At 36.0% G+C, this 144179-nt stretch overlaps 4 protein-coding genes and 1 non-coding gene across 5 annotated transcripts; 2 read left to right on the top strand and 3 right to left on the bottom strand.

The window, feature by feature from the left end:
• Window positions 1-23057: 23057 nt before the first annotated feature.
• Window positions 23058-29048, bottom strand: LOC136226547 (uncharacterized). The gene is made up of 7 exons (XM_066015100.1): window positions 28730-29048; window positions 26413-26470; window positions 26061-26141; window positions 25883-25918; window positions 25538-25777; window positions 25304-25445; window positions 23058-24134 (listed from the first exon to the last, which is right to left on the bottom strand). The coding sequence occupies exons 1-7, from the start codon at window positions 28900-28902 to the stop codon at window positions 23647-23649; spliced, it is 1218 nt and encodes a 405-aa protein (XP_065871172.1). The 5' UTR covers window positions 28903-29048; the 3' UTR covers window positions 23058-23646.
• A 30110-nt stretch (window positions 29049-59158) lies between these two features.
• LOC136226977 (cyclin-dependent kinase inhibitor 7) lies at window positions 59159-60736 on the bottom strand. The gene is made up of 4 exons (XM_066015689.1): window positions 60398-60736; window positions 59920-59969; window positions 59633-59818; window positions 59159-59514 (listed from the first exon to the last, which is right to left on the bottom strand). Exons 1-4 carry the CDS (start codon window positions 60701-60703, stop codon window positions 59445-59447), a joined length of 612 nt encoding a protein of 203 aa, XP_065871761.1. The 5' UTR covers window positions 60704-60736; the 3' UTR covers window positions 59159-59444.
• Window positions 60737-82663: 21927 nt separating this feature from the next.
• Window positions 82664-85631, top strand: LOC136227507 (small ribosomal subunit protein uS11m-like). The gene is made up of 3 exons (XM_066016193.1): window positions 82664-82827; window positions 84434-84577; window positions 84664-85631. Exons 1-3 carry the CDS (start codon window positions 82713-82715, stop codon window positions 85362-85364), a joined length of 960 nt encoding a protein of 319 aa, XP_065872265.1. The 5' UTR covers window positions 82664-82712; the 3' UTR covers window positions 85365-85631.
• A 3499-nt stretch (window positions 85632-89130) lies between these two features.
• LOC136227529 (presequence protease 1, chloroplastic/mitochondrial-like) lies at window positions 89131-104726 on the bottom strand. The gene is made up of 19 exons (XM_066016221.1): window positions 104270-104726; window positions 103893-104076; window positions 102937-103111; window positions 102709-102841; window positions 102501-102571; window positions 100802-100885; window positions 100555-100645; window positions 99485-100005; window positions 99250-99414; window positions 98935-99153; window positions 98717-98844; window positions 94421-94610; window positions 93220-93303; window positions 93026-93123; window positions 92322-92586; window positions 92070-92232; window positions 91811-91991; window positions 90314-90385; window positions 89131-89435 (listed from the first exon to the last, which is right to left on the bottom strand). The coding sequence occupies exons 1-19, from the start codon at window positions 104550-104552 to the stop codon at window positions 89297-89299; spliced, it is 3246 nt and encodes a 1081-aa protein (XP_065872293.1). The 5' UTR covers window positions 104553-104726; the 3' UTR covers window positions 89131-89296.
• Window positions 104727-133654: 28928 nt separating this feature from the next.
• On the top strand, window positions 133655-133761 carry LOC136228323 (small nucleolar RNA R71). Its single transcript, XR_010688649.1, has one exon. It is a non-coding gene; the product is annotated as a small nucleolar RNA R71 (small nucleolar RNA).
• Window positions 133762-144179: the final 10418 nt, after the last annotated feature.

Consider the following 144179-nt stretch of genomic DNA (forward strand, 5'->3'; position numbering starts at 1 on the left):
GGCTTCATACAACCAAAATAACCAACCAAGGATACCATTCTGCGAGAGATGCGGCCAGAATCACCCCGGTAGGGTATGCCACATCAACTATTACGTACCTAGAGGTGAGAATGTAAGTTATTTGGGTAATCATCAAAGGTATAATTCTGAACCCTCAACTTACAACTACTACGATCAGGAGCATACACGATATCCACCGGCGCCCTACATGGCACCCATGGATACCCTTCCATGTCCTCATTCTAACTCTGATTTTTATGGCAGGCAAACAGGGTACTCAGAAGGAATAATGACTCTCCTAAAAGAGATATCCGTCCGACTGGCAGCCAATGAGGAGGCATGCAGGACCCTGAGTAACCAGCTCGCCACAATCAGACAAGAAGAAAGGGAATGTCACGAGGCGTTCCTCTTGCAAGAAGAGGCGGTTCAAGCCATCGCCCTAAGGAGCGGCAAGGAAGTGGACACACTCGTGGCACCTCCATCGCAAATGTCTCCGTCACCTCAGGTAAGTAGGGAACCGGAAGTGGTAAGCAACCCCGGTCCCGCATCTGAAACTTCAACTTCTGAAATAGCTGTAGAAAAAGTGGTTAGGCCTTATGCACCAAAACTGCCATTCCCTCAGAAGCAGAAAAAGGCCAACCTAGATAAGAAATTTGCCCGGTTCTCGGAAATCCTTAGTAGATTAGAAATAAACATTCCATTAATGGAAGCACTAGTGGAGATGTCGAACTATGCAAAATTTCTTAAAGACATGTTGTCGAAAAAGAAGAAGTTTGGGGAAAATGAGATAGTGGCTTTAACAGAACAATGCTCGGCCATAATCACCCATAAATTACCCCCCAAGCTTAAAGATCAAGGGAGCTTTACCATCCCGTGTAGGATAGGCAACATGCACATAGATAGGGCATTATGCGATTTAGGAGCAAGTATTAATCTTATGCCTCTATCAATTTTCAGGAAATTGGGGCTCGGAGAACCTAAACCAACAAACATGACACTGCAGCTAGCGGATAGGTCAATTTCACGGCCTAGAGGCATAGTTGAAGATGTGTTGGTAAAGGTGGACAAACTGATCTTCCCGGTCGATTTTGTGGTCCTCGACATGGAAGAAGATGACTCCGTCCACATTCTTCTTGGGAGACCGTTTCTTGCAACCGGTAGGACACTAATAGACGTCCATGGAGGTAAATTGGTCCTAAGGGTGCAGGACGAAGAGGTAACATTTAACGTTTATGAGTCCATGAAATTTCCTCAAGAACGCTCCAAAAGTTGTAACTTTGTGGATGCACTAATAGATGAATGTGTTGAGGAAGTTGACCTTGATATAAGAAATGCCTCTTTAGAACTCGGTCTAGGTGGTGAGGAATGTGAAAACTCGAGTGAGCCATTTGAAGATCTCCCACCTGAAAAATGTTATTGGGTTAAGGGTAGGAAAGAGGACCTTGATCGTGAGATCAAACCTAAGCCTAAGACCTCGTTAGAGGAACCTCCAAAATTGGAGCTTAAACCCTTACCCAACAACCTGAAATATGTTTTTCTTCAACCTCCCACAGATTTACCCGTTATTATTTCTTCTTTGTTGACAGTTGAACAAGAAGAAAAATTGGTGGAGGTGCTGATGGAACATAAAGGGTCCTTTGGATGGTCAATCCACGACATCAAAGGCATCGACCCCAAAATCTGCACGCATAGAATTTTCCTTGAGGAAGAGATCAAGCCATCTGCCCAGCCTCAACGACGGCTCAACCCTAACATGAAAGAGGTGGTAAAAGTCGAGGTTATAAAACTCCTCGACGCAGGTATCATCTTTCTGATTTCTGATAGCCAATGGGTAAGCCCGGTTCAATGCGTGCCCAAAAAAGGGGGAACAACGGTAATGAAAAATGAAAAAGGAGAATTAATCCCAACTAGAAAGGTTACGTGTAGGCATATATGCATAGATTATAGGAAATTAAACGAGGCCACCCGTAAAGACCACTTTCCCTTACCATTTATTGATCAAATGTTGGAACGGTTGGCAGGGCATGAATTTTTTCTGTACTTTAGATGGGCTATCCGGCTATATTCAAATTCTTGTGGACCCTTTGGATCAAGAGAAAACCACATTCACTTGCCCCTATGGGACTTTTGCATATAGGCGGATGCCTTTCGGATTATGTAATGCCCCTGCCACATTCCAACGTTGTATGATGGCTATGTTTTCTGACATGGTCGAGGAGTTCCTAGAAATCTTCATGGATGATTTTAATGTTGTAGGACCTACTTTCGACCAATGTCTTGAAAACTTGGACCGAGTCTTAGAACGTTGTGAAGACAAGAACTTGGCACTTAATTGGGAAAAGTGCCAGTTCATGGTCCAAAATTGTATAGTATTAGGACACAAGGTGTCGGGGAAGGGGATCGAGGTCGATCCGGCAAAAATTGAGGTAATTGAAAAACTGCCACCTCCTTCCAATGTGAAATTGGTTAGGAGCTTTTTAGGACATGCGGGGTTTTATAGACGGTTTATAAAAGACTTTTCAAAAATCACTAAACCCCACACTCAATTATTACTGAAAGATGCTGATTTTAATTTCAATGAAGAATGTATGTTTGCATTTAAATTACTGAAAAAGAAATTAATTGAAGCACCCATTATTGTAAGCCCGGATTGGTCCCTTCCCTTTGAGTTAATGTGCGATGCCAGTGATCTGGCTGTAGGAGCCTGTCTTGGGCAGAGGGTAGATAAACTTTTTCGCCCAATCTTCTATGCTAGCAAAACCTTAAATGATGCACAACAGAATTATTCAATAACCGAAAAGGAATTACTAGCCGTAGTGTTTGCCTTTGAAAAATTTAGATCTTATTTGGTGCTGTCTAAGGTAATTGTTTTTACTGACCATGCAGCCTTGAGATATCTGATGAGCAAGCAGGATGCAAAACCTAGGCTGATCCGTTGGATCTTACTACTCCAAGAGTTTGACATCGAGATCAGAGACAAAAAAGGGGTGGAAAACGTAATAGCAGACCACCTATCCAGGTTAGAGTCAGATCAACAAACCTTAGAACATGAGACAATCAAGGAGGTATTTCCGGACGAAACATTGTATTCGATGCAAGCAAGAAACGTGAACTACGACTAACTCAGCTGCACAAACTGGATGAGCTCCGGTACAACTCTTACGAAAATGCCAAGCTATACAAAGAACGAACCAAGAGGGTGCATGATAGGAAAGTACAAAATAAAACCTTCGAAGTAGGTGACCAAGTACTACTATACAACTCCCGACTGAGATTCTTCCCGGGCAAACTCAAAAGTAGATGGCACGGGCCATTCTCGGTCATCAACGCACACCGCTCCGGAATGGTTGAAATCAAAGGGAGTGATGGAGCCACCCAAAAGGTAAATGGGCACCGCCTAAAGCTTTATCTTGGCAAGAACGATTCGGACGTGCAAGTTCTGCGCCTGCAGACAAGCACAGAATGGGCGGCCGATCAGTAAGTTGTCTTCTCCACCCTAACTCTTTACACTCGTACTTCATGATTTGTGATGCAATGTTGGGACTTATTGCATGTTTTAGTGTGAGGAGGAGGGGTAGACAAACTTACAAAAATTGTGTGAATTTTAAAATTTTTGTTGCGTCGTGTCTAGTTTAGTTTAGCATTTTTAGGTTTTGTTTATGTTTTTGCATGTTTAGGACCTAAAACCGTGAACCTCCTTCGAATCTAAACTTCGTTATTTGTCTTTGAGGGCTGAGAACCGAATCTAAAATTGCATGACAACTAGTTTAGGCGTAGGACACAACTCTTGTATCTGTAAAAGCATGAGCTACAGTTTGCATTTAGACCCTACTTTTGAAGAAATGCTAAAATCATTACTTAGGTAGATAACTTAAGAATCGAAGGCATGTGACATTAAACTTGAGTTTGGGGAAAACTAGTAAACACAAAATTGAAACCCAAAGAACTGTGAGCTGAATTTGAGCCTAAGAGCGAACATCAAAAAACTCTTTTTCTTGACATTTTTGTGTGAATGCTTTGACTTGTGGAAGATTACAGATTTTGCACCTAATACTGTGTTGAACCTACATGCAATGATTTGAGATGATAAACGATGAATCAGCCTCATTAGAATAAATCCTTTTCTTTACCTTATTTTTCTTTTTCATCCACTCTAGGAAGCCCCTTTGAGCCGACATTTTTGTAGTTTGTAGATTTTTCTTTCGTTCTAACCCGTTTTTGCAAACCACAACTTGGTTCGCTATTTAACCTTTGTTTTTGCAAAGCTCGAAATTGAGCCTTTGCTTTCTTCTAGTGCTTTACCTTTGTTTATGGCATTTCAGTAGCAAGCCAAAAGGCTAAGAAGTGAATGAGCATCACTATCCCAAAAAGAAAAAGAGAAAAACAGAAACAGAAAAAGAAAAGAAAAGAGACGAACAAAAGGGGAAAAACTTCATCCCCCAGTTCCTAAAAATAAAAATAAATAAATAAATAAAAACGTCTCAAGAAAACATCCCAAAAGAAAAAAAAAATAAGGGATGAATAAAAAGCTCAGCCACTTCATATTTGCTAAAGCCATTTTAACTTTGTTTTTGTAGCGCTAGAACATTTAACCTTTGTTGTACCTTTAACCCGCTAACCACATTACAACCCCAATTAGAGGCTGTTTTTGATATCATCGGAGTCATGTAGCATAGTAGAGGAACTCGGATGAACGTGCAAAATCAGCGTAATCCTAAGCAAGAACATAAGCCGAGAGTAAACAATTTAGCCACCAAAATTGTGTGAATGAGTGAACTACCTATGGTGAGGTGTTTTACTTAGCGATCCCCTTAAACTCGTTTAATTGAACATGTGTCCATTTGCTTAAAACTATGACCCATGATAATTGAAATGCGGCTTTTGGATATCGTGTCTCTACTTTGTATTTCCTAATGCATGTAATTACAGATGCTCGAAGTTGTGTCAAGCACCTAGTCAAACCAGGAGGTTTTCTAGCTTGATTGTGATGGCGGGTTTAGTTTTTTTAGTTTACTTGGGGATAAGTAAAGTTTTAAGTGCGAGGAGGTTTGATAGGGGTCAAAAACCCCTATCTTTGGGTACGGTTTTAGGACGGGTTTTAGAGTTATTTGGTTAATAAGCGAGCAATTCTCGCATTTAAATGCTTTTGTGTGAGTTAGTTAGGAATTGGAAACGTTCTATTTACTTTTCGTCGTTTAGGCTCGTTTTGTGATCAATTTAGGCAAATACGGACGAAATAGCATGCATATTAGAATTCTGTTATGTTTTGAAGCTAATTGGTCCGTCAAAAGTCACACCAAACGAAGCGTTTGCTCAAAATAAGCGATTGACGGATCAATTTGGCTTTTGGACTAATGTTTTCCGGAGTTTTTATGCGTGTGCAGGTGTAAGTTCGGACGAAAAAGTGCATAGAACTCATCAAGCTTGAATCAAGCACGCTTCGGGCGAAAACGCTCGGCGAGCAGGGCCCCACGGGCCATTTCTGCTCGCCGAGCAGGCCGCTAGAGGCCTGCTCGGCGAGCAGGGGGCTGCTCGGCGCGAGCAGCCCTGCTCGCCGAGCAGCCTTCCCTGCTCGGCGAGCAGCCCTGCGGGAATTGGTCAAAAAGACCAATTCCGCCCCCACGAAGCCACGTTCGGCCCCACGTCTTCCTACACCAACTAGGACACGAAAATAGGTCAAAACGAGGCCCGAGACGCGTCTATAAATAGGATTTTTCCATTGTAATTAGATATCTTTCGTTTTTGTAAATTATTTTAGCTTTCCCCTTGTAATTCCTCTCCATCTTCTCCATCTTCCTCAACCTCCATTGAAGCTCCTTCAAAGCTTTTTCTCGAGGAATTATCAAGGTCCGTCCTTAAGATCAAGTCGCCGGCTGCAGAGTAAACAGGTTCCCTGAAAGGGATTTTTGTATCTCCTTTTATCTTTCCATGTTTGTACTCTTTGATACAGTTGCCGAACTTGACTTATTGTATCTTGTGACAATTATCTTCGCCTTTAATAATAATTTAGCTCTTGTTTTGTTCTATGATTATTTGTCTAATCTCTGTCTTACGCTTTATTCAATTGGTTTAACTCATTCAAAAGCCCCAAAATCTAGTAGGCACATATTGCGAGCTGAATCTGACCTAGTCAGAGCCTAGGAGATTGACGACCTCTTAGTTGATTAAGTGTCAATTTACTGAGCCTTAGACCTAGTTTCGGCCTTAGGGAATCACGCGCTAGGAACCTCAGGAGGGTAAGTAGGGTTAATCGCCTTGAATACAAGTGACTCAGATTAGGTTTTTATTCAATAGACTTGATAATCTATCTTTATTATTATCGTTCATACCATGTTCCTTCGAATAGTTTCGTTAATGAAAGATCAATTAGGGGTAGAGTAACTTAGTTAGGCGTAGAATAACTTAGTTAGAATTAGATAACTTAGCTAGGATTAGCATAATTCAACCTAGGAGTAGATTAATTAAAACAAACCAACTCAAAACCCCCTAAGCCTAGATAACATCCGAGATCGAGTAGCTCGATACTTGCAGAAATAAATCCTGTGGACGATAACCTGGACTTAAACCAGAAATTTATTACTTGATAACGACGGGGTACACTTATCCCTTAGTGAGTTCTCATCTCGAGTTAGGTGAGGGCGCATCAATCGTCCACCCATTTTTCTTCTTCTTTAGATTTGAATATCTTAATTATTTGTTCATCTGTGAGAAGCTGTTTCAACAAATACCGGTTGAACTCCAAACCTTCCCACACAATAAGATTTTTCACACCATGAGCCTCAAATGCCCATATGATTTGTTCCACCCCATAAACGCATGAGGTATACTCCTGATCCTCCTCCTCTACAATCAATTTGAAAAATTCCTTGAGCAACTGTATCTCCTTGACATATTTCAGGTCGGGTAGGAAATCAGCACACATGTCCACGGCTTGGTTCAAACCAAGGTGATCCCCGTTGTAGACATTAATAACTTTCATTGTATTTCTTTTGAGAGAATCATGCAATAGACCAGAATTCCTAAAGTCCATATGCAAATTCAGGGGTGTCCCGGCTAGGATCAACCCAATTATATTTGATTTGTTTGTAGCTGGATACGTGAATACTTCATTAGCAATCTCTGCCACTTCCCTCATGAATCTTTGCCTTCTTTCCACAAGAAATTCAACTCCAGGTCCTCCTATGTAGACCTTTGTTGGTACATCAAAAATCAAGTTACGTAGTAACTTGTAGGTCTTGCCACTGATTGTTACAAAGAAAGCCCCTGAATTATCCATTACTATGAATCTGAACTTGTCTTCTGATTCTAACAGTTGTTCCAATGCTTCTACATGGAACTTTTCATCAAATAGAATTGATTTTTGATGTACCAACAATGGTCTAGATAAGAGGAATTCAGTTATCAAGCCAAGTAAAGTTGACCACTGAATTCAGTGATCAATGGATGGAGGAATTAATTGTGCCAGCACTTTGCTGGCACAATTAATTGGAGGAGTGCATCCTTGGCTTAACAAAGCCAAGGATGCCATTCTCAAATAATTTGAGGGGTGAAGAGCAAATGATTGAGAGAGTAAATTAATTTTTGAGGGTAGTCTAATTATTTTTTGGGAGAGACAAAATAGTAAGATAATTATTTTTTGGGTGTTTTCGGGAAATACTTGAGTGTTACTATTTTGTTTTTATCTCATTGTAACTCTAGAAAGTAAGAATAATTAAATATTTTTCATCAAAATAAACATTGACGAATTCAACAAGGAAGAGCTTGATCCTTTGTAATCGGAGCCTTTAGAATAGCCCCTATTCCACCAAAGGCTTTCCAGAACTACAACGCCTCATGACACGAACCCTCATAAATTGACTCATTAACCATTCAAATAAATCCATTTTTTGAACCACATCATATTCAAGATGATCGTCCATCCATTTTTCTTCTATTTTAGGTTTGAAAATCTTGATTATTTATTCATTTGTCAGAAGGTTTTTCAACAAATACCGGTTGAACTCCAAACCTTCCCACACAATAAGATTTTTCACACCATGAGTCTCAAATGCCCACATGGTTTGTTCCACCCCATAAACGCATGAGGTATACTTTTCATCCTCCTCCTCTACAATCAATTTGAAAAATTCTTTGAGCAACTGTATCTCCTTGACATATTTCAGGCCGGGTAGAAAATCAGCACACATCTCCACAGCTTGGTTCAAACCAAGGTGCACCCCGTTGTACACATTAACAACTTTCATTATATTTCTTTCGAGAGAATCATGCAATAGAGCAGAATTCCTAAAGTCAATATGCAAATTCAGGGATGTCCCGGCTAGGATTAACCCAACTATATTTGATTGGTTTGTAGCCGGATCAGTGAATACTTCATTGGCAATCTTTGCCACTTCCCTTATGAATCTTTGCCTTCTTTCCATAAGAAATTCAACTCCAGGTCCTCCGATATAGACCTTTATTGGTACATCAAAAATCAAGTTACATAGTAACTTGTAGGTCTTGCCACTGATTGTTACAAAGAAAGCCCCTGAATTATCCATTACTATGAATCTGAACTTGTCTTCTGATTCTCACAGTTGTTCTAATGCTTCCACATGGAACTTTTCATCAAATATATTTGATTTTTTATGTACCAACAAGGGTCTACATAGGAGGAATTCGGTGATCAAGCCAAGTAAAGTTGTCCACCGAATTCGGTGGCATGGGGAATTAATTATGGAGATGTGTACAAATTTCACTATATTTGTTTCGAGAGAGTCATGCAATAGGCCAAAATTCCTAAAGTCAATATGCAAATTCAGGGGTGTCCCGGCTAAGATCAACCCAACTATATTTGACTGGTTTGTAGCTGGATCAGTGAATACTTCGTTGGCAATCTCTGCCACTTCCCTCATGAATCTTTGCCTTCTTTCCAAAAGAAATTCAACTCCAGGTCCTCCTATGTAGACCCTTGTTGGTACATCAAAAATCAAGTTACGTAGTAACTTGTAGGTCTTGCCACTGATTGTTACAAAGAAGGCCCCTGAATTATCCATTACTATGAATCCGAACTTATCTTCTGATTCTAACAGTTGTTCCAATGCTTCTACGTGGAACTTTTTATGAAATAGAGTTGATTTTTTATGTACCAACAAGGGTCTACTTAGGAGGAATTCAGTGATCAAGCCAAGTAAAGTTGACCACCAAATTCGGTGGTCAATGGATGGAGGAATTAATTGTGCCAACAATTTACTGGCACAATTAATTGGAGGAGTGCATCATTGGCTTATAAAAGCCAAGGATGCCATTCCCAAATAATTTGAGGGGTGAAGAGCAGATGATTGAGAGTGTAAATTAATTTTTGAGGATAGTCTAATTATTTTTTGGGAGAGACAAAATAGTAAGATAATTATTTTGGGGTATTTTTAGGAAATACCTGAATGCTACTATTTTGGTTTTATCTCTTTCTAACTCTAGAAAGTAAGAAGAATTAAATATTTTTCATCAAAATAAACATTGGCAAATTCAACAAGGAAGATCTTGATCCTTTGTAATCGGAGCCTTCAGAATAGCCCATATTCCACCGAAGGCTTTCCAGAACTACAACCCTTCATGAAACGAACCCAAATAAATTGACTCATTAACTATTCCAATAAATGCATTTTTTGAACCACATCATATTCAAGATGATCGTCCATCCATTTTTCTTCTTCTTTAGGTTTCAATATCTTGATTATTTGTTCATTTGTGAGAAGGTTTTTCAACAAATACCGGTTGAACTCCAAACCTTCCCACACAATAAGATTTTTCACACCATGAGCCTCAAATGCCCACATGGTTTGTCCCACCCCATAAACACAGGAGGTATACTCCTCATCCTCCCCCTCTACAATCAATTTGAAAAATTCCTTGAGCAACTGTGTCTCCTTGACATATTTCAGGTCGGGTAGCAAATCAGGACACATCTCCACAGCTTGGTTCAAACCAAGGTGCTCCCCTGTAGACATTAACAACTTTCATTATATTTCTTTCGAGAGAATCATGCAATAGACCAGAATTCCTAAAGTCAATATGCAAATTCAGGGGTGTCCCGCCTAGGATCAACCCAACTATATTTGATTGGTTTGTAGCTAGATCAGTGAATACTTCATTGGCAATCTCTGCCACTTCCCTCATGAATCTTTGCCTTCTTTCCATAAGAAATTCAACTCCAGGTCCTCTTATGTAGACCCTTGTTGGTACATCAAAAATCAAGTTACGTAGTAACTTGTAGGTCTTGCCACTGATTGTTACAAAGAAAGCCCCTGAATTATCCATTACTATGAATCTGAACTTGTCTTCTGATTCTAACAGTTGTTCCAATGCTTCTACATGGAACTTTTTATCAAATAGACATAGAGAAGTTCGAATTTGCTTGAAAAGGTCGGACGTGCATTGGATCATCTCGAATCCGTGCCCGCTAACAATGTTGCCACAATACAAGACCATTCCATTGGAAGGAGAACGACACCAAGAACGATAGTGAGCCTTTAAATACAGTTGGGCTGCTTCAATGGAATCTATTTGCATAGTTAAAGCAGCTTGAAGTTTGAGAGTCAAGGCCCTGTGAACACTGGATATCTCATCTCCGGATGGCATGATAACTGATAATAGGCTTGGACACCTAGCTGTTACTAACAGCTTTATCACTCTTTTCAGTCGCCAAATGAGTAAGTATCTATCAGACAGGAAACCTACAATATTCAATAAAAAAAGAGATCACATATCATATAGAAAAACATTTGTTACTCATGAATCTGAAACAACCATTTTGCTAGTGATTAAAAAGAAATAGAGAACATACAAATTGTTGTGCTCTCATCGGTGATTAATGAAGCTTCCTGTAAATTCAAAATGCCAATGGTAAATGTATGTATATAGGAGTCAGGGAGTTGCAACTCAAATTCATATATATATATATATATATATATATATATATCTCTTATTACAAGTGTATTCCACTTAAATTAAATTAAATTAATAAAATAAAAATAAACAAACTAAGCAGCCTAAGAGTAATTAAGCAAGATATAAGTACAAAGGGATAAGAGGTTACAACAGAAAATATTGAGAGATTACAAAATCTGAGACTAATTAAAAAATACAACAATATTATCTACATAGTTAATATTATCTTATCATCCCCCCTCAAGTTAAAGGTGGGCGGATCTTTAACTTGTCTCTTAGCTGCTGAAATTGTGCTTTAGAAAGAGGTTTAGTGAAAATGTCGGCAGTTTGATCCGAAGTTGAAATATAACGGACCCATAGTTGTTTGTGAGCAACCTTGTCGCAAACAAAATGGAAGTCAAGTTCCAAATGCTTGGAACGGTCATGAAAAATTGGATTTGCTGTTAAGTAGGTGGCTCCTAAATTGTCAGAGAGAATTATGGGACCGTGAACTGAATTGCTAAAGAACAAAATCTAAAATCAATTGACTTGAGTTCTAAAACCATTTGCTTCCTCCAAATGTTGCTTTACATTAAAAAAAACTCAACAATGCAATTGAAATACGACTAATTATAAGGACCATTTTTTAATAGTTAGAATGAACATAAACAGAGAAATTGACAATGGGTAAAACAACTAGCACAAAAACTTGACAAACACACATCTTCATAGAAAAATAAAATCAATGCCCAAAAGAAATGGGTAACTTAGTTTCAAGATTAACAAAACTGAAATTGTAAACAATTATATTTCACTTTAGAGAGGAAATTGAAAAGATGATGCCAGAACTAGAATTCTAATGAACTAGAATTTTAGAATATGAAGAAAAAAGAATGAAAACATAGAGAATGGAGAGAAGAATATAGAAGAAAAAAAGAAAGATTTCATTAATCAATTGCATAATTAATTAGTACATCTTGATTCTCTTAAATAGAAAACAAGACAAGGAAAATACAGTTGGCCTAACAAATCATTGACTTAATAATTCTAACATACCTTAAATAAGAATTGGAAATATAACATACCTTAAATCGTCCTAATAATTCTAACATACCTTAAATAAGAATATGAAATACAACCTACCTTAAATAAAAATAGGAAATACAACAAACCACTAAATAGGAAAAAAAAATAAAACTTCATATATAAAATATAAATTTAATATGATAAATTTTTAGTTCTTTCAATCCAGTTCGGTCCAATCCAGTCCAATTCGGTTATCGGTCCAATTCTGGATAATTTCAGTCCAGTTCTTTTTTACGAAGTCAACAGTCCAGTTCGATCCAATTCTTTGGAAAAAGTCAACAGTTCGGTCCAATTCTGGATCTTTTTACTCAGATATTCAGTTTAATCCAGTTTCTCTAGGATCCGCGTGTTGAATGTATAGTTTGATATACGGGAATATTATGGAGATAGAGGGAGATAAGTAATAGCACAATATTAATTTGAATCACCTTAATGATTATGGCTCAGAGGCCTTGTATTTATAGTGAGCCAATAGTAGTTTGTATAGGACTACAATACACAAGTATAATAGTATTGAAACTCTACCTAGCTAGGGATATAGACAAATTGAAACTCTAACTAGATAAGAATCTATTTACAGAGATAATAGGAACATTATCTCTAACACCCCCCTCAAGCCGATGGCGGGCACGAACAAAGATGCGAGAGCGTAGCATCGTGAAGCGAGTCGGAGCTAGCGGCTTGGTGAGTATGTCTGCGACCTGATCATCGGTTGGAATAAATCTGACACTGAGAAATCCTTTGTGAACTTGTTCAGGAACAAAATGGTAATCTAGCTCAATGTGCTTCGTACGGGCATGAAAAATTGGATTTGAAGTGAGATAAATTGCTCCAACATTATCACACCATAACTGGACCGGAGTGGGTAAAGGAAAGACCAGATCCGAGAGAAGTGATTTGAACCATAGGAGTTCTGTCGTGGCATTCGCCGCTGCCTTGTATTCACTTTCTGTGGAGGATCTGGCTATTGTGGGTTGCTTGCGGGTCTGCCACGATACAATACTGGATCCAAGATAGACATAAAAGGCACCCGTGGATCTTCGATCATCAGGACACCCACCCCAATCACTGTCTGAGTAACAATGGATGTGCTCTATTGGTTTGATGGACATGACTATCCCAAAGTCTGACGTTCCCTGAATGTAGCGTAAGACCCTCTTGACTCCTTTCCAGTGCTCATCAGTCGGACAGTACAGAAACTGGCATAGTTTGTTAACCGCAAATGCAATGTCAGGACGAGTGAATGTTAAGTATTGAAGTGCTCCCACAATGCTTCGATATTCATCTCTAGAGGTTAAACTGATGCCTAGCTCTTTTGAAAGTGTTGGCGTGGTGGCCATGGGAGTTAGTGTAGGTTTGGAGTCAATCATCTTCACTCTGTCTAGGATGTCAGCCACATACTTGGCCTGACACATGTGAATGCCATCCTTCTCATATCTTATCTCAATTCCGAGAAAGTATTCTGCCTTGCCAAGATTACGAATGGGAAACTCATGTTCAATGGCTGCAATTGTGTTGGTGATGTGTGCAGGCTGGTTACCTGTTATGAGTATATCATCAACATAGCACAAAACGTAAGTCTTGTCAGTGTCGGTGCGTCTGATAAATAGAGAATTATCAGCATGTGACATTTTGTACCTAAGTGAGAGGAGGAATGTTCGAAGGCGTGTGAACCATTCTCGCGGTGCTTGCTTTAATCCATAAAGACTCTTTTTGAGCAGACAGACATGATCCGGTCGATCACTATCCCAAAAACCCTGCGGTTGTTCCATATATATTGTCTCTGATAAGTTTCCATGAAGGAATGCATTAGAGACGTCCAGTTGATTGATGAACCAGTTGTTTGCTGCTGCAATGGCAAAGACAGACCGAATGGTTGTAGCCTTGATTACTGGACTAAATGTTTCTTTGTAGTCAATCCTAGCTTTCTGAGTAAATCCCCGTGCTACTAAACGAGCTTTGTGTAGATCAATGGTTCCATCAGACTTTTTCTTTGTACGAAAGTGCCACCTAGAGGTGATGACATGCTGATCATGTGGTCTTGGTACAAGTTTCCAGGTGCCATTGTCTAGAAGAGCTTGAATCTTGTCAAACATTGCCGTGCGCCATTCGGGTTGTTTGTTGGCTTTGCTGAAGCATGTGGGGTCCACTGTGCCATTTGGATGTGTAGCTAGAAGCCCCTCAAACCGTCCCCTTGAGTGAAGAGACGACTGTCGAAGCTGCATATAATGTTGACATGGACCAATTAGTGATGCATTGCGAGGTCTGGGCCTTGCAGTTGGAATAGGAGAAGGTGGTGCAGTTTCATGAGGAGGAGACTGTGTTTGTGGCATGGCGTTCTCTTCATGATGTACTGCATTCTGTATCTCCGGTGTGGTGCTGTTCATAGAACCAACTGGTGTGGGGAGATCATTCTGAAAAACAGGTGTTGATGCAGCTGTGACTACTGGTGACAAACATTGACGTGGAGATAGTGGAGCAGTGTTTATGGCTTCAGAGTCAGGGGGAATAATTGGGGTACCAGGATGAGGTCCAGAGTGGACAGGTGTGATGGGTTGGGAACATGGAACTAAGTTAGAAGGAGATAATATAGGAGCGGGATTAGAGAAATTACCTGGATACGGGCCGAGTAAAGATGGTAGTTGACAAGATGTGCTTACCCCCAAGTTGCTAGATGAAGGTGATGATGTAGTGACTGCTGATGCAGGAAATACTTCTTCATTGTGCTGCACAAATTTGCAGATGTATATGCGTCCGGTGGCATACTCAAGACAAATATCCCCAGAATGGTTTTCCGATGGACCAAGGTAGACACATAACTTGGAACGAAAATCAAATTTGTGCTGGTTGTATGGATGAAGAAGAGGATAGATACCACTGACAAAGATGCGTAATGCCTTATAGGCAGGCTGTTTCTTGTAGAACAAGAAATAGGGTGAATTGTTGTTCAGTATTTTCGTGGGTAAGTAGTTGATTAGCCTAATGTTGTGGATCATAGCATAGTTCCAGAATTTGAGAGGTAAAGATGCATTGGCTAACAAAGTAAGGCAAGTGTCAACGACATGTCTAATTTTTCTCTCAGCTATACCATTTTGTGCATGAGTGTGAGGGCACGCAATTTTGTGTATAATGCCATGTCGTTTGAAAAAAGGTTGTAGTTTTTGAAATTCTCCCCCAAGATCTGAGTAAATATTCTTAACTCTTGCACTATACTGATTAGAGATCATGGCATAAAAATCACAAAAGGTTGAGAAAACATCACTCTTGTTCTTTAAACAGAAAACCCATCCAAATCTACTGAATTCATCAATGATTATTAAAAAATAACGGTGACCAAGACAAGAAACAACTAGAGCTGGTCCCCAAACATTCAGATGTAAGTTCTCAAAAATAAATGTGCTAGAGCGACTAATAGAGGGTAAAGAGCTTCTAGCAAGTTTGCCTAATGGACAAAAAGAACAATTGCTAACTGACTTTGAAGAGGATAGGTTGTTTCCTTTGAGAACTGTGTTGACTGTCTGATTCTGACAATGTCCAAGCCGTGCATGCCACCTTTCAAAAGACACCTTCTCTCCTACTAGCGCCTCCTTCAGGGTGGGTGTAAGCACATAAAGCCCATCTTTACTCGGGCCCCGTAACAGGATTTCCCCAGTTGTTTGGTCCTTCACAAGAAAATGGTTAGGCCAAAATTCAAAGAAACATGAATTGTCACGGGTAAATTTTTGAACAGATAGTAAAGATTTGGTATGCTTGGGAACAAGTAGGGCATCATTAATTTTCAAATTACTGATATTTGTATTTCCAAAGTGAGAAATTTGCAAACCTTGACCATTGCCAAACTGAACCGTGTCATATCCTGGATATGGCTGCATGTGATGAAGTTGGGCCGGATTCACCGTCATGTGATTTGTTGCTCCCGTGTCAGGATACCACGGCTGATTAGGACCCATGAATGGATTTGGTGGTTGTTGCCACGCCATGTGTGTTTGTGGTCCAGGACTGTAGTTTTATCGTGAATTGTTCTTTGGTCTTTTGCACTTATCAACCCAGTGACTTGGATCACCACAGTTGTAGCACTTGCCACTTCTTCTCTTCTTTGGATTCTGCTTCTTTGATTGATTTGTTTCCATGGTGGATACATTAGCCTCTCGGTGTGTTGATATACCATCGGGTTGAATCAGAGTAGTCTTTCTGGTTGATTGGATCATGCCTTCAACGATTTTCAAACTGTGCAAAATCTCCTGATAGTTGATGTTTGTACCACGCTGAGTGATAAGATTCTGGATGGTAGAGCGATACTCTTCTCCCAAACCCTTATAAAGAACTGACGGTAGTAAGTGTCGAGGGTAAGGGTTCCCCGAGGCAGCCAGATCATCAAGAATAGACTTCACTTTTTGCATGTACGTAGTAACTGACATCCCCCCTTGCTCAAGCTCATGCAGTTCAACTACCATCTGAAACTGCTTGCTACCTGTAATAAGCCCGTAGGCATCTTCCAATGCTAGCCAAATATCATGTGAATATTTGAGATAAGCAATATCAGGAAAAACCTCTTCGGTGAGGGAATTTAGGAGCAAAGTCCTAACCACATTTTCTACATCATCCCATTGGGAAAAAGATGGATTTATTATTAAATCCGCAGCCGATGTCACAAAACCTGTTCTAGAAATAAATTTGGGTGGAGGAGGTGTTGAACTAAGAATATGAGAAAGAAGATGGTAGGTTTGAAGGGTAGATTCCATGGACATTCTCCATGCTTTGTAGTTGTGAGGGGTTAATTTGATGTTAATGGTGATGTTTGTGGGTGGTTGTCGTGGTTGATTAACAGTGGTAGAGACAGGTTCTGTATAGACAGAATTGGTTAAAATAGGAGGATTTGAGGAAGGAATAAAATTAGGTCTAAAATTATTCGAAGGTGCATCTACAGTATTGTGAAACGAATTTGAGAAAAAAGAAGGAGAGGGATCACGGGTTAATTGGGTATTGTAAAGAAACGGTGAAGTATTGGATTCAGAAATAACCTGTGATTTATTGCTAGCTTCGGCTGCCTGGTAGGCGGCTAGGGCAGCAAGAACTGATGGAGAAAATAGGGTTTGAGTGGCCATGGTGACCGAAGGTTGTTGTGATTGGATTGGTGGCTGCTGAACCGGGTTTGGTTGATGGTGCAACGGAGGAGGGACTGCTGCCTGATATGCTGCGATTGCCGCTGATACCGCGGCATCCGCGGCTGAGTTCATTGGAGTCAGGAACTGCGCACCTTGCGCATTGGCGACGGTTGCTGCGGAGGGCACCTGCGGCTGCGGCAGATGGTGCGATGGAAACTGCTGTGGCGGGCCTTGAAGACTGGCCGCCTAGTATGCGGCCAACGCATCGAGAACCGCCTGAGGTAGCATATCGGCTACTGTCGGCACTGGGGGCTGCGGCGCTTGTGAAGGAGGATGCGACGCCGTGAGGAATGACGATTCACCGGTGACAAACGGCGAGGTGAATCGCCAACCCAAGCTTGGTGCGATTGAAGCGCCGGACACGTCGTTCATGGGTTGATCAGCGGCGGCAGAAGTGGCGACGGCGGCGGCGGCGGTGGCAGCGGAGGCGGCGGTGGCGGTTGCAGCAGCTTTGTATTGAGTGTACGTCGGTGATTGTGGATGATCAGAGGATTCGGAGGATGCGGAAGTTGATACTACTGATACCATGTTGAATGTATAGTTTGATATACGGGAATATTATGGAGATAGAGGGAGATAAGTAATAGCACAATATTGATTTGAATCACCTTAATGATTATGGCTCAGAGGCCTTGTATTTATAGTGAGCCAATAGTAGTTTGTATAGGACTACAATACACAAGTATAATAGTATTGAAATTCTACCTAGCTAGGGATATAGACAAATTGAAACTCTAACTAGATAAGAATCTATTTACAGAGATAATAGGAACATTATCTCTAACACCGCGCCCAGCCCTAAGATTAGCCAATTCTATGGAGTATTAAAAACGTCAAAGCAATAATAGCAAATTTTAGTCAAAGTGAGTCGGGTCAGGCTAGATTGTATTATAAGTTAGGGACAAAGTGTAAAAATATCCTGGCGTTTACATTCAGGGGGTAATTTTACCCTCTAACGTTTAAAATGATACAATTTTACCCTTAATGTTGGCAACTAAGAGCAATTTTACCCCTAACGCTGACAAGTTGGGTCAATTGGAGAAATTATCCATTAAATTATCCTCTCGGTCATGAATCTTGTAATCTACACTTCACATGTGCATCATTTTATCATTCATTAGTAATAGATCACAAATATATGATTAAACGCAAAAAAAAAATCAAAAAATATACTATATTTTGTACAAGTTTGACATCAAAATTCAAATATTTCGCCGAATTTAAAAATATTAATCTCAAATTCTATTATTAAATCACAAAAAAAATATGAATTTTTTTTAGAATCAACTTACGTTCAATTGGAGTGGAATAAATGACAAAATATTTGTATTTTATAATAATGTCTGAAATTGACCTAACTTGCCAGCATTAGATCCCAAACATATGGTTAAACATGAAAATTTTTAAAAAAAATCAAAAAATATACTATATTTTGTACAAGTTGGACATCAAAATTCAAATATTTCGCCAAATTTAAAAATATTAAACTCCAATTCTATTATTAAATCACAAAAAATATAAAAAAAAATTAGGATCAACTTACGTGTAATTTGGCACGGAATAAAGGATAAAATATTTGTGTTTTATAATAATGTCTGAAATTTACATAACTTGCTAACATTAGAGGTAAAGTTACTCTTGACTACCAATGTTAGTAGTAAAATTACATCAGTTTAAATATTGAAAGTAAAAGCCCCTATCTACAAATGTTTAATGTATTTTTGCACCTTATTCCTATAAAAATTTAAAAAATGATTTTTATGGTTTTTATGCTCTTTGTAGTTGTTTTCGTCCCATTATGGATTTTGTAAGGTATTTTACCTATTCTGTTTCTTGTTGTACTTGTTTTTTTCATATTTAATGAAGATGTAGGTATTTTCATAAAAAAAATGATTTTTTTGGTACAGAAATGGATAGTTTTGATATCAAAGAAATATAAAAGAAAAGTTGAAATTCTCGTGAGATTGGAGCTTCAGCCTGCTCTAAGGGCCGCTCTTAGGGCCTTCCATCCAAAATAAATTTTAATTATAAACGACGGAACGACAGCACCAGCAGCCACGCACAACAGCAATCAAGAACCCCCCATCCGATCTGCGCAGTTGGGACGTCAGATAATCCCAGGCAGCAGTATGAGAGAGTCACCTATCACCCGATAGATGTCGCCATCTAGCTGTTCTGTCAAATGTAATGTTGATGCTGCGATCTTCCAAAGTGATGATGCTATTGGTGCAGGAGCTATAATACGCGACTGTACTGGTAATTTCATCCAAGGGTACAGCACTCACATGACAGGAACGGTTTCAATGAAAATGGCGGAAGCAATGGCGATTAAGGAAAGTATGGGGTGGGTTGTGTCTCTAGGTTATAGCTCAGTAATTTTCGAAAGTGATGCTAAAACTGTGTTGGACGCGATCCAAACACAAAGTAGAGACCTTACTGAGTTTGGTCAGGTTGTTAGTGATATTAGAGATTTTCTTTTTTCTCACCAGAGTTCTAAGGTGAAGTTTGCGTCAATGTTAGCGAACGGGGCAGCTCATGCAATGGCAAGAAATGCTCGTTCCTATGCTAATTCTTTTACTCATTGGTCTAGTCTTGTATTCATTCGAGGCATTCTAATTCGAGATGCTTCTAGTCTTTCTATTTAATCAGGTGTTTCTGTTAAAAAAAAAATTATAAATAAGGGATAGTTACATGAATCTCACAAACCCGGTTAAAGTTTATACATATCTTAAAGCGACGAAGAGTATTTCTTTTTATGTCAAACACTTATAATCTTATATTCAAAATGTCAAGTAACAACTATAATCTTATATTCAAAATGTCAAGTAATAACAAAACCCTTAATTATAGGTGCTATTATCAGTTATTATAAATAAACATAAATATATTCATATTAATATATTCATCTCTTACGAATTTTTCTCTTACAATAACTGCACATTTACTCATCATCAATTGCTGATTTTGCTGATTTTCAATTCATAATGATTTTTTCTTTTTGTTGCAGGATAAAAAGTGGTTTGCTTCTTTTTACTAAACACTTCATTTTCATACTTAAATCTATGGATATTGAAAACTACTCACATAATCAAATCTTCTTTCACATCTCATGGTATAATTCCACAAAACCCCAATTCATTTTATCTCTCAAATTAAGGAATAAAACTATGTTTTGTTTAACAAACAAACATCATGTCAGAGATTAATATAAGATATATGATTGAGCATTAACTATCTGCTCGAGCTTTTAGTTCAATCGGTTTCATGACATGATATCAGAGCCTCTTAATATAAGATGTCTTGATTTTTACCTTTCCTAGAAAAAGAAGCATACAGAAGCAAAATCTGAAATTATAAATACTTTGAGCCTGTCGAAGGACGTTTTGGCACTCGACCGTCCAGTGGAAGTTTGGTCCCTTCGGATTAAGTTCAGTAAAATAAATATGAGATATTTATTTAGACTTGGTAAATTCGTATTAGGATTTTAATGGGATCAAAATCTGAAATAAATGATAATAAATAAGCTTATTTAATATTGTTTATTTTAGCCTATAAATATGTGTTAGGCTAGCAGTTATGGATACATATAAGATAGAGCCGCTGAATTACACCAAAACCCTAGAACCGTTAAATTAGTTTTTGGGGCTCTCTCTAGTTGCTTTTCATATATGGTCGGCACTAGCACATTTAGGGGTGAGCATGGTCCGATTCGGTCCAAAAACTGAACCAAACCGAATTGGACCGAACCAAATTACCTCTATTTTTTAGGAGCAAACCAAACCAAATTATAATTCGGTTTGGTCTGGACCGAACCAAATTATTTCGGTCCAGTTCGGTTTGGTTCATGTTTGGACCAAACAAAGCATTAGAGATCTACAATTACTTGTACCTTCACTAACTAAACAATTATATAAAGAAAATAATCATATAATTAGTTTTTCTTTTGTATATATAATTAGTTGAGAGAGAAAAACATGTTTAATTGTTTTTTCTTTTCTATATATAATTAGTTAATTAATTTAAAACCTTAAAATTAAGAGAAGTACATATTGTATTTCGGTTTGGTTTTGTTCGGTTTTGGACCGGACCAAACCGAACTGAACCGAAAACCAAACTAGTTTAAAAATTAGGACCGAACCAAACTAAAATATAATTCAGTCCGGTTTGGTTCAGTTTTTTCCGTCCGGTTTTTTCAGTCTTTGGGTGTTCGGTTCGGTTCTGCTCACCCTAAGCACATTGTCTATTTTTTGATTGCTTGTGTGTGTGGATACCAGTAGAGCGTGTTCATTTGTCAAGCAGGCAGCACTGGATCCGACCTTGTCTCTGAGTTATAGACTTGAATCTTCACTACATTTGAGATTGGTGATCTAACCTTCTTTTCTTTTTATTCAAATCGCATGGATCCTCTGGTTTAGATTTTGGTTTTATTTTTGTGCTGCCTTTATTGCATCACCGAATCCCAACACCCGACTGCTGCGTCAAGTAGTGAGTAAATAGGATACCCTACCATGAGGAGCGGATAAGAGCCCTTGGGACAAGTTTTGTTTAGGTCCGTGAAGTTAACGTATAGCTTCCATTTTTCGTTTGCTTTTTTTAACGAGGACCACATTCTCCAGCCAAGGAGGGTAGACGAATTTCTCGATGTGTCCGCTATCTAGCAGCCTTTTTACTTCGGCTTGGATGATATTTTCCTTTTGGGGCCATGATTTCGCTTCTTCTTCAACACCTTGGCTTCTGGGTTGATGTTCAAGGAGTATGTCATTATATTATATTGGGGGATATCCCTGTTACATCCGTTGAACATCACGATATTACCTAGTGTTTGAATAATCTCTTATTTTGTGGGGAGAAGGGATTTTTATTGAGATTTGCATTGTCTTTCCTTCTGCCAGGCAGACGTTTAATTTTTGTGATACGAAATAACGATTAACTGATCCTAGGGTAAAAGGAAATAGAAATTTTTTTGTTTTCCGTTACGCCTATGTCGTTCTATTTCCTAATAGCTCACTGCACCAATTTGACATTGTCCGGCTAACCCTCTCTAATGCCTAAGTTAGTTTATAAACGGATTGGAAGATGATCACAATCAGTAAAAAAAAATTGTAATGCAAGCATAATAGAATGAATGAAGTAGTATACCTGAACTAAACTTATTCTATTTATACTATTGTCGAGTTGTAGAAGACAGTAACGAATTGTGACGCAGTGTGGACCATGTATCTCCTATTGATAGGATGACATGTGCCTAAATATCAGGACCTGATATTCCTCAAGTCCACTAGGCATGTGATTCTTAGATTTAGATGTGATCGTTGTAATGACTGGATCCTTGATTGGGTCTCGTAAAACTTCTCAGATCAAGGTTCCTAATACACAATCGTACTACTCAACTTATTAATTAATATTGTTTGGTAAAATTGTAAGGAACGGTTATTTTTAGTATATAAAATGTTCAATATAGAAATGTTTTAAACTAATCGAAGAAATAAATTATAAAAATGAAAATTATTAATAAATAATTTAATAAAATAATCTAAATAATTAAAAACAATAATTTATTGAATAAATTAAATTTTTATTCTTTCGATAATAATATTACAGAGATGTGATGACAATTAAGAAGAAATATATTTTATGGAAATAAAAATAATAATTTTATCAACATCAATTAAATAAAATAGTAAACACAAACAGTTGTCATAAAAAAAGCTCGGGAAAAGAGAAGTTCCAAAAGTTTTTTCTCTGTCAAAAAAAACTAACTAGTGTTATATGGATATAACTAAATGCTGTTGGAGTGAAACACTAAACGACATTCTGAAAAGCTGAAACAAACACCCCTCAATTGCATATAGTTATCTTTTATGTCCTACATTAATATTTCAATGAATTTTTATATAAGAATTGTCCAAAAATAACTTTATTAAAATCAAATATAAAGCAAAAAAGTATACAAAATCTTACAAAGTCCAGGTAAACAACGTTCAACAGTTATACATAATTCATATATATTCTCAACAAAATGTGTATCTATAAACACACTAATATTTACATTTCATGCAGCTACATCGTTTCGAGACGACTCGGAACGACGGATCATAGTTTCCGGGGATGGATCTTTAATCATAGACTTTCTTTTGGTTTTCCAGATCAATATAATGACAGCAGATGTTACTCAAACAGCATATCACAGATCAAAAACTTGAAGGCCCGCGGAACATGTATATATACACGACATCGTCATCATCTAGTTCTTCCTATACATTTCGTGCCTGTGGAGCAGCCAAAACAGAGAGAGAGAGAGAGAGAGAGAGCGAGAGAGGGAGATGCAGTTGAACCACTTATATACAATACGGCAAAAAATATCTCATGCTCGTAAGTCTGTTGTTACCTACCTTCCAAAACTCGACGGATCTTTCCTGCTAGAGATCCCGAAGCTTGTGAATGAAGCTAAACGTAGAATTTCCCGCTATGCTAAGGTGCATACATAAAGTTATAATCTTGACCGGCGAAATTTCATTCCGCGAAAAGGTGAGAGCCTGTGAGCAGAACCGATTGGCTGCCCGTTTAGAGTACCCGTGAATCTAACATCCCACCCTTCAACGTTCTTGGGGACACAAACATCAAAGAGCATTTTTCCAAGAACGCTATTTGCATTGATGCTTGGGGAGGTAGGTAGACAAACAGATTTTTCTTTCCTTTCGTCTTCTAGAGGTCCCGACTCTTTAGTAATGTGAGATTCTACTGAAGTTGGGACGAAGAAGTGATCGCCTGGTCCAACTGCAACCCTTCTTAAACTTTGGTTTGAGCAAACTGCTGCTTTCTGGAGGTTGTAGATTATTTCGGACATCTCATCGTGTATACCGTCGAGGCCGATTCCCTCTCTCAGTTGTTGGATTCTTTGAGAATAAACAGAAGCTGCCTTCTCGAGCAAATTGGTCACAGCAGCTCGATATTGGATAGGATAATGCTTGTAATGACCTGAAATATCACAAGATCACGATAGTTTAGATTTAACGTGCTGAGACAATTATGCACGGAACAGTTAGCAGCTATGTTGCACGGAAACTTCTAGTTAGTAGCGTTTCTGCGTTTCGTGTCCCTGTCCATTTCGTGTCCGTGTCTAGTTTTGTTTGTAGGCTATTTTATGAAGGTTATGTTTTAGAAATAACGTTTCCCGTGACGGTTTCCATGTCCATGTGCGTTTCCGTGCAACATAGCAGTCTAAATGAAAGTATCCTTTGCATCATAAACTCCATAGAATACATTAATTCATCACAATCTAATGATGCTAAGAATCTATTTTCCTTGCCCTTCATGATTTGTGAGACTTCGACACAATAATACTATCATTCCGATCAACACAAGCAGACAGTCTTGAATGCTCGACTCATCAAAGATTCGGGTGATGATGCTAGAACCCTAACTCCTATTCCCCCTCAACCAGCACCACCATAAACCTATGTCGCACGGACACCGAAACAGACACATGAAACTTTATTTTTAAAACTAACCGTCATAAATAGCCTACAAACAAAAACGGACACAGATACAAAACGGACACATAAACGGAACACAGACACTACTAAAGAGGAGTGTCCGTGCAACATAAACTCTAAAAATGCCAAACTTATCCCGTCTATGGCAGGAAGAGTAGAATTAAAATGCTTAAACTAATGATTAGTAAATATCAAGAAAAGAATATAAAATAGGATATCATGAGATGCAATGATAGAGAGTCCAAGTGCAACTTAATGTTATAATAGAAAGATAATGAACACTGAATTTAAACAATCACGGGCCAACATGTTTAACAAAATGAAATTAATTAAGCAAAAACACCGAAAAAGGAAAAGATTTATCAATAAATTAAGTAGCCCAGCATGCATAAAACTTTTAAGAGACGGCACTAAGCTTTCTTTCTGAGAACTCTGTCCACAGATCTATATGTTTAAATTTCTAGCTATATTTGGCGAACAATATACGAAAACTAGTTTGTGATGGTATTACAGTATATTTGGGGAGAGAAGAGGGGCAATTAACCTTGATGAAGTGGATTTGCCAACAACAATGTGTATAAGCAGTACGAGTAATTAAAATTAGAGCGCAACATAGTATTGAAATACATGAGAAATGGATCGGGTACCAACCAACATGAGACGAAACGTTCCACTTGACAAGCTCAACATCTCCCCCAAGATCTTGTAGACGTTGAGCAAATCTGTAGATGCTTCGATAAGGTGCAAGGTGATCACTCTCTGAGCATAAAATTAGATATGGAGCCCCCAATTCCTAAAAAGGAGAGAACAGCTTCAAATTAACTGGTTTTGAGTAGCAAAAGAGAAAAAAAAAATATACTAGCTAATGACCAATTAGAAACTTACAACAGATGAATACAAAGTCTGCCAATACTCAACTCGCTGGGATTCAAACCTCGTAAGATATAAGCCATCCAGACTAGAAACAACACCTTTTGCAAACCAAGACACGAGTTTTGATGGACCGGGCATTTTTTGAATAGCCGGGTGCAGAGCAAATTGGGCACCTAAATCAGTTGTAAAATCAACTGGGCAAGAATCGTAGATATGGCCAGAAACACAATTTCTGAGGAAATGACTCTCATCCTTCACAAGAGGAAAAAAACAGAAAAAAAAAAACTATTTCAGTTTGAAAGAAAAGTCATATAATTGATGAAAGTTTTCGTAAATTGCAGAGAAGCTAGTGCATACCAGATTAATATGACCTTCACATGTCCCTTGAATGATCTGCATCGTGTACCCGAGTGGGTGGGGAAAAAACAAGGGAGGGGGCATCAAATCAGTGTTATAAAGAAAGAAAAAAATGCTGAACATCGGCCTATTTTCATCAATTATGAAGTACCTATGCAAAAGTCATACTAAAATTTACCTGAAAAATCTTGTACATGCAGGCTTTCGGACCACCAGAAAAGGCAACAAAGACAACCGGACATGGTCTATTTCTCAGCTCCTGCATATCCAAAACCAGTCAGATACCCTATGAAGCAATTTTGAAGCTAACATGGTTGATTCATCAAACTGCGGTCATAACTGTTTTTGTAAGTGATCCAACACCATATCTTTATGATATAAAGTTACAAAAAAAACTGTTAATTATCTAATTTTAATCCATATGATGCACCCAGAAAGGAAACTACTAATCAAATGGGAATTTCACTTAAATATAGTAATGTAATTCAAGTCTAACTAGAACTTGATACATTAAAAACCATGTGACTAACCTCAATAAGCTCATTAAGAAGAATAAATGAAAGCGACAATGCCCTATCAGGATCGAACCTGCACAAATTTTCTTCATTAGACAGAAAATATGACTCAAATATGAAGATACTGAAAGAAATTCACCCAGAGATTTTGAGCACTGGCATGCTTCCCACCACAAGCAAACAGAAAATAAAATGATTAAAAAAAAACTATTTCTCCATCCATAGATTTGTTCGGATTCGAATAATTATATGCATATACTCAGAAGAGTTTACCTTAAATCATAGTCTAGCCAACCTAAATGGATCATTTTAAGCAAAAGACGTATTAAAAAAGAATTTAGAAACAGACGAATACATTGAATTAGACTCATCAAAGATAGAGGTGGCAATGTTTCGTTTCAAAATCGTGTTATCTCATATATATGTTCCATATGGTTATATATGATATAAACACTAGAAATTTGATTTTTGTATCATGTCAGTTCGATTGTCTTTGTAAATCGTGCTTTTGTGCCAGAAATTGTCACCCCTAAGCAAAGAAGCCTTTACATACTCATATCTACCACTATCATGTAGTTACCGAATATCTGGGTCCATTTACTTCTTTATTTATTGCATTAATTTTCACTGCCTTAATTAATAAACTTTTGGCCAACATTTTATTGGGTAAAAATACATTATACATCCAGGGCCCCTGAAGCATAGCGCTACTAACATCATAGCCTTTAAACTTCATTTGGCAACATAAAATTCCTTGAACTTTACATTATGCTAACATCAAAGTCCAAATAGAAGAAAATACTTTTAAAAGATTAACGAGATGATGACCTGGACGAATTTGACTACATCATTGACTCTTTTTTTATCCATATCACCATAAATTATAGTCAAATACCTATCTCCAGGTCATCATTTCATTAATTTTTTAACAGATTTTCTTTGATTTGGACTTTAATGTTAGTTTAATGTAAAGTTCAAGGACTTTTATGTTGCCAAATGAAATTTAGGGGCCATAGTGTTAGTAGTGTTATAGTTCAGGGGCCATGGATGCCTTTTACCCTCATTTCGTTACCAGTTTCAAACTAAAATATACCACCACAAGGCACGGTCAAAGGCTTTTATGTCATGAAATGAAATTCAGGAGCCATAGTGTAAGTAGTGTTATAGTTCAAGAACCATTGATGTATTTTACCCTCATTTCATACCACTTCAAGGCACAATCAATAGTAAGGCACATGCACTCTTCATTTCATACCAAATTAGGTCTACATTCAATTCCTTATGGATGAAAAGGTCAACAATGCTATGGTTATCTCTCATTGCCAGTAGGAGGTAGCTAAAATAATTAATGATGAAAATGGGACTCAATATCCAAAATCAATGCTATTCACCTTAGAGCATTCACTAATAAATAACTGGGCTTAATACATCATATGCCTCCTGAACTTGTCCAAAAAGCTTGATTGGCCCCTAAACTTTTAAAGTGTCCCGATAACCCCCTCAACTTGCATAAAATGTTCAGGTAGCCCTCTCAACTTGCGTAAGAATGTAATCAATTAATGACTCGGTTGCAAAAAAGTAAGGTACATATAGAAGTGTATTGCACGCGTCTTGGAAAAGTAAAACGGTCAAGGTCGGGTTATGCGGTTCTAATATTAGAGAAGACAAGCGTGCAACACATCTAACACATCTTCTATCTGTAACTTACTTTTTTACTAACAGATACATCTTATGCAAGTTGAGGGGACTATCTGAACAGTTTATGCAAGTTGAGAGGGCTAACAGGACATTTTAAAAGTTCAGGAGGCAATCAAATTTTTGGACAAGTTCAGGGGGAAAATGATGTATTAAGCCTAAATAACTGTTTATGCTGTCACGAAAGAGATAGATACACATATAACATTGAGAATCAGCAGGCTACGTATTTGCACAGGTATTAGTAGAGAAATTAGCATCATTAACCTCATTGTAAGCAACATTATACTTCAAACTCAACAAAATTATACTTCAAAGCTACTAAACAACCGAAATTCACCACAAAGTTAACTCAATTTAAGCTACAAACAAGAAGGAACAATCTAGCCGAAAGGAACACATAAGATCGTAAAAGCACAATTTCTAAATCCCAAACGGTAAAAACAAGCAGGTTATGGCATTATCTGATTGTTCTAAGCAATTTAGAGAGCTAGGTCAACTTAATTAGGAAAAGCCCTAAAAGTAAATTCAATTCTTCTCCCACGAACACCAGAAAACAAGCGAGAAAACACAAAACAGAGAATAGATTGGACAAATTTCTAATTGAAACAAAACAAATAGAGGAAGAATTAATTACGCGGTGAGAAAATCGGCATGACAAACAAGGGAATTCCAGCCAAGAGAGGAATACAGATCGACATAGCTTTTCAAGTGATTATGAGGAACTGAAACCCAAGAGAAAATCAAAGCAATTCCTTTGAATTCGTCGCTCTTCCTACCCCAATAAACACTGCCTCCACCACCAAACATTGCTGCTCAATCAAAACTGTAATTTAGCTTCCACTTTTCTCTTCCAACTGGTGAAAATTTCAGCTGAAGAACCGAAATCTGAATATCCAATAAGAACCCCAAGTGAATGAAATTTAGCTTTCTTTTCCTTTTCTTATTTTTTTATTTTTTTAAGCCACTAATTTGGAGTGGATTTTTATTTATTTATTTATTTAGTGTTTTTAAATTGGAATTGTCCACGTCAGACCTTGTCAATGTGGGGGATAAGTTTCTTATCTTGATCAAATTTCTGGAAGCAAACGATGTCGGATTGAGGTTGCTTCACGTAACACAACACTAATATTAATTAATTAATATATAATGCTCAATATGGAAATAAATAATAGAGATATAAATTGAATTATTTTTCAATAGATTTCTTTTATTTCTTTTTATTAAAGAAAATTCTTAAGAAGTATTATTATATTCCTTTCAAAAATAAAAGTATTATTATATTTAGGAAAATATTAATCAATGGGTTACCTATTACACTATTCAATTCATACCTATATTTTCATAAAATTGATCTCTATAGAGGATTATTTACATTTTTAGACTATGTCTACCAAATTAAACTCATCTGATATATTTTTCCAAAAATACTCTTACAACTTTTTCATCTCCTTCACAATCTAATAAGCAATTTAAACTGAAAAATACAAACAGCACTCTAAAAAAACCATATTTGAATCTAAAAACAACGAAGAAAATAGAAACAGAAATTAAGTATAACGAAGAAAACAGAAACTAATAGAATCAAAACTCGATTTTCATATAATTTCAATGAATAAGACAATGGAAAAAATTATAATACACTAATTAGGGATGCTTATAGAAATACTAAGAAAAGTTTCATAATTTTCAATTTACAATAAATTTAATGGTTCTCATTTCATAAAATAAGAACCGAATATAGGTTCTCATTTCATAAAATGTGAACCAAAATTATAAAATGAAAACTAAAATGGTTTGCATTTTATGCTTTTGGTTCGCATTTTATTAAATAAGAACTTATATTCGGTTCTCATTTTATGATTTTGGTTCGCATTTTATGAAATGATAAGATTTTTTGCTTATAAATTAAGTTTGGATTTAGTGATTTGGGAATTTTATGAAAAAAGAGAAGAAACTGAGATTTTGAAAAGAGAATAAAATGGAATTCTGAAAAAAGAAGAGTAAAAATGGATTTTGATTTCTGTAAGTTTAACACTTCCCCCTCTCTCAAATTGTCTCCATGGAAAGTGTGAAGAGAAAATCATAAAATGAAGAAGTTTAGTAGAGGTTGATGGCAGTATGTATTAAGTGATTTGTAAAGTTGAGAATAGGAAGTTGAAGAGTCCAATTTGAATTGGGAAGTTAGAGAGATAAAAAAGTTGAAGAATCTAAAGGTGTTTAGATATACTCGTTGAAACTGTCTAGGTTGGTAGCATATATTAAAATAGGTCTACAAATATAAATAGACTTTTCCAAAGACTAGTTTTATAAAATTTCCTAAATTTTAAGTTCTTTAACTTTTATCTTAATCAACTCCTTAATCCAATGTTGGGGAGGGATCAAGTGAGAACCTCCTCTTAGATGAGGACACTTCCTCAAAACTGCGTCGTTTTGAGTATGAAAATAAAAAAAAAACGCTACTACTCCTAGGATTCGAACATTGGCCTCTTCCACTACACTCCACACTACTTACCACTAAGCCAATTGTTTTTCTTGTGTATTATGTTGCACGCTGGTTAATATACTACTGCCCTTTTAGCGTCTATTGTTTAATATTTGATGCGTGCACTTATTAATATTGATTAAAGTTTTTAAAAAAAAATATCGATTAAATGTGTATAATAATGAATTATTAATAGAAAAAAAATTCAAGAACATGCTTTAATTTCTTATTTATTTAATTCCTTTATATTTTTGTAATTTATGTTATATAAGAAAATATATTTTTTAAAACATACGTTAGAACATATATTTTAACTTTTAAAACACGAACTATGAAGTTTAGAACGTATGACATATTTTTTAGAACATATGTTATGTTTTTTAGAACATGTGTTATGTTTTTTCGAACATGAGTTATAAATTATATTATAGAACAAATGAAAAAACGATCCAGATATCTACCGATTTTTTTAGAACATTATACTTAATTTTTGGAACATAAACTATATATTTTTTAAAACATACGTTAGGACATATATTTTAATTTTTAAAACACGAACTATGAAGTTTAGAACGTACGACATATTTTTTAGAATATACGTTATGTTTTTTAGAACATGTGTTATGTTTTTTCGAACATGAGTTATAAATTATATTATAGAACAAATGAAAAAACGATCCAGATATCTACTGATTTTTTTAGAACATTATACTTAATTTTTGGAACACAAAATATAAACTTTAGAACATACGTTATGTTTTTTAGAACATACGTTATGTTATTTAGAATATGAGTTATAAATTATATTATAGAACAAATGCAAAAATGGTCCATATATTTAGTTTAGAACATATGTAACAAGGTAAAGCCTATGATCCTTAACATTTTAAAACATAAATTATAAAAATATAGAGTAATTAAATACATAAGAAATTAGAGCATGTTTTTAGATTTTTTTTCTATTAATAATTCATTATTATGCACATTTCTTTTTTTTCTATTAATAATTCATTAGTAGGCACATTTCTTTTTTTTTATTATTAATAATTCATTATTATGCACATTTAATCGATATTAATAAGTGCATGCATCAAATATTAAACAATAGAAGCTAAAAGGGCAGTAGTATATTAAGCAGCGCGCAACATAATACACAAGGGAAGCAATTGGCTTAGCGGTAGACAGTGTAGAGTGTAGATGAAGAGTCTAAGGTTCAAACCTCAGGAGCAGTAGCGGAAGTGTCCTCACCTAAAAAATGGTTTTCACAAGAGCCATCTCCTATATATATGTATATATATATATATAATTCTATTATTTATCTTTCGAATTTTTATTTTTATTATGTAATATAATATGAATATTGAAAATTTACTAAATCGTACTACCTCTGTTTCATATTACATGTCTTTCTAAAGATTCTTTTTTATTTCGTATTACATAATTTTATATGATTAGTACACGTTAAATTATCTTTTTTCCTGTTATAAAACGTGGATTTATAAAAATTAATTAGAATAATAAACTTACTCTAGAACAAATAAATAGTAGAATCAATAAATATGGGGTAATTCAATGTCTTTTTTCTAATATCATTAATTTCTATGCAACTCTCTAAAACGACATGTAATGTGAAACAGAGGGATTATTTTTTTATCCATACAATTTAGGCTTAAAGCACTTTTTTGCCCCGACCTATCCAAAATTTATGCATTTGGCCCCTGACCTATTATTTGGTCATATTTGGCCCCTAACCTATCAAATTAGATAAAATCCAACCCATATTGAATGAAAAATTAACTGTGTTGAAAAATTAACGGCAGTAACCAATACAAAAATGACACATGACACATAAATAAAATTAATTTCCACTCTATCGGAACACTAGAAAAGTTTTTAGGATTTTTTTTACTGTGTAAAATAGTTACTATTGACATCTCTAGTTGAAAATTAATTTTATTTATATGTCATGTGTCGTTTTTGTATTGGTGACTGCTGTTAATTTTCTAACAAAGTTAATTTTCCATTCAATATGGATTGAATTTTATCTAATTTGATATGTCAGGGGCCAAATGTGACAAAATAATAGATCAGTGGCGAAATGCATAAATTTTAGATAGGTCAGTGGCCAAAAAGTGCTTTAAGCCTATAATAAAATAAGACATTCACATTTACAATTTTATATAACCCTACTTCTAATTTTATAAGTTTTAAAATATTTTTTATTCATTTTTTTTCAATGAAACAAATTTTACACCGCTAACTAAAAAATATATAATTGTATAAAAATATAAAATCAATTTTATATAACCGTGCTTTGAATTATAATTTGGTTTGATTCAGTCCTAAAAAAATAGAGATAATTCGGTTCAATCCAATTCGATTCGGTTTGGTTTTTAGATCGAACCGGACTAGGGTCACTCTAGAAAACCTGAAAAGGTAATGTTTTTTTGTGAAATAAAAAAAATAAATCCCTTTCTTCTATCATGTATTAATTATAATTTTCAACTTGAATTGTTGATATACATAGTTATTTTGTACACAACTCATGACATTAACAAGTTTTCTTAGTAACAAAGTGTTTTATTTTCATTGTTCACAGAACTCAAAGCCCATAGGCCCACTACCGGTCTCTCTTGGCCCATCAGCCCATGTCTGATAATCTGGATCCAGCCTTCTACGCTTTTTTTCAGGGAACTCAAAGCCCATAGGCCCACTACAGTCTCTCTTGGCCCATCAGCCCATGTCTGATAATCTGGATCCTGCCTTCTTCGACTTTTTTTATCAACAATAAAAGCTTAAAGCATTATGTGATCCCTATCTAATCTAAAATTTTGTAATTTGGTCTCTGACCTATTATTTGATCACATTTAGTCCCTGATATATTCCAATTGGTGAATTTTCTTCCAATTTGTATGAATACTTAACAGAATCATTATCTCATTGGCAAATAACGATATTTTGACACTTGAACTTGATACGTGATATTTCTTAAAGATTTTTTTTGCCACATTATGTGGAAATAACTATAAAAATAAAAAATAAAAAACAAATTGGAAACTAAAATCTATTAAGTTCAAGTTTCAACATATTGTTATTTATCAATGAGATAACGATTCGGTTAAGTTTTAATACAAATTGGGTGAAATTTCACCAATTTGGATAGATGAGGAGCTAAATGTAACCAAATAATAAATCAGAGGCCAAATGACAAAATTTTGGATAGGTCAGGAGCCAAACAGTGCTTTAAGCCTAACAATAAACTATCTCCTCTTTACGAGTTATTACGTCACGATTCAAGTTCTTCAGGCTAGTTTGACATTACCATGACCAACAGAACCTGCTGTAGGGAAAGTATTATGGGAAAAATGATATAAAAAAGCTGAGAACTGTTTGATAAATACATAATAAAAAGTCTAAAAGTCAAGAAATAAATATATATAATATCAATAAAAATTAATATCAAGTATCTTGATAAGTTGTGACCGCTACTTTCTTTCAAAAGCTATAAACTGTATTTTTTTTAAAAGGAAATTTCATTAATGGGCCAACAAAGGGCAAGAATTTAACAATGAAACTCGGAATAATACTAAAGGTAACAGGACAAGTAGAAAAACGTGATGACTTTGCCAGGGTATGAGCCACCTCGTTTGCTTGTCTTCTAACAAAACGTAATGAGTAAGATACGTTATTGGCAATGATGATTTGGCATCTTTTGATGATATCACCAAATTCGGTTGGATCTTCTTCGTTCGAATAGATTGCGTCGGCCACTATATTGGAGTCTGTTTCAAAGATCATGTTTGGGATATGTTGGTCTGATATCCATTTGAGTCCATTTAGTAGTGCAAGTCCCTCGCATTCTTTTACTGGATACAAGCCCCCAAGCGACGTCAACTCCCTGCTACAAAAGCTCCCTCTGAATTGCGCATAACTGCCCTGCTCTCGCTGAATTCTGGGCCACAAACAATCCTGCGTCCACATTGCATTTCTGAAACATATGAGAGCGCGTCTTCTCCTTGTGAGAATTAGGGTTCTTTCCCTTCTTCATTCTATGTTTTTCATCCGGTCTTCCTCTATTTCATTTTCAAGTGGCGGCGGATCGATTATTTGATCTACGTGCGGCGGCGGGTTTCATCCACGAGTGGCGGCGATCGGTGGTTGCACGTTCAGATCTACTTTTCCGTTCCCAGATCTGTTCGATTCATCTGGTTTTCGTCTATTTCATCTTCAATCGGCGGCGGATCGGTGATTCGGAGGTTCATCTTCGACCGGCGACGGGTTTTATCCACGAGCGGCGGCGGATCAGTGGTTGCGCGGCTTTCTTCTTTTCCGTTTCCAGATTAGCGGTTTCTGTTTTTGGCTCCGACTGAAGGGCGACGGCGACGGCTTGCGATTTGGAGCATTTTCTAGCGGCGAATCTGCTAGGGTTCAATACATAAAAATCATAAATAAAATTAATTTTATTGTTTGATCTGTGTTTATTATTTTTTTTTATCTGTGTGTGGCTGTGAAACTGTGGTTCTGTTTACAAGAGCTGTGTGTGTGGCTGTTGTGGCTGCAATAATGGAAGGAATAGTAGATCAATTGGAACAGATTGACGATGGATTAGAGTTCCCTAACATTGGAGATCAGCCGGAAGTAATTTCATATGAACTGTGTCTTGTTGGGTCGTTAATCACGGATAAAAATTTTAATTTCAATATATTTAAAAGTCGTATGGCAAGTTTGTGGAGACCGGGTAAAGGCATAACCATAACGGATTTAGGTGGGAGGCTGATTTTGTTTAGGTTTTACCACAAACATGATCTCCATTGGGTGTTGGAAGGTAGTCCATGGTCATTTGATAATAATGTACTTGTGCTACAAGAAATTGGCCAAGGAGAAGAACCTAGTACAGTTCCTTTGCATTTTGTGAACATCTGGGTGCAAGTGCATGGTTTGAATGCAGGGTTATTTTATGAAAATGTAGAGAAGGCGCTGGGAAATTTTATTGGTACATATATTGCCTCGGATAATAAAAATAAGTGGTCAGTAGAGAGAATGTTTCTTAGAATAAGGGTAAAAATTGATATCAGATTACCTCTGAAAAAAGATAAGAAGGTTAGGAGAGCTGGGGGCAATTGGATGACAGCGACTTTTAAATATGAAAAATTACCTTGCTTTTGTTTCATTTGTGGGATTATTGGACATATTGATAGGCATTGTGCCAAGTTCTTTGAACAGCCTTTGGATTCTGTAATAAGAAACTGGGATGCAAGTATCCGGGCACCTAATAGACGCCTCAATGCAATTGGGGGAGAAAGATGGTTGAGAGAAGAATGTGAGAATGCTGCAGAGTTTCAAGGAAGAATGGAGCAAACAATCACGCAAGTTAGGAACTTATCTTTCTTAGCCCATAACTTTGGTGTTACGTCTACTAGGAGAGAGGAAGGGATTGGGTCTTCTGATGCGATGGTTATGGATGAAGTGCTAATTATCCCAGAGGAAAGGAAAAGAAGGAGGGCAGAGATAGTAGGGATAAATGTAGATTCATTGAGGGATAATGCAAATAAACTAAGTAACATGATGGCGTGTGATGATCAGGATGAACATGAGAGAAACATTACCAGAAATGAGAAGATAACTAACATGGAGACCGTTCCAAAAAACGGATCACAGGCAGGCCCGATCGATGGGGTCTGCCCATCCATATGAAAATTTTGAGTTGGAATTGTTGTGGCTTGGGACCACTGTTATAAAAACTGGACCGGACCGGCCGGTCGGACCGGAAACCGGCCAGAAGTCCGGTCCGAGGTAGTTTGGTTTGTTGAATCTTCAACAAACCGGACTGGCCCGGAGTTGAACCGGGAACCGGAGGTCAGACCGGAAACCGGTGCAACTCCGGTTTCTGAGATTTACTATAAAAAATTTAATAAATTAAATATGAAAAAATGAAATCTGAGAAGAAGGAGATGAAGAGAGGAAGAGAGTCCTCATGAACTGCTAATGGAAAAAATGTTCGAAATACAAAAAAGAAAAGATCATTTGTTCTTGGATTTTTGTTGCTGTGAATTAATTTCTCCGGCAAAAAGAACAAATGGAAGTTAGAAGAGAAAGGAAAAAGCGAGTTAGGTGGAATAGAGAGAGAAAGAGAGGCGGTAGATTAGAGAGAGAGAAAGAGAGAGGCGGCAGTGAAAGGAGAGGAAGTGGGGATCAAACTAGGGTTCCTGGAAATACCTATAAGGTTGATGGGCTAATTAGTTTTATTGGTCTACATCATTTAAAAGCCCAAATAGTTGTGCATTAGTATTATTTATATTCCTTAGGTCTCATTCTATTGAATAGAAATAGATTTTATATGGTTTCAAAAAAAAATAGATTTTATATAAATTATATATATATATATATATATTATTTATTTATTTATTACGTCATCCGGTCCGATCAATCCGAGCCATCCGATCTGACCAAGTGACCCATGACCCAGTCATAAATCCGGTTTGATATCCGGTCCGGTTCTGATAACATTGCTTGGGATATGCCAGGGCAATTCCTGTTGTTTGTGAGCTTGTTAGAGTTCATAAACCGGATGTAGTGTTTCTGTCTGAGACTTTGGTGTGTAAAGCACGTATTGAATTCATTAAAAGTAAAATTAAGTTTGCTGGCTGCTTCGTGGTTGACTGTGTTGGACATAGTGGTGGGATGTGTGTTCTATGGAGAGAGGCAAGGGAGTGCTCACTCTTATCCTTTTCTAATAATCATATAGATATGGAAATTATGGATTCAGTTAAAGGGAACTGGAGATTAACTGGATATTATGGTTTCCCGGAGAGGGCTAGAAGAAGAGTTTCTTGGGATTTACTGCGCTCTATTGCCTTTGCTTCATCATTGCCATGGACGATTATTGGTGATTTTAATGATCTTCTTTCTCCAGATGATAAAAAAGGTGAGCACGATCATCCGAACTGGTGTTTTCAAGGTTTTAGAGAATCGATAAGTGATTGTGGTTTACTCGATTTGCCTTGGAGGGGTTATCCTTTTACATGGATCAGGCATAGAGGTAAATGGAATGAAGTACAAGAAAAGCTTTAATTTCAATATATTTAAAAGTCGTATGGCAAGTTTGTGGAGACCGGGTAAAGGCATAACCATAACGGATTTAGGTGGGAGGCTGATTTTGTTTAGGTTTTACCACAAACATGATCTCCATTGGGTGTTGGAAGGTAGTCCATGGTCATTTGATAATAATGTACTTGTGCTACAAGAAATTGGCCAAGGAGAAGAACCTAGTACAGTTCCTTTGCATTTTGTGAACATCTGGGTGCAAGTGCATGGTTTGAATGCAGGGTTATTTTATGAAAATGTAGAGAAGGCGCTGGGAAATTTTATTGGTACATATATTGCCTCGGATAATAAAAATAAGTGGTCAGTAGAGAGAATGTTTCTTAGAATAAGGGTAAAAATTGATATCAGATTACCTCTGAAAAAAGATAAGAAGGTTAGGAGAGCTGGGGGCAATTGGATGACAGCGACTTTTAAATATGAAAAATTACCTTGCTTTTGTTTCATTTGTGGGATTATTGGACATATTGATAGGCATTGTGCCAAGTTCTTTGAACAGCCTTTGGATTCTGTAATAAGAAACTGGGATGCAAGTATCCGGGCACCTAATAGACGCCTCAATGCAATTGGGGGAGAAAGATGGTTGAGAGAAGAATGTGAGAATGCTGCAGAGTTTCAAGGAAGAATGGAGCAAACAATCACGCAAGTTAGGAACTTATCTTTCTTAGCCCATAACTTTGGTGTTACGTCTACTAGGAGAGAGGAAGGGATTGGGTCTTCTGATGCGATGGTTATGGATGAAGTGCTAATTATCCCAGAGGAAAGGAAAAGAAGGAGGGCAGAGATAGTAGGGATAAATGTAGATTCATTGAGGGATAATGCAAATAAACTAAGTAACATGATGGCGTGTGATGATCAGGATGAACATGAGAGAAACATTACCAGAAATGAGAAGATAACTAACATGGAGACCGTTCCAAAAAACGGATCACAGGCAGGCCCGATCGATGGGGTCTGCCCATCCATATGAAAATTTTGAGTTGGAATTGTTGTGGCTTGGGACCACTGTTATAAAAACTGGACCGGAAACCGGCCAGAAGTCCGGTCCGAGGTAGTCTGGTTTGTTGAATCTTCAACAAACCGGACTGGCCCGGAGTTGAACCGGGAACCGGAGGTCAGACCGGAAACCGGTGCAACTCCGGTTTCTGAGATTTACTATAAAAAAATTAATAAATTAAATATGAAAAAATGAAATCTGAGAAGAAGGAGATGAAGAGAGGAAGAGAGTCCTCATGAACTGCTAATGGAAAAAATGTTCGAAATACAAAAAAGAAAAGATCATTTGTTCTTGGATTTTTGTTGCTGTGAATTAATTTCTCCGGAAAAAAGAACAAATGGAAGTTAGAAGAGAAAGGAAAAAGCGAGTTAGGTGGAATAGAGAGAGAAAGAGAGGCGGTAGATTAGAGAGAGAGAAAGAGAGAGGCGGCAGTGAAAGGAGAGGAAGTGGGGATCAAACTAGGGTTCCTGAAAATACCTATAAGGTTGATGGGCTAATTAGTTTTATTGGTCTACATCATTTAAAAGCCCAAATAGTTGTGCATTAGTATTATTTATATTCCTTAGGTCTCATTCTATTGAATAGAAATAGATTTTATATGGTTTCAAAAAAAAATAGATTTTATATAAATTATATATATATATTATTTATTTATTTATTTATTTATTTATTTATTACGTCATCCGGTCCGACCAATCCGAGCCATCCGATCTGACCAAGTGACCCATGACCCAGTCATAAATCCGGTTTGATATCCGGTCCGGTTCTGATAACATTGCTTGGGACATGCCAGGGCAATTCCTGTTGTTTGTGAGCTTGTTAGAGTTCATAAACCGGATGTAGTGTTTCTGTCTGAGACTTTGGTGTGTAAAGCACGTATTGAATTCATTAAAAGTAAAATTAAGTTTGCTGGCTGCTTCGTGGTTGACTGTGTTGGACATAGTGGTGGGATGTGTGTTCTATGGAGAGAGGCTGGGGAGTGCTCACTCTTATCCTTTTCTAATAATCATATAGATATGGAAATTATGGATTCAGTTAAAGGGAACTGGAGATTAACTGGATATTATGGTTTCCCAGAGAGGGCTAGAAGAAGAGTTTCTTGGGATTTACTGCGCTCTATTGCCTTTGCTTCATCATTGCCATGGACGATTATTGGTGATTTTAATGATCTTCTTTCTCCAGATGATAAAAAAGGTGAGCACGATCATCCGAACTGGTGTTTTCAAGGTTTTAGAGAATCGATAAGTGATTGTGGTTTACTCGATTTGCCTTGGAGGGGTTATCCTTTTACATGGATCAGGCATAGAGGTAAATGGAATGAAGTACAAGAAAAGCTTGATAGGGCAATGGCCAACTCTGATTGGCTACTTCTTTTCCCTGAAGCCTCTTTACTTAATATCGCGGCGCCCCTATCGGATCACAGTCCGATTCTGGTAAATACAATCACTGATATTGAGAGTCGGCCGTGTAGGAGATTTATGTTTGAAAGAAAGTGGTTTAGAGAGGCAACATTGGAGGAAACGGTGAAGGAAAGCTGGAATAAGGCCGATTTTATGCCGTTGCTGGACAAATTAGATAATGTGTCAAATTCTCTTGATAGTTGGGGCAGGGGTTTACTTCGTGCTGAGCGTGAGGAGGTGAGTAAGTGCTCAGTAAGACTTGAACAATTAAGAGAGTCGGACTCTGGGGCAGCGGCTGAAGAATATGAAGAGGTAAGATTAAAATTGATTGACAGACTTCTTAAATGGGAAGACCATTGGAGGCAGAGAGCAAAAATCGATTGGTTTAGAGATGGGGATTCCAATACGAAGTTGTTTCATGCTTTTGCAAATGGTAGACAAAAGAGGAATAAAATTGTGAAATTACAAAGGGATGATGGGAGCTGGACGTCAAGTACGGATGGGTTATTCAAAGAAGCAATTTCTTATTTTAAAAATCTGTTTGGTGATGCTGGTATGGGACAGGCAATAGGGAATGATTCAGGTAGGATCAGTGATTTGTCATTCCTCTGCAATTTAATCAAAACAAAGGTCACACCTCTGGATAATGAAAGATTATCTGAACCATTTACCCTTGATGAGTTCCGAAGGGCTCTTTTTGACATGCACCCGGATAAGTCTCCTGGCCCGGATGGTTTTAATGTTGGCTTCTTTCAACGATTTTGGTTGTTGATTGGTCCTTCAATTTTTCAAGCAGGTAAATCTTGGTTGGAGATGGGTAAGTTCCCTTCTACTCTAAATGATTCAATTATTACCCTCATCCCGAAATGTGAACAACCTTTGTCTATGAAGGACTTGAGACCCATTTCTTTGTGTAATGTGATTTACAAAATCATCTCAAAAGTTCTTGCAAATCGGTTAAAAGAAGTGCTTCCTAATCTCATATCTGAATCTCAATCCGCCTTCATTAAAGGTAGATTTATTCATGACAATATTTTGATTGCTTTTGAAATAATTCATAGTATGAAAAGAAATATTGGAAGAAAAAAGGGGGAGGTTGCACTTAAGATAGATATAAGCAAAGCATATGATAGAGTGAGTTGGGATTATTTGTCAAATGTTCTCATGAAGTTGGGCTTCTCGGAGGTGTGGATTGGATATATAATGTTGTGTGTTAAATCAGTTAAATATTCAATTAAAGTTAATGATCAAATTGTTGGTCCTTTTTCCCCCGGAGAGGTTTGAGGCAAGGTGATCCACTATAGCCTTATTTATTTCTATTATGTGTTGAAGGGTTGTCTGCTTTGATACTGGATGCTGAAAGAAGGGGGGTTATTCATGGTGCTAAAGTGAATAGAAGGGCTCCAGCAATCTCTCATTTATTGTTTGCTGATGATGCTTTTCTGTTTGTTCAAGCGAATATTGAGGAGTATAGAGAATTAAAGAAGTTGTTAAATTTGTATGAGCATGCTTCAGGACAAGCTGTCAATTTCACTAAATCAGGCATACTGTGTAGCAATAATGTACATCCAATGCTTATTGAGGGGATCTCATCTATTTTGGAAGTTTCTCAACCTATCAACACAGGTCGATACCTTGGTTTACCTTCACTTGTTGGAAGAAAGAAGAAGGTGATATTTGCATTCTTAAAAGATAAACTATGGAAGAAAATTCAATCTTGGAGATCTAAACCCTTATCTAAAGCTGGTAAAGATACTCTAATCAGAGCAGCAGGTCAGGCTTTGCCGGTTTATTTTATGAGTGTTTTTATGCTTCCTATTTCAACTGCTGAAGAACTTCAAAAGATGTTGAATTCATTTTGGTGGGGTAATAAGAGAGATGGGTCAAGAGGGATAAATTGGTTATCTTGGGATAAATTATGTATTCATAAAGATGATGGTGGATTGGGTTTCCGAGATTTCACTGCCTTTAATTTAGCAATGCTGGGAAAACAAGGTTGGCAGTTACAGTCAGCCCCTGAGTCTTTGGTCAGTAAAATTTTTAAAGCAAAATACTATCCAAATGGGGATTTTTTAAAAGCTAGGTTGGGTCACTCACCAAGCTATATATGGCGAAGTATTTGGGGTTCTCAGCTATTGTTGCAAAAAGGGGGACGGTGGAAAATTGGAGATGGTACGTCTATCAATGTATGGAAAGATCCATGGTTAAGAGATTCGCCTTCTATGACGATCTCTACTGCAATGGTTGAAGGGCTGGAAAATTTAAAAGTAAGCGATCTCTTTATCCCTAGAACAATAGAATGGGATGTTGAACTATTACAAGAAATCTTTTCGGAACAAGATGTAATGGCCATTATTCGGTCAACTCCGCGTGTATCTGGAAGAAAAGACCAATTTATATGGAATGCTTCCCGTAATGGGTGTTATTCGGTTCGTAGTGCATACCTCCTTGGGATGGAGGAAATATCAAGCAATACACATCTTAGAGTTGAGGGAGAGTGGCAAAAGATATGGAGAGCTAATGTGCCATTTAAAGTCAGACATTTTTGTTGGAGGCTTGTTCGTGATTGTATCCCAACTCGTCACCGGCTCAGGAGTCGGGGGATTAACATGGAGGATGATTGTGTTATGTGTGCTCGGGACTTGGAGGATAATTGGCATTTATTTGTGCTTTGTCCAAAAGTTATGGAAGTTTGGAGGGAGGCGGGCATTACTAATTTAATTGAACAATCAAGCCTTGATGCGGATAACTTTGCTGGCTTCTTTTTCTATTTTTGCAGATTAGCTGGTGCAAAAAATTCAGAGATCTTTATGATGCTGCTGTGGTCATGGTGGGAGGCGAGAAATGACTACTTTTGGAATCAAAAATCTGCAACATCCGTTGGAGTCGTTATGAGGAGTAAGCGTTGTCTTGCGGACTGGAAGACGGCTAGGGAGCGAAGTATAACTTCCTCTGCAATACCTAGGGAGGACGACTGTCAGAAATTATGGCACCGACCACCGATTGATGTTGTTTCCTGTTGCACAGATGCAAGCATATTTACAATTTTTGGAAAAACAGGAGGTAGTGCAGTACTTAGAGATTCACAGGGTGCCTTTATCTCGGCCGAGACAAATGTGGTGGAAGGTATTATGGAAGTTAGGGAGGCGGAAGCTTGGGCGGTCTTACATGCACTTGAATGGACCATGGAGGCAGGTTACAATAAAATTCTATTTGAATCTGATTCTTTATCCACAGTTAAAGCTATTACTTTTGGAAGTTTGGATCAGTCTGAGTTTGGTGATATTATTGGGCGATGTCGCACACTTTTATCATCTCAAAACGGTTACACTATCCGTTTTATTAGAAGACAAGCAAACGGGTTAGCTCATGCTTTTGCTAGAGCAGCCTCTCAATATGCTAGTCAGTGTTACTTTGATATTATCCCTAGTGGGTTTTCTCTTTCTGTGTTAAACTTTTGGCTCATTAATGATATTATGTTTCAAAAAAAAAAAACGATATCATTCTCTTAAGTTTCTTTTATTTCATAAACCTGACAAGAGGAGTAATTTTTTTAGAATACACTATCTGATTATATTATTAATTAGATACATTATTATTAATTTATTTGTAATTCTTAATTTCTTATTTTTTTTATCTATTACTCTAATATACTATACATAATTAATAATATATATATTATAGTTAAAAATAATATAATATAAAATCGTTCGCGTCAGACTTACTTGGAATTTTGAGACCAATTCAAAGTCCAACCCATTTTATGTGTGGGTTTGAGCAGATTTGGACTGAACCACACAAAACATCAAATATGAATGTTCAAGTCTAACCCATGAAATGCGGATTGGGTGGGTTAACGGGCTCATGAACAGGTCTAGTGTTTTGATGCTTCTAATCAAACTCCAATAAGGTGAGCAGATTTGTGTTGTTACTTTATCATTTTAGGGAATGAAACAAGTGTTGTCCTCCTCATCTAAGGTCACGCGAGCAATAAAGTTAGTGATAGTGGTAGGTAGGATCCATACAAGGGCAGAGCCAACTCAGAGGGATGGAGGCTCCCAGCTACCGGCTTCACCCTTAAGTAGTGGAGGTTCTGCCTTTTGTAGCCTCCTATTATTGGTTTATATATACTCTATATAGTATTTATTTCAATATTTTAAAGTAGTTGAGTTGGTTTAAGATACATGTTCTAATATAAGAGATCGTGAATTCAAATTCCATTAATTTATTTTGCTTTATGAAATTTTTATTTATTTTCCAAATAATTATAGAACTATGTTACTATTATTAATTGCTTTCAATGGACTCTTTATTTTCATAATATTTTGAACTCATTTTTATTTATCTCTTTTCTATTGAAAAAATCAAATTCTTACTTTTTAAAATTTAAATAACTTAATTTCTAAAAAAATTCAAAAAAAAAAAACTTAATTTTAAATAAAATTTTAATTTATGAATATTATAAAAAAATTATAACTAAAAATAAGTAAAAAAGTGTAAAAGTGTTATAATTTTTAAGAAATTAACGGTGGACTTATAAAAAATTTAACGTCTGGCCTTTTTATGTTGGGAACTTTTAATATTTTAACCAATATACTAAAATGATGAAGTTTTAGCGTGCTAGAGGCGGGTTAAATGCAACGTTGATCACTGAACTTATATTGTTGTCTCAAAATGGTCATTTAACTTGTCTCAATAAAATCACTCAACTTTGAGTTTTGTCTCAATTAGATCACTCCGGCGATTTCAGTGATTAAAATGGATCGGAACGATGACATGATTGACACATCAACATAAGTTAACTCAGATGTCTAATCGAAACGGCACGTGGCAACCACATGTTGCTTATTTTTATGAAAAAAAAACTAAATTTTGTTTTTTTTTTCATAAAAATAACCGGCATGTGGCTTCCAAATAGCGGATAAATGGATGACATGTGTCTTTTTTTTCACACATCTATAATTCGTTTATTCGGACCTCCTATACATCTTTATAAAAATCTAATTTTTACCGTTAGAAGGCTTACATAACGAAATGCACACTTTTCTTTTTCTATAGCATGCACATGCCACATCGTTCGTCAAAGATGACAGGTCAACGATTTTATATGCATGAGGTCCGAATGAGACAACTATAAATGTATAGTAGATTTTTAAAGCCAACTATAGGTATGTGATAGATTATTTTAAAAGTACATGGTGCTAATAGACAAATGGCCCGTTTGGCTATTTGCAGTTTACTGTTCCTGTTTGTTGTTTGTCTTTCGAAACGGCTACTTTTACAAAAAATAGAGATTCTCTGTTTTTGTAAAAAGCTAATTTTGAGCTCTAAAAGGGAAACAGAAGGTGTCTAACCAAACACCTAAAACTTTGTCTTTTAAAGTAAAAAGACAAACAGGAGATGAAAAGTGGGTAACCAAACACCCAAAGTTTGGGGATTGAGCCTATTTTATCAAATTTATTTGAGTAACTACCCCAACAAATTCTAGAAATTATTTACTCGAATTTAACTTATTAATTGAATCTTGGGTAGTAGTAGCTTTTTGGGATTAATGCTTCTTACCAAAATTTGCATATAATTTAATATTTACGTAGGAATGTAGAAATTATATGGGGTCATCATTAATAGATATCAAACTAAATATGTACTTTTACAAAGTAAAAAATTGAATATTTTATTTTCCTTTTCAACAAACATGCAATTTAAGGATTGGAAAACATGAAAGAAAATGGAAAAATAGAAAAAGTACATGATCATGACTCATGATCAAAGAATGGATCAATGTTATCATAAGGTAAAAAAGAAAATGATTTTTAGGTTCTTGATTTATTGTTGATTAAATTTAAATTTGTATGTTTTGATTTAAAACTATATAGATTAATTATAGGGTAAAGTCTTTTCAAAAAGCTTAAAGCATTATTTGGCACCTGACCTATTCAAAATTTTATCATTTGACACATGACCTATTATTTGGTCATATTTGGTCCGTGATCTATCCCAATTGGTGAAATTTCATCCAATTTGTATTCAAACTTAACCGAATCGTTATCTCATTGATAAGTAACGATATTTTGACACTTGAACTTAATAGATTTTAGTTTAGGATTTGTTTTTTATTTTTTTATTTTTTAATCTAATTAATTATTTTCATATAATGTGGCAAAAAAAAGTTTCAAAAATATCACGTTTCAAATTCAAGTATCAAAATATCATTGCTTGTCAATGAGATAATGATTCCATTAAATATTCATACAAGTTGGATGGAATTTCATCAAATGGAATAGGCCAGGGGCCAAATATGACCAAATAATAAATCAGAGGTCAAATGATAAAATTTTAGATAGGTTAGTGGCCAAATAATGCTTTAAGCCTTTCAAAAAAATTATAGGGTAAAGTATAAGAGCATTTCCAACGATTCGTACCCATAACCACTTAATATACATATCACATCATTCATTTAATAAACTTTACTGGTTAAATTCTATAACCACTAAATCATAAAGGATCCACCAATTAATTAAACTCTGTCATATTATTTTAAAAAATAAAAAGATATTATCAAAATAGTCAAAAGCTCAATAACTATGGAGTGGTTGATAAATACTCAATATATTAAACTCACTCTAATGGGATAGAGTTTAATAAAGGAGTATAATAATGAGTGGTTCATTATACTCATATGGATATGTTCTAGAGAAAACTTCTATTCTTTCACGTTTTGGGCTTTTAGTTAAAACGATTCCACGACATGGTATCAGAATCTTAATGACCAAAAGTGACAAGTTCAGGGGGTTGCGTATGGTTTAGACCTAAGATATATGATTGCGCCTTAACCCGAAAATGACATGAATATTTTGGAATCCAGCGTGCGCTCATTGGTCCACGTACTTCCAAATACTTCTCCGAAGACAGCCTTCGGTCAATCAAGGTGCCCGAAGCCTTGACTTTGGTCAAGCTTCGGCCAAGACCAACCATCGTAACATGCCTGAACTAATTTAGGTCCATCTAAGGTCTTCAGATCATAACAGGGCTTTTTGGGAAAAGTCCAAATGACTTAATATCGTATTAGTTAGTGTTAATGTACTAAATCTAAAGATGATATAAAGTATTTAAAAATAATACAAAATTATATATAACCTGAAAACACGACATAAAACTAATACTAATCTGAACTGGTTAATACGATTATAATACGAAAGTTTTTAGATAGGGGTTGGATTTTTTTTTAACACGAATCCGAAAATGACACGACTTGAACAAGAAATTGTCAGGTCTAGTTTGAGCACCCACTAGTCATCGTAAAACGCCGAAATTTCTATGGAAAATGTATTCGAGGCGTTAAATTTTTTGGCCTAATATATCCTAACCCCCTAAGTTGTCTAAAACCTACAACTGACCATGAACTTCAAAATATTACAACTAACCACATCAACTTGCTTATTTGAAACATTTTGAAGTTTAAGGAATCAGTTGCAATTTTTGGGCAACTTTGAAGAGCTATGGATGAATTAGGCCAAATTTTTTATATAAAAACACCAAAAAAAATATAAATTTAGCACTTATAAATCACAAGAGACTACTATAAACACTTTTTGTCAGTAAATCATGAATTTGTGATCGGTGACAAATATACATGTTCATGGACTAGGCTCGGGCCGAATCTAGCATGCTTTTATCTAAAAATGCTCACCCCAGACCTAGCACATGCCATTGTTAATTTAGACGGACTCGAGTCGGACTGGTCTTGGGCTCAAAAATCAAATCTCAAGTCCAGCCCATATAAGCTCACTTAAATATAGATTTATAACTTTTACTAATTAGCAATAAAATTTATACTTAACAATAAATACTAATATATAAATTTATTAATTAATAGCCGGATCGAGCTAGATTGGCCCGGGCTATTTTTATAAATGCAAGCCCGCCCAAAATATAGGTGGGCTTTAATAGGCCTGGGTCGGGTTGGACCTAAGGAAAATTTGTCTTGTCCAAGCCCGATCCAGAGGACATGACTCTAAATCAGGGGCGTAGACAGGGGGGGCTGAGGGGCCCGGACCCCTCCGGCCGCCGGAACCACTTTCACCCAGGTAGTTTCGCTCTTCCTATCTCAAAAAAAAAAAAAAAATTATCGAGGTGTTGAATTAACCCCCCAAAGACCCATTAAGTGTTAGTTTTGTCCAAAATTACAAATTTTAATAGTTTGGGCATATTAGATAGGCCCTAAATCCAAATTTCGAATTCTTATGGCTTGATAGGCCTCCCTAAATCTAAATTTCTAAATTGTTTTGCCCATTAGTTGATTAAATACAAATTATTAATTTTTTTGGCTTGGTAGACCCTCCCAAATCAAAATTTTTTATTTTTTTTACTTGTTCGGCCCTCCCTAAATCCTTTTTTCTTTTTCATGTTAAGAATCTCAATTTATATATTAATACTTAAAAATTGATTATTAACTACTCAAAGTACAACACACATATACAAAAAAAAAAAAAAGCAAATTCGATTTAGTAATTTTTTTTTTTTTGTGAATGCATATATAAAATCAGCCCCACCAAATAATCATGTCTTCGCCACTGGTCTGAATGGGCCGGATACATATTCCGACCTGTGAACAGACCGAATGACAAATAATATAAACTACTTTTTTTTTCAGTCTAACAAATACTAATATAAAGATTTTAACCTCAGCCATGTGGAGGTCCAATCAGATTGTCTCATGGTTATTAGTTCCATACATCAGCATAAACGTCAATTATCTTATTTATCGGATGTAGTGAATGACTGTTGTGATTTGTTAAGAGTCTTGAACTCATGTTCAGTCTCCTATGTAAAACGTTCGGCAAATTTAGCAGCTCATAGCTTAGCTAAGACTGTTACATCTAGATCTGTTCGTGGTGAGTGGCCCTGTCCACCACCAATTATTTTTGACATTCTCACTTCTGATCTTAGTTAATAAAATTTACCTTATTTTAAAAAAAAAAAAATACTAATATAAAGAAAATGGCACATAATTCCTAATAATCAGTTTCGTAAATAGAGAAAGTAAAAAGAAGAAGCATCAACATCGAAACAAACCTTTTTTGCATTAATAAGCAACATTCTAAACCTTTTTTACTTTTCACCAGATCCGAGGCCACCTACCTCCATGACACGTGCAACCTCTTCTTACCATTATTACTTTTACCTTTTCTTTTTCATAAGGATCATACTTTAACATTAACTTTTTTTTTTTTACAAATAAAAAAATAAACATTGTAGTTAACCAATTTACAAAAGCAATCCCTGGTTCAAAAATTTACAAACCGGAGTTTATGCTTTATAAATTTTAGGCTTAATATATTATAGGAACAAATACAAGCTTGATTGATTCTCTAAACTTTTAAAGTATTCTGATAACTCTCTGAACATACATATAATGTTCAGTTAGTCTATTAAACTTGCATAAAATTGATGCGGGACATCTTTCTCTAAGATCGGGTCCGGACGAGGGAAGTCGGAGGAAGAATCAAGCACGAGCAACAAGCTAGTAGGAAGGCCAAAACTGTGCCGCACAATAAGTGGGGCACGCTCCGCGTACTTGAGGGCTTGATCCAAAGAAAAGTCCTGGAGGTCATCTACGCAGGGCTTGGATCGGGCACGCTCCGTGTAGAGTTAAAACACGCCCCGCGTGTAAGAAGAAATGATCTAGAGAAGAGTTCAGCAGCCAAGGCACGCCCCGCGTAGAATTAGGCACGCTCCGCGTGCCTTCAATTTAAAAGCCTACGTTCCGCGTAGATTTGGGCACGCTCCGCGTAGAATAGGTACTGATCCGGAGAAGAGCTCAACAACCAACCCACGCCCCGCGTGCCTTCAGCTTAAGGAACTTGCTCCTTACTCCAGCTTCCTCCTTATTTACAATCCTGTCACTCCTTATTTACACATTTGCCACTCCCTTATTACAACCATGCCACTCCCTCTTTACCATCCATGGCACCCCTTTATATTTCACCCATTTACCCATTATCTTTATGTTTTAATTAGCTAGGTAATTTGCCATTTATGTAATTTGGCAATTAGGGCTTTTGAGATGATATAAATTCATCTCTTTCTCTTTGTAATGTTTTAACTTTTTATCAATCAAATATTAAACTTCTTCAAGAAGCTTGTTAAGGTTTTTACCTTCAACAATGAGGATTTCATATTCCTATGGATTTAGTCCATGAAACTTGGGATTCACTCCTTCTAGTTTAGTTAGAGAATAACATATTTGTTAGTTTACGATTAAAACTAACACGTCACTGAAACGATCCGTATCAAAAATATAATCAATTGATCACTTGGTTGCAAGAAAAAACAATGTTTTGAAAACCTGACCGGACCAGCCAGTAGAATAACGAATCAATCAAGTGTCTGATCCGGTTTTAACTATACAGGTTCAACTATATCAAACCGCATCAAACCGAGGTTGAACTACGAACCGACGTTGAACCAGTGAACCGGATTGACCCTGGTTTTTTACCATTTTTTGAAAAAAAAATATTGAATTAAGGAAAAACTAAAAAATTAGACAGAGAACAACCTTTTTAATATTAAGTATTCTATGGGTTTGATTTTAGATGTGTGAATTTTTATATTATCTGTATGAATTTTTAATTTTTAATTAATATGTTAACTTAAAGAATGGTTTATTATATTATTATATGTATGAAATTTTTAATTTTATGTTCAATGAAACATGATTTTATTTTATATGTATATTTATTTAATTTTTTATCCGGTTGAACCATTTCGGTTCAATCGGTTGAACCTATTGAATCTTGAACCAGTTGTCTCACCAGTTCAACGTCCGGTCCGGTTTTTAAAACATTACAAAAAAGTAAGTTAAATGTGGAAATATATTGCACGTCTTAAAATTAAAACAATCAAAATCTGGGTATTGCGGTTGTAATATTAGAGAATATAATGTTTATAGTTCAGCAAGTAATAACTTCATTTTTACTGTTTTTTTTAATTATGTAATAACATTCTAAGACACGTGGAATACATCTTTCACAGTTAACTTATTTTTTTGCAACCGAGTGGTCAATTGATTACATTTTACGCAAGTTTATGGGGTTAACTGAACATTTTATGCAAGTTCAAGAGGCTATCAGAACACTTTGAAAGTTTAGAGGGTCAATCAAGCTTTTTGGACAAGTTTAGAGGGCAAATAATGTATTAAGCCTAAATTTTACCGTTATAGAATATGTGAATCAATTTTTCAAATAAATAATAATTATTATTTTATTAATTTGTAAAATTAGACTATGTATTTTGAATAATTTGTAAAGTTAGTTTTTTTAGTGACTCCAAATTAATAAATGTGAGATAGCTAAGAGAATATCATTAGCGGTTTGGTTCTCAAGTCACACCCTAAATCTTATCGCATTGGTTGGATCAACGATGCCAAGAAGCTTCAAGTTACTTTCGCTATTGAGGCTTATCAAGATGAAGTTATGTGTCATGTAGTAGATATGGATGCTTGTCAATTTCTCTTAGAAAGACCATAACACTTTAACTACGATGCCTTACATTGAGGAAGAAGAAAACCTACACCATATTCAAAGATGACGTTTTATTTTGTCCATATATCACTAGATTTACACGGTTGCAATAGAAAGGACTCAGATCCAAATGTTAAAAAGCTGTAAATGATAAAGACCGAATGGTAGTTACTTTCTTACGCATGTGAATTTACGAAAAGTATGCGCTCCTTTTTAGTTTTTTTTATCACCATCTATAGTATTTTTTTTCTTTAATGGAATGATACATGTTTGTTTGGAAAAAAATCTCCTTAATTATTAATAAGTAACCAAGGATTTTATTGACAAATTTTAAGGACTGAACCGATATCCAAAAATTGATTTAGACTAAACTATATGTAATTAATCAATAGGTGATGTCATTTTATAATAACATTTCTCCCTAATATGTGCGCATCTTCTCGAAGTAGCTTTCTCATCCAACCTAACCCCACATCCTTCTCTTACCATGAGTCTCAACAACTCAGCTTTTCTCGTAGATAACAATTAATGTCTTTTCTAAACAAGAGTAACTGGACCTTCATTCTTCATTCTTCGCCCTTCCATTTATTTGTTTTCCTCCACATTTCAAGTGTATTTTCTTCCTTGATAATTTCATTTTGGTTGACATCCATATATTTCAACGCATCTCTTTTTCTGTCTAAACTACATCTGATATAAATAATCATTTCATTTATACTCTTTTCAGGTTTAGCAAGAGCAGAATTACTCTTGCTCATAAAAGACATTAATTGTTATCCGCGAGAAAGATAAAGTTACAGATCTTCATTCTACCTCCTTCCAATTGTTTTTTCCTAAATTTGAAGTGTTTTTTTTATTGGTAATTTCATTTTAGTTGTAGTTCATATATTTTAACAGATCTCTTTTTTCTCCTAAACTACATCTATCATCTATGATCCTTTCATTTATACTCTTTTTGGGTTTAACAAGAGTAGAAGCATTTTATTTTGTCCATAGATCATTAGATCTACTTGATTGTAATAGAAAGTATTACGGTTTATTATTTCTACTATGTTCCTTCATGTAGCTAATTATTTCTTTGTTTTCTGTTATGCCAGATAGGCAGTGCACACTTTTAAATTTCCCCTTTTACTCTGTAACGTTTTCTTTCTTTTTCCCAAGATCGCTATATAAGCGTTCATTGTTGCTGTATTCAGTAAGAGATTGATTTAATCAAAATACAAATTCTTCTTCTCTTCTTCTTTTCCAATATGGTATCAGAGCGTGAGATTCAGATCTCACTTCTTCTTCTGCAATGTCATATGCAGATATTGTAGCAAATCGCAGTCCCTCTTCTCCTGCATCTCCTCGATCTGTTTTTTCTTCTTCGATGGATCCCTCTCAAAATCCATCTCACCACTATTATCTTCACCCTAATGAGAATCCTGGTCTAGTACTGGTTTCTCCTCTCTTAACCAGTTTGAATTATCATTCATGGAGTCGATCTATGAAAATGGCTCTTCAAGCGAAGAACAAATATATTTTTGTTACTGGAGATTTGCCTCCTCCTTCTCACACAGATACTCTTCGATCAGCCTGGGTCAGATGCAATACGATGGTTGCTTCATGGATCGCCAGATCTATGTCGCCCAATATTTCTAATAGCATCAACTCTATGGAGTCTGCAGCAGAAGTTTGGGCTACTCTGAAAACAAGATATTCTCAAGGAGATGCGATGAAGATTTCTGAGATTCAAGATGTTGTTGCTCAATTAACACAACAGAGCTCAACTGTTACCGATTACTATACTGATCTAAATGTTCAATGGGAGGAGTTGTCTAATTTCAGATCCATTAATCAATGTAAGTGCCTTGCTAGTTCTCAATGTTGTGCTTCTCTTAAGAAATTCAAAAAATATCAGGAGGAGGATCATATAATTAAATTTCTTAAGGGACTCAACTCTGAGTATTCTGTTATCAAGTCCCAGATCTTACTTATGGAGCCTCTACCTCCTATAGATCGTATATTTTCAATGGTTATTCAACAAGAGAGACAACTTAATGTTGTTATGGATCGTTCACCTCCTATAGAGTCAAATGTCTTTTTTGCTCAAACTCAGAAATCAGGGGGAAGTTCAAGTTATTCCAATAAGAAGGGTCCTGTTTGCACTTATTGTGATAAGGGAGGTCACACCATTGACAGCTGTTTTAGAAAACATGGTTTTCCACCGGGATTTAAGTTCACTAAGAAGAAAGCATTTAATTCTTCATCTTCAAATACCAATTGTGCTACTGCTGTCCCTATTGAGAATTCTGTTGAATCTGGAAAAAACCTCACCAATGAAGAATATCAAATGTTGATTTCTCTATTGAAACCTTCTGCTCCTTCACTCACTCCTGCACAACATGTTAATCAGCTAGCCACAGTTCCAGCTCCATCTCTTGTTAGTAATTTCGGTTTCTCACCAAGTATCTCCACTATTTGTGCAGTTCATTCTAATGATATTGATTGGTTGCTGGATTCTGGCGCTACTGATCACATATGTAGTTCTTTGAATTATTTTGAGACTTCTCATTTAATCTTGCCTATTCTGGTTAAGTTACCTAATGGTGCTCAAATCACAGTTACTCAAGCAGGCACAATGGTTTTATCTCCAGATCTTACTTTATACAAAGTTTTGTTTGTACCTGGATTTTGTTTCAATTTAATCTCTGTTGGTAGATTAATTGAACAATCAAATTGTACACTAACATTTGGTGGTGATGCTTGTTTTATACAGGATACAAAGAGACAGAAGATGATTGGTACAGCTGATTTCATTGATGGTTTATTCAAATTGCGTTTTTCACCTTCATCTATCTGTCCTGTTTCTTCTATCAATTTCGTTACACACAACCCAGCCAATTTTCCTTTATGGCATTTGCGATTAGGTCACTTGTCAGATGTTAGATTAAAAGTTTTACAACAGAAATGTTCTGATATTGTTTCTCAGTCAAATTACACTTGTAATGTTTGTCCTCTTTCAAAACAGAAAAGGCTTCCTTTTCCTCAACATTCTATTACACATTCTAAGAGTTGTTTTGATTTAATTCATCTTGATGTATGGGGACCTATGTCCACTTCTACTGTTAATGGAGCTAAGTATTTTGTTACCCTTGTTGATGATTTTAGTCGTTACACGTGGCTGTTTTTGATTAACACTAACTCTCAAGCAACAAATGTCATTAGGCAATTTTATGCTTATGTACAAACTCAATTTTCTGTTTCAATTAAATCCATCAGAACAGACAATGCACCTGAACTGAATCCTATTGATTTTTATACTTCCAAAGGTATTTTACACCAAAAATCTTGCCCCTATAGTCCTCAACAAAATAGCATTGTTGAACGCAAACATCAACATCTTTTAAATGTGGCTCGCTCTTTAATGTTTCAATCTAAACTTCCTTTGCATTTTTGGGGGCATAGTGTTCTACATTCTGCTCTCCTCATCAACTCTCTTCCCACTCCTTTGTTGCAAAATTGCTCACCTTATGAGCTTCTTTTCAAAACTTCTCCTCCTTATCATCTTCTCAAAATTTTTGGCTCATTGGCCTATGCTTCAATTTTAGGGTCACATAAAACTAAGTTTTCTCCTAGAGCCGCACCTTGTGTTTATCTTGGACAGATTCCCAATGTCAAAGGATATAAGTTGCTTGATTTGTCCACTCATAAAATCGTCGTTTCTCGTGATGTCATTTTTCACGAACACATTTTTCCTTTTCATAATGCCTCTTCTTCCTCTGTCCATGAAGAGGCCTCTCATGTTCATTTTGATGACAACCTTTTTGATGTCTCACTTCCTTCTCATCAGGATTCTCCTGTCTCTGACATTACTCCCCCTCTTGAACCTCATGTTCCAGTAAATTCTATCATTCCTACTTCCGCTGCTCCACATGTTCCTTCTTCTCTTCCTCCTCTACATATCCGTCAATCATCTCGACCTCATAAACAGCCCTCTTATCTGCGAAACTATCATTGCAATCTGTTGTACACCAAGTCTCAATCATCTTCTGCCTCAGGTATTTATGATCTTTCTAATGTTATTTCTTATGATCATTTGGCTCCTCCTCATAAAGTTGCTCTTAATCTTTTTGTTATACCTGAGCCTCGTTGTTATCAAGAAGCTACAAAACATGAGTGTTGGCGAACTGCAATGGATAATGAGATTAGAGCTTTGGAAGAAAATCAGACTTGGATTTTAGTTCCTCGTGTACCTGATGTACCTTTAGTTGGTTCTCGCTGGGTTTTCAAGGTGAAACTGAACTCAGATGGAAGTCTTGAACGCTATAAGGCACGTTTAGTGGCCAAAGGTTACACTTAGACGGAGGGTGTTGATTATCTAGATACTTTCAGTCCAGTAGCAAAAATGACAACTCTGCGTTTTCTTTTGGCAGTCGCTGCTATACAAGGATGGCATTTGTTTCAATTAGATGTTAATAACGCTTTTTTGCATGGAGATCTAGTTGAAGACGTATATATGCAACTCCCTCCTGGTTTCAACTCACCTGATCCTAATCTTGTTTGTAAGTTACAAAAATCCATTTATGGATTAAAGCAGGCAAGTCGTCAATGGTTTGCTAAGCTCTCTTCTGCTCTTATTGGTCTTGGATACTCTCATTCTACTGCTGATCATTCTTTGTTTTTGAAACAATCTGGTAACTCTTTCACAACCTTATTGGTTTATGTTGATGATGTGGTTCTTTGTGGTAATGATATGGCTGAAATAGATTTGGTTAGATCTTATATGCATGCTACTTTTAAGATTAAAGACCTTGGCATGTTGAAGTATTTTTTGGGGTTGGAAATTGCTCGTTGTTCACAAGGGATTTCCATTTGTCAACGCAAATATGCCTTAGATGTGTTAGAAGATGCTGGTTATCTTCGTTGTCGGCCTGCTGTTACCCCAATGAGTTCAACTATGAGATTGACACAATCTGGTGGAGTTTCTTTAACTGATCCTGGTTTGTATAGGAGGCTTGTAGGTCGCTTATTGTATCTCACCAATACACGCCCGGACATCAGCTTTGCTGTTTCTCAGTTAAGTCAATTTCTTGCTTCACCAACTTCAGTTCATTTAAGTGTTGCTTATCATGTTCTTCGGTATATAAAATCAGCACCTTCTCAAGGCTTGTTTTATTCTTCATCCTCCTCTTTACATCTGAAAGCCTTTTGTGACTCTGATTGGGCTACTTGCCCTGATACTCGGCGTTCTGTCACCGGTTACTGTATTTTTCTTGGTGAATCATTGGTTTCCTGGCGAAGCAAAAAGCAAAGCACTGTTTCTCGATCTTCTTCTGAGTCGTAATATCGAGCTATGGCCACTGTTACTTGTGAACTACAATGGCTTAAGTATCTTTTGACTGATCTCCAGATTCACCAGCTCAAACCTGCTCTGCTGTTTTGTGATAACCTTTATGCAATTCAAATTGCACAGAATCATGTCTTTCATGAGCGTACGAAGCATATCGAAATTGATTGCCACATTGTGCGAGAAAATTGTTAGCTGGGCTTCTTCATCTTCTGCCTATCTCTTCTACAGCTCAATTAGCTGATGTTTTCACCAAGCCCCTGCCTTCAACTCAGTTTCATCATCTGGTTTCCAAGCTTAGTGTTCACAATATTCACACTGCAGCTTGAGGGAGGCTATTACGGTTTATTATTTCTACTATGTTCCCTCATGTAGCTAATTATTTCTTTGTTTTCTGTTATGCCAGATAGGCAGTGCACACTTTTAGATTTCCCCTTTTACTCTGTAACGTTTTCTTTCTTTTTCCCAAGATCGCTATATAAGCGTTCATTGTTGCTGTATTCAGTAAGAGATTGATTTAATCAAAATACAAATTCTTCTTCTCTTCTTCTTTTCCAATAGAAAGAACTTGGATCCAAATTTCCAAAAAACGGTAAATTATAAAGACTAAATTATATGTACTTTCTTGTAAATACATATTTATATGAAAAGCATGTGATTTATAGTTTTTATTTTAACCATTCTTTTTTTTTTAGCTTTTATCACCTTTATAGTTTTTTTTTTCTTTTAAATTTTATGATATTTCTCTTTAGAAAAATAAATCTGTAAGTAAAGTAACCAAGGATTTTACAGTAACAAGGAACCAAGTAACAAATTCTTCACTAATAAAAAAAATAAAAGTTCAAAAAAAATCACAAAACAAACATCAATAGTATCGTATCATGGAGGGAAGCACCTGTTTACTGGAAATATCCATAGAAGCCCACATCAGTACATTCCAGGCATATAGTGTCAGCTTTTTGTATAGACAAATACATCAGAGCCACAGAAGTCTGTTTTTTACCACTCCTTTTTTACTAGAATATACAGTGTAAACAATACCTAGTACTCTTTTATTCTGTGCATGTATATTCTTGCTAATTTACCTAAACATTCTTCTTTTGTACCCTTGATAATAATTCAGCCTAGCTAATACAAATCCCACATAGGTAGGTAGGTAAGAGTGTCCATCTTTTTAAAACCGAACCGAACCGGAAAAACTAAAATAATGAACATGAATACAAGATGAATAGAATGTAAAACCAAACAATTCTTTTCTTAAACTGAAAAAATGGAGCAACAAATTTATAATTTCTCAATTAAATTATCCTAATAACAAAAAAAAAAATACTTCCAAAATATAGCCATTTTGGATTATATCTCAACAACAATAAAAATATCAAACTTCTATCATCAAATATGGGCTATAAATGATTCAATCCGGATTTTTAGAAAAAGATTTCTTACCAAACCTAACCAAAATGTAGCTAAAATCATAATTGATTTCAAACTTCAACTAAACAAACGGATCGAATTAAATCAGTTTTGGTTAGTAAATCGGTTTTAACCAAATAATGCACACCCTACCTAAAAGGAAAGATTGATTTGAATTAAATCAGTTTTAGTTAGTAAATCTTGGTTAGTAAATCTGTTTTAACCAAATAATGTACACCTTACATAAAAGGAAAGATCGAATTAAATCAGTTTTAGCCAAAATAATGCACACCCTACATAAAAGGAAAGGATGAGACAATATAAAATTTGTATATTTATGTGGATCAGCTAATTTTTGTGGGGGCTATCAGCTAAAAAATGGGTGAAAAACTTGAAAACAATCAAACTTCATTAAAAGAAATTAAACCCATTTGCTTTCTGTTTGTTATCAATTAAATTAAATATTCCGATGCTCTCAAAATGGTCCCCACTATGTATACAATGGAAAACGGGAATGGCATTTGTCTAAAACAATCATAACCTGATATTTGAGAATATTCGGAAGCAGGGCAGAGGAGTGGAAAAGAAAAGAAACCATCAAAAAAATTAAAAAGAAAAAAAGCAAACTTGTAACAGACTGAAAAAGTCACCTAAAACAAACACACCACCCAAAAACAGCCAAAAGGGAAGCTAAAACAAAAGTCACTTTTCAAATACAAAAACAAAACACATCAATGCCTGCAAACACAGTATGAAATTATTCTTCTTTGCACAATTAAAACCACTCAAAGATAGACAAATTAATAAACTGACAAACATTTCACTACCTGGCCAGTGAATTGGGGGCTAAAAATTAGGAATTTTTATTCTCAAAGAAACTTCTTAAATCATATAGTAACTAGTACTAACAAACAACTACTACTGCAGAGAATAATATAGATAAGATAAAAACTTGGCTTGTTATGTAGTGTAGATATGTAGAGAAATAAAAAGCTGTACACTAACAAACACCCTCCCTAAATTAGGCAATGTCACATGCATATACTAATAGATTTGATGCTACCTCGTGTAACATTAGCAACTCCTTTTCTTTTTCCTTTTGCTACTATGGCTTCAAACGAACCCACTGGTACCGACCTTCGAGAGGCACATCGTTCGCTATATCATAGTTGTACCTACATCAAAAGGGAAAAAAGTTTGTTAGTTAGTTAAGGTTCGATTCTCCTTCCATCTAAAATACGCCACATGGTGATTTCTCATATCCTACGCCACAACAATATCCGATCAACTCACTTGTCTGCAAATCGTTTTTGTTCCTTTTTCAGTTCCTTCTCTGCCTCCTCGAAAAACTGATCGATCTCCTCTTGATTCGGGATCTTCTTCTTCGCCATTAACTTCTCGCGGCAGCTCTTCCTTCCCCCCGCCTTTGAGTCCATCTCGTCTGTGTCGTAAGATTCGCTTGAAGGCGTGGTTTCTCTGCTGCAAATGATATGAAGAGCAAATATATATATGAGAAAATGATTTAAAACCGTTTAGAGCTAGGAAATGAAAATTAATAATGAAAGGAATATGAAATAAACCTGAATTTGTTGTCAATGCACGTTGAACTTTCCGTTTCAAAACTTTTGGCCTGCAATAGATGAAACGTTCAATACACAAACGCTTTAAGTAAATTCGCAATTATGCTTACACAAAATCCAGAAGAGATTAGAAACGGCTAAGTTAAATAATTCTGAGATTTGCATTTAAAGAGGGAGAGAGCGTGTGTGTGCGCGCCTCTGAGTTTAAAAATTCTGTTTGTAATTCAAATTCAAATTCAAATTCCTTAAAATTTTGAATTATCAAGGAATCGAGACTGGAACCTTAGTGTATGTTTGTTTACTGAGAAAACGCAGGAAAATAATGGATACGAGAAATGGAGAAAAAATCTCATATGTAATCTCACATTTTCCACAATTTCCACAGTGACAAAGGAAAAACAATTTGAAAGAGGAAAAAACAAAATACAAAAACTCATTCATATACATATATTATGAGGTTTGAGCTTCCAAAATTCACCTCCAGATCTACAACTCTCAAGCTATCCTTGTGTAGCAAGCTGGATTCAATGCTGCAGCTGCAACAAGCTATGGAGTCGCCGCCGGAGCATATATCTCCGGCAGGAAATCCACCGGAATTCGAGGACGTTACAGGTGAAATATTCCTATCCGGAGATAATGCAGATAAACGGTGATCCTGTAGCAGCTCATTAGAAGGTAAATTTAATTCATCAAAAGTATAATCGATTTGAATTTTCATCTTCTTCGGGAAGCTGATGGCTGCAATTTCCTCTCTTCTCTTACAATTTCTCGCACATTCTTCCATTCTCTCTCTCTCTCTCTCTCTCTTCGATTTTCAGATTCTGCAACTTTATGGTTTTGCAGAGAAAGGGAAGAAGGGTTAAAAATGGAGCTAAAGGTATGGATTTATGACCGTTGATTACATGGACGGATGAGATCAGTTTACTTGGGATTTATAAAGTGGTCCTCCCTCTTTTGACGGTGATTAGAGAAAATAAGAGATTTAAAAAAGGGTATCTGACTGTTCATCAAAAAGTTTATTTTAAAATGATTAATGGACCAAAAATAAATGTATATATATATATATTTACAAAAATACTTTTGTTTTTTGTTTGAACTATATACAAAAATACTTTTGTAAACAATATTTTTCTTATTTTTTAATGTATATAAATATAAATATATATTATTTTCTAGTATTTAAATAATAAAAGATAAAAAATATATATGGGAAGAAAATCTATTAAAAAAAGTACATACATAATTTTTAGTCTAATATTGATTAAAGATCGTGAATTTGAGATACAGATAGAAAAATTGAAGATTTTGTTAGAAATTATTATTTTTTAATAAAAGTTAATTAACAAATCTTAAATTTTAAGAATGAAAAGTTATTTTTAATTTTAATTAAAATATAATTAGTTTTGAATTATTTTTAACCTTTTAGTTGAAGTAAAATTCATTCTTTAATATGTTTTAGGTTAATTATTTTCTATGAATAAAAAAATGAAATTTTATAAGTTTTTTTTAAAGATTTTTTAAGGTTAATTTAGCTAGTACTAATGAGTGAGCAATAAAGAATAAAATTAATTTTATTCCGAGTCGTTTTCTTGTTGATAATATTCAGGCCGCTTTTAAGTCTCTATATTACATTAATAGGAAGAATAGAATTACTGAGAGGGAGGTAGCTTTAAAGCTTGATATTAGTAAGGTGCGTGAAAAAATGTTTATATATATATATATATATATATATATATATATATATATTATTTTCTAGTATTTAAATAGTAAAAGATAAAAAAAAATACATATGCAAAGAAAATCTATTAAAAAGAAAGGTACATAAATAATATTCAACTAATATTTATAAAAGACGTGAGTTTGAGACACAAGTAAAGAAATTAAGGATTTGATATTGATTATCGTTATTTTTTAATAAAAAATTAATTAATAAATCTTAAATTTTAAGAACGAAAAGTTATTTTAAATTTTAATTAAAATATAATTAGTTTTGAATTATTTTTAATCTTTTAATTGAAATAAAATTCATTCTTTAATATTCTTCTAAATGAAAAATATTTTTTTTAAAATTTTTTTAGGTTAGTTATTTTCTATGAATATAAAAAATGAAATGATGTGTCATATAGTTTGTATTTTTTTAAGTTTTGTTTAAAGATTTTTTTAAGGTAAATTAAACTGGTATCGGTAAGTGAACAATAAATAATAAGACTAATTTTATTTCAAGCCGCTTGTTGATGATGTTTAGATCGCTTTTGAGTCTCTGCTTTACATGAATAGGAAGAATAGAATCGTTGAGGGAGAGATAGCTTTAAAGCTTGATATTAGTAAAGTTTACAACAAGGTTGATTGGAGATTTCTAAAAACTGTTTTGACAAGAATGGGTTTTCACCACGTGTGGATTCAGTGGTTAATGCTATGTTTCACTATATGTCTTATAGTACTGGCATGCTTGTATGCCATATTTCGCCAGGTCGAGGTTTGAGACAATGGGATCTTCTTTCCTCGTACTTCTTTATTATTTGTTCTGAAGTTTTTTCTCGTATGATATGGCGTTCTGATATGGATAGGCTTATTCATGGTTGTCAGGTTCGCATTAGAGCCCCTAGTGTTACTCATCTTTTGTTTACAGATGACAAATCTTGTTCTTTCAGGCTGAGTTGGTGGGCTGTCAAGCTGTTCTCAATATCCTTAAAACCTATAAGGTTGTTTCAGGGCAAACGAAGCCCTCCATAACATGCATTTGCCTCTATTTTTAAGGGAATGATTATAATTTCTGGGAAAGTAAAACACTTAAGTGATGGGAGTTATTTTGCTTCGAGATGCACCTTATAGTTTGTAAAGGTGTTATCCTCTATTATGACGCTTTCTCCAACATTAAGTCTAAAATAGAAGGAGTTAATCCTAAGATATAGGTATAAACCTTACTCTCAAAGAGAAATATTATTTGATTGATTAAAGTTGTTCATCTTTACAAACTAGTAGGGCTTAAATACTTTCCCTACATAAAGATTATCGACGTAAATGCCCTTACTAAGGTTATAATCAAAGAAGGAACAAAAGGGTAAGATATATAAATGGAAAAATAGTAAATAGGACTGAGTGGCACAAACAGTAAGTAGGACGATGCCTGCTGATGTTAGGCTTATCTCATTCGTAAGGAAGCAAGGCCAAAACTAAGTAACCCCGGTAGGTACGCCTACTAAGGATTCGCCTGCATAACCTTTCGCCAAGGGTTCATTCGCCTAATAGACACTCTGGCTCGTCCATTGATTCTTCTTGCACTACTGGTAGGATCTGCCATGTCTGGGCTATATGGCAGATCTAGATAGGATATCCCCATCATTTCCTCTTTCTTTTAAAGAGTTGGATCCCAACTTGGCTTGAGTAGTTTCAAGGGGTTCATTTGGCTTCCTCGGACTAAGATCATATATGTTGAAAGCTAGTGACATCTTGCCTAGCCAATTTGGTAAGGCCATATGATAAGCATTGGCATTGATCCTCTTAGTCACTCTATAGGGGTTGTACATTCATGGCCGAAATTTGCTGCTTGGAGCGCTAACGAGTCTTTCCTTGCTTAGGTAAACCATTACTTCGTCCCCTACTTCAAACTGAAGGTCCTGTTGGTGCTCATCCACCTTGGCTTTCAACCTCCGGTTTCATTCCTTCAACTTCCGGAATAAAACTCCACATAAGTTCAGGTTAAAATCGGTACAAAATCCATGAAGAATTAAACAAGACTACAAATGTCAATAAAATCCATAAAAGGAAAACCTATAAATCACATTCTTTTATAAATCTAGATATGCTAAAAACATTTACACTCTAATTTTTATCATTTAAATCATTTTAAAAGATCAGATCTGCGTTATTTTACTGTAATCACGTAATTCTAGTAATCTAAGTATAAAATGAAACGTTACAACACGCTGAATTAAAAAATGTATAAATAAAAGAATTATAGATAACAAATATGCAAACTAGACTGAAAGAAATCCGATTAGATATATGGATTTCTAATCAAAATAAAATTATAAAAAAAAACACTGAAAAAGTGGGAGTAGACAAATAGATGGAAAGACTCAAATAACATTATTCATGAAAACAAATCTCTTTATATTACATATATATAATAGAGCCAAAACTGATCAATTCAATATTGTTAATTTTAATCTTTACGGAGCTTTTATTTATTTTTAGTTTTTTAGTTACTAATGTATATATCTCAACCAGTATTCTAAATCTTAAAAAAAAAATTGCAACCCAATCTTTATTATTTAAGTGATTTGAGAAGATCGAACCTGAGTTATTTCTATTGCAATCATGTAGATGATCTATATACAAGATACTGTTCATGCTAAATCAGGGGCGGATATAGGGGGGGTCAAATGGGGCATTTGCCCCCCTTCATCCCATTAAAAAAAAAAAAAATTTAAATCCAAAAATAAGGGTTAAAGTGCAAAAATACCCCTAATGTTTTGGGTCAGGAGCAATTTTATCCCTAACGTCTAAAATGGTACAATTTTATCCCTAATGTTGGAATCCAAGAGCAATTTTACCCCTAACGTTGATAAATTGGGTCAATTTGAGAAATAATTCATCAAACTGTCTTCTCGGTCATGAATAATAGTGTCTGAAATTGATCCAATTTATCAACGTTAGAGGTAAAATTGGTGCAAAATTACAAAATTGATATGCAATTGGTGCAAAATAAAGAAAAAAATGACTGTATTTTATAATAGTGTCTGAAATTGATCCAATTTATCAACGTTAGGGATAAAAAATTGCTATTGGCTACAAACATTAGAGGTAAAATTGCATCTGACCCAAAACGTTAGGGATATTTGATTCGTAACAATCCGAGAATCCCGGAAATGGATGATTACGAGTCGGAAACATTATAATTTACGTTTTTTATAAAAAAAATCATGAAAATAATGCATGACAATTGAACGATTTTGCATTTTTCGTCACCAAAAATTGAATAATTTTGCATTTTTTGTCTAAAATTTTTTACGTAGAATTTTGGCCCCCGCTCCTTCAAATCCTGGATTCGCCACTGCGCTAAATTAAAAAATGTATAAATAAAATTATAGATAACATATGCAAATCAGATGGAAAAGAAATCCGATGGAATTTATAGATATCTAACAAAATAAAATCTTCGAAAAAAAAGTACTAAAAAAGTGGGAGTAGACAAATAAATGGAGGAATCAAATAAGAGCAGTTAAATTTTTTTTAAGAGAAAGATGAGAAATATTTTTAGAGAAAATGTTTCGAAAAATCCATTATTTTATTTTCAAATCCACACTCAATCTGTCGTAAACTTGAAAATGATAAATTATACATGGTAATATATATATATATAGGAGGGGGAGGGATCAAGGGAGAACCCTCCCTTAGATGATGACACTTTGATAGGTGAGAACTAGATGAAACGACGTAGTTTTGGTGCTTTTAATTAAAGATTAAATAAGAAAATGAGAGTGGAGGGATTCGAACCTGGGACTAGGGCATAGAAAGACGTAGTTTTGGTGCTTTTAATTAAAGATTAAATAAGAAAATGAGAGTGGAGGGATTCGAACCTGGGACTAGGGCATAGAAAGAGAGACACACACACCATCTACCACTGGGCCACTTATTTAATATGTTCATTGTATAATTCCTTTATTTATATTATTAAGTGGCTCTGATACTAAAAAAAATCCAATACTATATTTTTTAAATAAAAATACACTTGCTTTAGTTTGTTCATTATACAATTCTTTTATTTATATATTATTAAGTGCTTTTGATGCTAAAAAAAATCTAATACTATAATTTTTAAATAAAAATACGTTTGCTTTAGTTTGTTCGTTATACAATTCTTATTTATATATTATTAAGTGCATCTGATGCTAAAAAAAATCCAATACTATATTTTTTAAATAAAAATATATTATATATTTTAATAAAATTTAATATTAATATTTTATTTATATAAGAAAATATATTTTTTTAAACATACGTTAGAACATATATTTTAACTTTTAAAACACGAACTATGAAGTTTAGAACATACAACATATTTTTTAGAACATACGTTATGTTTTTTAGAACATGCGTTATGTTTTTTCGAACATGAGTTATAAATTATATTATAGAACAAATGCAAAAATGATCCAGATATCTACTAATTTTTTTAGAACATTATACTTAATTTTTAGAACACAAACTATAAACTTTAGAACATACGCTATGTTATTTAGAATATGAGTTATAAATTATATTATAGAACAAATACAAAAATGGTCCATATAATATTTTTTAAGTAAAAATATATTATATATTTTAATAAAATTTCATGTTAATATTTTATTTATATAAGAAAATATATTTTTTTAAACATACGTTAGAACATATATTTTAACTTTTAAAACACGAACTATGAAGTTTAGAACATACGACATATTTTTTAGAACATACGTTATATTTTTTAGAACATGCGTCATGTTTTTTCGAACATTAGTTATAAATTATATTATAGAACAAATGCAAAAATGATCCAGATATCTACTGATTGTTTTAGAACATTATACTTAATTTTTAGAACACAAACTATAAACTTTAGAACATACGTTATGTTATTTAGAATATGAGTTATAAATTATATTATAGAACAAATGTAAAAATGGTTCATATATTTACTGATTTTTTTAAAACATTATACTTAATTTTTAGAACACAAATTATAAAGGTTAGAACGTATGTAACAATATTTAGAACATCGTCCTTAACATTTAAAAACATAAATTACAAAAAATATAGAGGAATTAAATAAATAAAAAATTGGAGCATGTTTTTGGATTTTTTGTTCTATTAATAATTCATTATTATGCACATTTTTTTTCTATTCATAATTTATTATTATGCACATTTAATCGATATTAATAAGTGCATGTGTCAAATATTAAACAATAGAAGCTACATGGATAATGGTATATTAATCAGCGCTCTCCATAATAAATAAGGGAAACAATTAGCTCAGTGGTAAGTAGTATGGAGTATGTGTGAAGTGACCAGGGTTTAAACCCCACTAGTAGCATTCCGTTTTTTTTAATTTTTCTACTTAAAACGACGTAGTTTTGAGTAGTTCTCACCTAAGGAAGTGTCCTCACCTAAAAAAGGGTTCTCACAAGAGCCCTCTCATATATATATATATATGACGCCTTCTATAAAGTAAGCATACCCTAACCCATATATATATATACAGTAAAACCTCTATATAGGAATACACTTGGGACCACCCCAGCAACAACATCATCATTTTTTAATTAATTTTTACACTCAAAACTACGTAGTTTTGAGTGGTTCTCACATAAGGGAGGGTTCTCACTTGATCCCTCCCCTATATATATATATATATATATATAGCAGCAACATCATCATTTTTTAATTAATTTTTACACTCAAAACTACGTAGTTTTGAGTGGTTCTCACCTAAGAAGTGTTCTCACCTAAGGGAGGGTTCTCACTTGATCATATATATATATATATGACGCCTTCTATAAAGTAAGCATACCCTAACCCATATATATATATACAGTAAAACCTCTATATATGAATACACTTGGGACCGAGCTATTTGTATAACAATTGGGAGGTTATTACTAAATAGAGTTTCGTATAATAAAATTTCTCAACACTCGTTTTTTTTCTTCTTTTGGAGGTATGGTTGAGGAATATGAAATAATACCACTTGAAATTGGTTAAGATTATTATAGACATGAATGGTTTATATATAACGTATAACAATAAACATTAATGAAACAAATTAAATATTTCGAATTTCAATTTAGAATTTAGGTTTTCAATATATAGATAATTGGAAGAGTTTTATGGGAAAAATGTAAACATCAATGAGAACACTAAATATTTATAACTTCAAGTTGTAGTTTGTGTTTCTAACTCATAGATAATTTCAATAGTTTTTTTTTAATATTTTATAATTTAGTTTGAATTCTTATATATATATATATATATATATTATACATATAAATATATAATTATTACTATATAGAGGCATAGTTTCTAAAGTTGGGACTTGAAAAGTGTATAACAAATAACGTTTGAGAGGTTATTCCTATTTATAACTGGCCCAAGTTGAGACCGAATTTTTTTTATAACAAAATACAGGTTATTACTATATAGAGTATTCGTTAATAGAGGTTTTACTAAATATATATATATATAATAGAGCCAAAACTGATAAACCTATTATAAATTTTAATTTTTGCAGAGCTTTTATTTATTTTAAAATTTTTAGTTACTACTGTATATATCTCAAAACAATATTCTATTATCATAACAATTAGACAATTACATTCCGAACAAAATATTTAAGGATTAATGGATGAAAATATATTAAAAATTAAAAAGAAAATTGAAAACTATTTTCATTGCGAGTTTGATTATTAATACTAAATTTGTTCTAAATTTTGAATAAACAGTGATTATAAACGGAAAATATACATCCAGGAATAAAAATTTCCATAAATTTTAAAAAAAATATGTTTCGCTAAGTCGGGTCAACGGAGCCACTATGACCCCTTGTAAATCCGCTTGTACATAAAATTTATTTATTTCTTAATGATTAATTTAATATATTGTTCAACAATTTAGATTATTTTTACTAATTTTCGTATGATATTTTTATTTGTATAATATTTATATATTGATTTAAAACATATTTATAATTAATCTTTTTACATCCTAATAATAACTATTATAAGTTAATTATATAACACTGATTAATCAATTAACAACAATAAATTTATACATTATATATAGTAAATAGAGAGGTCAAAACGATTTATTGTATTATAATCATTATGTTGTAAATAAACAATTATTCTCGGCATGTCTTTCTTTCCCGTCTCCTTTCTCTCCTATCTAATTTTAATAAAAAATATAATTCAAATATTTTAATATTGAATTATATTTTTTTTATTAAAATTAGATAAGAGAGAGGGGAGAAAGAAAGAGATGTCGAGAACATATTTAATTCTTTAGGTATAAAATGTACTTTTTTTTTTATTAATAAAAGAAATTTTATAGAACAAAAACCAGAATTACACAGTACAAAACACAGGTAAAACCAGTAGTAAACCTACCAATCCAAGAATACTTATCCCTATTATTCAAAGCAAGACCCCTTAATCTAACATAGAAAACAAATGCTTCCTACCACTTTGTTGTAATCAAAACAAACTCCCCGCATATAACATTTATTCCTAGCTAACCATATATGGTAAACAGATGCACTAAAAGTAATTCTTCTAACTCCAGCCAGAACCGATTTTTGAGAAGCTTTTTTTTTCCCCAACCAACTTACAATTCTTCTCCATATATGGTAAACTGTATTTTAATATTCAAAATAATAGTTTTTAAGGAAAAAGGTAAATTTCAGATACCAAATGTAAACATGTTAAAAGTTTAAGTTCCAAAAATGTAATTTATCCCTAATATGTAAAAACAAAATTAGTAATTTAAATTGAAAAGTTAAAAATCTCTTAATGCGTACCAGGAGTAAACAATGTTTTAAAAAAAAAAAAATCAAAAGAGCAATGAATTAATGAGCCAAATCATGGTAAAATTGTAACAATGAATCAGAAATAGAACTCGGTAATAAACTAAAAAAAGAAGGGCAAGTGGATAAACGAGAAGACTGTGCTAACACATGTGTCATTCCATTCGCTTGCCGCCGTATCCATTTGACTGAATAAGAGTTATTTGATGTTAGAATCGATCGTATTTGAATAATTCTAGGAATAGACAATGTTTTATGTAATAACATAAATACTAATAAATTATTTAACCTATAAAATATGAACGCAATAAAAAAAATGATAAGTCGTATCAAACGAACTTTCTATGTTTATCATATTAAGAATGGACGTTCCTCTATATATATATATATATATATAAACTAAATTATTCACATTTATTGGAGGATTAATATTTGATTTTTAATGTCTTAAATTGTATTACCTAATAAAAAGGAAATATTGAAAAATTTAATTGAGATTGTTATATCAATCGTAAATTGCATTAGGTTGTCAACTACTTTAAAGCTTGTTTTTATGATTCATGAATGAGTTTGTTAAATTTCTTTCAAATTTATTAATTCCCTCTAACAATTAACTCGGTTTGTTATATAATTGATTAATACACTAATTAATATATATTTTTATGCAAAAAAAAATAATCGGGTCTGTAGATGCGCATGTGTAGAGGATTATTTCAATAAAAACCAATTAACGCAATCCTAAATAAATAAAAATACTTTTTTGATAGTAATAAATAAAATAGGATATATTGGGATTGGCGATGACTAAGGCGATTAGGGTTAGGAGATCTTCGACTCTTGCGGCGGCTGGGATGGGCGACGATAGCAGTAGGTCGGGAGGCCGGATCGTGTTGAAGGGATAGCGCTGGAGCCGGATCTCGAGCCCGATGGGGATGACGAGGACGGCTTTTGCGGTTCGCCAAGGAGGAGGCGGGTGAGTGGGGATCGGAGGCGAGATCGATCCAGGGAGCGAGGGCGGCCGGACCTCCATGGGGGAGATGGGACGGATCCGGTTGGTATGTCTTCCGGCGAGGGGATTAGGAATGTGTCTAGGTCTGGGTTGGCTTTGGAGGGTGAGGGGCGTTTGGGCGTGTCCTCGCCGGGGCGGCGGAGCCCTTCTTCTGCCGCTGTCGTTCCGCTGTCCGCGCAGGCTCCTCTGCCTGGGCCTGGTCCCTCCTTGTTGCAGGTCGCGTGGGCAGCCATTGCTGAGAAGGCCGCTCCTGCGGCTCTGGCCGCGCCTACCGTGCTTACGGTTCAGGCCCCGCAGGACACTCATTCCACTTTGGTTTCGAAAGAGGCGTATTCTGCGCATGTTGTGTATACCGGGCAGTCCGTGCATGCCACGGGAATTTCTACTTTGGGCCATGCTCCCGGGGAGAAGGGCATTAGGTGCCCAGGGCTTGATAGGGATCAGGCTTTGGCCCCCGGCCCTGGTGATGTCCCGGGCCAGAAACAAATTACAGTTCCAACAATTTATCCGGCTTTTCAGAATGATTGGGGTAATTCCTCCTGGAGGGATAAGGTGTTGGGAGTGGTCGTGGAGGAACCCATGTTGGAAGAGGACATTATTGAGGATGAGTCTGAGGAGTTTTTTTCCGACTCTGATATTGAGGATGGTGAGCCAGAGGACCCGCTCTGTCCTAGGATCCGTCTTTCATCTGAGGACAAGCGTGTCCTTAGGTCTAAATGGAAATTGGCTTTAATTGTTACTGTTTTGGGAAAGAGGATTAGCTTCAATTATTTTGCCCAGAGGATCCAGGCTCAATGGGCAAAGAAAGGAAAGGTTACCATCACTGACCTTGAGAATGACTATTATGTCATCAAATTTACAAGCGCTGAGGATTTCAATGATGTTGTCAATGGTGGACCTTATATTATTTCCAATCATGTTTTGGCGCTGAGACCTTGGGTCCTTAATTTCGATCCTCATGATTGCTCTGTTAACATGATCCTTACTTGGGTCAGATTCCCAGGCCTCCCTCTTGAATACTACAGTGAGAGATTCTTGAATAAGATTGGCAGCCTTGTTGGGAAAGTCCACCATGTGGATAAGTCTACCATTGGGGCAGTTAGGGGCAAATTTGCCAGGGTTTGTATTGGCATAGATCTCGCTAAGCCTCTCCTGTCCAAATTCTGGGTTCAGAATAAGGTCTTTCATATTGAATATGAAGGTATACACAATATCTGCTATGAATGTGGCATGTTTGGCCATACCTTTGATGGATGTCCTAGTAAGAGGAAAGTGGTGGAGCAGGTGGTGGAACCTAGCATAGGCAGAGCTGAGGAGAATCAGGGTGAAGGAAGGAATTTTGGCCCATGGATGCTTGCCAAAAGGTCGGTTAGAAGGAAGCCACGGGCTATTGCTACTAAAAGTCAGTCTCCTGATATCAGTAAAGAGATGACATCTCTTCAGATCGCGCCTAAGATTAAGGTTAAGCCCCCTGATGTTAAGAAGGGGGGTGATACTGGGGTGGATTCAGCTTTCGGTTCGGGGTCAAGGTTCGGTGTCTTGTCTATGGAGGAAGGACAGGACTCGGATCCTCCCAAGGAACATATGGACTTATGCAAGCCAGGTCTGGAATCTGCCGAGCCTGCTTCCATTCTGGGTAATTCTATTAATCCTCTCTTTAAAGCTGACGCCGAAAGTAGCTCCCAACATCTCCTCTCTACAGGGAAAGCGTTGAGTATTGAGGTTAGTAATTTGAATCCTCTTGTTGAGGTTCCAGTTAGAAAAGCTATGGGGATTAATAAGTTGAATTTGAAGAAACCCAAAGCTAAACCTAATAAGAACCATAATGGGAAGGACTCCTGGGATAAAAGGGGGCCCTCTGGTACCTCTTCCAGGCTCTCTGGAGCCCCGAATAAATACCTGATCTAGGGTATGGGCTTATGTCTGTAGTTTTCCTTTCTGATGGACTTCTTTGTTTGGAATGTTATAGAGGTGCGGCGAGCAAGGCAACCCGCATCCATGTTAATGATCTTATTAAACAATTTAATCCTTCTTGTTTTGCTCTTCTGGAGACCAAGGTTAGTGGATCCAAAGCAGATGAGGTGGTTAGAAAGTTTAAGAGTTGGAATTGTGTCAGATCGGAGGCTACGGGCTGGGCTGGGGGGATTTGGCTCTTTTGGAAGCCAGGTCAAGTCAAGATTGATATTGTACTATGGACAGTCAATTCATCCATAGTAAGGTGTGTTTCCCTGGTAATAATCCTTTCTTTATTACCTTCGTTTATGCCGATCCTGTTTTGACTAACAGAAGAAGGATGTGGGAGATTCTTCATTCTATTAGTTCTAATATGGTGGAGGCGTGGTTGGTTGCCGAGGATTTTAATGACATTGCCACTTTGAGTGATCAGAGAGGCGGGGGTAATCATTATATTAACCGGTGTCTTAACCATAAGCATTATATGGATCTTTGTGGTCTGTCGGACCTGGGAGCTGCTGGTCACAAATTTACTTGGAAAAGGAATAGTGTGTTTGTTCGACTGGATAAAGTGTATGCTAATGTTGCTGCTATCTGTAGGTTTCCTGAGATCAATGTGCTTAATCTTCCTTTCCGTCACTCTGACCATTGCCCTATCCTAATTAAGATGGTGAAAGGAAACCGGCTGAAAGGTAACAGACCGTTTAGGTATCTTGTGGCTTGGGATTCTCATCCCGAGTTCAAGAACTTTGTTAAAAACAATTGGCATCCTCACTCCAATGTCCTTCTCGCTGCTGAGGAGTTCAGGAGGAATGTGGCTGGCTGGAACAAAAATATCTTTGGCCACATTATCAAAAGGAAGAATAAGCTCTTGAGAAGGATGGAAGGCATTCAATGTTGCTTAAAGGCCCGCTTCGACCACAGTCTGAATGGTCAGCTTAGATCTCTCCAGAACGAATTGGAAGCAGTGCTTAGACAAGAAGAGCTTCTTTGGTTCCAGAAATCTAGGAAGATGTGGATTCAAGACGGGGACCGAAACACCAGGTATTTCCACCTCTCTACGATCATTATAAGATAGAGGAATAGGATCGATGCGATCAAAGACGCCAATGGTGCTTGGATTTTTGAGGAGGAGGACATTCGGCGCCTTGCCCTTGATTTCTACAAGGACCTGTTCAGAGAGGAAGCGGTGAACTTGGTGAGCGCCTACTCTGATACTTCTTTCCCTCGGCTTGGGGAGGATGCTATTATGGATGCTTTCCATCCTGTGGACCTTAAAGAAATTGATCTGGTCTTTTCCAGCATCGGTTCCACTAAGGCTCCTGGGATTGATGGCATCCCCGCTAGCTTCTATCATAAACACTGGGATACTGTGAAAGAGGGCATTTACAGCTTTGTATTAGGTGTTTTTGGTGGTTCTAACGATATCAGGTTGGTTAATAAGACCCTCCTTGTTCTGATTCCTAAGGTTGATAAACCCTCTTCTTTCCTTCAGATGAGACCTATCAGCCTTTGTAATGTCTTATACAAAGCTATTACCAAGATTGTGGCTAATAGAATCCGGAAGATCCTGCCGGATATTATTAGCCAGAATCAAGGGAGCTTTGTTCCTAGTAGACAAATGATGGATAACGTTGTTATTGCCCAGGAGGTTGTCCATTCCATGAAGATTAAAAAAGGTAAGAAAGGGATTGTGGCTCTTAAACTGGACTTGGAGAAAGCCTATGATAGACTTAACTGGAGCTTTCTTCTGGATAGTCTAGCCAAAGCCGGTATCCCAGATAACTGGAGGAGTTTGATTGAGAGTTGCATCTCCTCTCCTGTGTTCCAGGTCATGATTAATGGGGACATGTCTGATGAGTTCTCTCCCTCTAGGGGTATTCGTCAAGGGGATCCTATGAGCCCTTTCCTTTTTGTTATTGCCATGGAAAGACTGTCTCACCTGATACAAGAGGCGGTGAGCAATGGGTCCCTCCACCCTGTGTCCATCAGCAGACATTGCCCCCTATTACCCATTTGTTCTTTGCGGACGATGTGATGCTTTTCGTGGAGGGGAATGTGGAGCAAATCAAGGTGGTGATGGATATCCTTAACTGCTTTTGTGATGCTTCTGGCCAGAAGATTAACATCCAGAAGTCTTGTATGCTTTGTTCTAAGAACATGGACAACGGTTTGTGCAGAAGACTTAGTGAGCTCTCTGGCATTCCCCTGACTCATACGTTGGGGAAGTATCTTGGGGTCCCTCTTCATAGTGACAGGGTCTCCAAGGCCTCCTTTAAAGACATTCTGGATAAAACTAACGGTTCGTGTGCTAGCTGGAAAGCTAATTCTCTTTCCCTTGATGGTCGCCTCACCTTAATCCAATCTGTCAACTGTGCGGCTCCGAATCACATCATGCAAGCCTGTAAGCTCCCTGAGCCGATTCTTAACGATCTTGATAAGATTAATCGGCGTTTTCTTTGGGGAGAGTCTGGTGAGGGAAGAAAGGTTCACCTGGTCCCTTGGAAGGAAGCCTGTCAGCCTAAAAGCAGGGGGGGTCTTGGTATAAGGCAAGCTAAGGACAACAATAAAGTCCTTTTAATGAAGCTTCTTTGGAGAATGTGGCAATGCCCCTCCTCTCTTTGGGTTCGTCTTCTGTGCGGCAAGTATCGGAAAGACAAAATCTTCGGCGGCCCGAAGGAGAGGGTTGTCAATTGCTCATTCCTATGGAAGGGGCTTAGCGCTGTTTTTGCTGAGTTCTGTACGGGGATTGGCCTGGAGGTGGGTAATGGGAAATCTATTAGTTTCTGGGATGACACCTGGATTGGTGATAAGCCGCTGATTGAAGTGTGTAGCTCCCCTCCGCCTAATGATATCCGCCCCTGGAAGGTTGCTGATGTGGTGGACTCGGAAGGAGACTGGATCTGGTCTAAGTTCGATTCATTCCTTAGCCTGGAGATCCTCCTTAAGATTAGAGGAGTTAAAATTAGCAATCAAGATGAGGATAAAGACAGACACTGCTGGGCCTTGACTAATAATGGTATCTACTCTTGTAAATCAGCCTATGAAGCTTTCTCCCCTAATAGGGCTGATCCTCCATTGGAGATTTGGAAGACCATTTGGGCCCTTAAAGTCCCTTATCGTATTAGGAGTTTCCTGTGGCTGGGAGTCAAGGACAGGTTGCTCACTAATGCAGATAGGCACAGAAGGCACTTGGCTGAGTCAGGAGCCTGTAGTAGGTGCAGAGGTCATGTGGAATCCTTGTGCCATGCTTTGAGGGATTGCGCTAATAGTAAAAAGATTTGGGAAGGGATTCTCCCTTACCACACCCTTCCTTCTTTCATGGCTTATTCTGAAGTTGACTGGTTCTCTGATGGTGTCAATGGGAAGTTATTGGCCAACATAGAGCACGGTGACATTTTCTTCGCTATTATCTGTCACCAAATTTGGAAATGGAGGAATGAAGAGTTATTTGCCGAGAAGACTACCCTTATCCCTAACTTACTTGCTTTCTTCTCCAAAAAGCTCTCGGTTATTTTAAAAAGCTATGAAGGGGAGCCCCTAGTTAGACCTTCCCCGGATAAAGTTGTCCATTTAGTGGGTTGGAGTAAGCCTAGAGAAGGGGTTGTTAAGCTGAATACGGATGGCTCTTGCCTTAGCAATGGCAGAATTGCTGCCGGAGGTGTTCTTCGGGATGCTGGTGGTGCTTGGCTGGCTGGGTTTACCCATAACTTGGGGATGGGCTCGTCCTTTTCTGCGGAGCTCTGGGGTATTCTGTCAGGTATTAAACTTGCCATTCGCATGGGGGTGAAGAGGCTTTCGGTGGAGTCTAACAATCTGGAGGCAATCAACAGGATTTCTGATAGCCAGGCTTTTTGTCTTATTAGCCAGAATCTTATCAAAGCTATTTTGAGGCTTCGTCTTGCTTTCGAGACTCTTAGTTTCTCCCATATTTATAGGGAGCAAAATCGCGTGGTGGATCGCTTGGCTGCTGCTGGGCATGGGGGGATGTTAGGTGTTTCTACCCTTTCTGTTCCTCCTCCTTTTCTTTTGTCTATTCTTCTCGAGGATAGGGTTGGGGTCAGTCTTCCTAGACTGATCCCGGGTTAGGTTTTTTGTTTCGTTTGTTTTCCTTTCCTTTTCCTACCAAAAAAAAAGATGCGCATGTGTAAAGTGGTCATTTGCAAACCCTCAAATAGCGGCGGAGTTAAAAATTTATATTTGGGGGACTAGTTTTAGTTTTGCGGTTAGTGTCAGTAGCTTTATGGAGTTGGAATTTTTTTTCTGAAATCCCGTAAGGGATGGACAAATTACTTTTTTAGCCTCAAACCCCTTAAAATTTGATCGTTTTGGTGCATTGAATGCTAAAAAAGTAAAATTGAGTAGATATCTTTAACATTTTATAAATCTAATATTAATTTCTTAAATATTTTACAACTTTTATATTTTCATTTTAATTATGAATTTTTTATAAAGTAAAATTTAATTTAGAAATTAAGTTTTTTTTTTAAGTAGAAATTAAGTTTTTTTGAGTTTCAAAATTAAAGAAATGGGTACATTACCACTGAACTTTACCCATTTTAATATTGTGGCTACTAAACTTCAATTCTTAACATTATGACCACTGAATTTTATACTTTTTAACACCGATTACCACTCAACTTTAACTAACTCATCAAAATGATTGTTAACAACCTCAAAATGAAAATATTCAAGAATTAAAGTTGCTCAGAATGAAATTTACTATAAAACCATATTTTTTTTATTTTCTAAAATCACATTTTTTGGAGCTTTCTCTCTATAAAAATTAATTTTCTCTCTCCTAAGCAAACAACAGCTAAATGACCTCAAAACGAAAATTTTCAAGAATTAAAGTTCCTTAGAATATCATTAACTTTTCAATTTTTTTTATTTTGAGACCACCAATGGTCGTTTTGAGGTGTTGAGTGGCCACCAGTGTTAAAAGGTGTAAAGTTTAGCGGTCATACCATTAAGAATTGAAGTTCAGTGGCCACAATGTTAAATGGGTAAAGTTCAGCGGCCATGGGTGTAATTTACCTTTAAAGAATTTTTTATGGGATTAGAACCAAAAATCTTTTATATTAAAAAATACATGTTAATCAATTCAAATATTTTAAAATATTATAATAATATTATAAATATATCAATATGAATAGGGGTTACCAACGATCGAAACAATATTATTCAACGTGGAGCTGGAAGCCCGGGGCCGGAGCCTTCTAAGCCCTAGGCTGCTCCGCCCCTGCCTTCAAATTAGGATGGTCCAATAATTTTGTTTTTGGTAAATACTCAAAAATTTTATTGTTTCAAATGTTACATTTTATTACCGGTTTCCTTTTCATTTTTTCATGGTTACTTTGTCAAAAACAAAATAAACATAATATATACCTAATATTTATATTAACTTCCATTTTTATATACACTATAAAAAAATCTGACGGTTTCATTTTATGATTATATATTTATATATATTTTAAAATATTAAGGATTCAATTTTTATATTTAGCAGAGGCTAAAAAATGTTTAAAAGAAACAAAAATAATATATATATATATATATATATATATATATATATATATATATTGTTTGGGAGCAAAATTATTATTATTACTATGTGAAAAATAAATGAATAATTTTGTGTTGTGGTGGTGAAGCTCTTAGCCTAGTGGTTGAGAGCTTACATATGCCTTAGGAGGTCATGGGTTCGAATCATATCCGGGTCTAGTGGGGATTTTTCTTTCTTCTTTAATGTAAGCGCATTGCGCAAAAAATTTTTAATATAAAAAAATGAATAATTTTGTGTTTGAAAAGAATTGAATAAGTCAAGAGCAACCCATGATAAATCATATGAATGAGCATTTTCATGTCAGGATGCACGTTTAAAATTTGGTCATCTAATTTGAGGGAGTAAATTACACACATGGCCATTAAACTTTGCCTATTTTCACGATATGTTCCTTGAATTTTTAAAATGTAATATAAAAATCATTGAATTCTACATTTTCTTACACTCGTGGCCACTAAACTTCAATCAATCAAAATGACCGTTGCTAGCCTCAAAATAAAAGATTTCAAGAATTATTGATATTTTAAACAATTTTCATTTTGAGTCATTTAGGTGTTGTTTGGTTATGAAAGAAAGTGGATTTTTAGAGAGAGAAAGTTCTAAAAATGATGATTTTAGAAAATAAAAAATGTGGTTTCATGGTAAATGTTGTTCCGAGCAACTTTAATTATTGAATATTTTCATTTTGAGATCTTTAATTGTTATTTTGAGAATTAGTTAAAGTTTAGCAGCCACAGATGTAATAAAATGCAAAGTTCAATGGATTTTATGTTATATTTTGAAGTTCGGTGGCTATAAAGTGAAAATTAGTAAAGTTCAGTGCCATGGATGTAATTTACACAATTTGAGAAAAAAAAACAAATATGAAGATAAATACATGGTCTATTTTGTTGCTCATTTTTCACCTCCTATTTATCTTTTCACTTAAAAAAAGAGGATTTTAGGTGTTTGATTAGACATATTTTGTAGCTGAAAAGTAGCTTTTAATAAAGTAGAGAATCTCTACTTTTTGAAAAAGCAACATTTTCAATCAGCAAATAGCAAAGGGTAAATTACACACATGGCCACTGAACTTTACCCATTTTCATATTATGGCCACTGAACTTCATTTCTTACCAGTATGGCCATTGAACTTTACACTTTTTAACACCAATGACCACTCAATTTTTACTAACTTCTCAAAATGACCGTTGACGATCGTTAACGACCTCAAAATGAAAATATTCAAGAATTAAAGTTGTTCAGAATGATATTTATCATGAAACCACATTTTTTATTTTCGAAAATCACATTTTTTTGAGCTTTCTCTCTCTAAAAATTCACTTTCTCTCTGCTAACCAAACAACACCTAAATGACCTCAAAACAAAAATTTTCAAGAATTAAAGTTCCTTAAAATATTATTAACGCTTTGGACTTTTAGCCGTCAAAGGTCGTTTTGAGGCGTTGAGTGGCCACCGGTGTTAAAAAGTGTAAAGTTCAGTGGCCATACTGGGAAGAAATGAAGTTCAGTGGCCATAATGTGAAAATGGATAAAATTCAGTGGCCATAGGTGTAATTTACCCAAATAGCAAACCGTATCAACAAATATTAAACAGCAACAACAAATAGTAAGTAAACCAAACAGACTCATAAATTCACGAAAGAAAATTATTCAATTTAATAGGTCCTCTCCTCTTTATATCAATTGAATTTAATTTGTTAAACAATAAAATATTTTTCTTTTGGTATTCTATTAGTAAGTATTCAGAAGTTTTACAATAAAGAACAAAGAATTATTTTTAATAGAGTCAATTTATATATGAACTTTCCATACAAGATGAATATATTTACCACTTAGCTAGGTGGAAAATAAATCTTAGTTGAATTATGTATTTGATATAAGGTTTGTTGATTCTTGTATAAAAAATTATTTGTTTCTTTTTTTTCAGATAAAATATTATGGGATAAGGTGCCTCTAATGTTTGTAGTAGTTAGGATCAATTTTACTTCTAATGTCTAAAATTGTACAATTTTATCCTTAACGTTGGCAGCTAAGAGCAATTTTACTTCTAATGTTGATAACTTGGATCAATTTGAGAAATAATTCATCAAATTGTCTTATCGGTCATGAATCTTCTCATCTACACTTCATATGTGCGTTCTTTTATCACTAATTAGTAACAAATCACAAACATATGATTAGACGTGAAAAAATAAAATAAAAATTTTAAAAATATACTGTATTTTGTACGAGTTGGACAAAAAAAATCAAATATTTCGTCCAATTTTAAAAAATTTAATCTCCAATAATATTATTAAATCACAAAAAAAAATGAAATCTTTTTTTAGGAACAACGAATATGCAATTAGTGCAGAATACAGAACAAAATATTTGTGTTTTATAATGATGTGTGAAATTGACCCAACTTGTCAACGTTAGGGGTAAAATTACTCTTGGCTGCCAACTTTCAGAGTAAAATTACACAATTTTAGACTTTAAGGGTAAAACTGCTCATGGATGTAAACATTGTGGATATGTTTGCACCTTATCCCAAATATTATTAAGGGATAAAAACCAAATTTAACCCTAATGTATTAAATAGGGATAATATGCAAAAATATCCCAAACGTTGACAGTGAGGAGCAGTTATACTCCTAAAGTCTAAAATTATGAACTTTTACCCTTAATGTTAGCAACAAAGAGTAATTTTACCATTAATGTTGGTAAATTGGGTCAACTGAGAAATAATATATCAAATTGTCTTCTCAGTTACAAATTTTATCATCTACACTTTACATGTGCGTCATTTTATTACTCATTAGTAACAGATTACAAACACGTCAATAGACGTGAAAAATTAAAATAAAAAATAAAAAAATTATACTGTATTTTGTACGAGTTGGACAGAAAAATTTAAATATTTCGTCGAATTTAAAAATATTAATCTCCAATTCTATTAATAAATCACAAAAAAATGAACTTTTTTTAGAACTAACCGTTAATTAGTGCAGGATAACTTAGTTTGGAAATGTTAGAGGCAAAATGAGATAAGGGTCAAACTTAATCCTAACATTGCAGGGAAGAGCTGATTTAGTTCTAATATATAAAATGGTACAAATTTAACCCCAACGTTTCTAATCAAGACCAATTTTATCCGTACGTTACCAAATTGGTTTGACTGTTATTTAACTGTCATTTCAGACATTTCAAATATTAATTATATCAAAGATATTTAATGTATACTAACACGATTACAATAACTCTATTAAAATATTAATAACTAAGGTGCTGTTTGATAAAACTGAAAATTAAGTGCTGAAAAAATAAGTATTGAATTTTAAGTGCTGAATATTATAAGTGCTGAAAATATTGAATGATTTAATTTTTAAAAAAGTATGAGTTGATAATGTTTAACTTAAAATGATAAGTTAAATATTTTGACTTATCAAAATAAGTGGTTTTTAACTTAATTAACTAATTTAAGTGGTGAAAAAACAACTGTTATCAAACGCACTTAAATTAAATAAGTGCTTAACATTTTAATTTAAGTAATTAAGTGCTTTATCAAACAAAGCCTAAGTCTTTCATATATAAGTTAATCACAATTTTTTTTATCAAAATATCTAAAACATTTACTGTATTACTAATATAGTTACAAATAACTAACAAAATATATATGAAACTGCTTCAGTTTACTGATAAAAACTTGTTTGAAATGTCTGTGATCATCTCTAACCCATTTCACAATTTTTGCTACGTCAAATCATATTTTTCTTCATTTTCTCTCTGTGTTTTGACATTGCTACAGTGTTTTTGCTCCAACCCATTTTCTTATTTTCTATCTCCAAACACATGATTTTGCTTTAAATAATAATATTATATAAAAAAATATACAATAACTATATTTATATATAAAAAAGTAAATAAAAAAGTAAGAAAATAATAATACAATATTATTTGATGTTACATCAATTTTTTTTTAATGCAATATCAAATTTGATGGAGAAAACCGTATCTATCAAAATAAAAATACGGTTTGATGATGGGTTGGAGAGCCAACTATCATTAAATCTGATTCCCAAAATCAATTTGATATTGGGTTGGACATGGTCTTATGTGACTGTTAAATAACAATGAACTAATATTTTCAAATTTTTGGTAACGTATGTTAAAAATGACATTGCTTGGAAACTTTAATGTTAAATTTTTACAATTTCATACATTAGGATTAAATCTTTACTTTTTCGTAAAATATTAGATAAATCTACATGCCTCTTAAATTAATGTGTCAAATACATGAATATCATAATTAAATACAAAATTACAACTAAGTCATATTATCCAACTTAATTGTTAAAATGTTATTATTTTTTATATATTATGCTTTTAGACCATCATTTAAAAATTCTAGACTCCACTTTATAAATCATAAACGCTAAAAAATATATCCCAAATTCTTAATTTATAAACTCCAATTTATAAAATAGATTAAAAATAATGATTTTATTACTTTGACATAATTCAAAATTAGGAGTTGACATAAGTGTAGATAGTTTTTCAAATATGAATTTATATGTAAATTTCCCTAAATAAGTAGTATCATCTGAAATGGGCCAAGCCCAAGCCCAAGCCCGACCCGTAAAAGCCTGCGTTGAGTTAACTGTGAATCGGTGACTGTGAAGCAGTGGAGGAAGGAAAAACCCTAGAGAAAGCAAAGCAATGTGGTCTCTCTCTTCTCTTCGAAAGCTCAATTCTTCATCTCTGATCGGTGTCAATGGCGGATTTAAATGCATCTCTTATGTGCCCTCGAGATTCTCATCTAGTTATGGTTCTGGTTAGTTTTCTTTCTATTTTCTCATTCGAATGATCTGATTACTCCGTCTGTTTCCTTAGCTGAAATTGTTGAAAATTTTCACCACTTCTTCATCTTCTAAACGAATTTTCATCTTGCCATGACTTTCTTCTCTGAGATTTTTCTTTTTTAACTGCAGAAATTTTAATTGAGTTTTTGGATTTGTTTATGCCCTTGAAATGGATGCTTTTGTCTCTGTTCTGAGAACCAATTCATTTCTCCATTGAAGATATTGCAATGTATTGTTAGATTTTTTCGTTATTTGAAGGAATTGATTATCGAAATCAAGGCAATATTGATCTAACTTAACGGAATAGGGGTTCATGATTTGTCTGTTTACAGATTGGGGGAAGAAAATTAGGGGGAGATTGGGTGCTAGGAGAACGTTGAGTTAACGGGAAAAAGCATTTTCGATTTCTATTGATTGAACCTATGATACTTCAATTTCACAGTTTGAGCTCTTGATCAAATTATAATCGCACACATTAAGCTATTGCTTGCCAAATTAGTTAGCAGTTTTTCGATTTTTATTGATCGTACCTATGATCTTCAATTCATCAAATTATAATCGCACATATTAAGCTATTGCTTGCGAAATCAGTTAGCAAGTAAATTACTCATTTCATCTGTATATGAAATACAGTTTCTCTACAGCCATATAAAAAACTGCTTCCGAACTTTCAAAAATGATATTTTGAATGCAAATGAAATGGATAATGCTATGTTAACCGAGTTTTAGGTTAAATGAGTTAATAGCTCTTGAGCAAATTATAAACACACACATTAAGCTATTGCTTGCCAAATTAGTTAGCAGTTTTTCGATTTTTATTGATCAAACCTATGATCCTTCAATTCATCAAAACGGATTAAGCTATTGGTTGCCAATTCCGTTAGCAAGTAAATTACTCATTTCATCTGTATATGAAATACAGTTTCTCTACAGCCATATAAATAAACTGCTTCCGAACTTTCAAAAATGAAATTCTGAATGCAAATGAAATGGATAATGCTATGTTACCCGAGTTAATAGCTCTTGATCAAATTATAATCACACATATTGCTTGCCAAATTAGTTAGCAGTTTTTCGATTTTTATTGATCTTGAACCTATGATCTTCAATTCATCAAATTATAATCTCGCAGATTAAGCTATTGCTTGCGAAATCAGTTAGCAAGTAAATTACTTATTTCATCTGTATATGAAATACAGTTTCTCTACAGCCATATAAAAAACTGCTTCCGAACTTTCAAAAACGAAATTTTGAATGCAAATGAAATGGATAATGCTAATGTTAACCAAGTTTTAGGCTCAAAGTTGATTTTCGAGGTCATCACTGGCTTAATGTTTGCTATTATAACTGATAAAGGCTCAATGTGTCAAATTGAAAGATCAAGAGCTTAATCAACAAAAAAATGAAAAAATTAGGGGCTTCGGGATGCTTTTTTCCAAGAAAATAAAATGTTTTGAAGATGTGGATTTTGGATATTTCTTACCCTTAATAGATATTTGTGCTCTTCTACAAATTGTTCACGTAGTACCAACTTTGTTAAGTATGCTTTGAAATTTCAAAGATTCATCCATTCTGCAGGTGACGGAGACAATGAAATGGAGAGGAATTCCAAGCCACAAGATAACATGGAAAATATGAATTCACAGGATAACTTAACGGGACCAACGGAAAATTCGAGTGCAAGGAAGTTTTTACAAGGAACAATAGATTCCTTGCGTTTAGGTCCGTAAAATTTATGTTCAGTATTCAGTTAATAGCTTTTGTCCTCCATGTTGCTTTGAAATTCCAAAAATTCATCATTTCTGCAGTTGGAGAGAACAAGCAAATGGGGAGGAATTCCAACCCGCAAGGTAACTCCTGGGGACGAACGACGAATATGAGTTCACAGGATAACTTCCAGAGACCAATGACGAATATCAGTTCACAGTATAACTTTCCGGGATCAAGGGGGAATATGAATTCACAGGATAATTACAGGCGACAAATGACAAATGTGGGTTCTAGGGATATTCTAGGAGAAACTGTGAAATCTGTGCTTTCTTCAGGTCCGAGAAATTATGATATGCGGAGGAACTCTAGGCCAATGGATTACGTAAGGGGAGTAATAGAGCAAGATCAATTTGCTCAATACAGTATGAAGCAAGATGCTCATTTTGTGCTCATGCAGCTCGGGCGAAATAATACTCACATCAATGTGACAGATGCCAACGGAGCTACAAAGTTCTGGACTGCATCAGGTAACAAAAACGTTGGAGGTGGCGCAAAAGTGACTCGATATGCTGCTGAAGCTACAGCAGAATTTGTCGGACGGAGGGTAAGAGAGATGGGAGTGAAATCTGTTGTGGTAAGAGTGAAAGGTTTCACTTACTTCAAGAAGAAAAGACAGGCAATAATGAGCTTCCAAGAGGGATTTTCGAGTTCGCGTAGAGATAGTCCGATCAAGTACATTGAAGATGTGACTCGTAGTCCCCATAATGGTTGCCGGCTTCCAAAGAAACGCCGGATTTAGATGACCGTGTTAGCTTTGTTTGTAATAATGAAGCTGATCCCATCAGTTTATAGTTCCTTTTTATGTTTTGAGTTTAACAATTATGCTGTACTTGGTTTACATCAGTTCTTTGTACTAATGATTGTTAACTTATGTGTCAACAAATTGATTCATTCTTTACGGAGTAAATGAGCTCCGAAAAATGTCTCAATTTGATACCTGTTGTTTCGTGTTTATATTGTCACAGATCAGAGTTCTCGTGCAGAGTAAACACTGTTCAGCCCCCAAGGATTTTGTGTTCCCGAAGTTGAGCTTTTTCCATCTCTGATGCTTATCGATTTTCGCACTCCTATGGACTCATTAAAGGAGTGGGAACAATCTCCGAACCAGTTTAGTGTGTCCATATATCATGTTCATCTGTCGTAGTAAAATCAAAGACCAGTGACGAGCTCTTTAAACTGAATTGGGTCGGTATGAGAGGCAATATCTACGACAACACTCTTAATTATAACCCTCATTGTATCTTACATTCAAGTTGAATTAGCAAGACTTTGAGGCATGACAATATGGACTGGAATTATCTTAGAATTTTTCCATAATTTCTATCGGTTACATTCTGTTAAATATATTACAAGGTCTCTATTTTTTGTCATTATTAATCTTTGGTCTTTCTATCTTTTTTTTGGATTTTTAACGGTTATATTCGGTATAAATAGACAGATAAAAAAATAATAGAGTAACAGAACATAACATGATCAGTTTGTGTCATTTATGACTAAACAAAGTGTTATATAGAATAGAAAGGTAGAGACTAATAAACTTTTTTTGATAAAAATAAAATATTTACTCTTACTCTTGTTATGTTGAATACGAATTTAAATAGTCAATGTGAATAGTTCCGTAAAGATTTTTTTTTTATTACATTTATATATAAGTAAACGAGTGAAATATATATTCGAAAATCTGTTTTGACGCCTATTTTATATATAACCATTTTTTAGTGGTGAAGCTCTTAGCCTAGTGGTTGAGAGCTTACCTATGTATTGGGAGGTCATGGGTTCGAATCACATCCGGGTCTGGTGGGGATTTTTCTTTCTTCTTTAATGTAAGCGCATTGCGCAAATTTTTTTAAAAAAAAATATATATAACCATTTTTTACATTTGTAAATCGGGTAAATTAAACCCATGTCCACTAAACTTTACACATTTTAACATTGTGGCTACTGAATTTCAATTCTTAACGGTATAACACTGAACTTTATACCTTTTAATATTGGTGGAACTCAACTTTAACTAATTCTTCAAAATAACCGTTAACGACCTCAAAATGAAAAATTCGAAGATTCAATTATATTCTAAAGAACTTTAATTCTTGAAATTTTTTATTTTAAGGTCATTAATTGTTGTTTGGTTAGGAGAGAGAGGGGATTTTTAGAGAGAGAAAGCTCCAGAAAAGATGATTTTGACAAATAAAAAATATGGTTTCATGGTAAATGTCTTTCTGAGCAACTTTAATTCTTGAATATTTTCATTTTTAACTTGTTAACGGTCATTTTGAGAAATTAGTTAAAGTTGAATGGCCGTCGATATTAAAAAATGTAAAGCTCAATGGTCATACCGTGAATTGAAGTTCAATGACCACAATGTCAAAATGGGTAAAGTTCAATAGCAATAGGTGTAACTTATGGTTTGTAAATCTGTTACGTATATCAACCAATTTAATTTAGGGAAAATTACACAGAAATTCATCTTTTAAAAATAATTTACAACTATGTCAAGTCATAATTTTGAATTATGTCAAACTAGTAAAATCAGTACTTTTAATATATTTTAAGGATTAGAATTTATAAATTAGAAATCTAGAATATATTTTCTAGGATTTATGATTTATGAATTGGAGTCTAGAATTTTTAAATTATGGTGTAAAATCATAATGTATAAAGAATAATGACATATTAAGAATTAAGTTTGGTGATATGATTTAGTTGTAATTTTGTATTTAATTATGATATTCATGTATTTGACCCTTTATTTTAATTGGTTCTACTGGGAGAATTACAATTAAGTAGATGATAACACACAAATTAATATAGAATAAAAGATAATTTATATATCATAGAAAAATTTAGGGAAAAAATATCATTAGGTTCCTGATCTTTCATTTTTTGGTTCATGAAATCCTTGATTATTTATTTGGATACATTAAGTCCCTGATCATTTAATTTTGGGTCTTTTACATAAAACTCATGAACATGAATAATATTTTTACTTTAATCAATATGGATAATTTAATTAATAATATATCAAAAGTATTAAAACATATTTGAGAAATGTCACACAGTAACTGTGTAGTTATGAATTTCAAAATTCTTTTTTTTTTAAGGATTGATACGTGAATTGGTTAAAGAAAATGATGGTTTTTTAATTTGACAAAAGTCAAATTATTTTCTGATATAGTTGTATATATTTTTCAAAAATTGAATGTTAATGTAAATTTTCCTTTAATTTTGGTCTCATTAAGCCCTTTATGACCAAATTAGTAAGTTATGGATATTTAATTCTGTTAAAAATACGTTATTAACTTCATCTGTATTTGAAATTATTAAAAAAAAAATATTTTTTACAGTTTGAATTAAAGTTTTTACAGTTTTCCTACAGCCAAATTACACACCCAAAACTGCAATAAAATAGTGAAAAAAATACAAATTTCGAATACAGATGCTATGAATAACATGTTAACAGAATTTTATATTTTCAAAATTACTTTTTTTAGTCTTAAAAGGCTTAATGAGACCAAAAATAAATGACCAAAAGCTTATTATCCAAATAAAAGATCAAGAGCTTAATGAACAAAAAAATGAAAGACTAGGGACCTAATGATGCTTTTTGTCAAATAAAATTTAGCATTAGACCCGAAGCCCATCCAGAAAGCCCATAACTCCCAAAAAGGTCTTCAACATTATCCAAGGACCCGTCAGAGGGCCTCTAATCTACCTGAGATAAAATAGGGCAAAACGGTCTCAACCAACTTGATCGCATAGTATATCCCAAGGATCACTCCCGACTAGAGCTATAATCAAACCGAGCTTTAGCCTACTCAAGCTCGGCTCATTATAAATTAACGAGCTCAAACCCGAGCCAAGTTTTGGTTTGCTCAAGCTCAGCTCATTAGAAAATAAACGAACTTGAACCGAGTTTCGAACCCAAAATCCTCTTTGAACTTGGTTCGTTAAGAAAATTATTTAACCATGAATTGTTTGTAGATAAATCGTTAATTATATTTATGAAGTTTGCTCGCAAATATCTCTTTAATTGTGTACATAAACAAGCCCACAAGCAAAGTTCATAAATAAATAAACAAGATGCTTACAAATAGTTCGTCTATTACTCATTTATTATATTACTCATTTATTATGTTTGTGAACGAACTCATCTAATAGCAAATGAAATAATATTAAGTTTAGATTTTTGTGAACTAACACAAAACTAAAATTTGTTGATAAATGTTCTAATCGAACATGCTCGCGAGCTTTGGCCTGTTCAAACTCAGCTTGTTTACGAACTGAGCCAGTAAATCATGCTCGCGAGCGGCTCGTTTACAAATCGAGTCGAGCTTTTATCGAGCCGACCACCGAACAGCTAATGAGCGACTCGGCTCATTTACAGCCCTACCCCCAACACAGGTCGATCACATCGAGGAAATAACTATTGTTCATAGTCCAACATCTCTTTATCATGACACGAAATCCGAAATTACCACGCCTAAGCGTAGTGTGAGATGAGCAACTAGAAAAGCAAAGATATTTCTTTCATCAATTAAAGATAATTGAAGGCAAAATACCTTATGCAGTAACACAAGGAAACTATGTAAATTTCCACATCTCTATCTTTTCTTTCTGTAAATTTTGGTGCTATGGAAAAAATTGGCAAGTTCATTTGAGTGTTAAGAGTTTCTAAAGGGCTTTCTTCACTTGAAAATAGGCGCGCTCCTTGTTCGCAGCTTCGACGTCGTCTGCAGATGCCACAGCAACCGCAACCCCTTTATTCTTAACCGCGTCGATTGCATCAGCAAATTCTCTGAAGTCCTTCACACTGTAGAAAGAAAAGGAGGTAGGAAAGGTTGTAACAGATTACACTACCGATATGAAACAGAGAACGATCATAAGATCGTATCATATAGCCACATCCTTTGAGTCGTGAACCCGAAAAGGGAAAGCCTTTTGAGAATCGTGAGTAAATTATACCAATGGTACCTAGTTCACATTTTGGTACCTAGATTACATTTTGTCCCAAAAATATACATGAAGTAACGATGACCGGACAATTTAGTATATTTTACCGATCAATGCGAGTTTGATGAGTAAATTAGACTGATGGTACCTGAACTTTACCCTAATTTACAATTTGGTACTTAGATTTCATTTTGTCCAAAAAATACACATCGAGTAAAGATGACTCAATATTTTAGTACATTTGACTGATCAATTTGACTGATCAGTGATAATTCAATGCGAGTTTGACCATTTTAAATTAAAAATTGAGACCATCGTACACTCAATTAACATATTGTAATTTTTATGTTAATTGAGTGTATGGTGAATCCGAATGTTTAGTTCAAAATGGTCAAACTCGTGTTAACCATTCAAATGAACTAAATTTTTCAGTCACTTTTACTTGAGTTACGTTTTTTGGATAAAATAAAATCTAAGTACCAAAGTGTGAATTATAGTAAAGTTCAGGTACCATTGGTGTAATTAACTCATGAAACTCATATTCACCGGTCATTAACCGGTAAAATATACTAAATTGTCCGGTCATCATTACTTCAGGTATATTTTTGGGATGAAATGTAATTTAGGTACCAAATATGAATAAGATAAAGTTCAGATACCATTGGTGTAATTTACCCTATTTAAAGTAGGAAATGCCATTCAGTTTCATGGAAAGTACATAATAAGAAAGATGTTTACCTGGTGGATAAGATCTCTTCTCTTCTCTTCTGTCTTTCTTCTTCCGTGATGCCCAACAAGTGTCGTAACAAGCTGAAAAGGCAATGTTACCGTTAATAATTTCGGACATATGAAGTATAGACAAGTAGAACCTAAAGAAAAAAGTGAATGTTGAACCTAAGTTTCAACTAATCAGGAATTCAAGAACAGAAAATTCCAAAATTTCAGGCTTTCACCGAAACATGGTACGGATGTTCCGCCTGGACGTTCAGTCCAACTATATGGTGCCTGCATCTATCAGGCCTATCAGTATATACTCCATTAACTTAATGCAATCGCAAAGCTTCCTTGACAGATTCTTAGAACAAGAGAGCACTTTAATTTGCGAATCCTTTTGTTTAATCCTAGGAAGGACTGACACGGGCGCGGGTGCGGCAAACGACATTTTTAAAAAATGAGACACGGGTACAGCAGAGACAAGCCATATATATATACAAATATATGTCATAAATAACATTCATTAGTATTATAAATAAATCATAAATAACATCTATAATAAGTATTAATTCATGAGCCTTGGCGCAACGGTAAAACGTTGTTATCGTGTGACCGAGAGGTCTCAGGTTCGAGTCTTAGGAGCGGCCTCTTGCCAAAAAATTGGCAGGGGAAGACTTGCCCCCTATACACACTTGTGGTGGGACCCTTGCTTAGCGGGGACGCGTAGTGCAACGGGCCTCCCAATACTTCAAACTACCAAAAAAGGGGCGGCTTCTGTGTTGTTTTCATTAGATTATGATATTTCTATTTTTTTATTAGGGTTTTATTTTATTTTTGTATATATCAACCCCGCTTTTTTTGTAAAATTATTAAAAAATAACCCTATATTCTCCTTAATTAACTTAGAATCCATGTACCCAAAGTGTTCTAGAAGTGTCCCTGAAGTGTTCGCATTAAAAAAGAAAAGAAAAAGAGTTATTTTGGAGTGTCGGGTGCGTGTCCCCGGAGTGTATGAGTGTCATGAAACTCCTAGAAGTGTCGGTGCTTCCCAGGTTTAATCCTATAAACGGAATTTTTTTTTAGACAAGGAGACAGATGAGGTAAAGAGGGCGAGCCTTGGCGCAAAGGTAAACGTTGTTGTCGTGTGATTGAGAGGTCAAGGGTTCGAGTCTTAGGAGGCCTCTTGCCAAAATATTGGCAGGGGAAGGCTTGCCCCCAGTACACCCTTGTGGTGGGACCCCTCCCCAGACCCTCGCTTAAGCGGGGACGCGTAATGCACCGGGCCGCCCTTTTTTTAGACGGATGAGGTAAAATACATCCATGACCCCTATACCATAGCTCTATTTTAACATAATGGTCACTGAACTTCATTTCTTGACGTAAAAATCCTCAAAACATTACATTTCTGTAACATTAAAGTCTAAATCAGCAAAAAATTCCTATAGAAATTTTGGAGAAAATTTTATTTAGGCAAAAGATTGATAGTTTCACGGATGAAAGAAATCGCCATGTAAGACATACCTGCTATAACCTTTGGCATCTGGAAGCTGATATGAATCTACATCTCCAATGGTCCCAATGATTGCTTTAGTAAGAGTGTCATCATCCATTTCTAACTCGCGTAGAAAATCGCCAGTTCCATCATATACATCAAGTGTCTTCAACAAGTTCGGGTCTCGGTAGGATAAGAAGGAGAAGACTCCTACAAATTAAATAAAAATAAAATTCTCATTGATATAATACGAAATAGAAAATTACGGAGTTCTCTGCAAATTTGCACCTGAGTGAGTATCGAAGTCGCAAAACCCTCCATATGCTCCACCGCTAACACGCACGCGATCCCACAACCATGTATTGCTAATATGTTTCGAAATTACATAAGCACTTCCACTAAGCTTATAACCAGTGTCAAAAATATTAGCAGCTTTTCCGACATAGTTAACCTGCAAAGGGTGAGATTTAGATATTATACTCGTGAAGACAGAAAACATGGTAACGAAGACTTTATGATATATATAAATAAACAAAAAACCTGCGTAGGTATCACAATGGCTTCATTTTCAGGTGAAAATCGAGCACTCCAAGCAGCGGTTTGAGCAAGAGACTTGTTTGGAAGCAAATCAAGGAAATTACCGACATGCTTTTGTGAGTTTGCTAGATTTTTCCCATCAGCCGTCAAGTTTACCAAGCAGCTATTCCTCGATAACAAGGATGCACGAATTTCCTCGAGAGATGAAGAAACTCCAGGCCAATCTTGATCAACTTTCTCCTCCAGGTCTTGTAGAAATTCCAAGTAACTATACGTATTACCATACATTAAACTTTATTAGTACTGATACGTAATTTCTTCAAAAAGTGACAATACAATATAAAGTCTTCATTATTTTTAGGGTACACCAAAGCTATATTAGCTCCACTCGGTTTGGTAGAAGATGCATGAACAAGAGTAGGGCTGTTAACATGATAACACGATTTACAGAGACGCCCGTTTGACACAATAATCATTTTTGTTGCATTAACATCATATGTAATCGCGTGGAATATATAGATCACGTAATACGATTATGACCTGGAAAAACCCATTTTGACATCCCTAAAGATTGAGACTTCATCATTTAATTATTTCTACTTTGTACATAAAACTAAAAATGACTCTGCTTGTGAAAATAGTACTATACGAAGAGAAAGGATGAGATTGGTTATAAACAGATGAAACCGAATGGAAAGTATTTCAACCTAAGGCCGCCCATTTGTTCAGAGATCCACCCAGCAACATTTAACTTTGCATCCATCCTTGCTGCTGCAATTCCATGACCACTGCCTCTTAATCGATTCTACGGGATAAATGGGAACATTGAGATTAAGTTCTTGTGAGAGAGATACTATCACGCTTCTTATTCGTCAAATAAAATGAAAACAACATTAATTACCTCCATTCTTGCTTTACTTTGGGAAACAAATTGCTTAAACCGCTGCTGGTCTGTAAACTGTACTTCTTGAAGAACACAATTAACCTGCAACAAAATACAGATCAACCCTCTATACCGTACTCATAGTTGTCAAATCGAGATTCGACTCGTGAATCGAATCGTAGGATTCAGTTCAAATTCATAATACTATAAAAAATAAAATATTTACCATGTTGAACTCAAAATGTTATCAAATATTAGTCTAGAAATGCAATTTTAATGTCAAAAAAGAAATCATATCAACCAAGTACTTGCAATTCGAATCTAAATGCAAATGCAATCCTAATAAAACTAATTCGCAAATCAGACTCGTTTAATAACTTAGTGGAGATGGAGAGTTTGAGCTTCTGACTTTTTCTTTTTTGTCTTGTTGTCAACTTGATAATGATGGAATGAAACTAGTTTGAGTTGATAACTTCAAAAATAACAATCGCACTAGAGGATAGTGGATTTAGTAGTTAGTGTTGTTGAAGTTTTCGATGAACAGTGATGAAGATCCGACTCGAAATAGAGCTGAATCGGAATCGCGAATCGTAAGATTCTGTTACAATTTAGATTCACCCTATAGATTCCGCTCAAAATAGAGCTGAATCAAATCGTACGATTCCAATTGTGAATCGTAAGATTCTAACAACAGTGACTGTACTATAACTTCCATACGTAAATAGCACAAGGAAACACCATGATGTAGCAAAAGGTAGAATGATTTGGAAATGGATCATTAAATAGATTCATGGATTGATATAAAATTAAAAAAAAAAGACCTTGATAATAGAGCAAATTACACGCCTGCATACTTGAGTGAAACCCAAAATTTTATACTAATGTCTACCTAGTTCTTTAGTTCTTCTTGATCTTACAAGTCAAAGCAGAAATTCTAGGAAAAATGGAAAAAGGACAGCCGCTTTAGCTTATGCACTAATTCCAGAAAATTTAAATCAACAATGACATCAATTGCGGTTTCCAGAAAAAGGTCTAAGAATACTCAGAAAATACGCATAGTCTGCGTTTTCAAGAAATAGACTGTAGTACACCAAGATTTTCAGTTGAGCACAAGGTAGTATAATGTTAACTCAAGTAGTTGAAAAGTGAAAATTCAAAAAAGAAAAATATATTTTATATCTAGTATATATAGAATGGCGCCAATTCAATTACAAATTACCAAGTTAAATAAGTCCTCAGCACGCCCAGCCATAGCTTTTCCACGAATGATCATATGGCTACATGGTTGGTCCTGGCCCCGAACAGCTGATGTGAATGGATAAACAGATATTCCTCCAGTTTTCCTCCCAATCAATTGATTCAGTTGCACAAAGGTTAAGTCTTTTGTACCCATCTCAAGCAGCGACTGACTGCAAGAATTATCGAGGAAGTGTAAAAATGCAAACAGATAGACCATGAAGAAATTTAAAGCCAGCATTGTTGCCACTTAAAATCTCATACGAACATTCAATTACAGATTTCTTTCCTTTTCCTTTTTAGGAAAATAAATGCAATACTAAGATGGCATTTTGAAACCAGCATTCCTCTCCTTAGATTATAAAAAAAACCGATAAAGGAATTTTTTTAGGGATAAAGGCCAGATTTGAGCCTAACATTTTTTGTTAAGTGCAGATTTGACCCTAATTTACGAAATGGTTCAAATTTAACCCTATCATTTCCAAGTAAAATCAATTTTAACCCTACATTACTGAAAATTTCAAAAGGCTGTTTGACAGTTGTTTAATTGTCACATCGGACCTTCAAAACATCAATTACGTCAAATATATTTAATGTGTCACTAACATAGTTACAAAAAACTTGTTATACTGCTAACAACTAAGTTAGTCACATACAAGTTAGTCACAATTTTTTTTGTCAATGTATCTAAGATATTTGTTGTGTTACTAATATAGTTACAAATAACCAACCAAAAATGTACGAAACTGCTTCCGTTTATCAACAAACTTGTTTGGAAGGTCTGATGTGATTCAAACCGCCTGTGAGGGTCACTTGGTGGCCTTTACAGCCGGTCCCAAGCCTGGACAAAGGAGGAGGGTTGCGGTAGGTTTGTGGCGGCCAGCGTAAAACTTAGCCACATCTTATGACATGAACCATAATATAAATACCGTTGGGGCGTTCCCTACTCAGCGACGCGCTGCACTTCCTAGACCCGGGTGTAGTGATAAATGTGCAAGGGTTGCTAGGTCGTCGCCCCGAAGCGGCACGCCACCCCAGGACCCGGGGGTGGTGTCAAATATGCAAGGGTTGCGGGTAAATAAGCTAGTCCACGGTAATGGTAGGGGTAGGGGTAAGGGTAGTAGGTTACGCTTTGGGACATGGAACATAGGTTCTTTGACAGGAAGATTAGCTGAAATTGTAGATGTTATGAAGAGGAGGAGAATAAATATATTATGCCTACAAGAAACCAAGTGGGTTGGAGCCAAGGCTAGAGAGATAGCTCCTTGGGGTTATAAGCTTTGGTACTCAGGAAAGGATAAGGGTAGAAATGGAGTAGGTATTCTTATTGATAGGGAGTATATTGATGAGGTAGTAGCGGTGTCTAGGAAGAGCGATAGAATTATGAGTGTTAAGCTAGTGATAGGGGATGAGGTTGTGAATGTCATTAGTGCATATGCGCCACAAATAGGATTAGATGTGTCTATAAGACAAGCTTTTTGGGATGACTTAGAGGAAGTGGTGCAACAGGTTCCTAGGGATGAAAAAATGGTACTAGGGGGTGATCTCAATGGACACGTGGGTTCTAGGCGAGATGGGTTTGAGAGTGTTCATGGAGGGTATGGTTTTGGAGATAAGAATGAAGCAGGAAATGATATTTTGGAATTCGCATCAGCCTATGACTTGAGTATCATGAACACATGGTTTATGAAGAGAACATCCCACTTAGTGACTTATCGGAGTGGCGGTAATGCGAGCCAAATTGACTTCTTCTTAGTAAGGAGTGCTTGGAGAAAGAGTTATATTGATTGTAAGGTGATCCCTGGTGAGAGTACGACAACCCAACATAGAGTAGTGGTGCTAGATTTTCGAAGTAGGAAATGTATAAGAAAACAAACACCTCAAGTAGAGACTAAGATTAAGTGGTGGAAATTGCAAGGGGAGAATCAACAAAAATTTGTGGATGAGATGACCAAAAAAGATATTTGGACTTGCAATATGGATTCAGATATAGATTCAATATGGAATAAGATGGAGCATAGTATAAGGGAAGTAGCGAAGGAAGTTCTAGGGGAATCTAAAGGTAGCATGCCACCGGGTAAGGCACATCTTGGTGGACAGAAGAAGTACGACAAGCAGTAAAGAGTAAGAGAGAATCCTATAAACTATTGGGGAAATGTAGGAGTGACGAGAACTACGAAAAATACAAAGAGGCTAAAAGGGAAGTAAAGAAGGTCATACGAGATGCTAGAGCAAAGGTGAATCGGGATCTGTATACAAGATTGGATACGAAAGAAGGGGAAAGAGACATATATAGAATTGCTCGGATGAGAGATAGGAAGACGCGAGATCTCGGAAAAGTTAAATGTGTGAAGGATGTGGACCAGAAAGTCCTAGTTGGAGATAAGGATATCAAGGAACGATGGAGGTCCTATTTTGATGACTTATTTAATGGAGATCGCCAACAAGATGTTGGAGATATAAGTATCCATCACGATATGATAAATCATGAATGCCTGCGGAGAATTCAAAAGGGTGAAGTCAAAATGGCATTAAGTAAGATGAAGTTGAAGAAAGCAGTAGGACCTGATGGCATCCCTATTGAGATTTGGAGATGTTTGGGAGAAAGAGGAATCGAATGGTTGACGACGTTCTTCAACAAAATTTGGAGAAACAATAAGATGCCATCAGAATGGAGGAAAAGTACCTTAATCCCTTTGTATAAGAACAAAGGCGATGTCCAAGATTGTGCCAACTATCGGGGAATCAAATTAATGAGTCACACTATGAAACTTTGGGAGCGAGTGATTGAACAAAGGCTAAGGAGGACGGTGAAGATCTCGGAAAACCAGTTTGGCTTTATGCCGGGAAGATCAACTATGGAAGCCATCCATCTAATGAGACAATTAATGGAGCACTATCGAAATAAGAAGAAAGACTTGCATATGGTTTTCATTGACTTGGAGAAAGCATATGATAAGGTACCAAGGGAAGTACTTTGGTGGGCCTTGATAAGGAAAGGCATTTCGCGGAAATATATTGACATCATAAAGGACATGTATGAGGGAGTATGCACGAGTGTACGTACTAGTGTTGGGAAAACTGAAGAGTTTCCTATTACGATTGGAGTGCATCAAGGTTCCGCACTAAGCCCATTTCTTTTTGCCATCGTTATGGATGAACTAACAAGTTCACTTCAAGATGGTATACCATGGTGCATGCTGTTTGCAGATGATATTGTGTTGGTTGATGAGACGAAAGGAGTGGAGATGAAGTTGGAACTATGGAGGCAAACTCTAGAATCTAGAGGCTTTAAGTTGAGTCGAAGTAAGACAGAATATTTGGAGTGTAAGTTTAGCGGCCGTAGGAGTAGGGAGGCAGGGACAATCACCCTAGATGGGAGAGTTGTTCAGGCCTCGGATTGCTTCCGGTATTTAGGATCTATTATCCAAACGGATGGAGAAGTAGATGGAGATGTTGCCCATAGGATTAAAGCTGGTTGGTCGAAGTGGAAGAGTGCTACGGGTTTCCTTTGTGATCCCGGCATGCCTAATAGATTGAAGGGAAAATTCTACCGGACGGCAATTAGACCAGCATTGTTATATGGTACGGAGTGTTGGGCAGTGAAACACTGCCACATCCATAAGATGTCGGTGGCGGAGATGCGTATGTTGAGATGGATGTGTGGTCACACGAGAAAGGACCGGGTGCGTAATGAAATAATTAGGACAAAAGTAGGGGTTACATCTATTGAGAATAAAATGAGAGAAAACCGACTAAGGTGGTTTGGCCATGTGAGACGTAGAGCGCTTGATGCGCCGGTTAGGAGAACCGAAGAGTGGCAAAGGGATGTAGTGGTGAGGGGTAGGGGAAGACCTAAGCAAACTTGGAGGAGGGTGATCGAGAGTGATATGAGTTTATTGGGAATTGAGGAAAATATGGTAGTGGATAGGACGGAGTGGAGGGAGCGAATCTGTGTCGCTGACACGACTTGATTTTCACGGTTTTATATGATGGTTCATGTTAGCCGACCCCGAATCATTTCGGGACTAAGGCTTTGTTGTTGTTGTAGTAGTGCTAAAATTGGTCCTGCTTGGAAGTGTTAGGGTTAAATTTGCACAATTTCATAAGTTAGGACTAAATCTGCACTTCTTCAAAAATATTAAGGCCAAATTTGATCCTTATCCCTTTTTTTTATAAAATCTGTAAGAGAAAGAAGAAAAAACAGCAACCACCAAAATTTTAACATTATCAGGAAAAGGTAATAAGATCTTTAAAAAGCTTCAAGGCAACATCTCACCAGAAAAGTGGCACCAAAGGAAGAAGTTCCTGCTTTATTGCTCTCATATTAAAGACAACTTCAGCATAAAGGACATCATTTGTAAAGAGGTCATGCTGCAAGACTTTCACACCATTGATCTCCCCAATCTACAGAGAGCAGAAAAAAGCTCAATGAAGTTTTTAACCCAAAGTTATAATAAAGCAGACACCCAAAACACGAAACACTAGCTTACTAACCTCGATAGGAACACGTTTAGGTTCTTTGGGAATGTCATGAAGAGAGAGGCTGGGCACAGTTTTTAAAGCTTCTGGTGGGTCTGGAGTTTCCTGCTTTAATCTTAGTTCCTGTGTTGCACGTGCAAGCTCAGCAAGATCAACTTCTGTCATACTGGCTTTTACTTTGTCCAAAATTTCTTTCTCAGCAGCTTCATCACGAGAAGCTTTTGCTGGATCAGGCTGAAACAGAAATAATATGTTTCCATCTGACAAAGTTAATATACAGGCAAAAACACATTTACGACTGATTTTCGGTCTAAAAGCTAAACAGCTTACCCGCATTTCTACAGTTACTCGATGAGGATTGTTCAAGATGAATTTCTCAATTAGAGGAGAAAAAACGGCTTTCGAACCTTTCTCAGCTATTCGAGCTTTTAGGTCCATCAGAGGTTTCTCATATTTTAAAGGTTCAAAGGGATCCCTATCATATATCCATTTTCCCTACAAAGAAACAAATCGCATTGAGCATAAAATATGATGTTATTCATTAGGAGATCAATTTAAAACGTACCATGGATCGAAGCATTAGCGACAAACCACGAGGAAATGAACCAGTGTTGTTTTCCCTGAGAGAAAACTCAATTGTATTCATTGATGCCTCCACAGCATCAGTTTCAAATCCTTCTTCAGATAGTTTCTTAAGTGTGCTCATGACTAATTCTTCTACCTTCTGAATGTTCTCTTCAGAAACATTCTTCAATCCAATACTAAATTGAGGCTGAAGAAGCTCATCTTCAACCCCACCACCGATAATAGCATCTCCTAGACCACTTTCCAGCAAGATTTTCCTCAAGGGAGATGCAGGAGTTCCCAGCATAAGATGATCCATAAACCCAAGTGCAAGTTCAGTTTCCAAGTCCAGGGGTTTTTCAGAAAGCAACCAGTTTAAGCATACCATATGTTTCTTTTTCAGATCACCCTCCTCACCAGCTGGATATTCCTCAACAATCCTGACTGGCTCCGAAAATAGTTTTTGTGGTTGAATTTTTGATTCAGTTGGAGCTGAACTTGCATCAAACATATCTAGATACTCTGCAAGGAGGAAAACGAAAACAAGGTAAGCCACTGCAACTAAGATAAGCTTCCAGAATCTGAACTTACTAATAATATATGTTGGATTTTTCAAGTAACAATTTGTTAAGCATATAAACCTTAGAACTTTCGAGAAAGGAAAACTCCCTTCTCAATTTAACAATTAAGTTTAATTAGAGAAAGATCTGAAGCAAATCAGCAGAGAACAGTAAAAGAAAACATATTAGCCGCCACACTAAGACTAGCCAGACATCAGTTCTTTCTAGTGGAATCTAAACAAATGAAAGCTTAACGAAAAAGCGATAACTTTTGACACCTTTTTGCAATTCTATTAAATACTTTTATTTTAGAATTAGATCACAAACTTATTTAATTAGTGGTAATTTTAGCATCTACTAGGACTCCTTGTAAGTTGTACATGAGGCAGCTACACCGAAGATAAGGTGATAAGGGGTTCAAATTGTATTGGAAACCGAAATAATAATGAATTTCTCACCAAGTGATAAGAGTATATAATAAAGGAAAATGCTGAAAATATTTGAAAAGTACCACTTAGTATGCGCAGACGTTCAATGGGATCATCATCTCCATAAAACCATATTCTTGCATTACTGGGATGATAGTATTTACCATGGAATTCCTGCAATTTTTAAAAGAATCATATGAAATGATTAAATTTAGCAAATAAAATAACATTTCTTTTCATTGAACGTATCCCAATGTGCAAAAGATGTATCGAGAATCACTAGTTTGCTATTATACTAGGCAAACGGAACAATAATAACGCTTAAAGTACCTTAAATTGCTCAAATGTCAATTGGGGAATCACTTTTGGATCACCTCCACTATCAACACCATAGGTATTGTCTGGGAAAATCGCCTGCAAACAAATTTTTATATAGAAATTACAACCATATAGATGATATAGACATTTCATATCAAAAGCATTTCCACATAAGTATAGTTTGGCAGACTAAGTATTGAACTTGGGTCATTCAAATCATTATAGATCTAACACATCTTCAAAATGATTTTTCATGACATCATTAAGTAGTTAATAATGTCTATCAAAAGATATGAGATAACCTCAAGCAACTGTGATACATTTCTCAAATAGGAGGAAAGGAGTATGGAGAAGAAAAACTTCCAACTCCATCAACTCAAAATATGATATAAAATGCCGAATAGCATGTAACTTCATTGCTCACAACAAAAGAGTCAGTAAGTTCGCAGGCTGATGTTAAGTGTTAATAAAGGACAACTAAATGCATGAAGATGTTATCCTACGAAGAAAATAAGCTCCATGATTCGAAGAAATTGATGTCCATGTGTTATGTGCAGCAGCCAATAGTAAGATTAATTTTTCCAATGTGTCATACACGTCCTTAGATTTTCTCCAAGTGTGTATTTGTAATAAAACTGCCCGCCCACTTGATAATCATCTTGTATAGCAGTTACAACATCTGGCCACTTAACAACAGGTACAAGTTGCAGTCACAGGCCATTGTGTACTATTTTATTATGAAGTAAATGAAAGATAAGTCGAGCAGTGCTTTCATTAAAAAAGTTCTGAAAGAGATCGAAGGGTTCTCTGTAGACGAGTCCTTGCTTGTTACTACTCATAGTCATGGGTTCTAAAGGAAGAAAACTCGGAAACAAGAAATCACACACAGACCCATAACCAGATCGTTGGACTGTATCACCATGTATGTTTCATGCTTATCATTTATCAGGTGTAAAATTTACATCCTGCTTTCTAGGGTATACAGATGAAGGATATATATTAAGCATCAAACACCTTGTCAAGAATACGTCAGCGATCTTGCATAAGAAGTATTGATGCAGAAAACAACTAGCTAAACAAAACAAATGAGGCCCGAATAAACTCGCAATGATGCTCAAGCTGTAACTGTTTATCTAGGCTCTTGAGGTGAAGAGTATTAAATGCTTCAGTTAGTTGCTGGTATGTACAACAGACTTGTATCTTAAATTAAGAGCTAAGGCTAATTGTACTGTTTCTCGGACCCATAAATGTTCTAGAGGAAACACTTTTTGTATATTTATACAGGAGTCAATATTATAGAGGACAAATTCTACCTCAAGGAACCGGATGTTTTTAAGGTTTATGGGCAATGTGAATCCAGAGATACATAATGTTTTAGCATTATCAATTATTGAACCTGGGTGTTATGCCAAAGGATTATCACTTCCCAAGCTTAATACTATTCTTTTATTTTGACACCAAGAGAGAAAATATCTGGAATAAATAATTAATTTAGAATCAAGCAATGAGGAAAATAAAAATTTAACCAAGGATTCATGTCGTATACATCTATATTATTATTATCTATGCACACAATATTTGTAGTAATCAATTATGTTGCCTATACACATGGTTTATAAGGTTAATCGGCCTTGGGCTGATGAATGGAGTTAGAGAGAGAGAGAGAGAGAGAGAGAGAGAGAGAGGAAAAAATCAGAGATATGAGAATTGCCTGTTGAGCAGTCCGCCCTAATATATTATCAGGTTGCGAATAGACGCCCTTCATCTCGTTAAAAACAACTCCTGAAATTAAGAAGGAATGAAAATATATTCAAGTTATCAGGAATCTGACTAACGCTACAACAATAATTTAATAATGTCCAAAATGCTGACAAAAAAAAAAAAAAATCAAAGACGAGTGTATTTTCTAAAAATGCAACCTTTGTAAGATATTTCTTCTGAAGGATCATTGAGCTCAAAATGCCAACCCTCCTGCTGAAAAGTTTGGTAGTCCTCCACACACTTGGGGAAGAAGACGGCATCCAAGTATACATCAACCAAATTGTAGAAGTCCTATGTTTTCAAAATTGTTGTTTCAAATTAAGAACCAATTAGTATCTGAACATCAAATTCAAGGACGACAAGATACCGTTTCCAACATTTCTTACCTTTGTATTTGTGGAGGCGACTGGATAGCAAGTCCTGTCCGGATATGTAAATGCATTCAGGAAAGTATGCAAGCTCCCTTTCAGTAACTCAACAAATGGTTCCTTCAAAGGGTACTTTCTTGACCCACATAACACACTGTGTTCCAAAATGTGTGGAATCCCAGTTGAATCCTTTCTACATTACAGCATGAGAAATTAGAACTAAATAGAGGACAATGAGGTCAAGCAATTTCTCAATTAAATCAACGGGCCAAAGTAGCCATTCAATTTCTTTCCTTCAAATTCAACCTATGTTGCACGGACACGGAAAGAGTTAAATGCACCATTGGTCACCGAACTCAAACTTGTCACTCAACTTCAATTTGTCTCAATAGAATCACTCAACTTTGAGTTTTGTCTCAATTAGGTCACTTTGGCGATTATGATGACGTAGGTGACATATCAGCATGAGTCAACTCGGATCTCTGACCGAAACGACACATGACATCCACGTATGCGCCACATGGCTATCACGTGTCGGTTATTTTTATGAAAAAAAAACAAAATTTAGTTTTTTTTATTAAAAATAACCGACATGTGGATGTCATGTGTCGTTTCAGTCAAAGATCCGAGTTGACTCATGCTAATATGTCACCTAAGTCATCATTCCGATGCTTTTTAATCACTGAAATCGTAAGAGTGGTCTAATTGAGACAAAACTCAAAGTTGAGTGATTTTATTGAGACAAATTGAAGTTGAGTGACAATTTTGAGACAACCATATAAGTTAAGTGACCAAACCCGAAACAGATACAAGAAACCTTATTTCTAAGACATAACCTTCATAAAATAGCGTACAAATGAAAATGGTTGGAGACAAAATGGAAGCAGAAATGCTACTAACTAGAAATGTCTGTGAAACATAGAATTCAACTAATATAAGAACGAATTCTCTTAGAAAAGATAACTCATACTTACGGAGGAGTGCGAAAAACAATGCCAAAGACTTTATTCTCATCATCATTCAAAACAGACATTACTTCAGCCCCTGTTTTCTTATGCCTGAATAGCTCAACTTTCGATTTACACTCCCCAATGAACTCTTCCGATACCTTCTCAAACCCAAACTTCTCAGCAACCTCATTTGGCACACCAGCAACATCTGCAGCCAAAGAATCAAATCACTACCCATTTACATTTCTTTCTTCTTAAATGTATATATACAAACTGGAATCATCGTAAATCCAAAAGATATAATAAAGAAACATGTCCTTTAATTGAACTGAAATTAGTAAAATTGCAGTAAACAATTCACTCTTTAATCGAATTTCAAAACGAATTAGATAGAGTGGCACCTGGAGAGGACTGAGCAGGCTGTGCGGCAACAGCTGAGGTGGAGAAAGAGGAGAAATGTTTATTAAACTGAGAAGAAGATGAGGACGCGGTGGAAGCAACAGGGAACAGCCTCCAATTGCGGCGGAGGAGAGAGCGTCTTGTAAGACCAGTAACAGAGCGCTGAGAAAATCGAGAACCAGTGAGTGATGATGACGAAGAACGAGAGAATCTGCGAGGGAATAAGAATCTATTGCAAGCAATAGAGGAAGTAGAAAGGGAGCGAAGGAGAGCTTTGCCCTCCATTGCAGATAACCCTAAATCAGAAGAGAAGGTAGAAGTTGCAGAGAAAGGGGTTTTATGGGTTGGGTTTTTGTCTTGATTGGGGGAAGGAGGGAAAGATAACAAGATGGTAGAAGATTTATCTGGTGGTAGAGAAAATGGCCAAGTTTTGGATTTGTATTGATCATAAAAATAGCATAATTTCAAAATTAAAATGGAAAAAGTTTTGATCTTTACTAAGTTATTGATTGATTTTCAAAATTAAGATGAAATTACTAAAAATTAAGATATTCTTTGCTAAATTATTGATTGATTGTTTCTTGCTTGAGGGGATAGAAGTGGTGCAAAATTTTGACTAGATAGATTTTGTATGTTAGACAAGTGAGACTTGAGAAGCAAATCCAATTCAATAAAAAGAAATGAATCCAAATTCATAAAATGTGAACCACATCGTAAATTTTTAAAAAATACGAACCATAAAATTTACTTTAAAATTTAAAATTATACAGAAGATGGATTGGAGAAAAAGATGAAGTTGTAGAAATTTACTCTAAACATTCAAAAATTATTCTTATTTGCGCTTAGTTTCTATTTTTGAAATAACATTTGTTTTTTATTGTGTTTAGTTTCTATTTTCTTAAACCGTAGAAATTTACTCTAAACATTAAGAAGATAGGTTGAAGAAGAAGATGAGTTGAAAATGATAATGAGTTTGTAAAGGTATTTCTGGAAAAATGTATGGAAGTTTCTAGTTTAGTACCTTTGGCTCTTTCATGTCATGTTTTATTCCACAAGTCACGTTCTCCATATTGAGTAGCTGCTTCACTTTAACTTCCATGAATAGATACATACATTTTTTCATTTTCCTGCTTTTTAATTGGCTCACAGAAAACACTTTAAAAATCTTAGTTGACCTTCTCATTTCCTATTGATTTATCTTAGGTGTTTCATGTGAGGTTCACCTATTGAAAAATCGACTTAAACATAATTTAGGCCAATTAATATATTTAAAAATCATGTAAAGCAAAAAAATTATTTATGATGTGATGACTTGTGGAGAATTTATGTTCAGCTTCCGTCCCTGTGGGGGGCGTCGTTGGGTTCGACAAGGGGAAGCTCCGATGCCAAAGTCAGTATAAAGTATGAAAGAGTAAACTGAATTGACAAAGTAGGGTTTCTAGGATTGTGTGTATATGTACCTTGATAGCTTTGAGATGCAAGCTATATATAGTAGTGAAGTTGTAACCATTAGTAACTAGAAAGTCTCCATTAATGCTTCATTAATGGCGGTTACTGGTTTCCTTTAAGTATGCCCGTTAGCTTATTAATAGCTTATTAATGGTCTTTATTGCGGGATCGGCTCAGCTGTTCCGCTGGCGGATTGAGAGGTTATGGTGATTCGCCATATAGGTTCGCCCGCGGATCTCTTGTGGTGAGGTCTTGGTGATCCGCCTGTCGGATCCCCTTGCTTGATATGCCGTAACATTCCGGTATCAGACGATCAATACGTGGCCGTTCTAGGCGAATATCTCCTTTGATCCTTTGGATAATCCCAATGTTATCAGAAGCCCCCCTAAAGTTCCTTTAAAGTCCTTTGGGGCGTTTGAGCTTCTTCGCGCGCCGTCATGATGACTTGCATTAATGGTCACTTTGTTCGATGCCAATCGACGGGTGACACGTGTCATGGGCGCGCCGCCCGAGGGGAGAGAAATCGTCTTCTTCCTTCCTCTCTTTCTCTTTCTATTGCATTTGCATTCTTCTCCCATTTTCGTCGAGTTCCTTTGCCCAGAGTTCTTCCAGAGTTTGAAATCTTGCAGAGCTTTTAACTCACATGTAAGTGAATTTTTGCTTTGATTGCTGAATGTTTAGGAGCTCCTCTTCATCTTCTGGGTCTACTTTTGAGCTTTTTAATTTGACTACTTCTTCCGAAACCGTAGTTAGCTGGACTTCTTCCTTTTTGGAGAATTCTAATTCTTCCGAAGGTACTGTTAGTTGCGATTTAGCTGAGTTGCGTAACTCGGCGTGTAATAGCGTCGAACTCGTTCAGGTAGGATTCAGAACCGTCCCGTCGTCGTTGCTCGTCTTGCTCCGGCAATAGATTCTAGGTGGTTTTCGGGGATGGAGGCATCTTCTTCAGCCCCGTCTAGGAAAAAGGCGCCTCGTGCGGAGTCCACTTCCTCTCGTATGAGCGCCGCGGATCTAGCGAGTCTGGCGGATCGTTTTCCTTGGATAAAGGAATATGAGACTATGTTGGCGGAAGCTCATCAGCGACCCGCCTGTCCGCCAACGAGGTATTTATCTGTATATAGTTGTCACGTAGAAAGAGGGTTCTGGCTTCCTCTTCCTAAGATGATGGCGGGCATCTTAGCTTACTTTGACATCACTGTCAGCCAGCTGCATCCAAATGGCTGGTTAGATGTAGCTCTGGATTGTTACTTAGCTTCAAATTTAGGGGTAGTTTGTAACCCTCGTGTCTTCCGAACTCTTCACAAACCGATGAAACGAAAAGCCGAGTCTTTTTACACCTTTGCTAAGTTTGGAACCTATTCGCCGTTTAGCGGCAAGATGTCCAATGTCCATCTTTGGGATGAAAAGTTCTTCTATGTAAAGATAAAGGAGGGCGAATCTCTAGGCTTTCCGTCGGTTTGGGGTGCCAAGCCCTTGCATATGGCTGGAGACATGCGAATATTGACAGACAGTGATGAGTGTTATCGTCGTAATTTATAGCATTTTTAGTATTTAATTACTAGTTATTTTGTACCATTTTAATAAATTTTAATAATGGTTTTTGTATATTTTCTTCATTTTATGTATCTAAGCCAATTTGTGTGTTTTCTAGGCACTTTCACAAGGTTTTCGGCACAAATAACCAAGTCGGGGCTTAAGGCGGAAACTCGGGAGTAAAAAGGACCAGAAAAAGGAGTTTTAGTGACACCCAACGTGCACTTCGTCGCGGATAGGTGCTGTAAAATAAAGTCCAATTGTTCACACTAGGACAGATTTGACACATTTTCAACTTATCTCCCTCATACGGACTCGGATTGAGGCGATTCAGAATGCGTTGGAAAGCTAAGAGAAAGATGGACAAATGTCTAATAATTATCTCCAAATTTGAAGTGCATCAGGCCCAGAAAATTATCCAAAGTTGATGAATATGTTGAAGCCTATGATTCCTTTCACATCTCAACTCCTAAATTATTAAAATCTTCCCCCATGCCCTCTTAAATGCTAAATTCAGATGATAAGGAGTGGGAGGCCATAAGGATGACTTGGTCTTTGGAATTATGTGTGCCATTTTACTATAAAAGGAGGCCTTGGGTGCCATTTGAAGACACACCAAGCTTAGGCTTAACTTCTCCCTCTATAATGTTACTTTGCTGATTTTTCTCTTCAAAAATCAGTTGTTTGTGTTATTATAATTGTTGTTATTGTGCTCAAGTTGTTGTTTGTGTAAGAGTTCATTCAATAAAAGTAAGTTTTAAGTTATCGAAGAAGTTCATTCGACAATCGTCATTACGGTTTCTTCTAAATTTTAATCTCTTTTATTACTATGAACTCCATTATCTATCTTACTAAGGTGTGTTTTAATCTAATCATGGGCTAAAACCCCCTTAACTAAGGCTAAAAGCGGATCTTAACCTTAATTATGTGGTAATTACGTTTAACCTATTTAAGTTATCTTTATCCTTTTTAAGAACTAACTTATGATTCTTAATGCTTGTAGGAGATGGGCCAACTCTCTACTTAGGTATAATTAATCGTTTATATTGATCGTGATTAAATTGATTAATCGAAATTCATAAGTTGGACCTAATGACCATTTAGTGTGGCTTATTGGTTTTCCAAGGTTTTTCATGAATCTTATTACAAATCTTAGATTTATTACTTGAGCCGGACTAAGGGAAAGTAATAAATCGAAGGTTTGGAAATAAGAAAACTTAATGCTTCTTTGGATTAATTACTTGAGCCGGACCAAGGGAAAGTAATTAATCGAAAGTGTACCTTAGTCGTGTATCAAGTAATAAAGTGAAAGTAGAGTATCGTTCCCACGAGGATGGTGATTATAAGTACTAATCTCTTTGCTTACTATCTATTATTTAAACAACCGAAATGTAGAGTTCGTTGGACAACCAAGCTAAGACTTAAGCAATAAGTGAAATAAAAATTACACAAATTAAGTGAGAGATTACTTATAATAAAAGAAACTAAGGCTTTTAGCTTCACTTAACCTCTTTGCTTGGTAATAACACTTAACCCCTTTTAAGTTGTTTTATCCTTCTTAAGATGGCGATTTTTCTTATTAACTATTAGTTCTCGAGATTGGTTCTAAGCTTTTTACTAATTACTTTCCCTTGGTCCGGCTCAAGTAATTAATCAAGAGAAGCATTAAGTCTTCTTAGTTCCAAACCTTCGATTTATTACTTTCCCTTGGTCCGGCTTAAGTAAAAAATCTAAGATTTGTAATAAGATTTAATCTAAACCTTTTTAACCTACTTTACCTTGGTCCGGCTAAAGTGATTACTTAAGATTCAAGAAAAACCGCTCAAGTAATTAGTTCTAAACTTTCGATTAATTACTTTCCCTTGGTCCGGCTCAAGTAATTAATCCAAAGAAGCATTAAGTTTTCTTATTTCCAAACCTTCGATTTATTACTTTCCCTTGGTCCGGCTCAAGTAATAAATCTAAGATTTGTAATAAGATTCATGAAAAACCTTGGAAAACCAATAAGCCACACTAAATGGTCATTAGGTCCAACTTATGAATTTCAATTAATCAATTTAATCACGATCAATATAAAACGATTAATTATACCTAAGTAGAGAGTTGGCCCATCTCCTACAAGCATTAAGAATCATAAGTTAGTTCTTAAAAAGGATAAAGATAACTTAAATAGGTTAAACGTAATTACCACATAATTAAGATTAAGATCCGCTTTTAGCCTTAGTTAAGGGGGTTTTAGCCCATGATTAGATTAAAACACACCTTAGTAAGATAGATAATGGAGTTCATAGTAATAAAAGAGATTAAAATTTAGAAGAAACCGTAATGACGATTGTCGAATGAACTTCTTCGATAACTTAAAACTTACTTTTATTGAATGAACTCTTACACAAACAACAACTTGAGCACAATAACAACAATTATAATAACACAAACAACTGATTTTTAAAGAGAAAAATCAGCAAAGTAACATTATAGAGGGAGAAGTTAAGCCTAAGTTTGGTGTGTCTTCAAATGGCACCCAATGCCTCATTTTATAGTAAAATGACACACATAATTCCAAAGACCAAGTCATCCTTATGGCCTCCCACTCCTTATCATCTGAATTTAGCATTTAAGATGGCATGAGGGAAGATTTTAATAATTTAGGAGTTGCGATGTGAAAGGAATCTTAGGCTTCAACATATTCATCAACTTTGGATAATTTTCTGGGCCTGATGCACTTCGAATTTGGAGATGATTATTATTAGACATTTGTTCATCTTTCTCTTAGCTTTCCAACGCATTTTGAATCGCCTCAATCCGAGTCCGTATGAGGGAGATAAGTTGAAAATACGAAAATGTGTCAAATCTGTCCTAGTGTGAACAATTGGACTTTATTTTACAGCACCTATCCGCGACGAAGTGCACGTTGGGTGTCACTAAAACTCCTTTTTCTGGTCCTTTTTACTCCCGAGTTGCCGCCTTAAGCCCCGACTTGGTTATTTGTGCCGAAAACCTTGTGAAAGTGCCTAGAAAACACACAAATTGGCTTAGATACATAAAATGAAGAAAATATACAAAAACCATTATTAAAATTTATTAAAATGGTACAAAATAACTAGTAATTAAATACTAAAAATGCTATAAATTACGATGATAACAACACCCCCAAACTTAAGCTTTGCTTGTCCTCAAGCAAAGAAAAGCTGAAAACAAAATTTATCGTCGAATAAGCTAACGTAAAGACAGGAATTATTTCAATCGAAAACGAGCAAAAATTCTATATTCAAATCTCGGACTATTTCTTTGGATAAAATGATTTGTTTTTACACTCTTATTTTCCAAACCGACATTTTTCATTATGTTGAATAAAATTGAACCAATTTAAACACCTCGCATGGAAGTCACTCTTACGCTCAAGTGTTTAAGGCATTAAATTTTTGCTCAAATCCGATAAAAACACTAACTATTAAAAATTTGCAATTGTCATCCAAATCTTTACCAAACACGACTGGCTATAAACACGATCAAAAGGTCTTTAACGGGTTGTAACGTTGGTTGAAGGTAAATGTATGGAGAAGAGGAGATTTTGTGGGTAGGTAAATTCACGGGCAATTATTTGATAGATTCACAAAAAAAAAAGATTGTCTTTCGGAAATTCAGAATTTTTGTAACGGAAATTCCTCTTTTATTTTTATGATACTATATATTTTTATTTTTATTTATATATATATATATTTTTTTTTTATTTCTTTTTTATTATTATTATTTTTTTTACTTTTGACTTTTGACTTTATATATATATAAATATCAATATGAATTGTATTTATATATATATATATATATATATATATATATATATATAGAAAGTAAGAAATATACAAAAATAGAGAGGTATAACCGTTATATATCGGTAGAAGTGTTTGTCTGAATTTATTGTGAATAACCGTCTCAAGCATATTGGTTACTAATTGCCCGTAAATTTAGGGGGTGCAAAAATGGTATTTATGAAGGGAATGCGGCTTGTAACGTGGTGAAACGAATGGAATGTCTAGGCTCAAAGGGATGAACGACGGAGAATGTGTTTACGGTGGGCTACTATTTCGAGTTTGAAATGTGGGAGTAAAACAAGGAAGGCCTTAATCATGTCGTGTTTTGAGCTAGACGCGTGAGGTTTTGACCGGTATTTGATGCAAATTCTCAAGTTTCGTGTAATTATGGAACACTCGGGAAAAAAAATGAAGCATTAGTGAATGCTTTTTAAATTAGGCTCAAAAACTCACTTTGGAAAAGGTAATGTGTGCCAATTAACTCAATTTTATTCCTCAAAATGTAAATGTCGATTTGTTAAATACTGAGTGAAATCAAAAACTTTACGTATTCAAAATAGTCCAACATTCGTTTACAAAATTTAAGATTTTCAAATAAAATTTCATCCTATCAAAATTTAACATTTATTTTAGACAAAATTTTGTTTGATTTTCTTGTTCGATTAAAGCAAAACTTTAGAGTGGGGTTTTTATTCAAAATTATTTAACAAAAGTATTTATTTAAAAGCTAAATAAAGATAGTAAAAATAAAGAGAAAAATAAAGGTGGTGAATATAAGGTGCAAAATAACACCAAAGTAAAAATAAAGTGTAAAACAACATTAAAATTAGAGGTACGTCACACGACTGAAACAAAAGTACGAAAATAACAATAAAAGCGAAAATAAAAATAATGTTCTATCCTTTACTCCCATCCCCCATTAGTGTAGCATTTAGTCCCAAAATGCGAAATAAAAACTAACACTAAAGTAGAAAGTAAAGGATAGAATGACTCCCTGTCGAAAGCAACTGTGAGGATTATAGTGTGTGGGGTTGATCGGAGGTAGAAATTAAATGCTTAATGGAGGTTATCGCTGGAAAAGTCGCCGGAGATGGAGGGAGGGATGGACGGGTGCGCTGCAAAAGAAGAGAGAAGAAGTTAGAAATAAGGAAGAGAACAAAAGTAGGACATTAAGCCCTCCTAATCACCCACCTCGTCGAGGTTGAGCCCAACCTCGTCGAGGTTAGGATGTACCTCGTCGAGGTTAGGATGTACCTCGTCGAGGTCGGGATGCACCTCGTCGAGGTGATGAGTTCTAGAGACTTGCAAAGTCTCTGGAACTTTACACTTCGACGAGGTGATGTTCACTTCGTCGAGGTGAGGAGTTCCAGAGACTTGCAAAGTCTCTTGAACTTTACACTTCGACAAGGTGTGTACACCTCGACGAGGTGTACCTGTAGCCTCTTTTTTTTTTTTAAATACGAAAAACAAAACGAAAATAAAATTGAAATAAATATATATTATAAAAGTAAGAGTGAAAGTTGAGATAAAGAGGTTAGAAATATCGGGTTGCCTCCCGACAAGCGCTAAGTTTAACGTCGATCAACTCGACGTTATTGAGTGGCTAGTTGCTCGTGGTCGAGGCATTGAGGTATACGACGGAATCGTTCATGCTTGTGTCTCCGGCCTCGTATAGTTTCACTCGTTGTCCGTTTACTTTGAATGGTGCCACACCTTCTCGTTGAACCGCGACCACTCCTGAAGGGAATGTTTCGATTACTTCATACGGCCCGTGCCATCTCGACTTCAACTTACCGGGAAAAAGTCGTAACCGAGAGTTGTATAGAAGAACTTTATCCCCCGGTTTGAATGTTCGTGGAATGATATGCTTGTCATGCCAACGTTTAGTCCGTTCTTTATATAATTTTGCGTTTTCGTATGACGAAAGGCGGAATTCATCGAGTTCGTTGAGCTGCATCAAACGTTTTTCTCCTGCAGAACACATATCAAAATTTAAAAACTTTAGAGCCCAAAACGACTTGTGTTCTAACTCTACGGGTAGATGGCATGCTTTTCCGAAAACTAGACGATACGGTGAGGCACCTATAGGGGTTTTAAAAGCCGTCCTATAAGCCCACAAAGCATCGTCTAACTTAATCGACCAATCCTTTCGGGATGAATTTACTGTTTTTTCTAAAATGCTCTTTAATTCCCGGTTTGATATTTCAACTTGACCACTTGTTTGGGGATGATACGGGGTGGCTACCCGATGGGTGACTCCGTATTTCGCCAACAATTGATCAAATTGCTTGTTGCAAAAGTGTGTGCCACCATCACTAATGATCGCTCGGGGTGTTCCGAATCTAGTGAAAATGTTTTTCTTTAGGAACTTTGTAACCACCCGAGCATCATTAGTAGGTGAAGCAATCGCCTCTACCCATTTTGATACGTAATCAACCGCAACAAGCACAAACTGGTTACCAAATGAATTCGGGAAAGGACCCATAAAATCAATGCCCCACACATCAAAAATTTCACAAACCAATATACTCGATAGGGGCATTTCGTGTCTACGTGATATGTTACCCGTTCGTTGACACTTATCGCAAGATTTTACGAACTCATATGCATCTTTAAAGATTGTAGGCCAATAAAACCCACACTGTAAGACTTTGGCAGCCGTACGATTTGGACCGTGGTGGCCCCGGGTTCACGTGAGTGACAAAACTCAAGTATAAATCTTACCTCTTCTTCTGGGATACACCTACGAATCACATTGTCTCCACAAACCTTAAAAAGAAAAGGCTCATCCCATAGATAGTGTTTGGCATCGGCGAAGAACTTACGTCTTTGTTGGTATGTGAGCCCGTGAGGAAGTATATTACCTGCCTGAAAGTTTGCAAAATCGGCGAACCATGGTAATGTTGATACGCTAAACAATGATTCATCTGGAAAGAACTCCTTGATCTCTCTTTGCATGCCGGTTTTATGTGGTTCAAACTCCAATCGTGAAAGGTGATCGGCAACCACATTAGCTACCCCTTTCGTGTCTCGTATCTCCAAATCAAATTCCTGGAGTAGGAGAACCCATCTGATCAATCTCGGTTTTGCATCCTGTTTAGATAAGAGATATTTTAGTGCGGAATGATCAGTGTAAACGATAACTTTAGAAAGCACAAGATAAGAACGGAATTTATCAAAAGCGAAAACAATTGCTAGTAGCTCCTTTTCGGTTGTTGTATAATTTTGTCGTGCTTCATTCAGCGTCCTACTAGCAAAGTATATCGGTTGAAAATTCTTATCCTTCCGTTGTCCCAAACATGCTCCAACTGCCAAATCGCTAGCGTCACACATTAGTTCAAAAGGTAAACTCCAATCGGGACTAATCATTATAGGTGCATCAATTAACTTTTCTTTCAATAGTTCAAAGGCGGATAAGCATTCTTTAGAAAAGTTAAACTCAACATCTTTCATCAATAGTTGGGTCAATGGCTTTGAAATTTTCGAGAAATCTTTTATGAAACGCCTATAGAATCCTACATGCCCGAGAAAGCTTCGGATAGCCTTAACAGAATTAGGCGGTGGCAATTTTGCAATTACCTCCACCTTTGCCGGATCTACTTCTATGCCTTGACATGATACTTTATGGCCTAGAACAATTGATTCATTGACCATAAACTGACATTTTTCCCAATTTAGAATCAAATTAGTATCTTCACATCTTTTAAGCACTAGTTCCAAATTATGCAAGCAACTATCAAATGTTTTTCCAAACACGGAAAAATCGTCCATGAAAACCTCCATGAAGTTTTCAATCATGTCATCAAAAATTGCCATCATGCACCTTTGAAAGGTAGCCGGGGCATTACATAATCCGAAAGGCATTCTACGATAGGCAAAAGTTCCATATGGGCATGTAAAAGTTGTTTTCTCTTGGTCGCTTGGAGCAACCGGGATTTGCATGTATCCGGAATAGCCATCTAAATTATTACACATATAAGCATGTCCCGACAATCTTTCAAGCATTTGATCGATGAAAGGTAAAGGAAAATGGTCTTTCCGAGTGGCATCATTCAATTTTCGGTAATCAATACACATGCGCCACCTGGTTACCTTTCTTACCGGAATTAGTTCATTTTTTTCATTAGCTTGAACAGTTATACCTCCCTTTTTAGGTACAACTTGTACCGGACTTACCCAACTACTATCCGAGATTGCATAGATGATACCTGCATCAAGGAGTTTTAGAATTTCAGTTTTCACCACTTCCTTCATGCTTGGGTTTAGGCGTCTTTGAGGTTGGGCCGTCGGTTTAACTTGTTCTTCCATGAAAATTTTGTGTGTGCAAATAGAAGGACTTATTCCTTTGATGTCCGCCAATGTCCATCCGAAAGCTTTCTTGTGATCTTTGAGCACATTAATCAATTTTTCTTCCATTTCACCTGTCAAAGAAGAAGAAATTACAACAGGTAAGTTTGAGTTTTCACTTAAAAATGCATACTTCAAATGAGATGGTAAGGGTTTAAGGTCTAATTCGGGTGGCTCTTCCAATGATGATTTGGGCCTCGGTTTGTCCCCTCGAACGATTTTCTCATACTGGTCACGGATCCACATGCAATCCTCGGGGTCATAAGTCAAGTTGGTGATTTCTCGATCTATCACGACCTCCTCTTGATTTAACCCGAGACCATTTAACATTACTTTTTCCAACGGGTCTTCACACATGTCATTCTGAAAAACATCTTTAACAACTTCATCTGTTATATCAAGAAAGTTACAATGGTCAATATTGTCGGAAGGATATTTTAAAGAATTGAAAACATTAAAAATTACTTCCTCATCTTGTAACCGGAGAATTAATTTCCCTTGTTGCACATCTATAAGTGTTCTCCCGGTTGCTAGAAAAGGACGACCCAAAATTATCGGGACTCGATCGTCCTCCTCCATATCAAGAACAATAAAATCAGCCGGAAAGATGAATTTATCCACTTTAACCAACACATCTTCTACAAACCTGATAACAACCCAAATTATTCTTGAATAAAGAATAAGGGAAAATTAATAGAAATAATGGCAAACCATTATTCCTTCTAAAAGAGATATTTATACATGATTAATGTGGAATTAATGATAATTAATGAAGGGGAGAATATGCAAATAATGAGGAAAAGGAAGGAGTCTCTAGCATTATGCCACGCCACGTGGACCATGGCGAGATACGCCATAACGAGATACGCCCGATGAGAGCGGGTAGCGGAGACCCGCCATAACTCTCAAGGAGAGCGTACATACGCCTTGACGGATCAAAGAATACGAAAAGGGATATTCACCTTGAGAACGCCGCAAGAAGAATCGGATGGCGGATCTCCATGGTTCAGCTCAGTGAGATCCGCTGGCGAACCTATGAGGCGAATCTCCTCTTTCACCTGATTCATCACAGTAACGGCAAACCGCCGACTCGGCCATAAAGATCATTAATGAGCTATCAATTAGCTAACCGCCAGGTTAAAGATAACCTGTAACCGCCATTAATGGAGCATTAATGGAGACCTTCTAGTTGCTGAAGGTTACGACTTCTTAGCTATATATAGCCTACATCCCTAGGCTATCAAGGTACACATTCACTCATCCCTTGTCAATTCAGTTTGCTCTCTTGTTCCATATTACTGACTTTGGCATCGGAGTGTCCCCAGCCGATCCCAACGGCGCCTCACAGGGAAGTGCTCCGATCAAGGATTTTTCCCCGAGTTATCAATTGGTGCGGTGATCGTGGATCTCTAACAAACAGAAGATCACAAAATCTTGATTGTATAGAGTTTAACAAAGAACAAAACAATGGAGTCAACAGAATAGAAATCACAATCTCAAACTTTGGCTCAATCAGTACAACAAATCTATGCAAAGATACAGTTCTCCATATATTGGTGGGAAAGAGTTTTCTACATTAAATCTGGAATTTTATGATGAAAAAGATAAGTTTACTCCCCTTTCTTATTCCATTTTTAATTAAAGAAAATTGAGATCCTTCACTCTTATAAAGTGCTATGAATATCATTACATGTTATTATGATAAATCTAATAAACTGTGAAAGATGAAGTCATAAACACAAATCTTTCATTAAATCTTGCATGCTTACTATGCCCTCATATTTTTATGCATGACAAGTGTAATATGATATTACCATTGAATTAGTACAAACGCATGTATAAGACCCGTAATCTTAGGATTTACAAAAGAAAAAAATCATTCATTCAATGTGATTTTGTCATTTGATATTAAAATATCATAAAAAGGCTCATGTAATTACAAATGATTTAGATCTGGTCGGTCTTTTGGATGAACATGCATATAACTATTAGAAGAAATTACAAAAAAATCATATTTGGTTTTTCCTTGTACAATTCACCATCTATATATGGATTTTCTCCTATATAGTACTTTTAATATCAAAAATTCATATTTTTGAATATTGTTTTGTCAAACAGTTATTTCATTCCCTTTTTTACAAGGATGTGTCTATTCATATAAAAAACTGTTTATTTGACATTGTTAGAATTTCTGTTACCAACACAAGAGACTTGAAAATATTGAGTCTATTTGTAATTATCCTGTAATTGTCCCTAACTATTAAGGCCATTATGGGCTGATGAATTACCAAATTGGATAAACAAAACTTTCATGTCCTGAGCTAACTACAAAATAGTGCAAGTGTCGGTTTCGGATCAGAACATTAATTTATGCAAAATTCTTAGGATATACATGAGAATTCCTTAAAGATTGGAGGATTGTATGTGAAGGTAGGTGAGAGCGGATTTTGAGTAATTTTCCTTACACTCCAAATTGGAGGAGAATCATGGTACATATATTTTTCTTCCAAAATTACCCTTTCTCTTTTATTTTATTCGTACAAATAAAATGATATAAGAGTAATTTTATATATAACTATATTATTAAATCATCACTTACCTTTCTTTAATTACACCTCATTCAAATGAGGCTTTAATGATCTCTGAATGCCATTAATGTATGGATGCACAATATTAATTGCAAGTAAATAGCAACTATGTAAGATACCTTACCCAATATAGAATGTCATAACTTTTATGACGTTTAAAATAAATATGCTATCTCGGATATTAATGCGCATTGAAATATAAAAGGCCATTATTCTTAAACCATTCTCATTATGGTTACTTATTAAGAATTCATTATGATATTCATGTGCAGTAGCAATCTTTATGGTTATGACCGTTATACGTGATATTATTATTAAAACAAGCACGATTAAAATTCTATTATGAATTTGTTTGACATATAATATTTACTCGGTTTTATCCTTTGACTAAGTTCATTCTAGAGTCAGGGACCAACGCGAAGGAATTATTAAGTTGATTCCAAGATGAACTAAAAATTCCATAAAGAGAATTGCATCATACATGATATTTGCCAACAAGGCAAATGCAAACATTCTTTTGCTATGAAGTATGTTCCATGGATCAAGCCATTGATCCCCAAGGTAAGTGAATATAGTTTTTATGACTTACCACAATCCTTTAATAATGGACAGAGTATGCCCCACTTCTGGAGTTCTTTCAGCGCTAACCCACAGGTACAAGGGAGTTGCTAATACTACAACCAGTGCAAACACTGATATGAAAAATAAAGCTCAATCCAAAGAAGTGTATATGCAGAGCCACTTCAGAAAAATTCCTTGACTATGTCATTGGCCAAAAAGGTGAAAAGAGCACCTAAATAAAAGCCATGCGAGGAAAAAGGTGAAAAGAGCGCCTAAATGAAAGCCCCATTATGGGTGAGAAAGATCCAGAGGTTGAACGGGCGGATCATCGTACTAGAAAGATTGTCAACAAGCATATCAATGTATAAAACAATTCCTTGCAGAACCACCCTTGATGAGCAGACCAATCTGAAGGGGAGACCTGCATTTGTATCAATCTGTCATGGATAAAGCTATGTGCACCGTGGTTATTCAAGAAGAAGAAGGTCAGCAGTTCTCCATCTATTATGTTAGCAAAATATTGAAGGATGCAGAGACAAGATATCAGAAGCTAGATAAAATGGCTCCCACGGTTGTGACAACATCCATCCGCATTAAACCATATCTCCAAGCATAACCTCAACATGATCGAGATCAAGATCAAGAACCGGCTTCACCATCATGATTCAACATTGAACACACGAATGATGAGATTGAAAGGCGAGTGCGTGCCGCTCTATATAGACAAGAGAACAATGCAGAAAGGTACGCCATCACGTTAACATGAATTCGCCATTCACAGCACGGATCCTGGGATACGTGAAGGAAATTAAGGCTAAGGTATAGCAGCGGAAATATAAAAATTTTAGCCTACTTCCTTTTAACCATAGGATCCATTAATCGTTATTTCATATAAAGAGGGATAAGAAGAAATACCTTTCGATGATCAATCTACCGTTGCAAACGAAGTGCCCACAACTTCAAAGGAGATGTAAACTGTTTACCAATCTGCCCCTATCCGAAACAGACCTTCCAGACCTCCGAACGACAATCCCTTCGGTGGAAACGTGGAAGAATATGTCTAGAAGCTACTGTCCAAAAATCGTGACGATCCGACGGTTCAATCTCCAGAAATCCTCGAAATAGTGGACTGACCTGATGTAGGCGAAGAAAAACGAATTTCTCCCTTTTGATTGTTTTTCCTTCTTTCGTGAACACGGTGAGATTAAGTTAGAATCAACCCTTATGAGATGCAACCAAAATAGATTGCCTCTAACAAACCAACACAAGATCAAAGAGAAAGAGGGATGAATAAGATTAATCAATCGATGGAATGCCGTATGAATTCTTGTTCACGAACTTGGGAATAGAATTCTTTTCTCTCTCTCTTAATTAAGCAATTTCGAAAATCACTTAAGGGAAGGGATATGTGCATTAGTCGAAATTCATTAGGGGAGGAGGTATATATATTAGCTTGTATCTAAACCCTAGTTAGATAGGAATAGGTTACTTAATAGGAATCCAATTCGGAAAAGGATTCCTAATTATTATCTCACTATATATCTAATATATTTAGGATAATAATAAATAACCTAATTGGATAATAATAGGAGAATATTAATCTAATTAAAACTCCTAATTAAATTATCTCTTAATTAATTTAATTCATAATCCTAATCTAATTAGGATTAATGGAATAAAATTAATTCCTTACTAATACATATAAATTTCGGCCCCCTCCTTGTATTTGGGCCTTACTGGGCTTAATTGGGCTTCCATCTATTAATCATATCCATCTCTCTTTTGGTTCCAAGTCTTATGTGTGATCCATTAGGTCCTTACTACTTCTGGCCGTATGCAACCTATTAAATTAATTTCTTCAAGAATTATATTTAATCCCTTGCATAACGGAATGATGTACAGAGTATGTTATTGGCAAGTTCGTAATCATTCCCCCAGAGTCCGTTAAGAAGACAGGTTGATTCTGTCGTTAACCCTTCCGTATTAGTTACGGTATAATACGATCCTTTATCAACTACATCCTTGAACTGAATCTTATGACTATGGGTAATGTCAAGTCACATATAGCGAGACGTTCGTTTTACTTGTTATTGGCCGAGTCAACTCAAAAAGATAGGTTAAGTGAAATCCGAATTTCTACTCTTAAGCTATCACCTTGCAAGGGTTTAGAGTCGAGTCTTCCACAAGCGATCCTTGGATGTATCTCCCATTAATCGGGAGTGATAAATGCTCAATCCAATGTATAACTATCCTGAAATTACTTCCTATGACACCCAACCTTTGCAGTTCACACCCCAGAGTCATCTCTGTTAAGGATCGTGGGACCACAGGATCAAAGTCTCACATTCAGTAATTCAGGATGACCAATTAACATTCCTTTGAGTCTGAGGATTAGTTATACCTATTAATACCAATGAGATGAACAGTTGACAAGGATGAATCTACCCATCCTGTTATCTCAAGTCGGATCCCCAATCCTAATGAACAACGTTTCACCGGATCTATGTAACTGTCCAGATATCTATATATGTGAAGCTTGTGAGATCAGCTTTCTGTCGGACAGAAGACATTGTTACATACAAGTCTCAACTGTGATATATCAATCCTAAATATATCACTTGACTTGGGGTGGTTTTAAGTTTATTAGTTTATTATAAAGTTTTGTCTCACTTCATGCTTGTATGAACACTTTATAATCACTTTAAACAAACTTACGGATTTCCTTTTATTAGACTTTATTTAGTGCTTAAAAGGGATTGCCTTTATATAGTTATAAAACATATATCTCATTAAAACAAATGATATAAAGAACAATTCATTTACAATAAGTTTGTATCCTGCAACAATTAACTATAGGACACAAAACCCCAACATACTCCCACTTGGACTAAAGCCAATTGTTTCTAAAACTTATCCTAGTAGAAGTTAAATGATGATCATGTACTTTCTGGGTTAAAGGCTTTGTTAACGGATCTGCAACGTTGTCCTCTGTAGGTACTCTTTCTATTCTCACATCTCCTCTAGCCACAATCTCTCTAATGATGTGGTATCGCTTTAAGTAGTGCTTGGATGCATTATGAGACCGTGGTTCCTTTGCTTGCGCAATGGCTCCATTGTTATCACAGTACAGAGTAATGGGATTGACAATATCAGGCACCACACCTAGTTCTGTAATGAACTTTCTAATCCAAACCGCTTCCTTTGCTGCTTCCGCAGCAGCGATGTACTCTGACTCGGTCGTAGAGAAAGCTACGCTTCCCTGCTTGGAACTTTTCCAACTGACCGCGCCCCCATTTAGGATAAACAGGTATCCTGATTGGGATTTAAAATCATTCTCATCTGTGAGATGACTAGCGTCTGAAAATCCTTGTATTTTCAGATCTCCTTCTCCGTACGCTAGAAACATATCTTTAGTTCTTCTCAAGTACTTAAGAATGTTCTTGACGGCAATCCAATGCTCGTCTCCCGGATTCCCTTAGTAATGACTCGTTACAGATAACGCGAACGCTACGTCGGGTCTAGTGCATAGTATAGCATCCATAATCGAACCGATCGCGCTGGCGTACGGGACCACAGCCATGCGTCGTTTGTCATCATCAGTTTTAGGACATTGATGATTGTTTAACTTTACTCCATGTACCATGGGTAAGTTACCTCGTTTCGATTCAAGCATGCTAAACCGATTTAGCACCTTTTCAATGTATGTAGCATGTGAAAGACCAAGCAGTCTACGTGGTCTATCCCTGTAGATCTTTATACCAAGTATATAGGCTGCTTCACCGAGGTCTTTCATTGAGAAGTTACCGGATAACCATATTTTCACTGACTGTAAAAGAGCAATGTCATTTCCCATTAACAGTATATCGTCCACATATAGTATGAGAAATGCTATAGAGCTCCCACTTGCTTTCTTGTAAATGCAAGCTTCTTCGCAATTTTGTTCGAAACCAAATTGTTTTATGGTTTCGTCAAAACGCTTGTTCCAGCTTCTAGATGCTTGCTTGAGTCCATAAATGGACCTCTGAAGTTTGCAAACTTTATTTGCATCCTTTGATATGAAACCTTCAGGTTGCATCATGTATACATCCTCAAGCAGGTTTCCGTTTAGGAAAGCTGTTTTCACATCCATTTGCCAAATCTCATAATCAAAGTGAGCGGCAATTGCAAGCATGATTCTGATTGATTTGGACATAGCAATGGGAGAGAAGGTTTCATCATAATCAACACCTTGTTTTTGACGATATCCTTTCGCTACCAACCTAGCCTTGTAGGTGCTAACCTTTCCATCCATGTCAGTCTTCTTTTTGAAGATCCATCTGCACCCTATGGGTTTTATCCCTTCGGATGGATCAACCAAAGTCCAAACTTGGTTAGTATACATGGAATCCATTTCAGAATCCATGGCTTCAAGCCATGCTTTAGAATCTGGACTAGTAAGAGCCTCTTCGTAGTTTTCGGGTTCGTCGTCTAACACGGGAACCTCGTCATCATCTCCCACTAGAAAACCATATCTAACTGGGAGTTCACGAACTCTTCGTGATCTACGAATAGGTGCCACTGGAGTCTCATCTAATGGGACTTCTTCGGGTACCTCGACCGCCTCCGTTGTTTCAGTTGGTGTTTCTTCCTCTTGAACTTCATCGAGTTCAATCACGATTCCCTTTTGTGTTTCTTCGAGAAACTCTTTCTCTAAGAAGGTTGCGTGTTTGGATACGATCACTTTCTGATCATCTGGATGATAGAAGTAATATCCCATAGTTTCCTTAGGGTATCCAATGAAGAAACATTTATCAGATTTAGAATCTAATTTGTCGGACGCAACGCGTTTGACATATGCTGAACAACCCCATACTCTCATGAAAGAGAACACGGGTTTCCTACCAATGAACAATTCATATGGCGTGGAACTAGCGGATTTAGTTGGTACTCGATTCAGGGTGAAGAGGGCAGTTTCTAAGGCATAGCCCCAGAACGTCTTTGGAAGTAAGGCCATGCTCATCATGGATCGTACCATATCTAATAGGGTACGGTTTCTCCTCTCGGATACACCATTGTGTTGTGGTGTATAGGGAGGTGTCCATTGTGAGCATATCCCACATTCAGTTAGATAATTCAGAAAATCATCAGAAAGATATTCGCCACCTCGATCAGATCGAAGTGTTTTTATTTTCTTTCCTAATTGATTTTCCACTTCATTCTTGAAGCATTTGAACTTGTCAAAAGCTTCTGATTTGTGCCTCATCAAGTGGATATAACCATAGCGAGTATGGTCATCTATGAAGCTAATGAAGTATTTGAATCCTCCTCTTGCTTGGATTGACATAGGGCCACATACATCTGAATGAATGAGTCCTAGAGTGTCTGATACACGCTCACCTTTATTGCTAAATGGTGTCTTTGTCATTTTACCTTTTAAACATGATTCGCATGTTTCCAATGATTCAGAATCGATTGGATCTATAAGCCCATCTGAATGTAGCTTTAGCATGCGTCTCTTGTTTATATGGCCTAAACGACAATGCCACAAGTAAGTTGAATTATCTAGCTTATGTCTTTTGGTATCAATTGCAAAAACAGGAGTTTTATCATCTAACACATAAATCCCATTTTGTGATATTCCTGAAAAATAAAAGATCGAATCTTTATAAAAATTGCAACTATTGTTCTTTATTGAAATATGAAAACCGTCGTCAACGAGACGGCTAATAGAAATAATGTTACGAGACATCTCAGGAATGTATAAACAATTCCTTAATTCTATTACAAGCCTAGAGGGCAAAAGTAAAACATAATCTCCAATTGCGAGGGCGGCAACTCTTGCTCCATTTCCCACTCGCAAGTTTATGCTTCCTTTCTTTAGTTCCTTAGTCTGTTTTAGCTCCTGCATATTTGTACAAATATGGGATCCACATCCGGTATCAAGTACCTAAGATTCAGACAATGAAACCGTCTTTATTTCAATATAGAACATACCAGATGAAGAAGCACCGCCTTTTCCCTTCTTGAGGGTGGCTAGATACTCCTTGCAGTTTCTCTTCCAATGCCCGTCTTTACCACAGAAGTGGCACTCTCCTTTGGGCTTCTTAACTTCCTTTCCCTTGGACACATCTTTCTTACCTTTCTTGGGATGTTTAGAATTGGGAAATTTCCCTTTTCTTTTCCTCGATCCCTCGATTACAAGAGCCGGTATGGCCTTGTCTTTCTTCATATTGGGCTCAACTGATTTGAGCATGTTTGCAAGCTCTTCAAGAGAGGTTTGCAAGTCATTCATTTGGTAGTTCATGATGAACTGTGAATAACTCTCTGGGAGGGACTGAAGAACCAAGTCGGTACTTAATTCGTTGTCCATCACAAATCCAATACTAGAAAGTTTGGTAATATAGCCTATCATCTTGACACAATGTGTCATGACAGATGTGCCCTCTTGCATCCTGCAACGATATAACAGTTTTGATATCTCGTAGCGTTCGCACCTGGTTTGTTTCCCAAACAATTCCTTTAGGTGCATGATGATGGAATAGGCATTCATCTCCTCATGTTGCCTTTGTAATTCCGATGTCATCGATGCAAGTATGATGCAAGCGGCATGATCATCATCAGCCTTGTGCTTCTGATAAGCATCAATTTCCTCAATGGGAGCATCATCTTCAGGGACAGGGGGTATCGATGTATCAAGTACATACCCAATTTTCTCGAACTTCAAAACAATTTTGAGGTTACGAAACCAGTCGGTGAAGTTTGAACCATTCAATTTGTTATCGGTAAGGATGTTTTGCAGATTGGTTTTAGTCATGATTTTAAGAGTGTGTGTTTAAACAAAACCTGAGAGTGAGAAAGAGTAAACGTATGTCATTCATTTGCTTTAAAGTTTAACAATCTAAAATTATAGGCCTTTTAATTTATTTCAGATTGCTCCCACTATTTTGCCAAATTAATAACCCTCCATATTAATTCGAAGAATTTCACAAATCCTTTAGTGAGCTAGGATCCTAACTCCTGAGATTTCGCCTTGAGTTTACTCAACAAGCTAGTCTCATTCATTAGGTAGATTCATATAATCAATCACATCTCTAATGTGATTCCTAGGTTATTGGGTTACTAACCACATTAATAACTAATATGCTATTCATATTAATCCCAACCGTTTTGCCCATTAGTTTATGACAACATGAGTTTACTCATCCAATTATCATAATCTAATTTAAGTATTACCCCATATTCATGAAAAATAATTTTCGATAATTCAGGTGTTACCATAAGACCCCGAGCTTGAGTTTACTCAACAACCCAAAGGCCCCAAGTACTGCCGGCTGAATTATAATATTAGGGAGGGGCAACCGATTTTAATAACTTACTTATTTACTTAACTTTTTAATGAGGGATTTTATTTAAGTCTCATAATCTAACTTAGTCTTGATTTGCTTTAGCATACATCAGACATACATACATTCACATACATTGGCGTTATGGACATATCATCTAAATTATTCCGTCGAGCCAGAGACGGAATAAAAGGCCAAACCTAAGGAAATACTAACTATTACATATTTCTCTTTAGGTCCTCCGTCTTCTCCTTGGCGCCTTGAAATTACATATTAATTTCTATACTACTATAAGAAAACTTCAATTGAATTGAAGGGAATCAGATGAGAGGAGAAATTACAATAGATAGTAGAAAGGCAGGACGCGCATGCCCTATTTCAAAAATACCAAAAGACTAAAAGAGGGTCCAAATATGTCCATAACTCCAAACATGCATAGACTCAATTAAATAAATTTAATTGGTTGATTACATAACCGGCTTATGTAATATTTAGGTTAATCACATTAACTCGTCAAATTAACTTTCATCCAATTTTACTTCTAATCGTTTTGTATCTTTATATTAATTCTTAGATTAATATAACCATATAAAACGTTGATTATGCTCGTCCTATTTATTTTGATTTTAATTCATTTAACACTTTGATTTACATATTGGTAAAAACAAACATTTAAACGAATTATTCATTCGATAATCAAAACAGAAAACTATTAATTTCTGAAAACATTCTAAAACAATTTTAAAACGGTTTTCAGAAATAGGATAATCTACAATAGATTTCCGTTTTATCATTTAGAATTAATAAAACTAATTTTATCAACCTAACTATAAAACTAATAGATTTTGTTATAATGATTATCAACCGAAATAATTAGGAACATAAGCATAATCAGTTTTAATTAACAATTAATCAAAACTTTATTTATCTTTAGAATTAATCAATCAATACTATTTGTCAATTAATCCTAACCATAAATATTTATTCAATCCTATTGAAAACTTCTATATTTTCATATATGAAATAACGGATTTAACGATGGCTCTGATACCACTGAAGGAAATTAAGGCTAAGGTATAGCAGCGGAAATATAAAAATTTTAGCCAACTTCCTTTTAACCATAGGATCCGTTAATCGTTATTTCATATAAAGAGGGATAAGAAGAAATACCTTTCGATGATCAATCTACCGTTGCAAACGAAGTGCCCACAACTTCAAAGGAGATGTAAACTGTTTATCAATCTGCCCCTATCCGAAACAGACCTTTCAGACCTCCGAACGACAATCCCTTCAGTGGAAATGTGGAAGAATATGTCTAGAAGCTACTGTCCAAAAATCGCGACGATCCGACGGTTCAATCTCCTGGAATCCTCGAAATAGTGGACTGACCTGATGTAGGCGAAGAAAAACGAATTTCTCCCTTTTGATTGTTTTTCCTTCTTTCGTGAACACGGTGAGATTAAGTTAGAATCAACCCTTATGAGATGCAACCAAAATAGATTGCCTCTAACAAACCAACACAAGATCAAAGAGAAAGAGGGATGAATAAGATTAATCAATCGATGGAATGCCGTATGAATTCTTGTTCACGAACTTGGGAATAGAATTCTTTTCTCTCTCTCTTAATTAAGCAATTTCGAAAATCACTTAAGGGAAGGGATATGTGCATTAGTCGAAATTCATTAGGGGAGGAGGTATATATATTAGCTTGTATCTAAACCCTAGTTAGATAGGAATAGGTTACTTAATAGGAATCCAATTCGGAAAAGGATTCCTAATTATTATCTCACTATATATCTAATATATTTAGGATAATAATAAATAACCTAATTGGATAATAATAGGAGAATATTAATCTAATTAAAACTCCTAATTAAATTATCTCTTAATTAATTTAATTCATAATCCTAATCTAATTAGGATTAATGGAATAAAATTAATTCCTTACTAATACATATAAATTTCGGCCCCCTCCTTGTATTTGGGCCTTACTGGGCTTAATTGGGCTTCCATCTATTAATCATATCCATCTCTCTTTTGGTTCCAAGTCTTATGTGTGATCCATTAGGTCCTTACTACTTCTGGCCGTATGCAACCTATTAAATTAATTTCTTCAAGAATTATATTTAATCCCTTGTATAACGGAATGATGTACAGAGTATGTTATTGGCAAGTTCGTAATCATTCCCCCAGAGTCCGTTAAGAAGACAGGTTGATTCTGTCGTTAACCCTTCCGTATTAGTTACGGTATAATACGATCCTTTATCAACTACATCCTTGAACTGAATCTTATGACTATGGGTAATGTCAAGTCACATATAGCGAGACGTTCGTTTTACTTGTTATTGGCCGAGTCAACTCAAAAAGATAGGTTAAGTGAAATCCGAATTTCTACTCTTAAGCTATCACCTTGCAAGGGTTTAGAGTCGAGTCTTCCACAAGCGATCCTTGGATGTATCTCCCATTAATCGGGAGTGATAAATGCTCAATCCAATGTATAACTACCCTGAAATTACTTCCTATGACACCCAACCTTTGCAGTTCACACCCCAGAGTCATCTCTGTTAAGGATCATGGGACCACAGGATCAAAGTCTCACATTCAGTAATTCAGGATGACCAATTAACATTCCTTTGAGTCTGAGGATTAGTTATACCTATTAATACCAATGAGATGAACAGTTGACAAGGATGAATCTACCCATCCTATTATCTCAAGTCGGATCCCCAATCCTAATGAACAACGTTTCACCGGATCTATGTAACTGTCCAGATATCTATATATGTGAAGCTTGTGAGATCAGCTTTCTGTCGGACAGAAGACATTGTTACATACAAGTCTCAACTGTGATATATCAATCCTAAATATATCACTTGACTTGGAGTGGTTTTAAGTTTATTAGTTTATTATAAAGTTTTGTCTCACTTCATGCTTGTATGAACACTTTATAATCACTTTAAACAAACTTACGGATTTCCTTTTATTAGACTTTATTTAGTGCTTAAAAGGGATTGCCTTTATATAGTTATAAAACATATATCTCATTAAAACAAATGATATAAAGAACAATTCATTTACAATAAGTTTGTATCCTGCAACAATTGACTATAGGACACAAAACCCCAATAGTATGAAGCTGACAGAATGTTTAAAGCTTCCAACTTGCCACAATATAAAAGAAAAGATTCAATATAAGCGGGACATTACATATCCCGAACCCAAAGGAGGGGAGCATGTAACCGTTTGAAGAAACGCCAAAGCGTACTACAGGTTGGCCACCACATTGGTTGACCACCACACTGAAGCTTGATGGGAGCTGGCAAACTAGATAGCTTTGTCCAGAATAACAAATAACAAAGACGACAAGCAGAAGACAGATCCCAAAAGTAAATTCAAAAGTGTCATTAATGTCATAGTAGATGGACCAGTGTATCAGCCACCAGTGGAAAAAGCAAAAATATCAGCTCTGGATAAAACATCCCTCCATTGCTCCTTTTGCAGAAACAGGTCCAGTAATCTCTCCACATACAGATGCGTTGACAATTGAAGGATGGGAGATGAAATGAAGCGAGTAATGGTAGACACGGGCAGTTCTTGTAATGTCATCACCATAGGTGCATTCGCCAAACTAGAGGTTGATCTGATCCAAATAGAAACAACCATTGTTGACATCATTAGAGTGACGGGTCACACTATCCAGACCAAGGGCCAGAGGTTGCAGCCCTAATTTCCATCCGTCGTCTGACAATGTACATTCTCACCAACAAAGGAGGAGTAATGATTAGCGGGAACCAAAAGGTGGCTAAAAGAGACTTATACTCGGCGTCACTATCAATCCACCCACAATCCAAAGAGGACGAAGGTGAGAAATATTAACTTGTCACTACAGCTTTGGGCGACACAGAAACGCTCCTTATTGCTGATGGAAAGCGGGTGCGGATCACCAAAGGATTAAAACTTGAGATCAAAGAGGATGTTAAAAAAATTCTCATTGAGTCTGATAGCCTATTTGCATAGGAGAATGAGATCCCTACGGGAATAAGCCCAGATGTGATCACTCATAAGTTAAACATCATTGAGGATGCGGTTCTAGTTGCTCAGAAAAGACGGAACCATGGGCCTAAAAATCAGTATTTTTACATATTCTTATATGTGCATTAAACTGTTATAGTATCCTATATTTTATAATTTATTCTTTCTCGCCATACTTCTTATATTCATTTGCCTAGCTTTTAGTGCTGATATACACCTAGTGGCTGGCGAATCATAAGTTCCACAGGTGGATCAATTACCTCAAAGATAGGACAATTGATCCCATCACGGGCGGATCCCCTTTCCATAAAGTTAAGAAGCACAGGCCCTCAGGAGCTTTCAAATGAGCTCAACTCTCTCCTCAAAGACAGGAAAAGGATTGACCACCATCAAAAGCGGGTTAAAATCGTCTCAAACATGAGATCATTACACCCTCAACTTTCTCCTCAAAGATAGGAGAACACTCTCATGGGCGGATCCATCTTTAGATGATCACCATTCGAGAAAGAGTTAAAACATTCCTTGGACGCAAGGACTTTACACTCTCTCACTCCCTTCCCAAAGAAGGGTTCACAAGTCCTACGGGTGGATCGCTTCACCTCAAAGATAGGTAGCAAGTTGATCCCCTAGGCAGCTTTACTTCCTCTAGAAGGAATAGAACAGCTTCAAACCTTCACAAAGGTTCACACATTGGGGTACGGCTGGCCACCTACCCTAAACAATCGGAGAAATCCTAAACCAGATTCTAGAAAATTACTTGCTAAAAGATATAATGCATTAGTAAAAATAGTTCTGGAAAGCAAAGGGTTCATCCAAGTAATGAAGCCTCGTCTTCATCTCCAAGTAATGAAGCCTCGTCTTCATCTCCAAATAATGAAGCCTCGTCTTCATCTCCAAGTAATGAAGCCTCGTCTTCATCTCCAAGTAATGAAGCCTCGTCTTCATCTCCAAATAATGAAGCCTCGTCTTCATCTCCAAACAATGAAGCCTCGTCTTCATCTCCAAGTAATGAAGCCTCGTCTTCATCTCCAAGTAATGAAGCCTCGTCTTCATCTCCAATTCCTGAAGCCTCGTCTTCATCCAATTCATGAAGCCTCGTCTTCATCCAATTCATGAAGCCTCATCTTCATCCAATCAATGAAGCCTCATCTTCATCCAATTAATGAAGTCTCGTCTTTATCCAAATAATGAAGTCTCGTTTTCATCAAAGTAATGAATCCTCATCTTCATCATAGAAATAACAAAGTCTCGCCTCCACAAAATGTACAAAAGTCCCTAAATGGCTGATCATTCTTACTGATCCCTAAGGGTGGGTCATTCTCCTCAATATGGCAGAACTGAAGAAAATAAGTCCCTAAAGGCGAATCCTAATCCTATGCGGTAGGAACAAATGGTCCCATAAATGGCAGGTTATTCCTTTCAAAAGAAAATATAACTCTCAAGAAACACCTAGAGGATAACAATGGATACGGTTGGCCACCTATCCACAAGGAAGCAAAAACCCCTAAAAGTGCATCATATCCATATATGATCCCACATAGGGCGGATCTTGTTCATAAGATCCCGCATAAGGAAGCCCCAAAAGGCGCATCATTTCCATATATGATCCCCCATCTAGGGCGGGTCCACTTTCCTCCAATATAGAAAAATAAAACACCATTTAGACAGCCCTAAAGAGCTTTTTATACCTTTAGGGGGGGCTTCTGATAACAACCCAAATTATTCTTGAATAAGGAATAAGGGAAAATTAATAGAAATAATGGCAAACCATTATTCCTTCTAAAAGAGATATTTATACATGATTAATGTGGAATTAATGATAATTAATGAAGGGGAGAATATGCAAATAATGAGGAAAAGGAAGGAGTCTCTAGCATTATGCCACGCCACGTGGACCATGGTGAGATACACCATAACGAGATACGCCCGATGAGAGCGAGTAGCGGAGACCCGCCATAGCTCTCAAGGAGAGCATACATACGCCTTGACGGATCAAAGAATACGAAAAGGGATATTCACCTTGAGAACGCCGCAAGAAGAACCGGATGGCGGATCTCCACGGTTCAGCTCAGTGAGATCCACTGGCGAACCTATGAGGCGAATCTCCTCTTTCACCTGATTCATCACAGTAACGGCAAACCGCCGACTCGGCCATAAAGACCATTAATGAGCTATCAATTAGCTAACCGCCAGGTTAAAGATAACCTGTAACCGCCATTAATGGAGCATTAATGGAGACCTTCTAGTTGCTGAAGGTTACGACTTCTTAGCTATATATAGCCTACATCCCTAGGCTATCAAGGTACACATTCACTCATCCCTTGTCAATTCAGTTTGCTCTCTTGTTCCATATTACTGACTTTGGCATCGGAGTGTCCCCAGCCGATCCCAACGGCGCCTCACAGGGAAGTGCTCCGATCAAGGACTTTTCCCCAAGTTATCAAAACCCTTTGGGGTATGCAAGAGAACGGTCGGCTAATTGTAAGGAAACCTTAGTGGGTTTCGGCTCTCCTAAACCCAATTTTCGAAAGATACTTAATGGCATGAGATTTCTGCTTGCTCCAAGATCACATAGAGCTCTTTCGAAATACATACCACCGATAGTACACGGGATGGAGAAACATCCCGGGTCCTTCAATTTGGGTGGTAATTTATTGAGTAGGATAGCCGAACATCCTTCCGTTAATTTCACTGTTTCATTATCCTCCAATTTTCTCTTTTTGGAAAGTATATCTTTTAAAAATTTAGCATACATGGGCATATTTTCCAAAGCCTCCGCAAACAGAATATTTATATGTAATTTCTTGAAAATATCGAGAAATTTGGAGAATTGCTTTTCTTGTTTCTCCTTATTCAACCTTTGGGGAAATGGAATTTTTGTTTTGTAAGGTTGAACAAGTGGATCCGCAAAAAGCTTAGGAGGAGATGAATCTTGAGGTTTAGAAGTACTTACCTCATCTGTGGTATCTTTTACCTGTTTGCTCGGAGCCGATTGTAACTCTTTGTTGTTTCTCAATGTAATGGCTTTCACATGCTCCCTTGGGTTTGTTTCCGTGTTGCTTGGAAGGGATCCCATAGGACGTTCGGACATGGCTTTTGCTAATTGGCTTATGCTCGTTTCAAGCCCTTTTGTAAACGTCTCTTGATTTCTCTTCCACTCCTCCATACCTGCAAGACGAGATTCCATTTTTGCAAGAATTGTTACAATAGCCGAAACTTCATCACCATTATTTCTCTTTTCATTAGGATTAAATCCGGGTGGAGGTCTTTGCGGATTTTGCACATTTTGATTATTAGTCCATGAGAAATTAGGGTGATTTCTCCAACCATTATTGTATGTGTTGGAATAAGGATTAGATTGCTTAAAATTTCCCACAAAGTTTGCACTAGCGGTATCCCCAAGAAATGGGTTTGCCGCTTGACAATCCTCACTCTTATGTCCACTTAAACCACATAAATCACACAAATTATTTTGGTTCAAATTAGCCATTAATAGATCCAATTTTTTATTTAACTCATCAATGCCGGATCTTGATGACGAATCAACCAAATATGTTCCCGCTCTTGTTTCTAGGTTTTTCTCCGCTTGCCAATGAGAGCACCTTTCCGCCAATTCTTGGATTAAATCATAAGCCTCCGTTTGGGTCTTCTTAAGGATGTTTCCACCTGCGGCGGAATCAATTGTGGCACAGTTAGCGGAAGATAAACCATTATAGAAAATACTAACCTGTTGCCACTTCTCAAATCCATGATGTGGGCATTTCTTCAATAGTCGACGGAATCGCTCCCACGCATCATATAATGTCTCTCTCTCGGTTTGGCGAAAAGAACTTATCTCGTTTTTGTACATCGCCGTTTTAGATGGAGGGAAGTACTTAGCTAAGAATTTCTTAACTAACTCATCCCATGTCCCAATGGATCCGGCCTCGAGAGAATCCAACCAGTCAGCCGCATCATCCCTTAAAGAAAAAGAAAACAATTTTAGTTTAATAGCTTCTGGTGGTACCCCATTTTGCTTAAGCATAGAACAATGTTTAACAAATTTATTTAAATGGGAGTTTGGATCTTCTCTCGGATCTCCGCCAAATTGACCGAAGTTTTGTATAAGTTGGATCATTGCCGGCTTGATCTTGAAGTTGTTTGCTCCAATGGTAGGTTCCACGATACTTGAATTCATGTCCAAACGGTTTGGAGTGAGTAGATCCATGATGGAACGTTCCTCTTGTGCCATGTTTGCTCTTCGATTAGCCAAGTTCCTGTGGAAAGTACGCTCAATTTCAGGATTGGGCAATAATAAAGGCCAACTTAAACTTCTTGTGTTCATAAAACAACAAAAAAAAGGAAAATAAAACGTCTAAATTAATAGAAGCTCGACTAGATTAATATTATAATTCTACTATCCCCGGCAACGGCGCCAAAAACTTGATGCGCGTTTTACGTATACGTGCATGTGAAGGAAAGTGTACCTTAGTCGTGTATCAAGTAATAAAGTGAAAGTAGAGTATCGTTCCCACGAGGATGGTGATTATAAGTACTAATCTCTTTGCTTACTATCTATTATTTAAACAACCGAAATGTAGAGTTCGTTGGACAACCAAGCTAAGACTTAAGCAATAAGTGAAATAAAAATTACACAAATTAAGTGAGAGATTACTTATAATAAAAGAAACTAAGGCTTTTAGCTTCACTTAACCTCTTTGCTTGGTAATAACACTTAACCCCTTTTAAGTTGTTTTATCCTTCTTAAGATGGCGATTTTTCTTATTAACTATTAGTTCTCGAGATTGGTTCTAAGCTTTTGACTAATTACTTTCCCTTGGTCCGGCTCAAGTAATTAATCAAGAGAAGCATTAAGTCTTCTTAGTTCCAAACCTTCGATTTATTACTTTCCCTTGGTCCGGCTCAAGTAATAAATCTAAGATTTGTAATAAGATTTAATCTAAACCTTTTTAACCTACTTTACCTTGGTCCGGCTAAAGTGATTACTTAAGATTCAAGAAAAACCGCTCAAGTAATTAGTTCTAAACTTTCGATTAATTACTTTCCCTTGGTCCGGCTCAAGTAATTAATCCAAAGAAGCATTAAGTTTTCTTATTTCCAAATCTTTAATTTATTACTTGAGCCGGACCAAGGGAAAGTAATAAATCGAAGATTTGGAAATAAGAAAACTTAATGCTTCTTTGGATTAATTACTTGAGCCGGACCAAGGAAAAGTAATTAATCGAAAGTTTAGAACTAATTACTCGAGCGGTTTTTCTTGAATCTTAAGTAATCACTTTAGCCGGACCAAGGTAAAGTAGGTTAAAAAGGTTTAGATTTAATCTTGTTACAAATCTTAGATTTATTACTTGAGCCGGACCAAGGGAAAGTAATAAATCGAAGGTTCTGAAATAAGAAAACTTAATGCTTCTCTTGATTAATTACTTGAGCCGGACCAAGGGAAAGTAATTAGTCGAGAGTTTAGAACCAATCTCGAGAATTATTAGTTAATAAGAAAAATCGCCATCTTAAAAAGAATAAAACAACTTAAAAGGGGTTAAGTGTTATTACCAAGCAAAGAGGTTAAGTGAAGCTAGAAGCCTTAGTTTCTTTTATTATAAGTAATCTCTCACTTAATTTGTGTAATTTTTATTTCATTTCTTGCTTAAGTCTTAGCTTGGTTGTCCAACAAACTCTACATTTCGGTTGTTTAAATAATAGATAGTAAGCAAAGAGATTAGTACTTATAATCACCATCCTCGTGGGAACGATACTCTACTATCACTTTATTACTTGATACACGACTAAGGTACACTTGCCTTCACATGCACGTATACGTAAAACGCGCATCAATGAGCAAGTGGCGAATGTCATGAAAAGTGTCAAGGCAGAGGCTTGGACATACGCCGATGCCTTGGACTTCATGATGAATGGCATCCCTTTGATCCGCCGGGAAGGGAACGAGATCACTTATGTGAAGTTTACACAACTTGATGAAGGTAACTTTGTTTTTCCTTGAACCTTGATTATTTTACGGTTCTTTTGTCAGGGGTTTGTCTAAGGCCAGTCACGCTCTTGTAGAGATACGCAAGAAACAGAAGGAGGAGGCGGCTCGAAAGAAGGAGCAGGCAGTGGATCCCCAGAAGGACGCAGGAAAGCGTCCTGCTGATACAATGGTTGATCTTCCTTTGTAGAAGAAGAAGAAGCCTGCAGTGTCCGGCGGACGAAAGTTTATGGTGAATGCCATGAGAGCCGCGATACCCACTGTGGAGAAAGAACAGGTAAGATGTTTTGATGTTTCTTCTTTCCACATTGTGAATCTAAGTTTTGACCTTCCAATCTTTGTGCAGATGGTGAAGCCTGATCTAGGCGGTTACTGGTCCGCCAAATATGGTGACGAGGGATCTTTGCGGAATGAATCCGTCATCAATGACCTGGACGAAGCTCTTGGTCAATTAGGCGAGGTGCGGAAGAGTCAAAACGAGATCTCAGGATCAGCCCATGTTCAGATGGGAAAAACGGAGCTTCTCACGGTAAATTCTTTCTATCCTTTTGCATTTTTGGATGAAAGAGTGATCTCCTTTGGGAGAGATTTTTGTTGCACTTTTGCTTGAATTGGGCTTTTGCATTGATAGGTATATACCCGTATGCGCGCCATGGAAGCGGATCTCCTTCAAGATGTGGCGGATAAGGCAACCATAGAAAGGTTGGAGAAGGAGATCGCCGTCGCAAATGAGAACTCTGCGTCCGCTATTGCCCTAAAGGATGCTGAGATCCTTAAATTGAAGGCGCAAATTGATGCGGACGCTAAAGAACATGAAGCTGTTTTAGATGAAACGGAGATCCTGGCAGGGGAGCGAGCTTACTACTATGGCGAGTGGATCATGGCGTATGTCCAACTGGCGTATCCCGAGATTAATTTTACAGATCCGGAGTTTGTGGTTCCTGACGTGGATGTGGTCCTCAAGTATCGTAAGATCCCAGAAGTCAAGGACTACATCCGTGATTACATTCGCAAGGTGATGAATGGATCTGTCGAGGAAAGCAAGCCCCTTATCGATCTTGAGCCAGAGGTCCTCGATAAAGTGCCTCCGAAGGCGGATGACCAGAATGTGGAGCTGATAACCGATGGTACCACTCCTCAAGGAGAAATTATTTCTGTAGAGAAGGAAGCCCCTTTGGAGGGTGCATCTAATGTAAAAGATGCGAAGGAGGATGCTCCTGTTAATGTTTAGTTTTGTAAAACTAAGTACAATTTGTAATCCTTGCTATAACTATTTATGTTTACTTTATGCTTTGTGTAAGTAAATTTATAGATTTTAGGATTGATTTGAAGTAGGTGGCCAGCCATACTCCATTGTGTGAACCTTTATGAAGGTTTAAAGCTATTTTATTCCTTTAGAGGAAGTTAAGCTGCCTTAGGGGATCGATTTTCTTCCTATCTTTGAGGTGAATCGATCCGCCCTTGGGACTTATAAACCCTTCTTTGGGAAGGATGCAAGAGAGTGCAAAGATCTCACGTCCGAGAAATGTTTTAACTCTATCTCTAATGGTGATCATTTAAGGATTGATCCGCCCATGAGATTGTTCTCCTATCTTTGAGGAGAAAAAGTAGCTATGTCATGATAGCAGTACTTTTTTTGTGTGGGAAGCGTTAGGTGCCCCCTTTCTTTTTTAGGCTGGAATATTTATATTGCTGCAAGAAAATACTTAAAAAAGAATATTGACAAGAGAACAATTGCCTTTTATTGGTTGGTGATACGCTTTATTACAGCAAGCGGGTCTTATATGTGAGCCTCATTAAAACCTTTAATAAGAAAAACCTCATGGGAAAAAAAAGCTTACTAAAGGAAAAAGAGTACTCAAGACCTTGTTTACATTCTATTTTCTGGCGAAATATTTGCAGAGATTTTGGAGATTCCATGTACGCGGCAGCGTATTTCCCTCCATGTCTTGAATTTTAAATGTGGCGAACCCAATCTTGTCAACTATTCTGTACGGACCTGTCCAGGTGAGGCCCAGCTTTCCTTTCCCTTCCTTAGATTGGATTTTGTCTGCTTTGCGGAGTACGAGGTCTCCCACATTCAAGTTTACAAGTTTGGCATTTTTGTCATGATAAGCTGCGATCCGCTGCTTGTAAGCCGCCATGCGTACGTATGCCTTTTCTTGCCTTTCCTCCACTTGATCAAGACTTTCTTTCAATCTTTGGCTGTTTTCATCCTCGCAATAGAATGCAACTCTGTCACTTGGGACCTGTATTTCAATTGGGATTACAGCTTCGACACCGTGAGAAAGGGCGAATGGCGTCTCGCCCGTGGCTGTTCTGGGAGTAGTGCGATACGCCCATAGGACGCTCATTAACTGATCCGCCCATTTCTTGTCATGCTCTCCCAACCTTTTCTTTATCCCCTTAACGATTGTCCGATTTGTAACTTCAGTCATACCGTTAGATTGAGGATAATAAACTGAGGCGAATCTGTTCTGAATGCCCAATGCTTCGCAGAAAGTTTTGAACTCTTCACAATTGAATTGCGTTCCATTGTTAGTGATAATTGTGTGAGGAACTCCATACCTTCCTATGATGTTATCCTTGACGAACTCCACCATTCGTTCAACATTGATAGAGGAGACAGCCTCAGCCTCTACCCATTTGGTGAAATGATCCACAGCCACTGCCACATACTTTCTCTATCTTCTGGTGGGAGGAAATGGTCCAACGATGTCAATTCCCCAGACTACAAAGGGTCGACCTTCGATGATGGGCCTTTGAAGGTGCTTAGCAGTGTGTGATTCATTTGCGTGAATCTGACAATTATGGCAAGACTCCACAAACTTTTGAGCATCAAGTTCCGTTGTAGGCCAATAAAATCCTGCTAACCTGGATTTCTTCAAAATGGAGGCAGATGCCTCATGGGCTCCACATGCGCCTTCATGTAACTCTTTGAGGATCTGTTGTCCCTCTTCCGACACGATGCATTTCAGCCAGGGGTGGCTAAAAGACTTCCTGTATATGCAATCATTTATCATGGAGAAATAGGCCGCCTTTCTTACGATCAGCCGAGCTTCTTTCTTGTCCAAAGGCAATGCTCCATCTGTTAGATACTGGCGGATTGGTGATCTCCAATCATTCTCCACAGACATGAGTAAGGATACCGTCTCCAAGGCGAATGCCGGTGCTGTCTTAACCTCAAACGGGCATTGTAGATCTGCCCAATGCTCCTTGCTTGAAGCCATTTTGGCTAGGTGATCCGCCTCTGTGTTGGATCCTCGAGGTACATAGATCAATTCCCACTTGGTGTCTTTGGCTTCGAGGTGATTTAGCAGTTTTTTTACCTCTTCAACATATTTGGCAAGAATGTCATCTTTGACCTCGAAATTTTTGATCACTTGGTTGACCATTAATTTGGAATCGCTGTAGATCACGATCCGCTCAGGAGTGACTTCCTTTAGCAGGCGTAGTCCCAATATTAAGGCCTCATACTCAGCTGCATTGTTGGTTGCGAGGAAATCCAATTTTGCTGCGTAGTGTAGCTTTATATATTGGGGACCTTTGATCACGATGCCTATACCTGCACCTTCTGCCGAAGAAGTACCATCTGTGTACATCGTCCATTCCTCAACTTTGGATTTGGGGAGATTCATTCCCTCTTCAGTGAATTCATTCACAAAGTCTGCCAAGACTTGACTTTTCAGGGCTGATCGGCTTTCATAACGAACATCGAACTCTCCTAGGTGGATTGCCCATTCCATCAACCTTCCTGAAGTTTCTGGCTTTTGCAACACTTTCCTCATTGGTATACTTGTACGAACTATGACAGTATGAGCTTGAAAGTAAGGCCTGAGGTGTATTGACGTGGTGACGACGGCCAGTGCCATTTTATCCAGTTTGGAATATCGGGTCTCAGCATCCTTTAATACTTTGCTCACGTAATAGATAGGATATTGCTGGCCCTCTTCTTCCCTTATCATGACCGTGCAAACGGCTTTATCTGTAACTGAGACATACATGTAGAGATTCTCACCTTTCAAGGATCGACTCATTAGGGGTGGTTCCGTGAGAAACCGTTTGATCCCCTCGAAGGCTTTCTCACAATCCTCGCTCCATTCAAACGCCTTTTGCTTCTTGATTACTTCATAAAAGGGTTGGCATCGTCGGGCTGAACATGAGATAAACCTGCCCAAGGTTACGATACGCCCGTTAAGACGTTGTACTTCCCTAATATTCTGCGGTGCTTTCATCTCCAAGACTGCTTTGATGTTGTCAGGGTTTGGGCTTACTCCCTTCTGGCTAATCATGAATCCCAAGAACTTTCCATATGTTGCTCCAAAAGTACATTTCTCCGGGTTCAATTTAATGTTGTGGTGTCGGAGTACGCCCAGTACCTCCTTTATATCATCCGTATGCTTCTCTACAGTGGTACTTTTGATGATCATATCGTCAACATAGACAGAAAAGTTGTTGAGCGATTTCCGCAAGTGCATGGTATACGCTTGTAGTAATAAAGATATCGAACCCACAGGGAACGCTTTTTAACTAAAACTTTATTTAATTCGGTTTAATCACGTGTTTAGGTTTAATAAAAGAAATTCGTTTTAATTGATGGAATTGGTTCGGGTAAATTAGGATTAGATAGAAGTATTATATCGAGTTTAGAGAACAGTTCCGTCTTAAGGTTTTGATTACAAGACAGATAATTCCGTAATTGGAATAAATAAAAGGTATAAAACTTATTTTCATAAAGCAAAGAAAGCAACTTTAACTTTGTAAGATTATGGACATGTAACAATATAGCGATTTATTCAATTAAATGGCTTTGAACCGTAGAAATCCCCCTGATCTTGAGGTGATTCCTACCTTAATCAAACTAGTCTTTTATGTCTGATAAGCCGCGATCAGCGATCATGTCATCCATAAAAACTAAGTCTTGTCAAGTGTTCAAGAAAGTTCTTATATGAATAAGATGGAATAGAACGTTTTAATAAAAACACCAGTTTATCATTTTGAAAATCATTTTGTCAGAACAATATCAAAATAATCAACAGTAAGAATATATTGAATAAATAAGTATATCATTAATGAAATGTGAATTTTCACAAGTTAACAGAGAAGTAGAAACTTGGATAGCATTGTAACGAAAACTTTGAGATCCGGGTTGACAATCTTTCTCTCAAACTCCGTAGGTGCGTCAAACCTCATGCGCTTCAGCCGTCAATTCTTCTCGCTGGATCTTCGGAATAGAGACTGATCTCGTCCACTACCAGAATGAAAACTAAACTAATACTGTTTTTATAACTAATCTAATAACAATTCGTGTACAGCACGATTGTTTACACAGAAATGAAATCTAACTTTCTGATTCTTTTCTGAATCAGAAACTCAACATAATAACTTTCTTCTCTAATTTCTCTAACTTTTCCTCAACCTCTCCAACTCTGAAATGGATCACTTATTTATAGTTGTTGAAGGGTTGTAAATGATGGGTCGTGTCCGCTGGTGAAGGGTTGCTTTTATCCGAACGAACAGACGCGTTTTTCCGATTTAAAACATGTGTTTTGTGTGCAGAACAGTTCGCTGTTGCGACTGAGATTCTAAAAATCTCAGTCGCGACAGGGGGTACAGGGGCGAGTGAAAACTTCGTCTTTCTCCCGAGTTGGCTTCCATAAGTCGCGACTAAGATTCTCAAAATCTCAGTCACGACAGAGAGAATTTTCCCTGTCTCTCGACTGCTTTTCGTCCTCCTTAAGCGTCCTTCTGACTGATATGCATTCTCGGTACGTTTTTTAGGTTTTTCCTCCATTTTAGCTCCGTTTTAGCTCCGTTTTTGCTCCTATTTGGATTTAACCAAATAATTAAGTACCTTGCATCAAAGAAGTAAATAAAGACGTAAAAGTATTCTAAATGAATATAATTAGCATGATTTCAATGTAAATTTAACGTATTTATATATGATATTTTAGGTATATTTTGGGCTTAACAAACATCCACACTTAAGTTTTTGCTAGTCCCGAGCAAAATTTCACTGAATTTATTCTTTAATCAATCTCTTTATAAATAGAATATATACCCATATATTTCTTTTTGAATTAGTTAAACCGAAAGATAAACTTTTCATGGTAAATTTATACGCAAAGTATCAAACTAGCTAGTAGAAAAGAGATATATCATTCGTCTTGTATTTCAATTTTTATATTGAAGTATTCGGGACGGTGTAAGCACGCATGTTTCCGAATCTTTCATCTCAAGGCATTTCTAAGCACAAAATTTCCTTTTCCAAACCTAAACTATTACAAATATGGATTTATTAGGTTTAATATATTTGCTTAGTTACGCCCAAGATAAGGGTGGTCTCGATCGTAACTTTATACGCATTTTATTTGCTTTCGTGTTCGTTTAAGAGGTACCGACCATGTCATGGGTGGACGCAATCGTTACTTAAAACTTTAAACACGTTTAATTTTGCTTTAATTTCTTAACGTTCCTTTCATACCTCGACCGTGATAAGGGTGGTCGCAATCGTGGCCAAAGGTAAACGGTACTTAATGTTCTTCCCTTTCATACCTCGATTGTGATAAGGTTGGTCTCAATCGTGGCCAAAAGTTAAGAATATGACTACTTGATTAAATTAAAATGTAAAAATAAAATTGGGAAAGAAAAATAGCACATTCATCCTATATTGACATGAAATTCAACATGTATTATGGCTAAAGTTTCCTTAAAAACTTCAATTGGTTTTTAATGTAAGACGAAAAATAATATCGAGATAAAAAGCTAAAGTTGTTAGTTCGATTTATGCCTATAAACCTAATTGAAAACTGAAAATAAGATTTATATTTATCATGAATTCATGATATAAAGTAGAGATTTGAAACTAAAGAAATTTTACTTATATACATTTACTCGAGACGTTTTTTGATAAAATCGTATTGGAGATTTATAAAAATATTTGTAAAAATATAGCCCGTATAGAAATATTATTTCTATCAATAATGTTAACCTTAAAATATGCTTAACATTATTTTAAAAGTAGAATTTATTTGAAACATATGAATTATATACTTAAATTTTTTTTTATTATTGTTTATGAAAAATAGCTATTATTTTTAAAAGTGTTGCATTTATATGCATTTATACTTTATACTTTAAATAAATAGCATTCATTCTCATTCGTTGCATTCATTCGTACTTTAAAATAAAATGAATATGAAATATCTCCTCCCACACTTAATTTGGACCATGTCCTCATTGGTGCAAAAAGCGATAAAACACGAAAAATAGTACGAAATAAACCATACGAATTAGTATTGAAAAAATAGAGTACCATAACATTCAAACATAATAATAAAGAAAAGTGTACCAAACATAATTTTAAATAGTGTACCAAATTGAACAAGACATAATAATAATAACAACGAAAATGAGTTAAAGATAGAAAGGATAAAACCTATCAAGGTGAAGGTGGTGGAGAAGGCGTAGTCTCAACTCCTTGGCGTCGGAAGAAAGAGAGCAACCGGCGACGAGTAGATTTGTGCTCACGTCTCAACATAGTGATATTTGCATCCACCGTGGTTATCCTTGAACTCATTTCGGCATTGTTGGCAACGACTTCATCCAACCGTAAATTCATGTGGCGGTTATGCTCGTTCATTTGTGTCAAAACACGTTGCCATCCAACTTGGTCTTCTGCATTTGGTTCCACATTTGCTTGCTCGGTGGTATTAACATCAACATTCTCCTCCTCTTCATCTTCATCAAAATCCTCTTCATCTTCCTCATCATCATCTTGGGCACCTAAACCTTGAGAACCCGAGGCTTCACTACTCATGGTAGCAAAAACACGTCTTGTGCGATCCGCATAAGAGATAAAGGCGGGGGGTCCCATTTTCTTCAATAAATTGGCCCTTTGAAGTGCCGTGAGATCCAATGAAGGTAAACCAACATGAGGCATATTTTGATAATCCGCTAATTCACCTCGAGCGCCCAAAACAATGCTGGTAATTAAATTACCCATAGGCACTTGCTTATTGCGGGACTTGGAAGCTCGAACTAAATTAGTAAATATCATCTCAATACTATCAATTGTCAAACCCTTAAAAATAGCATCCAACACAACCAAATCACGAACTTGCACTTTTGAACTTTCAACCCGACCAAATAAGGAAAATTATAAAAACTTGTGAAAGAAGAAGATACAATCATCCTTAAGTAGCTTACTAGATGGATTCTTTGGACTAAAAACATCTAAACCAGTTAAAGAATTCCAAACCGTGTGTGAATCAAAAGGCTTTGGC

Source organism: Euphorbia lathyris, chromosome 4 (assembly GCF_963576675.1).
Source record: "Euphorbia lathyris chromosome 4, ddEupLath1.1, whole genome shotgun sequence".
Lineage (NCBI taxonomy): Eukaryota > Viridiplantae > Streptophyta > Magnoliopsida > Malpighiales > Euphorbiaceae > Euphorbia > Euphorbia lathyris.

Coding starts and splice junctions, on each gene's coding strand:
- LOC136227529 (XM_066016221.1), bottom strand. CDS start 104,552: ATGGAGGGCAAAGCTCTCCTTCGCTCCCTTTCTACTTCCTCTATTGCT. Junction 102,842..102,936: donor TCGCCTCCACAAATACAAAG/GTAAGAAATGTT, acceptor TTGAAAACATAG/GACTTCTACAATTTGGTTGA. Junction 90,386..91,810: donor GATGCCAAAGGTTATAGCAG/GTATGTCTTACA, acceptor TTGCCTTTTCAG/CTTGTTACGACACTTGTTGG.
- LOC136227507 (XM_066016193.1), top strand. CDS start 82,713: ATGTGGTCTCTCTCTTCTCTTCGAAAGCTCAATTCTTCATCTCTGATC. Junction 82,828..84,433: donor CTCATCTAGTTATGGTTCTG/GTTAGTTTTCTT, acceptor TCCATTCTGCAG/GTGACGGAGACAATGAAATG. Junction 84,578..84,663: donor AATAGATTCCTTGCGTTTAG/GTCCGTAAAATT, acceptor TCATTTCTGCAG/TTGGAGAGAACAAGCAAATG.
- LOC136226977 (XM_066015689.1), bottom strand. CDS start 60,703: ATGGAAGAATGTGCGAGAAATTGTAAGAGAAGAGAGGAAATTGCAGCC. Junction 59,970..60,397: donor TGAGAGTTGTAGATCTGGAG/GTGAATTTTGGA, acceptor CATCTATTGCAG/GCCAAAAGTTTTGAAACGGA. Junction 59,515..59,632: donor CAAAAACGATTTGCAGACAA/GTGAGTTGATCG, acceptor CTTTTGATGTAG/GTACAACTATGATATAGCGA.
- LOC136226547 (XM_066015100.1), bottom strand. CDS start 28,902: ATGTTTGGTGGTGGAGGCAGTGTTTATTGGGGTAGGAAGAGCGACGAA. Junction 26,142..26,412: donor TTCTTAATGAGCTTATTGAG/GTTAGTCACATG, acceptor TTGGATATGCAG/GAGCTGAGAAATAGACCATG. Junction 25,446..25,537: donor AGACTTTGTATTCATCTGTT/GTAAGTTTCTAA, acceptor TCTCCTTTTTAG/GAATTGGGGGCTCCATATCT.